The sequence below is a fragment of the Hylobates moloch genome, unplaced genomic scaffold (genome assembly GCF_009828535.3).
Source record: "Hylobates moloch isolate HMO894 unplaced genomic scaffold, HMol_V3 SCAFFOLD_12, whole genome shotgun sequence".
Classification (NCBI taxonomy): domain Eukaryota; kingdom Metazoa; phylum Chordata; class Mammalia; order Primates; family Hylobatidae; genus Hylobates; species Hylobates moloch.
In genome coordinates, this window is record NW_026652287.1 from 43,298,739 (window position 1) to 43,421,523 (window position 122,785).

The 122,785-nt window shown below is 53.6% G+C and overlaps 3 protein-coding genes across 17 annotated transcripts in view; 1 reads left to right on the plus strand and 2 right to left on the minus strand.

Moving 5' to 3' along the window:
- Nucleotides 1-23,224, minus strand: part of TYK2 (tyrosine kinase 2) — a 33,112-nt gene extending 9,888 nt beyond the window's left edge. For 3 of the 10 annotated variants that reach the window (XM_032169637.2, XM_032169636.2, XM_058424930.1), the window contains exons 1-17: nucleotides 23,080-23,224; nucleotides 20,829-21,041; nucleotides 12,295-12,418; nucleotides 12,053-12,200; nucleotides 10,723-10,886; nucleotides 9,815-10,205; nucleotides 9,158-9,355; nucleotides 8,921-9,078; nucleotides 6,862-6,970; nucleotides 6,577-6,769; nucleotides 6,391-6,494; nucleotides 6,083-6,268; nucleotides 5,855-5,942; nucleotides 3,429-3,556; nucleotides 2,264-2,399; nucleotides 2,025-2,179; nucleotides 830-980 (exon numbers count right to left, since the gene is read on the minus strand). In XM_032169637.2, the coding sequence (XP_032025528.1) occupies nucleotides 830-980; nucleotides 2,025-2,179; nucleotides 2,264-2,399; nucleotides 3,429-3,556; nucleotides 5,855-5,942; nucleotides 6,083-6,268; nucleotides 6,391-6,494; nucleotides 6,577-6,769; nucleotides 6,862-6,970; nucleotides 8,921-9,078; nucleotides 9,158-9,355; nucleotides 9,815-10,205; nucleotides 10,723-10,886; nucleotides 12,053-12,200; nucleotides 12,295-12,418; nucleotides 20,829-21,041; nucleotides 23,080-23,086 (2,653 nt within the window). In that variant the 5' untranslated portion in view covers nucleotides 23,087-23,224. Of the gene's footprint in view, nucleotides 1-829; nucleotides 981-2,024; nucleotides 2,180-2,263; nucleotides 2,400-3,428; nucleotides 3,557-5,854; nucleotides 5,943-6,082; nucleotides 6,269-6,390; nucleotides 6,495-6,576; nucleotides 6,770-6,861; nucleotides 6,971-8,920; nucleotides 9,079-9,157; nucleotides 9,356-9,814; nucleotides 10,206-10,722; nucleotides 10,887-12,052; nucleotides 12,201-12,294; nucleotides 12,419-12,522; nucleotides 12,669-20,828; nucleotides 21,042-22,317; nucleotides 22,483-22,869; nucleotides 22,887-23,079 lie in introns of those variants that run through there. The other 7 variants (XM_032169639.2, XM_032169638.2, XM_058424927.1 and 4 more) reach the window with 6 other exon arrangements.
- An 11,472-nt stretch (nucleotides 23,225-34,696) lies between these two features.
- Nucleotides 34,697-47,165, minus strand: CDC37 (cell division cycle 37, HSP90 cochaperone). The gene is made up of 8 exons (XM_032169650.2): nucleotides 46,960-47,165; nucleotides 39,504-39,779; nucleotides 39,009-39,117; nucleotides 38,802-38,917; nucleotides 38,595-38,717; nucleotides 36,821-37,003; nucleotides 36,648-36,719; nucleotides 34,697-35,270 (listed from the first exon to the last, which is right to left on the minus strand). Exons 1-8 carry the CDS (start codon nucleotides 47,059-47,061, stop codon nucleotides 35,115-35,117), a joined length of 1,137 nt encoding a protein of 378 aa, XP_032025541.1. The 5' UTR covers nucleotides 47,062-47,165; the 3' UTR covers nucleotides 34,697-35,114.
- A 1,326-nt stretch (nucleotides 47,166-48,491) lies between these two features.
- On the plus strand, nucleotides 48,492-114,634 carry PDE4A (phosphodiesterase 4A). Of its 6 annotated transcripts, none has more exons than XM_058425169.1 (17): nucleotides 48,492-48,604; nucleotides 60,508-60,614; nucleotides 61,285-61,490; nucleotides 90,915-91,106; nucleotides 93,297-93,333; nucleotides 93,638-93,708; nucleotides 95,143-95,192; nucleotides 95,369-95,481; nucleotides 99,330-99,423; nucleotides 102,392-102,615; nucleotides 103,914-104,012; nucleotides 104,108-104,272; nucleotides 105,515-105,614; nucleotides 105,943-106,097; nucleotides 106,294-106,416; nucleotides 108,190-108,372; nucleotides 111,905-114,634. In XM_058425169.1, exons 2-17 carry the CDS (start codon nucleotides 60,567-60,569, stop codon nucleotides 112,637-112,639), a joined length of 2,595 nt encoding a protein of 864 aa, XP_058281152.1. In that variant the 5' UTR covers nucleotides 48,492-48,604; nucleotides 60,508-60,566; the 3' UTR covers nucleotides 112,640-114,634. The 6 variants fall into 6 exon arrangements, with proteins under 6 accessions (XP_058281152.1, XP_032025538.1, XP_032025537.1 ...); XM_032169647.2 differs by lacking the exon at nucleotides 48,492-48,604 and adding an exon at nucleotides 59,718-59,881; XM_032169646.2 differs by lacking the exons at nucleotides 48,492-48,604; nucleotides 60,508-60,614; nucleotides 61,285-61,490 and adding an exon at nucleotides 64,124-64,716.
- Nucleotides 114,635-122,785: the final 8,151 nt, after the last annotated feature.

A 122,785-nucleotide genomic window follows, 5' to 3' on the forward strand; every position in this document is an offset into this window, starting at 1 on the left:
GAGTCTCGCTCTGTCGCCCAGGCTGGAGTGCAGTGGCGCAATCTCGGCTCACTGCAAGCTCCGCCTCCCGGGTTCACGCCATTCTCCTGCCTCAGCCTCTCCGAGTAGCTGGGACTACAGGCGCCCGCCACCACGCCCGGCTAATTTTTTGTATTTTTAGTAGAGACGGGGTTTCACCATGGTCTCGATCTCCTGACCTCGTGATCCGCCCGCCTCGGCCTCCCAAAGTGCTGGGATTACAAGCGTGAGCCACCGCGCCCGGCCTACAAAAATTTTTTAAAAAGAAAAAAAAAAACTGCAATGGTCTAATTCTCCAATCCAAAGAAGTTGTGTCTCTCCCCAGACAAAACATTAAGGAGGCCAGGTGCAGTGGCTCACGCCTGTAATCCCAGCAATTTGGGAGGCTGAAGCAGATAGATCATTTGAGGTCTAGAGTTTGAGACCAGCCTGGCCAACATGGCAAAACCCCACCTCTACTAAAAATACAAAAATTAGCCGGGCATGGTGGCACATGCTTGTAATCCCAGCTACTTGGGAGGCTGAGGTAGGAGGATTGCTTGAACCTGGGAGGTGGAGGTTGCAGTGAGCCAAGATCATGTCACTGCACTCCAGGCTGGGCGACAGAGCAAGATTCCATCGCAAATAAATAAATAAATACATTAATGAGAGCTCAGGGCAGCCAGGCAGGGCATGCTTATGAACGCCGCTGCAAGTAATTGGCACACACCACAAACCACTGTGCAGAGACCTCTCGTGCGCTGTAGGCATACAGCAGGGATCCCAGCCCCCTCCCACTTCCCCAGGGTCCCAGCACTGGGACGGAGCTCACTGTGGGGCTGCAGCCGGGTGAGATCACGCAGGATGGTGCGGAATGATGGCCTCTGGGTTGGCTCATAGGTCAGACACTGGCTGGTGAGTGTGGCCAGCTCTGGGCAGGAGGGCTCAGGCAGCCGGTGCTGCCTCTGGTAGAAATGCTCCTTCTGTTGGGAAAGGGACCCAGAGAAGTCAACATCCTCCCTTCACCCCCACCCCTTCCCCAAGAGGCAGAGTCAAGTCCTCAGAGTGGACTGCCAGGTGCCCGCTCTTATCAGTCCCATTATACAGATGAGGCAACTGAGGCTCCACAAAGTTGGAGGATGTGCTCACAGCTGCAGAGCCAGGACTGGGACCCAGGTCCAGTGATTATGCAGAGCTGGAGTGTCACAGTCAGCCTCCTGCCCCAAGGTCCCCTCCCGCCCCTCCTGTAGACCACAGCTCCTCAATACACTGAAGCCTCAGCCTTTGCACGGGCCATGCACTCTGCCTAGGCTGCCCTTCCTAGCCAGGCTCATTGGCATAATTCTACACTTAGATAAAACCTCTTCTGGGGCTGGGCACTGTGGCTCATGCCTGTAATCCCAGCACTTTGGGAGGCCGAGGTGGGCAGATCACCTGAGGTCAGGAGTTTGAGACCAGCCTGACCAATATTATGAAACCCCGTCTCTACAAAAAATACAAAAATTAGCCGGGTGTGGTGGCATGCACCTGTAATCCCCCCTACTTGGGAGGCTGAGGCAGGAGAATCGCTTGAACCCAGGAGGCGGAGGTTGCAGTGAGCTGAGATCACGCCATTGCATTCCAGCCTGGGCAACAAGAGTGGAACTTCGTCTCCAGATAAAAACACCACACTCACGAACCTCCTCTGGGAAGCCTTGTCTGACCCCACTGCTGGGTGAGGCGCATCCTCAGCCCCTCTTCCCGACTCTGCAGCCTGGGCGTCTCCCATCACTGCCCTGGTCACTCTGCCTAAAACTGAAATCAAGTCTCTTACTTGCCTTCTGTGTGCCAGGCACAAGTGACTTCCACAAAGACCTAAAAAGGCTGGGACTACATTGAGCCCTGGCGAGTGGCCCACCTGCTGGTAGCCCAGAGAGACTTGAAGTCACGAGGCCAGAGGGGAGGCAGCTTTGAGCTCTGATTCTGTCCTCTGGATTTCTTGGAGGGGCCTCCACTGTGGGGAGGGCCCAAGGGTCTCCTAGACATACCTCGGAGGGGTTGCGGCTCTGCAGAGGGGCCTCTCCGTCAAAGCAGATCTCCAGGAGGGTGGCGCCAAACCCCCACTTGTCCATGGCGGTGCTTAGGCTGTTGGGCCCACCTGGTAGGCATTCGGGGGCCATCCAGGGGATCCTCTCCACCCGCTCTGGGAGGCCAAGGTCAGAGGTCACCAAGTGTGAAAGGAGCAGGGGAAACTCCCCCACTGTGCCACGGTCCCTTGGGTACTCACCCTCCCTGGAGAGGGCGCCCAGGCCCACGCCGGGATCACTCAGCTTGATGAAGGGGCTGGTGCCCTCTGCCAGCCCCAGCCGGGCCAGCAGGATGTTCCGGCCACACACATTACCATGAACAAGGTTCTTGTTCTCCTGAGGTGGGCAGGAGAGGGGGTGTGGCCACTCAGGAGGGGCACAGATGCCAACCCCAAACCTGGTCCCCATAGGGACAGCCAATGTGAAAAGGACAACTGTGACCATCACTGGGTTTCTTTCTGTTTTGTTTTTTGGGGGGTTATTTTTTTCTTTTTCTTTTTTTTTTTTTTTTTTGAGACAGGGTCTCACTCTGTCTCTCAGGTTGGAGTATAGTGGCACAAACATGGCTCACTGCATCTTCAAACTCCTAGGCTCAAGCCTTCCAAGTAGCTAGAATTACAGGTGCACATCACCACGGCCTGGCTAATTCTTAAATTTTTGGTAGAGATGGGGTCTAGCTATGCTGCTGCCCAGGCTGGGGTGCAGTGGTGTGATCATAGCTTACTACGGCCTCAAATTCCTGGGCTCAGGTGATCCTCCCACCTCAGCTTCCTGAATACCTGGGCCTACAGGTGCAAGTTACCACATTGGCTAATTTTTTTTGTATTTTTCATAGAGGCAAGGTTTCGCCATATTGGCCAGGCTGGTCTCAAACTCCTGACCTCAGGTGATCCATCTGCCTTGGCCTCCCAAACTGCTGAGATTACAGGTGTGAGCCACCACGACTGGCTATTTGTTTATTTTTTAAAGAAGGGGCCAGCTGGGCATGGTGGCTCACGCCTGGAATCCCAGCACTTTGGGAGGCTGAGGCAGGTGGATCACGAGGTCAGAAGTTCCAGACCAGCCTGACCAACATGGTGAAACCCCATCTCTACTAAAAATACAAAAATTAGCTGGGCGTGATGGCAGGAGCCTATAATACCAGCTACTCGGGAGGCTGAGGCGGGAGAATCATTTGAACCTGGGAAGCGAAGGTTGCAGTGAGCTGAGATCATGCCATTGCACTCGAGCCTGGGTGACAGGGCGAAACTCCATCTTAAAAAAAAAAAAAAAGATGGGGTCTCGCCCTGTCGCCCAGGCTGGTCTCGAACTCCAGGGCTCCTGGCCCTCCCTGACAGACCCAGGCTCCACACACAGGCCACACACCAGGTAGCTGAGGGCACTGGCCAGCTGCTGGGCCACCATCATCTTCCAAGCCATGGGCACATGGCCGCGCTCCCTCCGCAACCACACATCCAGGGGTCCGTGCTCCACGTACTCTGTCACCATGATATCTGTAAAGACACAGCTGCTCTGGGGCGACCTGCCTGCTCTGCCCTCTGGATGGCGGGGAATGGGGGGAGACGCCAGGGAGGGCCTTGGCACGTGGCTGGGGAGGTGTCAGGGCAGAGGTGTGGATGGAGTTTGGTCTGGGTTGAAAGTGAGTTTGGGGAGAGAAGAAATGCGGAATGCAGCAGAGGCAGCAGTGGATGAGGGCATTGGGGTCCAGGTGGGGTGGGGCATGGAAGAAGTTGAAGTTCAAGAGAGAAAGGTGGGCTGGGCGTAGTGGTTCACGCCTGTAATCCCAGCACTTTGGGAGGCTGAGGCGGGCGGATCACAACTTCAGGAGTTCGAGACCAGCCTGGTCAATATGGTGAAACCCCAACTCTACTAAAAATACAAAAAAATTAGCCAGGCTTGGTAGTGGGCGCCTATAGTCCCAGCTACTTGGGAGGCTGAGGCAGAATGGCGGGAGATGGAGCTTGCAGTGAGCCGAGATCACGTCACCGCACTCCAGCCTGGGCGATAGAGCAAAATTCCGTCTCAAAAAAAAAAAAAAAGCCGGGCGCGGTGGCTCACGCTTGTAATCCCAGCACTTTGGGAGGCCGAGGCAGGCGGATCACGAGGTCAGGAGATCGAGACCACGGTGAAACCCCGTCTCTACTAAAAATATAAAAAAATTAGCCGGGCGTGGTGGCGGGCGCCTGTAGTCCCAGCTACTCGGAGAGGCTGAGGCAGGAGAATGGCGTGAACCCGGGAGGCGGAGCTTGCAGTGAGCCGAGATTGCGCCACCGCACTCCAACCTGGGCGACAGAGCGAGACTCCGTCTCAAAAAAAAAAATTAGCTGGGCGTGGTGGCACATGCCTGTAATCCCAGCTATTCAGGAGGCTGAGGCAGGAGAATTGCTTGAACCCGGGAGGCAGAGGTTGCAGTGAGCCGAGATCACGCCACTGTACTCCAGCCTAGATGACAGAGTGATACTCTGTCTCAAAAAAGTTAAAAAAAAAAAAAAAAGAGATAAAGGTGGCAGGGTACAGTGGCTCATGCCTGTATCCCGTCACTTTGGGAGGCTGAGGCGGGAAGATCCCTTGAGCCCAGGAGTTTGAGACCAGCCTAGGCAACATAGTGAGACCCTATCTCTACAAAAAATTTTTAAAAATCAGCCGCGTGTGATAGCACACGCCTGTCATCCCAGGTGCACAAGAGGCTGAGGCGAAAGGATCGCTTGAGCCCGGGAGGTCAAGGCTTCAGTGAGCCATGATGGCACCACTGCATTGCAGCCGGGGCAACAGAGGGAGACCCTAGTCTCACAAAAAGAGAGATAAAGGTGAGCCTACAAAGTAAGCAACTAGGGATGGGGGGGATGGGCATGGATAAGCAGAGGCTAGGGGCTTGAGGTTGGGGTATAAGTGATGTTTGGGTACCAGAGTAGTCAGAGGGATGTGGGTCAGGGTGTTGGCCAGGGTCCAGGGGAAAGTGGGGGAGATGCACACACACACGGGGGGGTTGAGGGATGGGTGGGTCTAGGGTTGTTCCATACAAGGGCTTTATTTTTTATTTATTTTTTATTTTTTTTGAGACAGAGTCTCGCCCTGTCGCCCAGGCTGGAGTGCAGTGGTACAATGCTCACTGCAGCCTTGAACTCCTGGGCTCAAGTGATCCTCCCATTTCAGCCTCCCAAGTAGCTAGGACTACAGGCACAGGTCACCATGCCTGGCCCTGATTTTTAAATTTTTTGTAAAGATAAGGTCTGGCCATGTTACCCAGGCTGGTCTTGAACTCCTGGGTTTAAGCAATCCTCCCACCTCTGCCTCCCAAAGTGCTGGGATAGGTGTGAGCCACCACACCTAGCCTATACAAGGCGTTTTGAGCTACCTGCAGAGGAGAGGAAGAGGTGGGGTTAGGCAGGGTTGGATGTGCAGGGGCTGAGGTCTAGGAGGATCAGCACACATCAGCGCTGGAGTCTGCCTGAGGCCATAGTGCTGATGGGGCCAGGGGCAGATGGGGGCTGGACTGTACAGGTTGTTTGGGAGGTTGATGGAAATGGGGATGTAGTTGGGAATCAGGGTGGGGGTTGAGACTGAGGGCAGGTGAGGGTCGAGGTGTTGGGATGTAAGTTATGGGCTGGAATATTGTTAGGGGTTGGGGTCTAGGTTGAAGGTCAAGGTGTAGCCCGGGATCAGAGTACAGGTGAGAGTCGAGAAATAGGCATAGGTTGGGGTGCAGGTCGAGGGTTGGGGTACAGATCAGGGAGTAGGTATAAGTTGGGGTGGCCTGCCAAAGGGGGATGGGTATGGCGGGACCCACTCACTTTCAGGACCGCGCACACAGACGCCATGCACGAAGGCCAGGTGCGCATGGGAGACCTGGCTCATGAGGCTGGCTGTCTCGTAGAAGGCCTGTGGGGACCGGGCAGGTCAGGTGGCTGCAAAGCCGACCCCTCCCATCCCACCTCCTCCACAGACACACCCCTCCCATCCCACCTCCTCCGGCCACCTCCTCCACAGACACACCCCCAGGCCTGGCCCTGCCCACTCACCAGGGCAATGTCATGGTGACTAGGGTCCAGCACTTTGAGCACCACTCGTAGCTCCTGCCCACGGTCCCTGCCAGGCACGAGGGGGTCCTCGTCATCCATCTTGCCCTCCTCAGGGTCCCCGCTGCCCTCCACTCGCAGGCGGCCCTCATACACATTGGTCCTTGTGCCCTGGCCCAAGTGGGACAGCTGCGGGATCATGTGGCACAGAATACCGCCATGGTGAAAGTTAGCAGCTGATCTCCCAAGGCCCCCAGCACCCACATCCCCAGGGGCCCTGCCCTTGCCCCGGGCCCCTTCCCTGCACCCACCTGGGTGATCTCCTTCTGGTCAACCCGGTGGAAGCTGAGCTGGCTGAGGTTGAATGTCCTGGTGCTGGTCCGAGCCCCCCGCATGATGATGAGATTGGAGGTTTCTGGGGGCAGGCGTCAAGTCATGGAGGGCGGGCCTTGGGGAGAGATGCCACATCCCACCCAGAGGTCCCCCTGTCGTCGAACCTCCTGGTTGGGGCAGGCAACAGCGACGCAGAGAGAAGCAGTCATCCCCGGCCCTCAGCAAGCAGCCCTGCAAGGCAGCCCCAAGTTCCCGAACGCTGGGGAAGGACCGGCCCCAGCCCTCCAGCACGAAGGCCCCGTTCTGCTGCTCAATGGGGAACTTCCGGAGCCGCAAGCTCTGCATGCCGTCTGGTGCCTGGCAGGAGGTGGCAGAGGTGGGAGCAGTGAGCAGGGGACCAGGCAGGGAACGTATCCAGCCCTAGCCCCAGCCCCCAGCCCTGGGCTCACCTGGCTACGCTGGGCCACTGTGAGGATCAGGCGGTAGGGGTGGCTGGTGCTCCAGTGAATGAGGTACAGGCCGTCCTCAGGCCGCAGCTTGGCCTGCACAAATGGCTCCCTGGAAGGGGGTCCAGGGGGACTGACTATCAGGCCACCTGGGGCCACTGCTGGACCCATACCCGGGAACAATGACACTCATTACCTGCTTAGAGGGCACACACACAGCTAGGACAAGTGTCAGACACAGCCACTCTTGTGGGGACACTAATTCTGGACACACAGCCACTTACATGGAGACACAATGCAGCAGCAGGCACACACCTGCTTTTTTGTTTATTTGTTTGTTTTTTTGAGACGGAGTTTCCCTCGTCACCCAGGCTGGAATGCAGTGGCGCTATCTCAGCTTATTGCAACCTCCGCCCACCCGGGTTCAAGCAATTCTCTTGCCTCAACCTCCCGAGTAGCTGCGATTACAGGTCCCTGCCACCATGCCCAGCTAATTTTTATATTTTTAGTAGAAAGGAGGTTTCACCATGTTAGCCAGCCTGGTCTCAAACTCCTGACCTCAGCTGATCTGCCAGCCTCAGCCTCCCAAAGTGCTGGGATTACAGGCATGAGCCACTGTGCCCGGCTACCTGCTCTCTCTCTTTTTTTTTTTTTTTTTGAGACAGGGTCTTGCTCTGTTGCCCAGGCTGGAGTGCAGCAGTGCAATCTTGGCTCACTTCGGCTTGGACCTCCCAGGCTCAAGAGATTCTCCCACCTCAGCCTCCTGAGGAGCCAGGATTACAGGTGTGTCCAGCTAATTTTTGTGTTTTCAGTAGTTAAGAGACCTTGCTACATTGCCCAGGCTGCTCTTGAACTCCTGGGCTCAAGTGATTTTCCCACCTCGGCCTCCTAAAGCGCTGGGATTACAGGCGTGAGCCACCACACCCAGCCTACTCCTGCTCTTGTACTTGATGCCAGACAGGACCTGACAAGGTGACACACACTCCAAGATAGGAAACAGCCATCAGGAGCCGGATGGGCGCACACCCAGCCACGGCCACGGCCATTCACAAGGGTGACACACGGTGGATGGCCAATCACACAAGCAAAGGACAACGATCCCAGACACAACTAATCACCCAGTGTGACAGGGTAACATAGGGGCCGGGGCATCCCAGACACAGAGGTGACACAAACATGCACTATAAGGTGTCATGGCCACATAGGTCCAGACACCTACATGTGCAGTGGCTGACACACATGGTCCCCAAACACCTGTCTGTATGGGGGCAGCACACATATAGCCTTGACAGCAGGCACGGCCACAGGCCTCACAAGGTGAAATGGCCACTTCCCCCTCCCCTGGCATCACAAGTAGGACAAGGGACAGAGAGTCACAGGGGCAGTGACCAGACAAGGAGACAGTCACGAATCATGACTTGGCAGCACACAGGACAGCCACACACACCCCTGCACCTGATGATGACATAAGTACCGACAACTTCACGCCCTCAGGCCCACAAGTCACACACAGGACCGCTGAGACGGTGACCCACAAGTTACCAGCACAGGCAGCCGCCTGCAGAGGTGGAAGCATCCAACATACCCCTGAATGGTCACCAGCGTCAGGGTAACACACAGTCCCATGAAAATCACCAGTTCTGTGCAGTGACAACCTCAACACACAATGACAGTCATGGCCGGGCATGGTGGCTCATGCCTGTAATACTAGCACTTTGGGAGGCGGAGGCAGGTGGATCACCTGAGGTCAGGAGTTCGAGACTAGCCTGGCCAATCTGATGAAACCCCATCTCTACAAAAATACAAAAATTAGCCTGGCGTGGTGGCGAGCACCTGTAGTCCCAGGTAGTCAGTCGGGAGGCTGAGGCAGGAGAATCGCTTGAACCCGGGAGGCGGAGTCTGCAGTGAGCTGAGATCACGCCACTGCACTCCAGTTTGGGCGACAAAAAATAAAAAAAAAATAAGACGTGCACCTACACACACACCCTGCACAGCCCCTAGGGCTCACAGTCTAGTTGGCACCCTTGGCGGTAGCCCCCAGAGCCCCCCACCCAGCACTCACAGCAGAGGTCCATGGATCCCATCCCGGATGCTCATCACCAGCCGTGGGGGAGCCACCTCATGGCACAGGTAGTGGCTGGAGTCAGCCGTCAGGCGGAAATAGCCGTCCACCAGCGACACGAAGGACAGCGCCGCAGCCCGGGAAGGCAGACTCAGCTCCTGCCAGCCAGGAGCACATCAGGTGGGTGTCCTCCCAGCCCACGACGGCCCCTAGCCCAGTCCCCACCCTGGGCCTCACCAGGCACTTGTTGTCCTGCCGGTGGATGCTGACACTGCGCTCTTTCAGCACCACGTGGGTGATGTCCCGGAAGTCGCAGAAGTAGGCCCACAGTGGCTCCCGCGGCCTGTCCGCCGGCTGGCCAACTGCCTTGTGAGCCTTGGCCTTCTTCCCAGACAGGCTGGCTTGGAGGTTCCTGCCACTGCTACCACTAGAAGCCTGAACACCCAGCAAGTGGGGCAGAGGATGGAGAGGGCAATGCCCGTTTATACCTCCTGCACTTTCCCCTGGGGAGAGACTGGAGCCAGAAGGGCCAGGCACCAACCTGGGTTGACCTCCCAAGTCCCAGTGTCACAGGTGGGATGGAGACCCGCCCCAAAAACATACACATGCTGGAAGCCGTACCCTTAGGGAGGGCAGAGAACAGAATCCTGACCCCCTCACACCCAGGTGCCAGTCCCCAGATGAAGGGGTTCCTTGGAGGTGCAGACCCCAGAAATAAGGTCCCCAGGGGGTAAGCAGATGGAGGACCTTCTCCAAGAAACTGGCCCTAGTGGACAGGTGCCCCAGAGCCATGTGGGGAGAGGGCTCAGGTCAGCCACCCTCAGAGGCTAGGGCCAAGGATGAACAGAGACCCCCACCCCAGCCCAACCTGAACCCCCGGGGTGGAAGAGGTACCTTGCTCACCTCCTCCTTGTTCACCTCCTCCTGTACTGGCCACCACTGGATGCCACCAGTGCCTGTCACCAGCACCTCGTGGGTTGGGGGCCCAGCAGCAGACTCAGGGCCAGGGTCTGTAGGGGCCTCCCCACTGTCCCTGATGTAGCAGGGCTCCCCCTCGGCCTGGGCCAGCAGCCTCAGGTGGCACACGGGCACACGCTCTGTGCCGAAGCGGGGTGCCAGCCGCTCGAGTGTGGCTAGGTATTTGACCATGACCATCTGCTGGGAGAGTCGGCCCGGCTGGAAGTCCCGCAGGAACCTGCGGAAGACGTTCCGAAGGCGCAGCCGGGTCAGGGCGCTGTGCTGCCGGATATGCCGACGGAAGGAGCGCGGGATGCAGTCCTTGAAGCTGGGGGGAACACAGGGAGGGGCTGGTCAGGGACCTGGGTTGTAGGCCCAACTGGGTGACACAGGGCAAGTGGCTTAACCTCTTTGAGCCTCAGCTGCTTCATCTGGAATATAGGCACACTAGCCAGGTGTGGTGACTTGAGCCTGTAGTCTCAGCTACTTGGGAGGCCAAGGCGGAAGGATCGCTTGAGGTCAGGAGTTCGAAACCAGCCTGGCCAACATGATGAAACTTAGTCCGTCTCTACTAAAAATACAAAAATTAGCTGGGCGTGATGGCGGGCACCTGTAATCCCAGCTATTCGGGAGGCTGAGGAAGAAGAACTCTTGAACCTGGGACGCAGAGGTTGCAGTGAGCCGAGATTGCGCCACTGTACTCCAGCCTAGGTGACAGAGAGAGACTCCGGCTCAGAAAAAAAAAAAAAGTAGAGGCACGGCAATATGCGAAGTCTACCCTGGCTCCCAGATGCTCAGGACACTTCCCCCTGCCTACACAGCATCCCCACCCCATTCCCAGACACCTGGTCTTCTTGGCCACCTCCTCCAGGGGGATGCCATGGCGGAGAGCGAGGTGACAGAGGTGCAGAAAGGCCATGCCCAGGCTCTCATTCTTAAAGTGGTGGATCTCCTCCTCGCTCGACAGCTCCCACAGTGATGCCACGTCATTCACAAACTCATGCTTGCCCTGGGAACAGGAAATTGAGCAGCAAGGGAGGTGTGAGAATGCGTTCCTCTCTAGCCCAGAGGTATCCAATCTTCTGGCTACCCTGGACCACAATGGAAGAAGTGTCTTGGGCCCTACATAAAATACACTAACACTAATGATAGCTGATGAGCTAAAAAAAAAAATATCGCAGGCCGGGCATGGTAGCTCACGCCTATAATCCCAGCACTTTGGGAGGCCAAGGCGGGCGGGTCACCTGAGGTCAGGAGTTTGAGACCAGCCTGACCAACATAGAGAAAACTCGCCTATACTAAAAATACAAAATTAGCCGGTGTGGTGGCGCATGCCTGTAATCCCAGCTACTCAGGAGGCTGAGGCAGGAGAATCACTTGAACCCGGGAGGCAGAGGTTGCAGTGAGCCGAGATCGTGACATTGCACTCCAGCCTGAGCAACAAGAATGAAACTCCATCTCAAAAAAAAAAAAAAAAAATCGCAGCAAAATCTCAGAATATTTTAAGACAGTTTAGGAATTTGTGTTGGGCTTCATTCAAAGCTGTCCTGGGCAGCATGCAGTCTGCAGGCCAGGGGTTGGACAAGCTTGCTCTAGCCAGAGAACTCTAATTTCCTGCATCTCACCACCTTGAGGAGGGGAGAGACCACCATTTACTGGAAAGGCCAAATACACAGCATACACCCCTCCTCTTGTCAATCTTGTGCCTGTGGCAGATATTACTAATCAATCACAGCACTCTTTCCCCTTCAACCTGAACTCTTGGCTGGGCATGGTGGCCCACACGTGTAATCCCACACTTTGGGAGGCTGAGGCAGGTGAATCACTTGAGGTCAGGAGTTTGAGACCAGCGTGGCCAACATGGTAAAACCCTGTCTTTAGTAAAAATAGAAAAATTAGCCAGGGGTGGTGGTGGGCTTCTGTAATCTCAGCTACTTGGGAGGCTGAGGTGGGAGAATTGCCTCAACCTGGGAGGTGGAGGTTGCAGTGAGCTGAGATCACGCCACTGCACTCCAGCCTGGGCCACAGAGCAAGACTCCATTTCAAAAAAAAAAGATCCCCAGATGGCATGAGTTGAAACCTATTAGCTATATTGAATCAGGGAGGGAAATGGGGGCTCCTCAACTGCCCATAAGTCTCCCACAAATAGTCTTGCCCCCCGAGCCCTGCTCATACCTGCTCAAAGAGGTACTCAAATGAGGCTGGGTCCAGGAGTTGCATCCCCTGTGCTGTGTGATCTGAGGATGCCTCGGTTCCTGGGGGCCCACAACGGTACACAGCCGGTTCCTGAGGATTCATGCCATGCCAGTTCCGGAAATAAAACCTGCAGGAAGGAGGGACGCAGCTGGGGCTTAGCACAGAGTCAGACCAGCTTCAGCACAGGAGGGGACGAGCTTTGCAAAGGGGTCTCCACCCACCTTATGCGGAAATATAGCATCAGACTTGAGTCTCTGGGGATCTCCAGGATGTGGTTTGGGGGCAACCAGACTTGGGCTTGAGCATCGAAGAGGGCGAAGAGATTGAAACAAGGAGGAGTGATACCTGGACCAGGGGAGAAACGAGGTCAGGGGTCACATCATGTGCTACCGTCAGCCCCAAAGACCCCATGTCTGCCTTCACACTCCCTCTGAGGCCCCCTCCCTGACCTGTAGCTTCAGTCTCACGTTGCCCCTGGGCAGAGGACAGTGCGTATGTTGCCCATGCTGTGGCCTCACAGGACTACATTTCCCAGCCTCCCTTGCAGCTAGGATGGGGTCAATTGCACTGGTTTCTGGCCAAAGGGCTGGGCACATTTCCAAGACTGGAAATAAATCCTCTTGCCACCTTCACCATCCGAGGTATGTTGAAGGCTTCTTGTGCCAGATGGTGAAGCTATAAGACAGAGGTGAACCATCCAATCTGTACTTGATTTTAGGTAAACCTTTTTTTTTGTTTTTTGAGATGGAGTCTTGCTGTTGCCCAGGCTGGAGAGCAGTGACGCGATCTCGGCTCGCTGCAACCTCCGCCTCCTGGGTTCAAGTGATTCTCCCGTCTCAGCCTCCTGAGTTGCTGGGATTATAGCTGTGTGCCATCACCCCGGCTAGTTTTTGTATTTTTAGAAAAGACGAGATTTTGCCATGTTGGCCAGGCTGGTCTCAAACTCCTGACCGCAGGTGATCCGCCCACCTTGGCCTCCCAAAGTGCTAGGATTACAGGCATGAGCCACTGTGCTCAGCCGATTTTAGGTAAACCTTGATTGTCTTAAGATTTGGGGGGATTGCTTATTCCTGCAGCAAAACTAATCCTAGCCTGACCCACATAACTCTACAAACTGCTGCAATTGTCCGGCATCTCCCTGAATTCCAGCCCCAAAGAAACATCCAGTCACCTCCTGGCTGTCTCCCCCTGGACATCACAGCCCCCTCCTTAGATATGCCTTGTTCCACACAACACATCTTATCTGTGGTCGGCAAACTCCAACCTTCCCTTCCTCTGCCCATTTTTTTTTTAAGGGTCAGGGTCTTTCTTTGCCACCCAGGTTGCAGTGCAGTGCTGCAATCCTAGCTCACTGCAGCCTCAACCTCCAGGGCTCAAGCGATCCTCCCACCTCAGTCTCTGGAGTTGATGGGATTATGGGTATGAGCCAGGGTGTGTGGCTTCTGCCCAGTTCTTCAAACCAGGAACTTGGTCCTTATCTTCAACCTCTCCCACCCGCTCCAAAACAGATCGGTCACCAAGACCTGCTCTTCCTGCACACTCCATGTCCTGGGGATCCATCCACCACTGTCAAATGCAAACCTCAACCCCAATCCAGTCTCCAGACTTGCTGTAATTTCCCACACCAGCTACCCAGGGCATCTTTCTTTCTATTGATGTCATTTAAAAATTGTATCTGTCGGCCGGGCGCAGTGTCTCACGCCTATAATCCCAGCACTTTGGGAAGCTGAGGTGGGTGGACCACGAGGTCAGGAGATAGAGACCATCTTGGCTAACACGGTGAAACCCCATCTCTACTAAGAAATACAAAAAACTGGCCGGGCGCGGTGGCTCACGCTTGTAATCCCAGCACTTTGGGAGGCCGAGGCAGGCGGATCACGAGGTCAGGAGATCGAGACCACGGTGAAACCCCGTCTCTACTAAAAATACAAAAAAATTAGCCGGGCGTGGTGGCGGGCGCCTGTAGTCCCAGCTACTCGGAGAGGCTGAGGCAGGAGAATGGCGTGAACCCGGGAGGCGGAGCTTGCAGTGAGCCGAGATTGCGCCACTGCACTCCAGCCTGGGCGACAGAGCGAGACTCCGTCTCAAAAAAAAAAAAAAAAAGAAATACAAAAAATTAGCCAGGCGTGGTGGCGGATGCCTGTAGTCCCAGCTACTCGGGAGGCTGAGGCAACAGAATGGTGTGAATCCAGGAGGTGGAGCTTGCAGTGAGTGGAGACTGCGCCACTGCACTCCAGCCTGGGCGACAGAGCGAGACTCTGTTTCAAAAAAAAAAAAAATTGTATCTGTCAGCTGGGTGCAGTGGCTCACGCCTGTAATCCCAGTACTTTGGGAAGCTGAGGCAGGCGGATCATGAGATCAGGACTTCAAGACCAGCCTGGCCAATATGGTGAAACCACATCTCTACTAAAAAATACAAAAATTAGCCAAGTGTGGTGGCATGCACCTGTAGTCCCAGCTACTCAGGAGGCTGAGGCAGGAGAATCGCTTGAATGCAGGAGGCAGAGGTTGCAGTGAGCTGAGATCATGCCACTGCATTCCAGCCTGGGCAACAGAGTAAGACTCTATCTCAAAAAAAAAAAAAAAAGGAAAGAAAAAAAAATTGTATCTGTAGGGCAGGCATGGTGGCTCATGCCTGTAATCCCAGCACTTTGGGAGGCTGAGGTGGACAGATCACCTGAGGTCAGGAGTTCAAGACCAGCCTGGCCAATATGGTGAAACCCCCGTCTCTACTAAAAATACAAAAATTAGGCCAAGTGCAGTGGCTCATGCCTGTAATTCCAGCACTTTGGGAGGCTGAGGTGGACAGATCATCTGAGGTCAGGAGTTCTAGACCAGTTTGGCCAGCATGGTGAAATCCCGTCTCTATTAAAAAAAAAAAAAATAGCTGGACCTGGTGGCATGCGCCTATAATCCTAGCTACTGGGGAGGCTGAGGCAGGAGAATTGCTTGAACCCAGGAGGCGGAGGTTGCAGTGAGCCAAGATCGTGCCACTGAGCTCCAGCCTGGGCGGCAGAGCGAGATCTAAAAAAAAAAAATTGGCTGGCCATGGTGGGGTGCGCCTTTAGTCCCAGCTACTCCGGAGGTTGACGTAGGATAATCGCTTGAACCCAGGAGGCGGAGGGTGCAGTGAGCCAAGATTGTGCCACTGCACTCCAGCCTGGCGACACAGCAAGACTGTCTCAAAAAAAAAAAAAAAAAACAAATTATATCTGGCTGGGTGCAGTGGCCCACACCTATAATCCCAGCGCTTTCGGAAGCTGAGGCAGGTGAAGCACTTGAGGTCAGGAGTTTGAGACCAGCCTGGCCACCATGGCAAAACCGCGTCTCTACTAAAAATACAAAAATTAGCTGGGTGTGCGGGTGCGCACCTGTAATCGCAGCTACTCAGGAGGCTGAGGCAAGAGAATTGCTTGAACCCGGAGGCAGAAGTTGCAGTGAGCCAAGATCACGCCACTGCGCTCCAGCCCGGGTGAAAGAGTGAGGCTCTGTCTAAAAAAATAATAATAAAATAAAATAAAATAATATAAATAATTTTATCTAACGCTGGGTATGGTGGCTCACATCTGTAATCCCAGCACTTTGGGAGGCTAAGGCAGGAGAATCACTTGAACCTAGGAGTTCAAGACCAGCCTAGGCAACATAGTGAGACCCCTCATCTCTAAAAAAACTAAAAATAAAATAAATTAGCCCGGTGTGGCTGGAGTGCAGTGGTGCGATCATGGCTCACTGCACCCTCAACTTACTGGGCTAAAGCAATCCTCCTGCCTCAGCCTCCCAAGGAGCTGGGACTACAGGCGCACGCCACCATGCCCAGCTGATTTTTGTAGTTTTTGTAGAGAAGGGGTCTCTCACCATTGTTGTCCAGGCTGGTCTCAAACTCCTGGGCTCAAGCGATCCTCCCACCTCAGCCTCCTGAGTAGCTGGGAGGCTGAGTAGCTCAGCCTCCAAAGTGCTGAGATTACAGACATAAGCCACTGTGCCCTGCCCTGAAGTAGTGTTTATAATTTTCATATCCTCTACAATCTAGTCTTAAATGTTATGAAATGTGGCTGGGCGTGGTGGCTCACGCCTGTAATCCCAGCACTTTGGGAGGCCAAGGGAGGTGGATCACCTGAGGTCGGGAGTTCGAGACCAGCCTGACCAACATGGAGAAACCCCGTCTCTACTAAAAATACAAAATTAGCCGGGCGTGGTGGCGCATGCCTGTAATCCCAGCTACTCGGAAGGCTGAGGCAGGAGAATTGAACCTGGGAGGTGGAGGTTGCAGTGAGCCGAGATCGTGCTATTGCACTCCAGCCCGGGCAACAGGAGCGAAACTCTGTCTCAAAAAAAAAAAATGTTATGTAATGTGTGGTATTATACTGCAGATGTCCCTCTGCAATGTGCTTTTCAGGCTACAAGAGGTTATAAAGCTTCATACAGAATGATATGAGTAATTGTGGTTAAATTCCTTTTCCTGGCTGCACAGTAGTCCAGTATTCAACCAGAGTGCAGTTTACTTTAGGCAGTTGCAAGGATTACAGGTGTGAGCTACGACACCTGGCCAATGTATCGTATTTTTGTTTTTTGAGACTGAGTCTCACTCTGTCGCCCAGGCTGGAGTGCAGTGGTGCGATCTCGGCTCACTGCAACCTCCGTCTCCCAGGTTCAAGCGATTCTCCTGCCTCAGCCTCCTGAGTAGCTGGGATTACAGATGTGTGTCACCATGCCCAGCTAATTTTTGTATTTTTAGTAGAGACAGGGTTTCACCACGTTGGCCAGGCTGGTTTCAAACTCCTAACCTCAAGTGATCTGCCCGCCTCAGCCTCCCAAAGTGCTGGGATTACAGGCGTGACCCACTGTGCCTGGCCTGAGACAACTTCTTAAAGAACGAATCAAAAATAAAAGATAAAAATAAAATAAAAAATAAAATAACTAGTTAGACTGCTTCACTCTCTGGCTTAAACCTTTCATGGCTCCCCATGCTCCCAGAGAATGCCCAACCCCTTGACCCTTGATTCTGAGTACCCCCACCCTGGCTTTTGCCTGCTATGCCCCAATTTCAATTGTTACTTCCCCTTCCAAACTCTCAAAATTGATACCCCAGTCACCCTGAAGGTCTTTCGCTTCCTCAAACAGATCAAGCTCTCCAGGCCTCCATGCATGCTGTTCCCTCTGCTGAGCGTGTTTCACATCACCCCGCACACCTGTCTGAGTCCTTTAAGAACAGTCATGGGGGCAGGCACAGTGGCTCACACCTGTAATCCCAGCACTTTGGGAGGCTGAGGCGGGTGGATCACGAGGTCAGGAGATCGAGACCATCCTGGCTAGCACAGTGAAACCCTGTCTCTACTAAAAATACAAAAAAGTAGCCAGGCATGGTGGCAGGCGCCTATAGTCCCAGCTGCTTGGGAGGCTGAGGCAGGAGAATGGCGTGAACCCGGGAGGCGGAGCTTGCAGTGAGCTGAGATCACACCACTGCACCCCTGCCTGGGCAACAGAGCGAGACTCTGTCTCAAACAAAACAAAACAAAGAATCAGCCACGGCCAGGCTCAAGGGCGCACACCTGTAATCCCAACACTTTGGGAGTCCGAGGCAGGCGCATCACTTGAGGTCAGGAGTTCAAGACCAGCCTGGCCAACATGGTGAAACCCCCGTCTCTACTGAAAATACAAAAATTAGCCAGGTGTGGTGGTAGGCACCTGTAATCCCAGCTACTCAGGAGGCTGAGGCAGGAGAATTGCTTGAACCTGGGAGGCGGAGGTTGCAGTGAGCCGAGATCGCACCACTGCACTTCAGCCTGGGTGACACAGCGAGAATCCATCTCAAAAAAAAAAAAAGAGCCGGGCACTGTGGCTCACACCTGTAATGCCAGCACTTTGAGAGGCTGAGGCAGGGGAACAGCATGCATGTTCAAGACCAGCCTGACCAACATGGTGAAACCCCGTCTCTACTAAAAATACAAAAATGAGCCAGGCGTGGTGGCGGGTGCCTGTAATCCCAGCTACTCAGGAGGCTGAGGCAGGAGGATCGCTAGAACCCGGGAGGTGGAGGTTGCAGTGAGCCGAGTTTGCGCCATTGCGCTCCAGCTTGGGGGACAGAGCGAGACTTTGTCTCAAAAAAAGAAAAAATCGGTCATGGCCAGGGGCGATGGCTTGTGCCTCCCAACACTTTGGGAAGCCAAGGCGGGCAGATGGCTTGAGCCCAGGAGTTTGAGACCAGCATGGGGCAACATGGTGAGGCCCCATCTCTACAAAAAATACAAAAACGATCTGGGTGTGGTGACGTGTGCCTGTAGCCCCAGCTATTCGGGAGACTGAGGCAGGAGAATCACTTGAGCCTGGCAGGTAGAGGCTGCAATGCATCATGAATGCACCACTGCATTTCAGCCTGGGCAACAGAGAGAGACTTTGTCTCCACAAAAGGAAAAAAAAAGACTCAGCCATCAATGGGGAAGTAGGAAGTGTTATAAAAATTGTTTACAATGCCCCCATCCAGTCACGGAAAGCTGGGAATGCGGGAGGTAAGAGGAGTTTCTGGAGGAAGGTATATGTAACCAAAGCCGCCTTAGAAAGGCCTTCCCTTGGCTGGGCATGGTGGCTCACGCCTGTAATCCAACTACTTAGGAGGCTGAGGCAGGTGGATCACTTGAGGTCAGAAGTTCGAGACCAGCCTGGCCAACATGGCAAAATTCCAGCTCTATTAAAAATACAAAAACTAGCCGGGAGTGGTGGTGCATGCCTGTAATCCCAGCTACTTAGGCGGCTGAGGCAGGAGAATGGCTTGAACCTGGGACGTGGAGGTTGCAGTGAGCCAAGATCACACCCTGCACTCCAGGCTGGGTGACAGAGCGATACTCTGTTTCAAAAATTAAAAAAGGCCAGGTGCAGTGGCTAATGCCTGTAATCCCAACACTTTCAGAGGCTGAGGCGGGCAGATCACCTGAGGTCAGGAGTTCAAGACCAGCCTGGCCAACATAGTGAAACCCCGTCTCTACTAAAAATACAAAATGTAGCCAGGCATGGTGGCAGGTGCCTGCAATCCCAGCTACTCAGGAGGCTGAGGCAGGAGAATTGCTTGAACCTGGGAGGTGGAGGCTGCAGTGAGTTGAGATCGCGCCATTGTACTCCAGCCTGGGCAACAAGAGTGAAACTCCATCTCAAAGAAAAAAAAAAAAAAAAGAAAGGCTTTCCCTCCTCCAGCAGAGGAAATTGCACTTCCAGATATATCTACTACAAACTTTCTTTTTTTCTTTTTTTTGAGATGGAGTCTCGCTCTGTCCCAGGCTGAAGTGCAGTGGCGCAATCTCAGCTCACTGCAACCTCCGCCTCCCAGGTTCAAGTGATTCTCCGGTCTCAGCCTCCCGAGTAGCTGGGACTACAGGCATGTGCCACCATGCCTGGCTAGTTTTTTTTTGGTTTTTTTTGTTTTTTTTATTTTTAGTAGAGGCGGGGTTTCACCGTGTTAGCCAGGATGGTCTCGATCTCCTGACCTCGTGATCTGCCCGCCCTGGCCTTCCAAACTGCTGGGATTACAGGTGTGAGCCACCGTGCCCGGCCCAATTTTCTTTTTTTAATGACACAGGGTCTCACTCTGTCACCCAGGCTGGAGTGCAGTGGTGTGATCTCAGCTCACTGCAACCTCCATGTCCCAGGTTCAAGCCATTCTCCTGCCTCAGCTGCCTGAGTAGCTGGGATTACAGGTGCGTACCACCACGCCCGGCTAGTTTTTGTATTTTTAGTAGAGCTGGAGTTTTGCCATGTTGGCCAGGCTGGTCTCAAACTTCTGACCTCAAGTGATCCACCAGCCTCAGCCTCCCAAAGTGCTGGGATTACAGGCATGAGCCACCGTGCCCAGGCCTGACTCCTTTTTTAATGACACTGGGTCTCACTCTGTCACCCAGGCTGGAGTGCAGTGATGCAACCATACCTCATTGCAGGCTTGAACTCCTGGGCTCAAGCGATCCTCTTGCCCCAGGCTCTCAAGTTGCTGGGACTACAGGCATGCACCACCATGCCTGGCTAATTTCTAAAAATTATTTTGTTGAGACAAGGTCTCCCTATGTTGCCCAGGCTGGTCTCCAGCTACTGGCCTCAAGCAATCCTCCTGCCTGGGCCTCCTCAAATACTGGGATTACATGTGTCAGCTACTGCACCTGGCCAAGTTTTCTGATTTATTATATTTCTTGCTGTCTTCCCTACTAAAATTTCAGCTCTACAAAGGCAGTGATTTGCAGCTGCCACTCAGTAGATGCTTATAAAATGTTCGCCGAATGAACGGGTGGATGGACGGATTGATGGATGGATGGATGGATGGATGGATGGATAGATGGATCAATGGGTGGGTGGATGGATGGGTGGGTGTGTGGATGGGTGGGTGGATGGATGGATGGGTGGGTGGGTGGATGGATGGGTGGATGGATGGGTGGGTGGGTGGATGGATGGGTGGGTGGGTGGATGGGTGGATGGATGGATGGATGGATGGGTGGGTGGGTGGATGGATGGATGGATGGATGGATGGATGGATGGATGGATGGATGGATGAATGGATCAATGGGTGGATGGGTGGATGAGTGGATGGATGAATGGGTGGGTGGATGAATGGGTGGGTGGTTGAATGGGTGGGTGGGTGGATGGATGGGTGGGTGATTAGGAGGGTGGATGGGTGGGTGGATGGATGCATGGGTGGATGGGTGGGTGGATACACGGATGGGGCCCAGCTGCTGCTTGCACACCCACCCCAGTCCCCATGGTGCCAATGCCCCAGACTCACCAACTTTATGTGCAATGTGGATGCAGACTTCCTCAGCTGTCAGCGATGGCTCACTGAAAGTGACCCAGGGCTCCCCACCGCCTGGACCAGCCCAGTGCAGAAGCACCTTCAGGCCCCCCATGGCAGCCATGGGCTGGGCTCCATCCCCAACAGGCTTGCTGCCCCTGGCCGTCCCCCAGTGGCGCAGAGGCATGCTCCTGGCAGGTGGCTCAGCTGGAAAGGGGACAATCTGTCAGCTCCCAAGTCTCAGCCCAGAGACCCCTGTTAGCTCCTCAACCTTCCACCCACCCCAGCTGAGGTCCGAGGGGAAGATTCTAGGCTCCCATCTTGGCGTGAGGGGAAGATCCTAGGCTCCCATCTTGACATGACATTAGAGACCCGATTCCCCCTCTGAGTCTCGTTTTCCACATTTGTTGGACAGGGTTGGGGTATGCATCCCCACCTAGATCTCTCATCAACGATACCACTGAACCCTCCTCTCTTTCCACAAATTGACACAGACATAAAAATCTGCTCTGGCCAGGTACAGTGGCTCATGCCTCTAATCCCAAAACTTTGGGATGTTGAGGCAAGAGGATCTCTTGAGCCCAGGAGCTCGAGACCAGCCTAGGCCATAGAACAAGACCCTGTTTCTACAAGATGTTTTATTTTATTTTATTTTATATTTTTTTGTATCTTATCTTATCTTATCTTATTGACGGAGTTTGACTCTTGCTGCCCAGGCTGGAGTGCAATGGTGCGATCTCGGCTCACCACAACCTCCGCCTCCTGGGTTTAAGTGATTCTCCTGCCTCAGCCTCCTGAGTAGCTGGCGCTTGCCACCACACCGAGCTAATTTTTGTATTTTTAGTAGAGACGGGGTTTTGCCATGTTGGCCAGGCTGGTCTTGAACCTCTGACCTCAGGTGATCCACCCGCCTTGGCCTCCCAAAGTGCTGGGATTACACAGGCGTGAGCCACTGTGCCCGGCCTCTACAAGAAATTTTTAAAATTTAGCCAGGCGTGGGGGCGCACAACTGTAGTCCAAGCTACTCAGGAGGCCGAAGTAGGAGGATCTCCTGAGCCCAGGAGTTGGAGGCTGCAGTGAGCAGTGATCACACCACTGCATTCCAGCCTGGGTGACAGAGTGAGACCCTGACTCTAAAAATATAAATAGGGCCGGGCGCGGTGGCTCACGCTTGTAATCCCAGCACTTTGGGAGGCCGAGGCAGGCGGATCACGAGGTCAGGAGATCGAGACCACAGTGAAACCCCGTCTCTACTAAAAATACAAAAAAATTAGCCGGGCGTGGTGGTGGGCGCCTGTAGTCCCAGCTACTCGGAGAGGCTGAGGCAGGAGAATGGCGTGAACCCGGGAGGCGGAGCTTGCAGTGAGCAGAGATCGCGCCACTGCACTCCAGCCTGGGCGACAGAGCGAGACTCCGTCTCAAAAAAAAAAAAAAAAACCCACCTCCCCAAAATAACCAGACAGGCCGGTGTGGTCAAACAGACCTGAGGGCGAGTCCTGGAGCTCCCTGTGTCAACTCAAGCAAGCCACTTAGCAGTTCTGGGCCTCAGTTTCCCCATCTGGAAAAGGGAGGTCCTCAGAGTGTTGCCATCAAAAGATGGTTGTTATGTTTCAATATAGTTCCGCATATTACACATTCAGCACAGACCCTGATTCAGACACACACAAAAAGAACAAATATGACTAAAACAAGAATAACATAATTGTTATTAGTTTCATCGTGGTGATGGCCTCTTTCAGGCCACAATTCTCCTCTCCCACATGTACCCCCATGAGTGACCTCAGTCCCTGTTGACTCTCCAAAGCCTAGGAGAGTTTATGTCCAGCTCCATCCCCCCAATCCAGGGCCTGAGCCTCCTGAGGGCGCCAGTATGGAAGTGGAGGGGCTGTAAGTTCCACCCATGTTGCTGGTTTCCTCATCTGGAAAATGGGCATGTAACAGTGTCTACCTCAAAGGGCTGCTGGGAGGATTCGACGCGAGGCAGAGAAAGTGCCTGGTATACGGTAAGCGCTTAATTAGCGTTTGCCATTAATACCTATTCATGTTATAGATGAGATCCTGGGGATGAGGCTTTCGCGGAGCCTACTTCCTCCTTCCTCCTTTCTCGTCCCCACTGGACCTGGACCCAGCTTTGAAGACGGGGTCGGAGTGAGGTTTGCAACTGGGAAGGCTGCATGTCCCCATGTCCTCCCCCCAAAACCTCTAAACCCGGCCGGCAAGGGCGGGAACTGGGATGAGCACCCACCAGGCATCGGAGCAGTCCCGAGGCACCAGGTGCTCCCATCCAAGTGCAGCCTGTCAAGCGCAGCCAGTCCCCGGGCCTCCTTCCTGAGGACCTCCGGCCGCGCCCCTTCCGCGCCCGCATCCAGACTCACCCTTCCGGGGGAACACAAGCTCGAACCCGGACCCCGCCCCCCGCCCCGCGGGCAGCTGCTACTTGTCCCCCGCCGAGACGCCTCCTCCCATTGGCCGCCTGAAACGCGCACGCCCATTGGCAGCTGCTCTGTTCTCCTCGCACGTCACCATTGGAAGTTTTTTTGTTTTCTTTTCTGCCATGGTGGCGGCACCCTGATTGGTCCTGGGGCTCACTCGTCGCTCAGCCGCAATTGGCTGAGTCGGCACCCAGATGCGCTGTCGCTTCTGCTATTGGCTAGCAGACGGTAGACGGAGACGTGGGAGGGGCTTGCGAGAGGCGGGCTGGAGAGCGAAGTATGTGGGCAACGCGGCCGGATCCTGGAGTTCCCCTGTGTGCTGTGGAATTGGGTCAGGCCTGTACGGTCCTGACCCTAGGACACAGCTGCATGTCCTCACCTCGGTGTTCAAAGTTGCACCGGCCACCATTCAACCCTCCGACGCTCTGCCCTGTGGCTTCCCCGTTCCATCTGGTCCTGTCTCCTTTGCCTCGTTTCTACCTGGCCGACTCCACCCTGCTGACTGAAATTCCCCCTCCTTCACTCCTGGGAGGCATTCCTCGCCCACCTACTCCTGTCCTCTTCCTCATCACCTGCAGCCCTGTCCTCTGAAGCTCCCTAGCGGTCAGAGTAGCAGCTTGGACAACCCACCAGACGTGAATTCAAATCTCCACTCCGCAAGTCGTGCCCATTTGCTGAGAAGCCTACAGCCAGAGCGTTTCACATACATTATCTCATTTGATCCTAGCAGCAACTCCCTGTATGGCGGCTCTTATTATCACAGAGGAAGAAACTCAGGCATGAAGAGGTAACAAAGACCGTCCTCTGACCCTTCTTCTGTGACATACCATAACCACTCCTTGACTTTGTCTTTCACCTGCCCAGCCAAGTCTTAGTAAAGAAGCCTATTAAATCATCCGCTCATCCTTGATATCTGATCAAGTTCCTCATCTTCCACTTTTTTTTTTTTTTTTTTGAGACGGAGTCTCGCTCTGTCACCCAGGCTGGAGTGCAGTGGCGCAATCTCGGCTCACTGCAAGCTCCGCCTCTCGGGTCCACGCCATTCTCCTGCCTCAGCCTCTCCGAGTAGCTGGGACTACAGGCGCCCGCCACCACGCCCGGCTAATTTTTTGTATTTTTAGTAGAGACTGGGTTTCACCATGGTCTCGATCTCCTGACCTCGTGATCCGCCCGCCTCGGCCTCCCAAAGTGCTGGGATTACAAGCGTGAGCCACCGCGCCCGGCTTTTTTTTTTTTTTTTTTAAGATGGAGTTTCGCTCTTATCGCCCAGGCTGGAGTGCAATGGTGCGATCTCGGCTCACCGCAACCTCAGACTCCCGGGTTCAAGCAATTCTCCTGCCTCAGCCTCCCGGGTAGCTGGGACTACAGGCGCCCGCCACCACGCCCAGCTAATTTTTTGTATTTTTAGTAGAGACGGGGTTTCACCATCTTGGCCAGGCTGGTCTCGAACTCCTGACCTCGTGATCCACCCTCCCAAAGCGCTGGGATTACAGGCGTGAGCCACCGCGCCCGGCCCTTTTGTTGTTAAATTTTGTGGCTAATTTTTAAATTTTTGTAGAGATGGGGTCTGGCTATGTTGCCCAGGCTGGTCTTGAACTTCTGGCCTCAAGCGATTGTCCTGCCTTGGCCTTCCAAAGTGCTGGGATTACAGATGTGAGCCAAGACACCCAGCTCCATGGAGTCGGTCTTAACTGCCATGGCCAAGGGACATGTGGCTGCTTCTCTCTCAGTCAGAAAATATGGGTAAAAAGCCTCCTCACAGGGCAGCTGTGGACATTCAGTATGAAAATGCTGAAAGAGGCCGGGCGCGGTGGCTCACGCCTGTAATCCCAGCACTTTGGGAGGCCGAGGCGGGCAGATCACGAGGTCAGGAGACCGAGACCATCCTGGCTAACACAGTGAAACCCCATCTCTACTAAAAATACAAAAAATCAGCCGGGCGAGATGGTGGGCGCCTGTAGTCCCAGCTACTCGGGAGGCTGAGGCAGGAGAATGGCGTGAACCCCGGGGGGCGGAGCCTGCAGGGAGCCCAGATCGCGCCACTGCACTCCAGCCTGGGCGACAGAGAGACTCTGTCTCAAAAAAAGAAAAAAAAGAAAAAGAAAATGCTGAAAGAGATCGGGCATGGTCTCTTTCACACCTGTAATCCCAGCACTTTGGGAGGCCGAGGCAGGCGGATCACCTGAGGTCAGGAGTTCGAGACCAGCCTGGCCAACATGGTGAAACCCTGTCTCTACTAAAAATACAAAAATTAGCTGGGCGTGGTGGTGGGCACCTGTAATCCCAGCTACTCAGGAGGCTGAGGCAGGAGAATCCCTTGAACCTGGGAGGCGGAAGTTGCAGTGAGCCGAGATCGCACCATTGCCCTTCAGCCTGGGCAACAAGAGCTAAACTCTGTCTCAAAAAAAAAAAAGAAAAAGGAAAAGAAAATGCTGGTAGAGGCCGGGCGCAGTGGCTCACGCCTGTAATCCCAGCACTTTGGGAGGCCGAGGCGGGCGGATCATGAGGTCAGGAAATCGAGACCATCCTGGCTAACGCCGTGAAACCCTGTCTCTACTAAAAATACAAAAAATTAGCCGGGCGTAGTGGCGGGCGCCTGTAGTCCCAGCTACTCCGGAGCCTGAGGAAGGAGAATGGCGTGAACCTGGGCGGCGGAGCTTGCAGTGAGCTGAGATTGCACCAGCGCACTCCAGCCTGGGCGATAGAGCGAGACTCTGTCTCAAAAAAAATAAAATAAAATAAAATAAAATGCTGATAGAGACTTGGCCTGGCTGGGTGCAGTAGCGCATCCCTATAAACCTAGCACTTTGGGGAGCTAAGGCAGGCGTACTGTCTGAGCCCAGTTCAAGACCAACCTGGGCAATATAGCAAGACTCCCTCTCTACCCAAAATAAAAAAAATTAGTCTAAAGTATGAGAAGTATGAGAATCACTCGAGTCCAGGAGGTGGAGTTGCAGTGAGCCGAGATCGCGCCACTGCACTCCGGCTTGGGCTACAGAGTGAGACTCCATCTCGTGGGGAGAAAAAAATTAGTTAGTCCCAACTACTCTGGAGGCCAAGGTGGGAGGATTGCTTGAGCCCAGGAGGTTGAGGCTACAGTGAGCCGTGATCACACCACTGCACTCCAGCCTGGGCAACTTGACCTCCTGGGCTCTGCTTTATTTTCTTCAGAGTCCTTATTGCAACCTGACATTTCATGGGAAGTTTTTTTGTTTTTTTTTTTTAATGAGACGGAGTCTTGCTCTGTTGCCCAGGCTGGAGTGCAGTGGCACGATCTTGGCTCATTGCAACTTCTGCCTCTCAGGTTCAAGCAATTCTCCTGCCTCAGCACCCCTAGTAGCTGGGATTACAGGCATGCACCACCACGCCTGGCTAATTTTTGTATTTTTAATAGAGATGGGGTTTCGCCAGGCTGGTCTCGAACTCCTGACCTCAAGTGATCCACCCGCCTTGGCCTCCCAATGTGCTGGGATTACAGATGTGAGCCACCGTGCCCAGCTGGGTTTCTGTTCTTTCTTTCTTTTTTTTTTTTTTGAGACAGAGTCTCACTCTGTTGCCCAGGCTGGAGTGCAGTGCTGTGATCTCAATTCACTGCAGTCTCAACTTCTCAGATTCACCATTTGCAATCTTCCACCTCAGCCTCCTGAGTAGCTGGGACTACAGATGTGCATCATCACGCCTGGGTAACTTTTTTTTTTTTTTTTTGAGACAGAGTCTCGCTCTGTCACCAGGCTAAAGTGCAGTGGCACGATCTTGGCTCACTATAATCCCTGCCTCCCAGGTTCTAGCGATTCTCCTGCCTCAGCCTCCAGAGTAGCTGGGATTACAGGCACGTGCCACCACACCCAGCTAACTTTTTTGTATTTTTTACTAGAGATGGGGTTTCACCATGTTGGCCAGGATGGCCTCAATCTCCTGACCTCATGATCCTCTTGCCTCGGCCTCCCAAAGTGCTGGGATTACAGGCATGAGCCACCGCGCCCGGCCGTCTGGCTAACTTGTGTGTGTGTGTATTTTTTATAGAAATGGGCTTCCACCAACCCCGTCTCTACTAAAAATACAAAAATTAGCCGGGCGTGTCGGCGGGTGCCTATAAACCCAGCTACTTGGGAGGCTGAGGCAGGTGAATCACTTGAACCCGGGAGGCGGAGTTTGCAGTGAGCCGAGATTGCGCCACTGCAGTCAAGCCTGGGTGACAGAGTGAGACTCTAGCTCAAAAAAAACAAGAAAAGAAAAGAAAAAAATGGGTTTTCACCATGTTGCCCAGGCTGGTCTCAAACTGCTGGACTCAAATGTCCTCCCGCCTTGACCTCCCAAACTGTTGGGATTACAGGCGCGTGCCACCACACCCGGCTAATTTTTTAGTATTTTTTAGTAGGGACAAGGTTTCACCATGTGGACCAGGAAGGCCTTGATCTCCTGACCTCGTGATCCTCCCGCCTTGGCCTCCCAAAGTGCTGGGATTACAGGTGTGAGCCACCTCGCCTGGCCGGCTGGCTAACTTTTGTATGTGTGTATTTTTTTAGAAATGGGTTTTCACCATGTTGCCCAGGCTGGTCTCAAACTGCTGGGCTCAAGTGGTCCTCCCGCCTTGACCTCCCAAACTGCTGGGATTACAGGCATGAGCCACCGCGCCCAGCCCCCGGGAAGTTTCTTTGAGTACAAGTTCTATTGCCTGTCTGCGGTTCTAGGACCGCACCAGAAAGAGGTCTGTCTGGTTGTCTGCTGTGCCCTCAGCGCCTGAGATTGTGCATCGAGCCCAGTAGGTGGCTTAAGAAGCCAGCGCTGAGGGGAATGAATGGCCTGGGAGCCAGGAATCCCTGGCTGTTGTCCTGCCTGCTGCGGGAGAGCTGGTCGTGAACTTCCTCTCTGTCGCCGCCTGGAGTACAATACCTGGAAGCCAAGAGTGCCACATTTTTCTTTTTTCTTTTTTCTTTTTTTGAGAGAGGGGGTTTCGCTCTTGTTGCCCAGGCTGGAGTGCAGTGGCGCAATCTCGGCTCACCACAACCTCTGCCTCCCGGGTTAAAGCGATTCTCCTGCCTCAGCCTCCCGAGTAGCTGGGATTACAGGCATGTGCCACCATGCCCGGCTACTTTTTTGTATTTTTAGTAGAGATGGGGTTTCTCCATGTTGGTCAGGCTGGTCTTGAACTCCCGACCTCAGGTGATCCACCCACCTCAGCCTCCCAAAGTGCTGGGTAATACAGGTGTGAGACACCGTGCCTGGCCTAGAGAGTGCCAGATTTTTCAACAGCCATCAGGGCGATGCTCCATGATTAGACGATAGAACACAGTGGGCCGAGTGGGCCTGGGACCCGGTATTCCCCACTCCCAAAGGAACTAGCAGGAAATGCCACATGAGGCGATTAATAATAACAATGCTAGTCATACTCCCAGTAAGAATAATCAATTCTAACAATGAGCTGGTGCAGTGGCTGGCACCTGTAATCCCAGCACTTTGAGAGACACAGGCAGGAGGATCGCTTGAACCCAGGAGTCCCAGACCAGCCTGGGCAACATAGTGAAACCTCGTGTCTACAAAAAAATTTAAAAATTAGCTGGGCATGGTGATACATGCCTGTAGTCCCAGCTACTAGGGAGGCTGGGGTGGGAGGATCGCTTGAGTCCACAGGTTGAGGTTGCAATGAGCTGTGATTGCACCACTGCACTCCAGCCTGGGCAACCGAGCAAGATCCTGTCAAATAAATAAATAAATAAATAAATAAATAAATAAATAAATAAATAAAAAATAAATAAATAAATAAATAAATAAATAAATAAATAAATAAATAAAGCTGACATTTTCCCAGCCTGGACACTGGGCCGAGGGTGGGTATTTAGCCATCTCTGAGTCTTCCCAGCTTCTTTTCTTTTTTGAGATGGAGTCTCACTCTGTTGCCCAGGCTGGAGTGCAGCGGCGTGATCTCGCCTCACTGCAATCTCCGCCTCCCAGGTTCATGCCGTTCTCCTGCCTCAGCCTCCCCAGTAGCTGGGACTACAGGCGCCCGCCACCATACCCGGCTAATTTTTGTATTTTTATTTTTTTATTTTTTATTTAATTATTTATTTATTTTTTGGGACGGAGTCTCGCTCTGTTGCCCAGGCTGGAGTGCAGTGGCGCAATCTCGGCTCACTGCAAGCTCCGCCTCCCCGGTTCGCGCCATTCTCCTGCCTCAGCCTCCCCAGTAGCTGGGACTACAGGCGCCCACCATCACACCCAGCTAATTTTTTGTATTTTTAGTAGAGACGGGGTTTCACCGTGGTCTCGATCTCCTGACCTCATGATCCGCCCGCCTCGGCCTCCCAAAGTGCTGGGATTACAAGCGTGAGCCACCGCGCCCGGCCATTTTTTGTATTTTTAGTAGAGACGGGGTTTCACCGTGTTAGCCAGGATGGTCTCGATCTCCTGACCTTGTGATCCACCCGCCTCGGCCTCCCAAAGTGCTGGGATTACAGGCGTGAGCCACTGCGCCCAGCCTCTTCTCAGTTTCTTTGCAAGTGGTATCAGTACCCCCACTTGACAATTGAAGAAAAGAGGCTAAGGAGGCTGTTTTGCCAAGGCCTGGGGCCTCCTGCCCAAACTCAGACCTGGTCCATAAGGGAGGCCCCAGACCCCACACGTGACTAACAGGAGGGGGTTTCCCAGGACTGAGGGGGTTCCCCAATGGGGGGCTTTCCATGCTAAAATTGGGACAGTCCTGGGCAAGCCAGGACAGTTGGCCACGCCGCTACAGTGGGTTTCTCGGAAGGAACAAAAGCTGGGGGCTTCCCCTGGCTCTGCAAGGGCTGCAGGGAGGGGCCTCCTCAGAGCCCCTGGGACCTGGGAAAAGCCAAGAGTTGATGGATTAAAAGTAAAATACCTTTGTGTTTTCATGAGTGAGAGAGTTCAAGGAACAGCCAGTCTCCTCCTCAAAACAACCATGAGATGGCTTTCCTGGGAAATCTTTTTTTTTGAGACGGAGTTTTTCACTCTTGTCGCCCAGGCTGGAGTACAATGGCACGATCTCAGCTCACTGCAACCTCTGCCTCCTGGGTTCAAGGGATTCTCCTGCCTCAGCCTCCTGAGTAGCTGGGATTACAGGCGCCTGCCACCACACCCAGCTAATTTTTGTATATTTTGTAGACACGGGGTTTCACCATCTTGGCGAGGCTATCTCGAACTCCTGACCTCAGGTGATCCACCTGCCTTGTTCTCCCAAAGTGCTGGGATTACAGGCATGAGGCTACCATGCCCAGCCTCCTGGGAATCTTTCCACAAAAATTCTATGCTCCTTTGGGCACTTGTGTGAACCTGTGTTCTCTAGAAAATTCTCAGGAGCAGCCCCAAATGGGACACTTGGTGCTGGCCTGAGAGGATACAGAGGAGTAACTTACATACATGAAGGCTGGCACCAGACGGGCTGAGTTCAAGTCCCAGCTCCATCACTGTGATCCTGGGCGGTCCCTTAACCTCACTGTGCCTCAGTTTCCTCCTTTGCAAGATGTGACTATTTAGGCCCAAACCCAGAGGCATGTCAGGGGCATCAAATGAGTTAATACACTTCATTAGCCAGGTGTGGTGGCACACACCTTTACAGGAGGCTGAGGCAGAAGAATCGCTTGAACCTGGGAGGTGGAGGTTGCAGTGAGCCGAGACTGCACTTTAGCTTGGGCAACAGAGCAAGACTCGGTCTAAAAAAAAAAAAAAAAAAGGACTGGTGGTGGATAGCCAGATGCAGTGTGTGTCTCTTGGCTGTAATTTGAGCTACTCAGGAGGCTGAGGCAGGAGAATCACTTGAGCCCAGAGGTTAGAGGCTGCAGTGAGCTATGATTGTGCCAATGCACTCCAGCCTGGGTGACAGAGCCAGATCCCATTTCTTAAAAAAAAAAATAAGCCGGGGGGCCAGGCGTGGTGGCTCACGTGTGTAATCCCAGCACTTTGGAAGGCCAAGACGGGCGGTTCACTTGAGGTCAGGAGTTTGAGACCAACCTGGCCAACATAGTGAAACCCTGTGTCTACAAAAAATACAAAAATTAGGCCAGGTGAGGTGGCTCACACCTGTAATCCCAGTACTTTGGGAGGCTGAGGCAGGTGGATCACGAGGTGAGGAGATTGAGACCATCCTGGCTAACACAGTGAAACCCTGTCTCTATTAAAAATACAAAAAAATTAGCCAGAGGTGGTGCCGGACGCCTGTAGTCCCAGCTACTGGGGAGGCTGAGGCAGGAGAATGGCATGAGCTCGGGAGGCGGAGCTTGCAGTGAGCTGAGATCGCGCCACTGCACTCCAGCCTGGGCGACAGAGACGGTGGCTCACACCTGTAATCCCAGCACTTTGGGAGGCCGAGGCGGGCAGATCACGAGGTCAGGAGATCGAGACCACAGTGAAACCCCGTCTCTACTAAAAATACAAAAAATCAGCCAGGTGCGGTGGCAGGCGCCTGTAGTCCCAGCTACTCGGGAGGCTGAGGCAGGAGAATGGCGTGAACCCGGGAGGTGGAGCTTGCAAAGTGAGCTGAGATCGTGCCACTGCACTCCAGCCTGGGCGACAGAGCGAGACTCTGTCTCAAAAAGGAAAAAAAAAAAATTAGCCAGGTGTGGTGGCGTGTGTGCCTGTAATCCCAGCTACTCGGGAGGCTGAGGCAGGAGAATCCCTTGAAACTGGGAGGCAGAGGTTGCAGTGAGCCCGAGATCATGCCACTGCACTCCAGCCTGGGCGACAGAGTGAGACTCAGTCTCACAAAATACAAACAAAACCTTCAATAACAAGGAAGGCAGTATTTTGAAAAACTGAAATTAACACCAAAATGTCTATGATGAACAAAAATTATTATTATTATTATTATTTTTGAGACGGAGTCTCCCTCTGTTGCCCAGGCTGGAGTGCAGTGGCGCGATCTTGGCTCACTGCAACCTCGGCCTCCTGGGTTCAAGCGATTCTCCCGCCTCAGCTTCCGGAGTAGCTGGGATTACAGGCACGTGCCACCACACCCGGCTAATTCTTGTATTTTTAGTAGAGACAGGGTTTCACCACGTTGGTCAGGCTGGTCGCGGACTCCTGACCTTGTGACCCGCTCTCTTCGGCCTCCCAAAGTGCTGGGATTACAGGCGGGAGCCACTGCGCCCGGCTCAAAAATTAAAATTTTTACCCAGCAGGGCACACTGGCCTGTAGTCCCAACACTTTGGGAAGTCGAGGCGGGCAGACTGCTTTAGCTCAGTTCAAATCCAGCCTGAGCAACATGGAGAGAACCCTGTCTCTGAAAAATAAATAAAGAGATCTTGGAAGGTGTGCGAGGCTCATTCAGGGCCCCAGGAATCTCCCTGCAGCTCCTACCTGCCGTTCTCACACATATACAAAACACTAAGGAAAGTTACTAGATTTGCAGCTCACTCCTGCCCCCTGGTGGTGATCGGCTTGGGCACAACAGCATTCCAGGGTTTTTTATCCAGTGCTTTTGCAAATGTTTCCTGAAGGTCCCCTTTCTGGCACTGTGCATGTTGCAAGAAAAAGTCCGTGCTCTGGTGGCACCCACAGTACATGGGAGGTGACAATACACAGGTCTGTGCAAAGAAGGACATGTGAGGCAAGTTTGGTGGCCGAGCATGAGGGCAATTAAAGTAGGTCAAGGAGGGCCTCAGAGAAGTGGCATTGATCTGTGGTCTGAGTGACAAGGAATCCCCTCAGAGGTGATGTCCCCTGGGAGACATCTGTGCATATGTCTCTACTGGATCTAGGCATATGTCTCTACTGGATCGGAGGTATTTCGTGTCTTAAACTGATGTGAACCTGGGTATTTATTGTACTTTGATCTTAGCTCACTGCAGCCTTGACCTCCCGGGCTCAAGCAATCCTCCTTTCTTAGCCTCCCAAGTATCTGTAACTACAGGTGCGCCCCACTGCGCCCAGCACTGCACTTTTTTTTTTTGAGATAAGAGTGTTTGTCACCCAGGCTGGAGTGCAGTGGCGTGACCTTGGCTCACTGCAACCTCCACCTCCCAGGTTCAAGCAATTCTCCTGCCTCAGCTTCCTGAGTAGCTAAGACTACAGGCATGCGCCACCATGCCTGGCTAATTTTTGTGTTTTTAGTGCAGACTGGGTTTCGCCACGTTAGCCAGGCTGGTCTTGAACTCCTGGGCTCAAGTGATCCTCCTGCCTCGGCCTCCCAAAGTGTTGGGATTACAGGTGTGAGCCATGCCTGGCCATGCACTCTTCAAGACTTTTCCTGTGGCAGAAATATTTTGTGACTTTTGCAGAGGGCCAGCAAGTGCCAAGGTCCCCGTTCAGAGAATCTGAGTGCCAGGTGACAGTTGTCTGAACCATCACCTCACTTGTCCCCCTCACTACAGCCTGAGGAGGGCACTAATACGACGTTAACCTTAAGAGCAGGGACACTGAGGCTCAGCGCATCACCCAAGGCCACACGAAGAGAAATTTCAAGTGCTCAAGGGCCAGCATGGAGCTGGGGACAACAGGGCAGGGAGGTAACAGGCAGATGGTGCTGGGGCCTGGTCAGTTGCAGGGAGGACTTCGGCTTCTGCTCCCAGGGAGGGGAGTCCTTCCAGGCTTTTGAGCAGAGGTGGGACATGCCCTGACCCTGGTGTTCACAGGTACCCTCTAGCTGCTGCCTGTTCAGGGGCTGGCTTGTAGTGGGGAATGGGAAGGAGGCTGGGGCAGGAATTAGAGCCAGAGGGGATGGGGACCTGGAGGCCACAGGGACAAAAGGCAGTGGTCAGAATCAAGAAGTGTTTGGGGGGGGGCCAGGTGCGGTGGCTCACACCTGTAATCCCAGCACTTTGGGAGGCCAAAGTGGGAGGATCACCTGAGGTCAGGAGTTCAAGACCAGCGTGGCCAACATGGTGAAACCCCATGTCTATTAAAAATACAGAAAATTAGCCAGGTGTGGTGGCAGGCGCCTATAATACCAGCAGGAGGCTGAGGCAGGAGAATCACTTGAACCTGGGAGGCGGAGGTTGTAGTGATCCGAGATTCCACCACTGCACTCCAGCCTGGGCAATAGCTAGACTCTCAAAAAAAAAAAAAAAAAAAAAATCTGTTTGGGGGCAGCACTGGCCATAGGGTGGGGAGATATAGTCCAGGATGCTGCTCCAAAAGGTGGTAGGAAGCTGGAAAGGCGTGGGGTGCAAGCAGGTGGGCCAGATCCACAAAACCCTAGGGAACATGACTTGGTTTGCAAATCACTACTGCCCTCTGGTGGTGATCAGCTTGGGCCACCCTGCCTTCTGGAGGTCCAAGTAGGGACAAGGGAGTGGGTGGGTGAGACTGAAGGTTGGGGGCTTTCCAAGTTGTGGAACAGCATGTGTGAGGCGAGGACCCACGATGGCTGGTGGGCAAAGGACCAGAGGTGCACAGCTCAGCCCCCAATATCCCACCAGGTTTCCCTCCCACCTACAAGAGATGGGCTGCCTGAACGGCCCTCCCAGCAGCCCAGAGAGCATCTGAAATCTTTTATTGGAACATCATTGCTGTTTGCCAAATAGAAGACACAGACAGCAGACAAACAGTGAAAACAGAGCCCAGTGACGAGAGCCGGCCCCTTGACTGGGGACCCTCCCCTGCTACCTGGTAGACCAGCCTGCTGACCTCTGCCCTTCCCGGACCCCCGGGCCTTTGGCATAATGCTGATGGGGGGGCTGCAGGCAGTGAAGCCCCTTGACTCAAAGCAGAGACTTGAATGGGCGCTGGAGAGTGGGGACAGTGGAGAGGCCAGGGAGGGCTGGGCGGGCCCCCCAGGCTGGGCTGAGCAGCGCAAGTAGAGGAAGTCAGGAGCGGGCAAGATGGCATCTATCTGTTTTCTGAAAAGGGGCACATAGGGGCCTGGAAGCAGGTGGCGGTGGTAGCTGGGTTAGGTCACACACTGACATCCTTCTCATCGCCCGTCTTGGGAACAGCTTCCAGCAGTGGGTCCCCAGGACCTGCCTCCTCTCCCTCCTTGGCCTCGCTGGCCTTAGAGTTGGGGACCCAGAGGCCAGAGTCAATGCAGCGCTGCATGTGGTACTTTGCGTCCTGTGAGGAGAAGGGCAGGCGGATGAGGTGGGGCCACCACCCGGTGGTCCCCGTTGTCCCCTGCACATCCCCAAGCTGGCTTCCTGCCTATTGATATTTTATTGATTTATTTGAGACGGAGTCTCACTCTGTCACCCAGGCTGGAGTGCAGTGGTGCAATCTCGGCTCACTGCAACTTCCACCTCCCAGGTTCAAGTGATTCTCCTGCCTCAGCCTCCCAAGTAGCTGCGGTTACTGATGCCTGTCACCATGCGTGGCTTATTTTTTTACTTTTAGTAGAGATGGGGTTTTGCCATGTTGGCCAGGCTGGTCTCGAACTCCTGACCTTAGGTGATCTGCATGCCTTGGCCTCCCAAAGCACTGAGATTACAGGCGTGAGCCACCGTACCCAGCTGGAACTTTAAATTTTATTTAACTTTAATTTAAATTTAGATAGTGCAATCTAGAACAAAAGCCAGCAAATTTTTTTGGTAAAGGGACAGACTAAATATTTCTGGTTCCGCGAGCCATATGGTCTCCATCACGACTCAACTCTGCTGTGGTAGGGCAAGATCGGTTGTAGAAGACAGGGAAACAATTGAGCGTGGCTTCTTTGTTCCAATAAAACTTTATTATAAAGACAGGCAGTGAGTCCGGGAGCTGCGGTTTGCAGAACCTGGTCTAGATGGCTATGCCCATAGAAGCTTCTAGAAACTCAGGGCCAGTCCTGCAGCTAGACCCATTTTACAGACGAGAAAACCAGTGTGACCAACCAGTGAGCCAAGTGGTAGGAATAGGGTCAAATCGTGTCCTACTTAGATTCAACGTCTATTACTACTTCCAAAAATACAGCCAGTGAGACCCTGTCTTTATAAAAACATAATTAAAAACAAAAATTAGCTAGATGTCATGGTGTCAGCCTGTAACCCCAGCTACTTGGGGAGGCTGAGGTGGGAGGATCACTTGAGCCTGGGAGGTCGAGACTGCAGCCTGGGTGAGAGAGGAAGACCCTGTCTTTCAAAAACAAGCAGACAAAATCCAATTAACAGCCAGCGTTTACCAGCCCCTGCCATGTGCTCAGCTCCCTTCCCCATGCATTTTGTGAGCTGATATTGAGAGAAAATGTGGTTTGGATAAGGAAACTGAGGCTGGACTCAGTCACAGTAACAGTGACAGTCACAAGGGACATGCGCTCAAAGCTCAGCATTTATCTGCTGGATGCTGGGATACAGTAGGTGCTCAATAAATGTGGGTGTGTGCCAAGGTGATACGACTCCCCTTACTCCTTGGAGAAGCCTTGGAGGGGCACTTTCACCAACCGGCTTCAGAGACTTGGGACACAGGGCTGGGGGAGACACACGGCCCGCCGAGAAGGCACGGGATGTGGGGATTACTCACGGTGGGGTCCATCTTGCTGATGGCGTCTTGCAGCATCTGCACGTCCTTCACATCGAAGCACTTCTGGAGTTCCTGGGGGTACAGAGGAGCTGGGGTCAGGGGCTGGGTCCCTGTGGCCCTGGGGGGTCCCGCTCAGGGTCCTCCTGCTGCCCGCCTGGGCCGGGGAGCCGCACCTCGGGGAGGGACTCGTAGACCTCGACAGGGTCCAGGCCGCCGGGGCCGAGCCGCTTCTTGCGCTCCTCCTCCTCGTACTCCTTCATGGCCTTCTCGATGCGCAGCTTGGCACGGCCCCGCACACGCTCCTTGAAGGCTTCCAGCTCGTCATTGAAGCCCTCCATGTACTGGCGATCGGCTGTCTATGGGGGTCGGGCAGTGCTCACTGGACCTGGCCCAACGCTCAGGAGGGACTGGGGGGCCCAGGACCCTCCAGCTGCAGCTCCTCAGAGGTGCCCCAGGGTTCCCCAAGTCTATTACTGACCTACATGAAGGGCTCCCCAAGGCCTGGGCTCCCCCGCCAGGGACCTCATCCGGCATTTGCTAAAGACCACCTGCTTGGGAGCCCTGCTCTACTGCAGATCTGAGACACTCATGTCCTCAGTGTCCCTGCATGGGCACCTCTAACTCAACATGGCTACCTCCCAGCCTGCCTTGTCCTTGGTCTCCCCAATCTCGGTAAAGGTAGCCCTGTTCCTCCAGGTACGCAGGTTAAAAACCCTAGAGGATAGGCCGGGTGCGGTGGCTCACGCCTGTAATCCCAGCACTTTGGGAGGCCGAGGCGTGCGGATCACGAGGTCAGGAGTTCGAAAACATCCTGGCTAACACGGTGAAACCCCGTCTCTACTTAAAAATTAACCGGGCATGGTGGCACATGCCTGTAGTCCCAGCTACTTGGGAGGCTGAGGCTGAAGGACCACTTGAACCCAGGAGGCAGAGGTTGCAGTGAGCCGAGATCGTGCCACTGCACTCCGGCCTGGGCAATAGAGTGAGACTCCGTCTCAAAAAAACAAAACAATAACAACAACAACAAAAAAAACCCTAAGGCTGGTAGGCGCCTGTAATCCCAGCTACTTGGGAGGCTGAGGTACTAGAATTGCTTGAACCCGGGAGGCAGGGGTTGCAGTGAGTTGAGATCATGCCACTGCATTCCAGCCTTGGTGACAGAACAAGACTCTGTCTCAAAAACAAACTAAAACCCAAAACCCTAGAGGCACCCTCACCTTTGTCCTTTACCCACATATTCACCTGGGGACCTTCAGCATATCCTACTGCTCCCACTTTTTTTTGTAATGCAGTTTTGCTCTGTCACCCAGGCTGCAGTGCAGTGGCAAACCACAGCTCACAAACTCCTGAGCTCAATTGATCCTCCTGCCTCAGCCTCCCAAATAGTTGGGACTATAGTACTCAGTCACCAAGCCTGGCCTGACCTCCACTTTTATTTATTTATTTATTTATTTATTTATTTATTTATTTATTTATTTTTGAGATGGAATTTCGCTCTTGTTGCCTAGGCTGAAGTGCAATGGCACGATATCGGCTCACAGCAACCTCTGCCTCCCAGGTTCAAGTGATTCTCCTGCCTCAGCCCCCCAAGTAGCTGAGATTACAGGCACGCACCACCATGCCCGGCTAATTTTGTATTTTCAGTAGAGATGAGGTTTCTCCACGTTAGGCTGGTCTCAAACTCCCAACCTCAGGTGATCCGCCCACCTCAGCCTCCCAAAGTGCTGGGATTACAGGCATGAGCCACCGCGCCCAGCCTCCACTTTTAAAGTCTGGCAGAATCTGCCCACTTCTCTCCCCCTCCCTGGCCCCACCCTCTCCTGATCTAGGATGCGGTGATTGGAGGGGCTTGAGTCCCAGTGGACAGGAGTTGGCCTTACCCAGAGCATCGTGGGCTGGTTCCCTGGGGAGAGGGCCTCCAGCCACCTGGCAGCTCAGGGACCCTACCTTAATCTTAGTGAAGAACTGCCGGAAGCAGGCCCGGGGGTCCACCTTCAGGCTTTTGGCCAGCTCCAGGATAAATTGCATGACGATTGTCTGGTGGGCCACCTGCTCCATGAGTGCACATTTCTGCCAGGAAGAACAGGCACAGCGTCACCAAGTGGCAGCCTCATGGCAGCGCCTTTTCACAGCCCTGGGGAAAGCTCCGCTCACCTCCTCCACCTCTAGGTCGATGCACCAAATGACCAGGTAATTGGCTGTCTCCTCGCACACCAGGTGGACGTTGTCTGACAGGTACTTTTGGCTGTCATCCCAGCGGCGGAGCATGCCTGTGGGAAGATGCTGGCAAGGTGCTGGAGGGCCCTGGAGGCAAAGGGCCTGCCTCGACCTTGCCTCCCATAACCCACACGCCCCACTCACCGAAGTGCTTGATCTGTTTCTCGTATTTTTCCACGAAGGTCTTGTGTTTCTGCTCCCTCACCTCCTCTGAGTCCTCCTCCGTCTTCTCGGGCTTGGTGTTGACCATGCTCTGTGGTAGGGTGAGAGGGGGAGTGGGCTGGGGCAAGGCTGCGGAGCGCCTGGAGCGCGGCCGGGCGGGCCGTGGCCGCAGCGCCCATCCCATCCACGGCGGAGGTGGTGACGAAGCCATGAGCATCAAGGTGGCGGGAGCGTGGGCATGGGCCTTGGGGCAGATCAGAGGAGGGGACCGGTGGGGTGTTTCATCCGCCTGGCCCCCCAAGCCTGTCCCCCCTCCCACGTGGCCCCCGTCCATCCCTCAGCTCCCCGCCCCCCACCACACTCTTCAACTACACCGCCGGGGTCCTCCCCCGACCAGGCATTGGGTGCGCATGCGTCCTGGCTGCACGCTCTCTGGCTGCGCATGCGCACTGCCCGCCCCCCACCCGTCCCGCACACCTTGCTGAAGCCGTCTTTGCTGAGCGTGTCCACGTTCCAGGGCATGCTCTTCTCCTTCTTGCGCATCTCCTCCAGCTTCTGCTCCCAACTCCGCTCCTCCTTGCGCAGCTGCTGTGCCTCGGCCTGCAGCCGCTCCAGCTCTGCCTTGCCACCCTCGGCCACCTCCAGCTCCTTCAGCTTCCTCTGGCACTCGGCCACCTTGCGCTTGCACTCGCGGCAGCCCCTGTCCAGTTCCTCCTTCTCCTTCTGGAACTGCTCCATGCGCTCCACCCGGGCCTGCGGGCAAGGACGACCTATCAACTCTGGGGAGTCGTCTGTCCCTTACCCCCGTCCCATACCCAATCCCTGCATCGGAGATGGCCCCAGGAAAAAGTATGCATCCACCTCCCGTGCCCTGGTCTCCCAGCTTCCGCCCCTGCCCCCACAGGTGCCAGCGCACACCCAAGTGGGGTCAGGTCCCTCCGTCCTCTGCTCAGAACCCTGGCGGCTCTCATCTCACTCAGAGCAGAGCCCAAGTTGTCACCACAGCCTACATGGGCCCTACACAATCTGCCCCTGCACCTCCCCTGGTAACTCTTCCTTCCAGCCACACTGGCCCCTCACTTTTCTCACCTTTTCTTGAGGCCATTTTTTTTTTTTAAGAAAACAAAACAAAACAAAAACAGGGTCTCACTCTGTCGTCCAGGTCAGAGTGCAGTGGCCCAATGACGACATACTGCAGCCTCGACCTCCCTGGGCTCAGGCGATCCTCCCACCTCAGTCTCCCAAGTAGCTGGGACTATAGGTGTGCACTAGCACGCCCAGCTAATTTTTGTATTTTCAGTAAAGATGGGGTTCGCCATGTGCCCAGGCTGGTCTTGAAGTCCTGGGTTCAAGCGATCCTTCCACCTCGGCCTCCCAAAGTGCTGGGACTACAGGCGGGAGCTACTGCGCTCTGCGGAGCCCACTTTTTTCTTGAACCTCAAGGCCTTCGCACTGGCTGTTCCAAGCACTTGGAATGCTTTTCCTTCAGAGCCCCCCACAGCTGACTCCATGGCACCCGCACCATCTGGACTCCATGTTGCCTTAGCGAGGACCCTTTCGCCAGCCACCTTCCTGATGATGGCAACCTCCCGCTACCCCTGTCTGGAATTCCCTGCCTCCTCAACACCAGCAACCACTAACATCGTATGACAATTATTTATCACGTTTTGGGTACTGCCCCCCTCCAACGAATGAAGCCATGCTCTCTAAATATGGGAATGTGTTGGCCATTTTGTTCCCAGAACCAGGAACTTGGCCTGGTGCAAAGCAGGGGCTCAGCAAATGCTTGTTTTTTTTTTTATTTTTTTTATTTTGTTCGGTTTTGTTTGAACAAGGTCTTGTTGTCATACAGACTAGAGTGCAGTGGTGCGATGATGGCTCACCGCAGCCTGGACCTCCCAGCTCAACCTGCCTCCACCTCCCGAGTAGCTGGGACTACAGGTGCACACAAACCACCATGCCTGGCTATTTTTTTTTTTTTTTTGAGACGGAGTCGCCCAGGCTGGAGTGCAGTGGCGCAATCTTGGCTCACTGCAACCTCTGCCTCCCGTGTTCAAGCGATTTTCCTGCCTCAGCCTCCTGAGTAGCTGGGATTACAGGCACGCGCCACCACGCCCGGGTAATTTTGTATTTTTAGTAGAGACGGGGTTTCTCCATCTTGGTCAGGCTGGTCTTGAACTCCTGACCTCAAGTGATCCACCCACCTTGGCCTCCCAAAGTGCTGGGATTACAGGCATGAGCCACTGCACCAGGGCCCCTTCTAGATGTTTCTTTGTTCCACCCATAATCTTGCCCCAGGATCACTGCCAAGGCCCCCTTAGCTCTGTCTCCAGCCCAGCATGCCCTCCTGAGCCCCAGCTTGGTGTCTACCTGCTTCCTGCTCAACTCAGCCCCAGACATCACTCCCCAGGCACTCCTCTTTCTCCTGATAACAGTGCCTCATCTCCTCAGGCTCCTGGTCCCCGCCTCACTCCCTATCTCGCTCAGACCTCCATCTGGGACCCATCGCATCGTACAGGCCTCTCCTGAGACCCCTGCATGGCTCCACCATCACCTCTCCTGAACCTCAGTGGGGGCTGCTCTATCCAGAGCCGCTGATCAAACCCTGAAACATGCCACCACCTTCAACTGCTGTCCCTCTCCAATCCAGGCACAGCTGCTGCCAACACAACACCAGGACAGGCCACACATGACCAGAGTCCTCCCCACCACATCTTGGGGGGTCTGAATTCAGATGGGACTTCTGATCCCGGCATCCTGGTCCTGGGTCCCAGGCAGATACTGGCCCTCATGGTTCCCCAAAAGCACGGGCTCTCTCTTGCCTCTTGGCCTCAGCATGTGCTGTTCCCTTATCTGCTTTTGCACCCAAAACTCAGCTTCAACAGAGCCTTCCCCAAATGCTCCCTGCCAGAGGCACCACTGATCCCCAAAGGACCTCCTGTGACCATCTGACGATGTGGTGAGGGTGCTGGAGGACAGCCTTGGGGCACCAGCCCCTGGGTCCTAGCCCACAGCCACCATGTACTGGCTGGGTAACCCTGGCCATCCCCTAACCTCCTGTAACCTCAGTTTCCTCATCTGTCAAACAGTCAACAATGCTGACTGCACAAGCTCTTATTGGAAGAAACTAAGGAGATGATTAGAGTAAAATGTCCCGAGCCATGTGGGCCCTCAGCACGCACCCTTCCTGTACTGGCCAGGGTCATTACCATCTGTGGAAGAGGACAATCTCTCTCTCTCTCTGGGGACCACTCTGGGGCTTTAAAAAGGAAATGTCCTTCAAATGCTTAGTTTAATTTCTGGCCCAGAGTACACGCTCAATAACTGGGAGTGGTTGTTACTACGTGGTCACAGCACCTGGCTGTGCCACTGATGGGAGATGGAACTTCGGCCATGTCACTGAAACGTTTCCTGGCCTTGGTCTTCCCCTCTGGGAAATGGAGTCTCACAGGATCGCCGTGAGAACTGAATGACTAACTCTATGGAAAATGCTTCCAAAACAGCCCTCAGTAGGTGTGTCCCACTGTTACCATCTCCGTCCTTGTCACTGCCACCTGAATGGTCTGCTGACTCATTTCTGTGCCTTATCTGAGGCTGTGTCCCCAGGTTCTAAGGCAGGGCCAGGCAGACCTGGCCCCTATTCTAATACCCCAGGGGACTGACACAGCCAGCCTGAGCCTCGGATTCCCCCATATGTATAAGGGGTCAAGAAGGCCTACATAGCCGAGCATGGTGGCTCACGCCTGTAATCCCAACACTTTGGGAGGCCGAAGCAGGTGGATCACCTGAGGTCAGGAGTTTGAAACCAGCCTGGCCAACATGGTGAAACCTCATCTCTCCTAAGAATACAAAAATTAGTCAGGCGTGGTGGCGAGCACCTGCAATCCCAGCTACTCCAGAAGCTGAGGCAGAATCACTTGAACCCAAGGCAGAAGTTGCAGTGAGCCGAGATCGTACCACTGCACTCCAGCATGGGCAACAGAGCATGACCCTGTCTCAAAAAAAAAAAAAAAAAAAGCTATACCTCATGAGATAAACAGCAGCTGCAGGCTGGGCACAGTGACACATGCCTATAATCCTAGCACTTCGGGAGGCCAAGGTGGGAGGATCACTTGAGCTCAGGAATTTGAGACCAGCCTAGGCAACATAGTGAGATTCCATCTCTTAAAAAAAAAAAGTTGCTGGGCGTGGTGGCTCATGCCTGTAATCCCAACACTTTGGGAGGCCAGGCGGGCAGATCATGACGTCAGGAGTTCGGGACCAGCCTGGCCAACATGGTGAAACCCCATCTCTACTTAAAAAATACAAAAATTAGCCGGGCATGGTGGCACGCACCTGTAGTCCCAGCTACTTGGGAGGCTGAGGCAGGAGAATTGCTTGAACCTGGGAGGTGGAGGTTGCAGTGAGCCGAGATGGCACCACTGCACTCCAGCCTGGGCAACAGAGCGAGACTCCATCTTAAAAAAAAAAAAAAAAAAAAAAAAAGCTGTGGCCTCTCCAACTCCCTTTCTCCACGATGGGCCTGTGTCACCCTGGAGCCTGCCCGCCACCCTGTAATCCGCTGCTGGGCAGCTACCAGTCTCCCCTGTGTCCTCTGAACAGCCGCCAGGGAGGCTACAGCTAAAAAAGGCCTCTTGGAATTGGTGGGGGCGGCAGCCTGCCCAGCCTGGGCTTTACACCTCCTATCAGGGAGGGGCTGTAGCAGGCTGGGCAGGGGAGAAGCCACCCCAGCAAGCAGGGCCCACAGGTGTCACTACCCTCCTGCCTTACAGTTAGGGAAACTGAGGCTCACAGAATCTCAATGTCATACAACTCTTTAGAAGAAACCACTAACAGCAGCTGTCTCTGGGCAGGAGAGTCAGAGAGCTGGGGCTGAGAAAAGGGACTCATTTGTCCACTTCTGGAACCTTTGGAATTTTTTTTTTTTTTTTTTAAGAGACAAGGTCTTAGGCCAGGCTTGGTGGCTCACACCTACAACACCGGCATTTTGTGAGGCTGAGGTGGGTGGATCGCCTGAGCTCAGCAGTTTGAGACCAGCCTGGGCAACGTGGTGAAACCCTGTCTCTACCAAAAAGTACAAAAATCAACCAGGCATGGTGGTGTGCACCTGTGGTCCCAGCTACTCAGGAGGCAGAAGTAGGAGGATCACTTGAGCCCGGAAGGTGGAAGTTGCGGTGAGCTGAGATGGAGCCACTGCACTCCAGCCTGGGTGACAAAGCAAGGCCCTGTCTCGAAACAAACACAAAAAAACAAACAAAATCAAAAAAAAAAAAAAAGAGAGAGACAAGGTCTTGCTATGTTGCTCGGGCTGGACTTGAACTTCTGGGCTCAAATGATTCTTCTGCCTTAGCCTCCTGAGTAGCTAGGACTATAGGCATGTGCCACCACATGTGGCTACAGAATTTTTTTTTTTTTTTTAACCATGAACAGAAATTATTTAAATGATGATGATGATAATAGCCACTGTCCCAAAAGGATTACAAATATTAAATGAATAAGGTAACCCTTACAACAACCTCATGGGGTGGACATCATTCAGATTCTCACGTAGGGAAACTGAGGCACAGAGCGATCAAACAGTTCCCTGGCAGTCACACAGCACGTGAGTGATACAGACAGAGCTGAGATTTGAACCTAGTCAGGCCTGTGCTCTGAACCACAGCAATCTCTCCTTCCCCTCCACAATGCTTCCTTCCAAACCTGCCCCGAGTTTTCCTGACCCAGTCTTAATTCATTCTTATGAAGGTCTCAGGGACGGGGGGCCATATTATCCCAGGTTTCACATGGGCTCAGGGAGGCTTCTTTTGAGTCTTGCCACATCAAAGAAAGAAAGAAGCAGCAAGAGGTGGGGCTAGGATTGGAACCCAAGCTTGCCTGTCCTTGAACCTGTGCTGGAGACGCTGAAGCCCCCTGCCTCCCTTACGTGCCACTACAACCACCTGGGTTCTCAGGGGTAGGACAGGAAAAGCTCCGTGCCAGAGGGAGGAGGGTGTGGCAGGTACACTACGCTGCAGGAGGGGGCCCCTCCCACCCGGCAGGACCAAACCATTCTCCACAGTAGTAAAGATTAACCTCTTTATGTGACAGAAATAGGTCTTCCCAAGAATAGTCTTTGGAGCTTTGAGGAAGTCTTAAATATTTCATAATAAAATGTTACACACGGCAAGAAATAGAAGCGCTAGAACTTTCTTCCCACACTCCAGTGGCTTGCTTGGCAGGTACACTACCCAGGAGACTCAGGATTTAAGGAACAGGTCTGGAGGTGGGACTGGGAGCTAGATGAAGAGACTAATGCTGTATTCTGGAGTATTCTGGAAGGATGGGAAAGGGACCTTCTAGTTGTTTCTGGACAAATGATGGGGAGTTGCCCCATGGGAGGGTGGGGTAAGAGATCCTCACTAGAAGGTTCTGAGAGGTATATGCCCTTATCTTAAGAGCACAAAATGGCTGGGTGTGGTGGCTCACGCCTGTAATCCCAGCACTTTGGGAGGCCGAGGTGGGTGGATCAACTGAGGTAGGGAGTTCAAGACCAGCCTGACCAACGTGGAGAAACCCCGTCTCTACTAAAAATACAAAATTAGCCAGGCATGGTGGCACATCATGCCTGTAATCCCAGCTACTCAGGAGGCTGAGGCAGGAGAATCGCTTGAACCCGGGAGGCAGAGGTTGCAGTGAGCCAAGATTGTGCCACTGCACTCCAGCCTGGGCGACAAGAAGGAAACTCCGTCTCAAAAAAAAGAAGAGTAAAACAGACACTGATACGTGATGCAGGCACACTCATTTGGGGTAGCAGGAGGTTAAACCTTTAAGTCTTAGTCATCCCATTGGCTTGTGAGCACTGAGGGGGTGGTAGGACATGGATCACCCAGACTTGGGATTCTGGGGTCTGGATTTGGGGCCTCTGTTGTGGTCAGATAGAAGAAGGGGTAGTGAATTTAGAATCAGATCAGGAGAGTCCCTGGATAAGAGCAGGGACAATTTGGGTCACAGAGTAGCTATCAGGCTGGGGACACAAGGTGGGGTGGGTTTGGGGTTCTGGGTTTGAGTTAGGGGAGAGTTTCCAATGCTGGCCGAGGCTCATACAGGAAGCCAATCTGGGAGGTGGGTGGTGACAGGGTCTGCAATACCAAGTAGGGGCAGGGGCTCTGGCTGGGCCGGAAGCCACGTGGGCAGGATTTCCTGGTATAATGGGAAATGGGTCTACCGGAGGCCAAAGGAGAGGCTGGAATGTGAGGCTCTATCGGGGTGGAGCTGGTAGTTAGATCCAGAGGGGAACCAAATTCCAAAACCCAAGTACTCGGTGAGAATAAGGATCCTGAAGGGGGACGGTTCTACACTCTAGGAAGGGGGTCCTGGGTGTGGGCAGGGACAGGAATATCAGAGTAGCAGAGTTCCTTGTTCCGTTTAGAAAAGGAGCGGCGACTCCAGATTTTAATGGGAACCCCAATCAAGATCCCGGAAAGTAGATCCCGGGACAGACCAAAGTATTGGGGGTCCAGACTACGGAGGTGGGGGGGCGATGGGAGATCCCAGATAGGAAGTGAATACCCGAATAGGATGAGGGATCATCTGGAAGAATTTGGGGTCCAAACTTTGAGGCAGAGTTCTGGGTGTAAATGTTAACTGCCCAGCAGAATTAGGGAGACCCCCCCCAAGCTCGTCTGCGGGAGTCCAGACCATGAAGAAGTTCTAGGGGGCGAATAGGGAATCCCACGCAAAAATCGGAGCAGGGAGTGGGGGAGCGGAGATCCAGGGCAGGGACTCAGGGTCCTAGTGGTACTGGGGTCCCGGAGTTGAATCGAGGCTCCTGAAAATCCAGACTGGGGGGGTGAGAATCCTAGGTGTGAACAGCGGGATCCCTGGGCAGTATCAGGGATCACAACTCCGAAGCGGGGTCCGGGAGTGGGGAAAGGGATGGGCGTGCGCGCCTCACCTGATGCCGCCAGCGGAAGAGGCTGGCCGTGTCGATGTTGGGGTGCGTCTCGTCTTCATCATCAGACACCTCAATGTGGTCCCACACGCTGTAGTCCACCATCTTGCCTTGGCGGCCCAGCCCGCTCCAGCTCGGGTGGCAGCGACTGCTGCAGCGGTGGAGACTCCGTGCGCGGAGCCCCGCCCCTTCCGCTTCCGCCGAGCGCGGGAAACCCCGCCCCGTGTGACGTCACATCCCTAGTAACCGCGGCAGCGGCACTGGCTACCCAGCCAGCCTTAAAGGGCCCTGCGCAAGTGTTCCGGCCCCCTGGAGTTCCCGCAGAGGCTCCGCGTCATCCGGCGCTGGGGCTCCGCTAGGTCTCCTGGGGGCATACGAGTTCGTGCTTCAATTCCGAGCCCCCCTCATCTCCCGCCGCTCCACGGTGGGCGTTTGGGGTGGCAGGGAGGGGATGGTTGATGAGACTGAGAGGACTATCCCCTCAGCCACGCCGCAGTGACGTCTGCAAGGGATAGGGACACGGCGGGAAGGCCCTCCCCCTGCCCTTCGTAAACGGGGACCTAAGCCTGCGCTGGAGAGGGGCGCCTAATGACTCCTCGAACTTTCTCAGCCCGAGGAGGACTGGACCTGCCCTGAGGGTGTCTATATCGGGGGTGGTATGGCCCTCCCCTTGCGGGGTTAAACGTGGAGGGGAGATTGTGGCCCTGCCTTGGGAGCTGGGGTTTCCCTGCCTCGGCAACAGCCTTCTCCTCGTCTTCCACCTCCTGCCATTCGCAGCGAGGACTCGCGCGCGCGCGCGCACAAACACACACACACACACACACTTTGGAATCACCCGGACCCCCCAAAACGGGTCTCGGCGCCCCACCCCGCTGGCCGCTGGGTGTCGCTAGAGTCTAGCCCACGGCGCGTATTCCTGGCCCCGCGCTTGGTGGGGGGAATCGTGGAGGGGTGGAAGGGGGCTTTCCTTGTCGTCACAGTCTGGGAACACGCATAGCCCCTCCCCGTTCGTTTGGGGGTACCCTTCCTCCGTCGGGGCTCTAAGGACTCCATTACTCTAAGCATGCAGGGCCTCGACCACCTCACACTTCCATGCATCCCAATCCACGCTTTGATACCAGGATAATAGGCCGTGTTGCAGCCTTGGGCCAGGATTATCTCAGATTAAAGGGTGCTCCCTCGGGGGTCAGGCTGGATAGGAGGAGCTCCAGCCACTCGGGTGAGGGGCGCCTCTTCCTAGTCTCCCCTGGAGCCGACGTTGGAGGCAGTGCCCGGAGAGAGCGAGCGAAGGTCTCCAGAAGGGGGATGATTCCCCGGTGCATGGAGGGGGAGGGGCCATCGGACAAAAACGCCCTCCCGCTGCCGCCCCTCCCCCTCGCGCTTCATTCAAACCCGCGAGTGGGCGGGCGGGGGGGGGAGTCCCCATCTCCTCCCCCTCCCTCTTCCCCTCCACCCTGGCAGTCCAGCACATCAGTGGCCGTCACGGCCCGGGCACGCGCGCGCACGGACCCACACCCCGGCGGCTCTCACAATCGCACACACACATACACACTCACACACCAGCAAACAAAGGGTCTGGACACCCCCGTCCCCTCCCGCCCCCCAGGCCAGAGAGGGCGGGGCATCCCCTCCCCAGCCCCCCCGCAAGGTAAGCTTGGGGCTGCGAGCTGCGGTGGGGAGGGGGACATGGTGCCACAGTGGGAGGGGGCCAGGACGGTAGGGGGTTCCCCGGCTCCCCAGGAAAGCCATACCCGCACCCCCACAGTATGCCCTTTAGGGCTTTGGCCCCGTCATCAGCCTGGGGGTGTTTGGAGAGAATCCCAGATGTCGGGGATTCCCGGATAGGCGCGGGGGTCTCTTCCCGGCTCTGGAGACTGGAGCTGCCCAGCTTCAGCAAAACAGGGTTCCCGGAGCCTCAGCTTCCAGAACTGGGGACAGGGCGCTGGAAGCTTCCCCATCAACGCCAAGCATTTCCTAATCTGCCAGCACAGCACCTCCAGCCCTGGGGACTGAGGAGAGAGACCCCTAAGTTGTTTTGCACTGTCCCTCTGTCCCCGGTCCCCATCCCACCCCCATGGGTGCAAACCCTGCTATGTCTCTCCTGCCTGTGGGGTGGGGGGGGGGTTGCGGGAATTGGGAACGCTTTTTGGGGCTACCCTTGCTTCTTCTGCTACATCCCATAGCCACATACCACTGAGCTGCGGTGGGGCCCGGCAGGCGGCTTTGCCTTCCTGAGTCTCAATTTCCTCCTCTGCAAAGTGGGTAATGACACACACCTAGGATTCCGCGAAATCGTGCTCGCGGAGCCTGCTTTTGCCCCATCATTTTATTTATTAGCTAATTTCACATCTCTTTCCCAAGTGTCTACTTACGATGTGCTGGGCACTGTGACCAGGCTTTGGGGCAGCAGCAACCAACAAACCCAGTAGGGGTCCCTGCTCCTGGCTAGTGAGGGAGCAGGATCCCTGTATAAACATACAAATCCCCGCGGGTGATTTCAGACTGTGAAGACTAAAATTCTGTCCTCGGACAGAGAGAGACTAGGGAAAGGCACTCAAGATTAAAGGAGAAGCTGGGCACAGTGGCTCACGCCTGTAATCCCAGCACTTTGGGAGGCTGAGGCAGGCAGATCACTTGAGGTCAGGAGTTTGAGACCAGCCTGGCCAACATGGTGAAACACCATCTCTACTAAAAATACAAAAATTAGCCGGGCGTGGTGGCAGGCACCTGTAATCCCAGCTACCCGGGAGGCTGAGGCAGGAGAATTGCTTAAACCCGGGAGGCGGTGGTTGCAGTGAGCCAAGATCACACCACTGCACTCCAGCTTGGGTGACAGAGCGAGACTCTGTCAGAAAAAAAAAAAAAAAAAAAAACAGATTAAATAAGACTTCTGGATCCTGCCTGCCTTCCTCCTTGGGTCTGAGCTCCATGAGGGCAGGATCAGGTCTAGAATAGTGCCTGGCCCACAGTAGGTACTCAATAAATGTTGAACGAGCCTGGCACCCTGATGTGAGCCTGTAGTCCCAGCTACTCGGGAGGCTGGCTGGAGGATCCCAGGAACACCCATCTCTAAAAAAAAATAAAAACAAAAAATAAATCCTTAGCTGGGCATGGTGGCACGCGCCTGTAGTTGCAGCTATTCAGGACGCTGAGGCAGGAGAATGGCTTGAACCCAGGAGGTGGAGGTTGCAGTGAGCTGAGATAGTGCCATTGCACTCCAGTCTGGGTGACAAGAGCAAAACTCAAAAAAAAAAAAAAGATCTTAAGTGAATTAAAGAGGGGATTAGATTAAGACCAGATTCTAGAACTGTAGATTAGGAAGAAGGCTTATCATAAACCAATCCACCCCCGCTCCCTTGAATTTGATAAAGGAGACAGTGAATCCCAGAATGTCAACATTTCTACAAAATTGAAGATGGGCCCAGCACGATGGCTCACATCTGTAATCCTGATACTTGGAAGCCTGAGGTGGGAGGATCGCTTGAGCCCAGGAGGTCGAGGCTGTAGTGAGCCATGATCACGTTACCGCACTTCAGCCTGGGAGACAGAGTGAGACTCTGTCTCACCAAAAAAAAAAAAAAAAAAAAAAGATGGTTAAAGCAAGGGTTGTGAACAGCTGGGGACAGAGACCAGCACTGAGCACTGTGCACCCCAGGAACTCATGGTGTCCAGCCAGTGCCCACTCTTCCCCACATAGCATATAGACACAGCACTGCTTTCATCTATTCAATATTTATTCAGCACCTACTATGTACCAGGTGCCAGGGACACAACAATTAATAGAACAAAACTCCCTGCCCCAGTGGAGCTGACATTTAGTGGAGGAAACTGAAATGAAATAACATGATCAAAAGATATAATGACACATCGTTATTAGGATACTGATGGAAATAGAGGGCGTGGCTGGGTATTTAGAAAGACTTCCTGCAGGAGTTGAATTCAGCACACACACACTCAAACCCAAACATAATCCCACTAATACACATCACAGACAAGTGGCCATGGGTACTGAGTGGCTGAGCAGAGATTTAAACCTGGAACCTGCATTTCTTTTTCTTTCTTCCTTTTTTTAACTAATTATTTATTATACTTTAAGTTCTGGGGCCGGGCGCGGTGGCTCACGCTTGTAATCCCAGCACTTTGGGAGGCCAAGGCGGGCGGATCACGAGGTCAGGAGATCGAGACCACGGTGAAACCCCGTCTCTACTAAAAATACAAAAAATTAGCTGGGCGTGGTGGCAGGCGCCTGTAGTCCCAGCTACTGGGAGAGGCTGAGGCAGGAGAATGGCGTGAACGCGGGAGGCGGAGCTTGCAGTGAGCCGAGATCGCGCCACTGCATTCCAGCCTGGGTGACAGAGCGAGACTCCGTCTCAAAAAAAAAAAAAAAAAAGTTCTGGGATACATGTACAGAAGGTGCAGGTTTGTTAAACAGGTATACATGTGCCATGGTGGTTTGCTGCACCCATCAACCTGTCATCTACATTAGGTATTTCTCCTAATGTTATACCTCCCCTAGCCCCCCAACCCCAACAGGCCCCGGTGTGTGATGTTCCCCTCCCCGTGTCCATGTGTTCTCATTGTTCAACTCCCACCTATGAGTGAGAACATGCAGTGTTTGGTTTTCTGTTCTTGTGTTAGTTTGCTGAGAATGATGGTTTCCAGCTTCATCTATGTCCCTGCAAAGGACATGAACTCTTTTTTCTTTCTTCCTTTCTTTCTTTCTCTTTTTTTAATTGAGACAGAGTCTCACTCTGTCACGTCCAGGCTAGAGTGCAGTGGCTCGATCTTGGCTAACTGCAAGCTCTGCCTCCCGGATTCATGTGATTCTCCCGCCTCAGTCTCCCGAGTAGCTGGGATTACAGGCACGCACCACCACACCCAGCAAATTTTTTGTATTCTTAGTAGAGATGGGGTTTCACCATATTGGCCAGGCTGGTCGAAAACTCCCAACCTCAGGTGATCCGACCCCCTTGGCCTCCCAAAGTGCTCCCAATGAGCCACTGCGCCCGGCCCTCCTTTCTTTTTAAAGACAGGATCTTACTCTGTCACCCAGGCTGGAGTGCAGTGGCAATCACAGCTCACTTGCAGCCTCAAACTCTTGGGCTCAAGCAATCCTCCTGCCTCAGCCTCCTGAGTAGCTGGGATTACAGGCACACAGCACCACACACGGCTAATTTTTTTTTCGTTTTATTTTAAATACGGGGTCTCCAAGAGTTGGAGGCTGCAGTGAGCTATGATCGCACCACTGCATGCCAACCTGGGCAACAGCAGGAGACCTACCTCAAAAAAGAAAAGAAAGATGGGGTGTCGCTATGTTGCCCACGCTGGTCTCAAACTGCTGGCCTCAAGCGATTCCCCTGCCTTGGCCTCCCAAAGTACTGGGAATATAGGCGTGAGCCACTGTGCCCAGCCCCCGGAACCTGCATTTCTAGGCACTGTGAAATACTGTTTTCCGCTGCATCTTCACACAGTGACACCCCCACACACCTACACATTCATAGTACAGTCACACAGGCACAGCCAACCTCTTATTCACATAGACTGATGTGGTATTGCCCTGACACATAGATTCCTGCGGGTACAATTTGGTTTCAACTATGCAACACTTAGACCCACAGAAGGTTCCACCAGCCAGTTTACATGCACAGCCAGGTATGAAGTTCATGCACATATATGCATGTATTTGCACACACGTGCACATATGCCTGGAGCCCTTCACAATCCTTCCAAGACCTGCGTCAGCTTTGAGCATGGAGCTTGGGCAGCCGTGAATATTCAGGGCCATGGTGTGGGCAGGGGCTTTTATTCTCACTTCCCTGTTATTTGCTGCACATCGCCACATCCTTCAGTTGAAGGAAGTGGGGAGTGGGCGGGATGTCGGGCTGGGTGACATCAGCTCTCTTCTGCCAGGCCAGACCAGTGGCTCCCAGGCTGGGCTGGTAGCTGCCGGTGCTGACAACATGGGTGGGGGAAAAGGACTCTCGTGGCCTGAGCCTGATGCCAGCTGTCCAGAGCAGCCTGTGCTGCCATCTGGACCCCCCTCCTCAGCGGCCTGCTGTCCAGGGGAGCAGAAGGCAGGCTTAGAGGCATCCCTCCACCCTGAGCACTCCTGGGCCCTGCCTGTCTCACCTGGGCTGCGGCCAGGGCTGATTGCCACAAATGTGCACTTGTGTCCTGACAGCAGTAAGGGGCATGTCTCTGCCTCTCTTGCCTGGCCGGCTGGACTCCTCCAACATCGCCTTCTTCATTGCTTTCTTCATTTCACAAATCCTTGAGACTTTGAGCAACAGAATTTGCAGAGCCTAGGGAAAATGCACAGGCGGGGTTCCTCTTCAAAATTACAAACAATAGGCCGGGCGCAGTGGCTCACGCCTGTAATCCCAACACTTTGAGAAGCTAAGGCAGGGGAATTGCTTGAGGCCAGGAGTTTGAGACCAGCCTGGCCAACATGATGAAACCCTGTCTCTACTGAAAATGCAAAAATTAGCTGCGCATGGTGGCAGGTGCCTGTAATCCCAGCTACTCAGGAGGCTGAGGCAGGAGAATCATTTGAGGTGACAAGAGCTAAACTCTGTCTCAAAAAAAAAAAAAAATATATATATATATATATAAGTCTAAGGCAAATAAAATACAAGCAGGGCTGGGTGCGGTTGCTCGTGCCTGTAATCCCAGCTCTTTGGGAGGCAGAGGCGGATGGATCACGAGGTCAGGAGATCGAGACCATCCTGGCTAACACGGTGAAACCCCGTCTCTACTGAAAAAAAAAAAAACCAAAAAATTAGCTGGGCATGGTGGTAGGTGCCTGTAGTCCCAGCTACTCGGGAGGCTGAGGCAGAAGAATGGCGTGAACCAAGGAGGCAGAGCTTGCAGTGAGCTGAGATCGTGCCACTGCACTCCAGCCTGGGCGACAGAGTGAGACTCCATCTCAAAAAAAAAAAAAAAAAAAAAGAGAGAAAAAGAAAACACAAGCAGAGTCAGGGGCATGGGAAGAGCGTTAGGATATCTGAGATCTGAATATGTTCTAGGTGTTTGAAGAACAGCAGAGGGGCTGGTGGGTTGGCCAGACATGGTGGCTCACACTTGTAATCCCAGCACTTTGGGAGGCTGAGGCAGGAGGATCGCCTGAGCCAAGGAATTCCAGACCTGCCTGGGCAACTTGGCAAGACCCCCTCTCTACAAAAAATTTAAAAATTAGCTGGGCGTTGTGGTGCTCACCTGTATTCCCAGCTACTTGGGAGGCCGAGGCGAGAGGATCACTTGAGCCCCGGCGTTTAAGGCTACAGTGAGGTGTGATAGCGTCACTGCACTCCAGCCTGGGCAACAGAGTAAGACCCTTGTCTCCTAACAAAATGAAAACAGACCGAGCACGGTGGCTCATGCCTGTAATCCCAGCAACTTGGGAGACCGAGGCGGCAGATCACGAGGTCGAGAGATTGAGACTATCCTGGCCAACATGGTGAAACCCCGTCTCTACTAAAAGTACAAAAATTAGCTGGGTGTGGTGGTGCGCGCCGGTAGTCCCAGCTACTTGGGAGGCTGAGGCAGGAGAATCATTTGAAGCCAGGAGGCAGAGGTTGCAGTGAGCAGAGGTTGTGCCACTGCACTCCAGCCTGGCAACAGAGCAAGACTGTCTCAATTAAAAAAAAAAAAAAAAAAAAAAAAAAAAAGGAACAGAAATAAATTCACATGCATGACTTCACTTCATCCTCACAACAACCCCATCAGATGGATGTGAATATTATTCCTATTTTACAGATGACAAAACTGAGGGCCAGAGAGGCTGAGTAATTTGCTCAAAAGTATACAGGATACAGGCAGAGGTGAGAGATACTGTGAGTTCAGTTCTAGACTGCCACAATAAAGCAAGTGTCACAATAAAGTGATACACAAAATTTTTGGTTTCCTAGTGCATATAAAAGTTATGTTGACACTATACCATATGTATATTAAGTATGCAATAGCATTTTGTCTAAAACAACAATGCATATACCTTAATTTTAAGATACTTTATTAGCTTGGGCAACATAGTGAGACCTCATTTCTACAAAAAAAAAACTTAAAAATTAGCTGGGCATATTGGTGCTTGCCTGTGGTCCCAGCTACTTGGAAGGCTGAGGTGAGAGGATAGCTTGGGCCCAGGAGGACAAAGCTGCAGTGTGCTATGATCACAGCACTGCACTCCAGCCTGTGCAACAGAGTGAGACCCTGTCTCAAAAACAAAACAAAAAAACCTTAAAAACTTTATTGCTGCCCGGGTGTGGTGGCTCAAGCTTATAATCCCAGCACTTTGGCTGAGGCAGGCAGATCACTTGAGCCCAAGGGTTTGAGACCAGCCTGGCCAACATGGTGAAACCCCATCTCTACCAAAAAATACAAAAATTAGCTAGGCCTGGTGGCGCACGCCTGTAGTTCCAGCTACTCCAGAGGCTGAGGAAGGAGAATCGCTTCAACCTGGGAGGCGGAGGTTGCAGTGAGCCGAGATGGCGCCACTGTACTCCAGCCTGGGCGATAAAGTGAGATCCTGTTTCAAAAAAGACAAAAACCAAAAACAAAAAAACCTTTATTGCTAAGAAAAGCTAACCATCATCTGAGCCTTCGGCAAGTCATAATCTTTTTCCTGGTGGAGGGTCCTGACTCAATGTCGATGGCTTCTGACTGATGAGGGTGGTGGTTGCTGAAGGTTGGGGTGGTTGTGGCAATTTTTAAAAATAGGAGAACAGGTCGGGTGCGGTGGCTCACGCCTGTAATCCCAACACTTTGGGAGGCCAAGGCAGGTGGATCGCTTGAGGTCAGGAGTTCGAGACCAGCCTGGCCAACATGATACAACCCCCGTCTCTACTAAAAATACAAAAATTAGCCTAGTGTGGTGGTGGGCACCTGTAATCCCAGCTACTTGAGAGGCTGAGGCAGGAGAATCTCTTGAACCCGTGAAGCAGAGGTTGCAGTGAGCTGAGATGGCACCATTGCACTCTAGCCTGAGTGACAGAGTGAGACTCAGTCTCAAAATAAATAAATAAATAAATAAATAAGATACTAATAATAATACTTGAAAGTCAAATGTGCTCCTTGATCAGTGGGCTGCAGAATGGATGTCGTGTTAGCAGGCATGAAAACATCTCCTTGTACATCTCCATCAGAGCTCTTGGGTGACCAGTTGCATTGACAATGAGCAGTCATATTTTGAAATGAACCTTTTTTCTGCACAGGAAGTCTCAACTGTCGGCTTAAAATATTCAGTAAACAGATGTGCTGTCACCCAGGCTTTGTTGTTCTATTTATAGCGCAGAGGCCAAGTACACTTAATATCATTTTTAAAGTCCCCAGGATTTTCAGAATAGTAAATGAGAATTGGTTTCAGCTGAAAGCCACCAGCTGCATTAGCCCTTAACAAGAGTCAGCCTGTCCTTTGAAGCCAGTCATTGACTTCACTTCTCTCTAGGGTGAAAGTCCTAGCTGGCATCTACTTCCAATAGAAGACTATTTTGTTGGGCGGGCGCCGTGGTTCACGCCTATAATCCTAGGAATTAGAAGCCAGGCTGGGCAACATGGTGAAACACCCTCTCTATAAAAATACAAAAAATTAGGTGGACATGGTGGCACGCACCTGTAATCCCAGCTACTCCGGAGGCTGAGGTATGAGAATCGCTTGACCTGGGAGGCGGAGGTTGCAGTGAGCCGCAATCTCGCCATGGCACTCCAGTCTGAGCAACAGGCTCTTCCCATCCCCCTGACTCTGTCTCAGAAAAAAAAAAAAAAAAAGACCGGGAGCTGTGGCTCACGCTTGTAATCCCAGCACTTTGGGGGGCTGAGGCAGGTGGATCATGAGGTCAGGAGATCGAGACCATCCTGGCTAACACAGTGAAACCCTGTCTCTACTAAAAATACAAAAAAAAAAAACCCAAAAATTAGCCGGGCATGGTGGCAGGTGCCTGTAGTCCCAGCTACTTGGGAAGCTGAGGCAGGAGAATGGCGTGAACCCGGGAGGTGGAGCTTGCAGTGAGCCAAGATCGTGCCACTGCACTCCAGCCTGGGTGACAGAGCAAGACTCCGTCTCAAAAAAAAAAAAAAAAAAAATGTTTACTTTTTAGGCCACGCATGGTGGCCCATGCTTGTAATCCCAGCACTTTGGGAGGTTGAGGTGGGAGGTTTGCTTGAGCCCAGGAGTTCCAGACCAGCCTAGGCAACATGGTGAAACTCCATTGCTACAAAAAATATAAAAATTAAGGCCAGGCGTGGTGGCTCACGCCTGTAATTCTAGCACTTTGGGAGGCCAAGGCAGGCAGATCATGAGGTCAGGAATTTGAGATCAGCCTGACCAGCATAGTGAAACCCCGTCTCTACTAAAAATACAAAAAATTAGCCGGGCGTGGTGGTGGGTGCCTGTAATCCCAGCTACTCAGGAGGCTGAGGCAGGAGAATCACTTGAACCTGGGAGGTAGAGGTTGCAGTGAGCCGAGATTGCGCCATTGCACTTCAGCTTGGGCGACAGTGCAAGACTCTGTCTCAAAACAAACAAACAAACAAACAAACACCCAAAAAACACAAATTAGCTGGGCACGGTGATGTGTGCCTGTAATCCCAGCTACTCAGGAGGCTGAGGTGAGAGGATTGCTTTAGCCCAGGAGGTCGAGGCTGGGGGCCACAATGAATGGGTACCATTTCTTGCTCTGTTTGCTGGAGAATACAGGTTACAATCAGAGTGGTAAGTGCTTTAATGGGGGTAGAAAAACCTGCAATGGGGGCCCAGAACATGGTCTGGGGCAGTCTGGCTGAAAAATGGAGGTGACCTTTAAGCTATCTTTTTTTTTTTTTCTTTTTTTCCTGAGACAGAGCCTCGCTCTGTCACCCAGGTCACCCGAGCTGCAGTGCAGTGGTGTGATCTCAGCTCACTGCAAGCTCCGCCTCCCAGGTTCACCTCATTCTCCTGCCTCAGCCTCCCGAGCAGCTGGGACTACAAGCACCCGCCCCTGCACCGGGCTAGTTTTTTGTATTTTTAGTAGAGACAGGGTTTCACCATGGTCTCGATCTCCTGACCTCGTGTTCTGCCCGTCTCGGCCTCCCAAAGTGCTGGGATTACAGGCGTGAGCCACCGCGCCGGGCCTAAGCTATCTTTATACATTCATCCATTTGTTCAACAGATGTCTGTTGAGGGCCCACCAGGTGCTAAAGGCTAGGTTGAATGATGTTTACATTCATTTCCATTAATTTACATTGAACTGAAGTGCTAGCTAAGGCAATAAGGCAAGAAAAAGAAATAAGAACCAGACTGGGTGTAGTGGTTCATGCCCAGCATGAACATGGGTTCATGTAATCCCAGCACTTTGGGAGGCTGAGGTGTGAGGAGCGCTTCAGCCCAGGAGTTTGAGACCAGCCTGGGCAACATGGCAAGACCCCATCTCTACAAAACAACAAAAACAAAAATTAGTCAGGCATGATGGTGCATGCCTGTAGTACCAGCTGCTACTCTGGAGGCTGAGGTGGGAGGATAGCCTGAGCCTGGGAGGTCGAGGCTGCAGTGAGCTGTGCAATGGTGCCACTGCACTCCAGCCTGGGCAACAGAGTGAGACCCTGTCTCAAATAAATAAATAAATAAATATTAAAAAAATAAAGAAATAAGAACTAGGCTGGGTGTGGTGGCTCACACCTGTAATTCCAGCACTTTGAGTTTGAGCTTTAGTTTGAGCTCAGGAGTTTGAGACCAGCCTGGGTAACATAGTGAGATCCCAGTCTGTATTTAAAAAATAAAAACAAGAGAACCAAAGTAGGGTATAAACCAGCTAGTACACAGTAGAACTGTTAGGAACATTACACTATCAGGTTCTCAATAATAACCTGATATTGAACAGGTTATTAAAAGCCGATTATGTTCTGGATTCTGTTCAGGATACTCAGGAGATAGTAATGAATACTACATTATTGTTAACATAATAATTTAAGTTTTCGTGCCCTCCTGCAGGTCATATTCCAGTGTGAGGAGACACAGACAATAAATGTAATAAATAAATTACATAGTGTGGTATGAGGGGGGAAGAGTGGGAAAAGGTGGACCAGAAGTCCTAGGAGGTTGTATTATAATTTTAAGTGGGGTGGAGTAAGAAAGAAAGAAATGCCTGAAAGGATGAGATATAGTAAAGACCTAAAAGATGTAAGGGACCTGCGGATTTTTTTTTTTTTTTTTTTTTTTGAGATGGAGTCTCAATCTGTTGCCCAGGCTGGAGTGCAGTGGCCTGATCTCGGCTTGCTGCAACCTCAGCCTCCCGGGCTCAAGCGAGTCTCCTGCCTCACCCTCCCAAGTAGGTGGAACTACAGGCACCCGCCACCACACCTAGCTGATTTTTGTATTTTTAGTAGAGATGGGGTTTCACCATGTTGGCCAGGCTGGTCTCGAACTCCTGACCTCAAGTGATCCACCTGCCTTGGCCTTCCATAGTGCTGGGATTACAGGCCTGAGCCACTGCACCTGGCCAACCTGTGGATATTTGGGGGAAGAGTTCCAGGTGGAGAGAATTGGAAGTGCAAAGGGCCTGAGGCACCAGCATGCTTGCTGTGTCCAGAAACAGCTAGACCAGTATGGCTGGAGCTGAGGGCAGGTAGGTGACTGGGCATATCTAGCAGGACTGTGTGGGCCACGAGAGGACTTTGACTTTTCCTCTGAGTGAGGTAAGAGCTATTAGGGCTCTGAGTAGAGGAAGATCATGATCTGAATCGAGTTCTAACAGGCTCCCACAGGGTCAGATGTTACCATTTATTAAACATTTACTGAGTGCCAGACACTATTCTGTTCAATATGGTTTGATCTCATTTCATTCTTACATGGACCCTGTAGGGAATATCATTCCATTTCACAGAAGAGAAACAGGTTCACAGAGTTTAAGACACTGACCCATGGCCGCACAGCAATAATCTTCAGCGCCTGGGTGTCAAGGTAAAGTAAGCCAGCCTCTCCCTCCCCCAAACATTTCAGACAAGGATCGGTGGCTGCAGAGCGCACCCGTCTTCGGGAACGGTGTCTGTGTCCCTGTCTGTCTGTTTCTATTTCCACACGTCCCTGTCTGTCTCCACGCGCCTCTGCCTGTGCGTCCCCCATCTGTGCCCAAGCCGCCGTCTCTCTGCGCCCGGCCCCCGCACATCAGAGCTATTTCGGGTTTAAGGCTTAAAAGCCCAACAGCTCGGAGGAGACGCTTCCTCCGGCCCCCGGCTCGGACCACGCGCCGCACGCGGCCAGCTCTGGGAGCTCCCAGTTTTTTCTGCGGGATCCCCGAGCCGGGGAAGCCCCCGCGGGAGGAAGGGTGGGGGCTGGGGCGACCTGGGCCCGGAGGCTCTCGGCCCCCCAGTGGCCAACCCCGGCATTGACGCCGTCAGGAGCCCAGCCGTACGTCAGCTGTCGCCCTGGCAACGGGCGGGCGACGTCACCACATTGGTGGTGCGTCAGCCCGCTGACGTCACGCCCCAGGAGAGGCAATAGGCAAGGGGCGGGGGCGGGTTCTAGGCCTGGCCGGCAGGGGGAGCCCTGGGGCACTGATGGCAGATGCGTTTGGCTTGGTCTTGCAGGAGGCCCTGGCCCTGCCGACATGGCCACCGCAGCCCCAACGGCGCGCTAGGTTGGCGAGATGAAGAGGAGTCGCAGTGCCCTGTCCGTGGCAGGGACCGGGGACGAGGTGCGAGAGGAGGGGCTTGGGCTAGGGGCGGGGCTTCGCCCCTGGGGAGACTAGCGCCCTCTAGTGACCACGGCTATTTCCTGAACGTGGCTTCACTACCTCCAAGCTGTGAGGAGTTTGGTCCCCTTGTGCCTCAGTTTACCCCCTTGATTCCACTTTTCTCCTGCTGCCCTGATTAAGAGGCTCTCACCCGGCCCAGGGACAGCAGGCAGAGGCTTCTCAAATGAGGAGAGGATTTTGGCGAGGAGGTGGGAGGGGGCACTAGGGGTAGTGAGGTCTTGAGAGTTTCAGACGTGAGGGATGGGAGGGGGGCATTGACATTAAGACCAAGAGGGGCCCTCTTAGACGTGGAGGTTGGGAAGAGACCCTAAAAAGGTGATGTGTTAGAGAGGTCTCACACTTGAGACAGAATGTCTAGATGTTACAGAACCCAAGGCTGGGGCATCGAGAGGGGACCCCACAAAAATTATGGCTGAGAAGAGGCACTCTCAGACCTAAGGGATGGTAGGGCACCCTCTGTGGGAGGGGTCAGCGAGTGGCTCACACGTGAAGGGGAGCCTATACCCCCATTAACTACTCCCTTAGACAGCTAGGTAGGGGTGTTCTTGGGGAGAGGGGCTCAGAGCTTCCCAGCCAGGCCACGCCCCTATTCCACTTTGTCCCTCCCCAGAGGTCGAGGGAGACCCCCGAATCCGGCCGTGCCAACATGCTGGGGGCCGACCTGCGTCGCCCTCGCCGCCGCCTCTCGTCCAGTCCTGGCCTGGGCTGGGCCCAGCCTGAGCCCTCGGACCCTGGGATCCCTCTGCCGCCACGGCCCACCACGCTGCCGCTGCTGATCCCACCGCGGATTTCCATCACCAGGGCCGAGAACGACAGGTAGGTAGGAGAGGGAGCAGAGTGGGAGGTGGGTTGGGGAGGCACAGTGCCAACTGGGCTAGGTCCAGCCACCAGCCCTTCCCGATCTCCATGCTCCATGCCGTTTGCAAAACTAGCTGCAACTTGTCCTGTGGCGGGCTGTGACACCCCTACCCCAAGGCACCCTTCGCGGGCTCTAGGAACCCCTTATTTCATTTTCCAGCTGCCTGAGTCAGCAAGGGGCAGGACTGAGGAAAGGAGTGTCATGTCTCCAACCCCCAAGATGCTCCCATATTCACAGAGCTGGGGCAGGTTGATCAGGCGGCTGTGCACCGGCTTTCATGTCCCCGCCTGAGAGGATCAGGTTTCTTCTCCGCCTTGAAGGGGATGGTGGAGTCTTGGAAGGGGTCTGGACTGGCATTTTTCTTTCTCCTGGGGAGATGTGAGAAATATCTGCGAGCTCTGGGTTCACACAGCACCTCTTGCTGATTCTCATCTGGGGACCTTCCAGGTACCCAACCAGTTTCCCAGAGTACTCAACCCTCCTCTTGGCTCAAGAATAAGCTGGAAAGTCAGACAGCTGAGCTGGTCCTGGCTTCTGGCCGGCCCCTGCTCCCATGCCCTCCTCTGGTCACCGCTCTCGGCAGTTCCAATCCACCCCCACCCCCATCTACTCAATTGGAGGGTTCCAGGGTCTCTGTTTCCATCATGGTCCAATGGTTCATTTCCAGATAGGTAGAGCAAGTGACTGTCTCTCGCCCCTGGAGCTGCTTAATTATACCTCCCCACGCCCATCCCACTAGCCTCAGGTCCAGATCAATTTATCCCCCAGCTCAGGCCACCGCTCCTCGTTTCCTCCTTCTTCTGCAACCCCAGCTGTGGCCTGACACCCCCCGCCCACCTCACATTACGCACTCCCACCCCCTTCCAGATCTCTAACCAACGTTACAGCATCCCCCCGCCAAGAATTTGGCCCAGCCCAGGACTCTCAAATATGATCTGGGGAGAACTCGCAGCCCCTGCAAATTCCCTAGAAGCCGTTTTGAGTGTGTAATGGGGGGGGAGTTCCTGAGAGAAGTGGGGAACACAGTTTTGGCCCTTGGAATACCCGGCGGCTGCTGATGGGGGGGCCGGTTTTTGCTCGGCGTTCGCCCACGCCGGGAGCCCCCTCTGGCGGGGAGAAAAGTGGCTGTGGGGGTTGAAGACCGGCAGTCTTTTTTTTTTTTTTTTTTTTTTTTTTTTCAAATAAGGAGAAGGGCGCGGGGGGAGGGCGGTGGCAGACGGCATCGCCTGCCCTGGGGAGCCCGTGACAGGGGGCGCACGGGGGCAGGGGTCTGGTCCCCGGGTCGCGCAGCAGAGCAGTTTCGCGTTCGAGCTCTTATCGGCGTGGGGGGGGAGGTAGGACACGCGGGCGCGTGCACTCCCCCCGCCCAGCAGCCAGCCTTGGGGGGGGGTTGAGGGGGATGGGGGCGCACTCGGATCCCGCTCGCTCTCTGCTCGCTCGCTCGGCGCGGCGCTGGGGGAGGCGGGAGCGTGAGTCACGGCGACTCCCGATTTAGGTGCCGGAAGGGGGGCTCTGCTGGCGGGGGCCGCAGGGAGGAGGCTCGCCTGTTTACTCGCTTGAAAAGGGCACGGGGGTGAGCTCCGCGGCTACCCGGGACCTTCCTCAGTTTACCTCTCGCAGAAGCGCTTTAGAAGAGGCAGCGATGTATAGAGCGGTGGGCGGGCAGCTGCGGTATCCGCCACAGGGTGTCTTCCTGGAGCCACAAGGGAACCAATGGGACACACCCCAGAAATACCCCAGAGGCCCCAGGCTGACCACACACATACACTCACGCACACGCACACACTAACATACATAGACGCCCTCCGACACTACAGTCAGACGACAGAGGCCGAATCGCGTGCACAACTCCGCAAGCACACACCGACCACAAACGCATCCAAGCGCTTGAGAACACATTCACAGTCCCGAGGCCACCTGAAAAAAGACCACGTAGGGATGCACATCCTCCAAATAGGTAGCACATGTGCGCACACATCCTTCACCCACAGACACACACAGTTATACACACAGCCAAATCCAGAGAAACGGGCAGACAACAGCAGCCAACCACGTGCGCACACACACTTCCAGCAGACACTGAAAACACAGACAACCCTCGGAAGAGGCCACGTGCGCGCACATCCCGCCCCGGGCCCGCACCATCACTATCCTCCGACGCACAGACAGGAGATCCCACACACTCTGCCGTGCCGCCCGCTGCAGGCACCGCGCCGGTGGCACTAGGACCACTCCTCAAAAACTACCCCCGGCCAGGGGTAGCGACGAGGACACGCCAGCACCGGACTCCGCCCTCGCCATGATGGACCGACTGACTGACACTCTGGCAACCAGTCCGGTGTCTTCTTCCAGATCAGATTAACCGTTTAACTCCTTCGTGCCCGTGCGCGCCGCGGCCAAGCAGGGTGCTTTGAAGACAGCCGAGTTCCAGCGCCCCCTCCCAGCCCGGAGCGGGGATCTGCGTAGGCGGGAAGGGCCCCCCCTCCTTAGGTAGCTGCCCCCCGCTGGCCCGGACGGAGGAGGAGGGGGGCGGCGCTGACAGCCGCGGCGGGCGGGGGGCGGGGAGGGGCGGGACGGGGCGGAGGAGCCGGGGCTGGCGCCGAGCTGGGCGCGGAACGCGGAGCGCGGAGCGCGGAGAGCGCCGCCCGGCACTGAGCAGAGCTCCAAGCGCCGAGAGGCAGCCGCAGAGCCCGGCCCGGGGGCGATTGGCCCGCAGCGCCCCCGGGTCTGTCCCCGGGGCGCCATGGCCCTACTGCGGCCGGGCGCACCCGCGGGGCCCTGGGCTCGCTGGCTTGTGCGCAGCTAAGCGGGGTGCAGGTTGGAAGGGCCAGGGCCCCCCGGGGCGCAAGTGGGGGCCGGCGCCATGGAGCCCCCGACCGTCCCCTCGGAAAGGAGCCTGTCTCTGTCACTGCCCGGGCCCCGGGAGGGCCAGGCCACCCTGAAGCCTCCCCCCCAGCACCTGTGGCGGCAGCCTCGGACCCCCATCCGTATCCAGCAGCGCGGCTACTCCGACAGCGCGGAGCGCGCCGAGCCGGAGCGGCAGCCGCACCGGCCCATAGAGCGCGCCGATGCCATGGACACCAGCGACCGGCCCGGCCTGCGCACGACCCGCATGTCCTGGCCCTCGTCCTTCCATGGCACTGGCACCGGCAGCGGCGGCGCGGGCGGAGGCAGCAGCAGGCGGTAAGACTCCCCGCGGCGGATGCGCGCGGAACGGATGGGCGCGCAGGGAGGAGGCAACTCGAGCTGCCGGCCGCAGGGGGCGCTAGGATGCGGGTGGGGTCGGTTTGGCTGGCGGGGGCGGAGGGAATTCGGCTGCGGGGGCGTCTAGGACCTGGCCCCTGGTTTTGCGCGCTACGGGAGGCTTCCTGCTGAAGCCCATCTTGGGGTCCATTTAGGGGGCGCCATGCTGCGCGGTGTTAACGAGGTCTGGGTTGGGGAAGGGGGCTGCACCTTTAGGGGTCTGTATTCTTAGTGACAGTGCAGGACAGCTGCTAAGCTGGGAACCACTTGGAGGGACCTTCCTGGGGGCACTATACTGAGGGCTAGATTCGCAGTGTTTGGGGTACTCTTGGGGCACTCCGTAAGGGGGTGCCTGCTAGGACCAGTATCTTTAGTTCAGGGTGGGATGCTCTCAGGGTCCTTCTAGGGGATAGAGGACTCTATTGCGGGGATGTTAGTGGACTCCTGCAGCAGCTGGGGTCAGAAATCCAGAGGGTGCCTCTTGGGGGAGCACTGTTTTGGGAGCCTTGTGTTAGGCTGGAGTTCCCTTCTCAGGGCAAGAGTGTTAGGGTTAAGTAGCTGTTCAGAGGCAGGAAACAGTGGAGGGGGGGCGCAGTCCCAGCACAGAGGGAAGGAGTCCCTGACTGCAGAGGTGACAGCATAGTGAGGGTGCGTGTGTGTTGAGCTTGGTCTCCTCTGAGGATATCCTCCAACTGACCTCCGTTTGCTCCAGCTGTCCGGGTATGACCAGCTGTGGCTGCCTCAGTTGTGTGCTCTGTGTGAGCTTCTGGGGTCTTGTGATGGTGACACGATGACTATGTGTCCTCCAGGGACAGTGTGACTGTGTATTTCCAGGGTAGTGTGACTGTGTGTTTCTGGGACAGGGTTTGTGACAGTGACTGTGTGTGCTCTAGGAACGCTGTGACTGTCACAGGGTGACTGTGGCCTCATGGGATGCAGTGATTGGGATAGAGTGACTGTTTCTGCTCCTAGGACAGTGATTGTGCAATGGTGTCGGTGGTCTAGGGACAATGTGATTGTGACAGTGTCATTTCTAGCATGCAGTGATTGTGGCACTGGGGTGTTTACACTTGGGGAACAATGTGATTGAGTTCGTGGAACAGTCTGTGCTCCTTGGACACTGTGATTGAAACACCGTGGCTGTGTTAGTCTTCGCCAGGTGCTCACGTCTGAGCATCGGTGCTCCGACATGTGGTCTGTGTTCCCTCTGCCTGGTGTATCCTAAGAACTGGTGTCCCCTAACCACCTGGTGTTCTTAGTTATTGTTCCTGCTCTGATGGTGCTCCAGGGTCTGATTGCTTGTGCTCCAGCGATGTGTGCAACTGACAGCTTTGCCCGTGTGCTCTACCTGGATGCCCCACTGCTGGGAATATCACCAAGATGGTCAGATTGGGACTTCTTATCCCTGGAGCTCCTGAGTGAGGCCCCTCTAAGATGTAGCCCTACTCTTCCTAAGTCTCTTTAGGGGTCTTCAGCAGTCATTGCAGCCCTCCAGGCCACCCCCACCTCTGTTCTGGTCATCCCCCAACCCCAGTCCCCCTGCACCCCTGTACCTATCAGGAAGCAAGTGTCATGGGCCCAGCATACGTGAGCTGACATTTCCCAGAGGGAAGTGGAGAGAGGCTGAAGGAAGAGAAAGCTGGAATCAACAGAAAATGCTAAAACTGGGGCAGGGGGCCAAACTGGCACAGGTCACTGTCCTAAGACACCAAGGGGTGGGTGAAATGAATTAGGATCCGGGCCCCATTTCTTTGCAAGGCTCCAGGGACTCCTCCTAGCCTGGTCTCTGGGACACTGAGTCTTAGGTGACAGTGGCTGAGTGGTAATAATCATCATTATTTTGGTGGGTATCCATCTCGCAATGGCTCACCCTCCGGCTCCATGCCAGGGACTTTTCCATATGCATCCTCATCCCCAGTGCCCTGGGTATTCCAGCAGGGTATTCCTGCTGGCATATGGGGAAACTGGAGCCCAGAGACAAAACCCTTTCTCTTTTTTTTTTTTTTTTTTTTTTTTTTTTGACAGAGTCTCCCCTGTCACCCAGGCTGGAGTGCAGTGGTGTAATCTCGGCTCACTGCAACCTCTGCCTTCCGGATTCCAGTGATTCTCCTGCGTCAGCTTCCGGAGTAGCTGGGATTACAGGCGCCCACCACCACACCTGACTAATTTTTGCATTTTTAGTAGAGATGGGTTTTCACCATGTTGGCCAGGCTGGTCTCGAACTCCTGACCTCAGGTGATCCGCCCTCAGCCTCCTAAAGTGCTGGGATTACAGGCATGAGCCACTGCACCCGGCTAAACCTTTTATCTTTCTCACCCAAGCTCACACAACCAGGAGATGGGGGAGCTGGAATTGCAACACAGGTCCGCCCAATTCCTGTGCATCTTTGTATAAGTGTCTTGCCCTCTCTGAGCCTTAATTTTCCAGTCTGTAAAGTGGGGCTGTTGTTGGCACTGCCATGTGGGGGTCACTTTAAGGGTTCTGTGAGCTTGGGGATATGTGTAAAGGACTTAACATAATCAGTAGATCTCCATTCAGGGACCTAGACTAAGGAGGGGGGACCTGGGTGGATCCCATTTCTCCAGGGTGAGTAGAAAAAACAGGAACCTTAACCACATCCCCACGTAGACTCGGGTTTCTGTTTCACTGTGGGTCTGTGCACCCTTCAGTGTGTGTGCTGAGGTCCAAAGCTGGGACTGATGGGTGGGCTGTAGCTGGCATCGGTGCCAGGGTCCTCCCCCATTCCCAGGGAAAAGGAGGAAGGTCTCTGATGGCAACCTCAATGCTTAGAACAGACATTTCTTCAAAAAGGGGGTTTTACCAGGGCACATACAGGATTCAGTGCTCCCCACATTGGAGTTCATCCAGCTACCGCAAAAGGAGTCCAGCGAGCTCCCCGATTTGGGTCAAAGGAATCCCCAGAGAGAGGGCACTGCCCACCCCCAACCCGAGATGTCATCCAAACCTCCCCTCCAGACCTGAGGATGTATGAGATGGCTGAGTCATGGCACAGCCACGATCTGTCAAGAGGCAGATGGAGATGGAGGAAGAGGAGGACTTTGGTGGTGGGGGCTGTGGAGCTCACTGAACTGGGGACGGGGCCAACCTACAGACCCTGCGTCCCCCCTCCCTAGGCCTTAAAACTTCCCCATCGAGGTGGGGGCAGAGCGTGGCCCCAGGAGCAGGTGGAGACAGCCGAGCTGGGGTCTCCGTCTGGTCGCTGGTCTCTGTCTCCACTTGGGTCCTCGCCTCCCCCTTGTCCCTGGAGCTCCCAAGTCCCTGGATGTGGGTTGGGAGCGGGTCTCCCCGCGCGCCCTCTGCCGGACGACGAGGAAGACACAGCTTGGGTGTGCGCTCCCAGCGCGGACCTGCCACAGGGACGCCGCCAGTCCCGGAGCAAAGCAAAGTCGCCGCCACCGTCGCTGCGCCCAGTATTATTATTTTATGCTTATTGAGCGTCCTGGAGAGCGGGCGCCAGGCCGGCTGACCGCAGGCTGCGTGTGGGGTCCTCGCCCTCCCGAGCTTGGGACCAGGCCGCCTTCCCCATGCGCCAGTCCCTGCCACACGCTGCGGGGACTGCCGTCTGGAGGACAGGGAGGAACCTGGCCGAAAAGTCGCAGCCGTGGAGTTCCCGTCCCGCCTCCGCGCGCTTGCCTGGCAGGCCGGTGAACCCCAGCATCCTTGGCTCTGCGCTTCTGCCCGGGAAACAGAGACCATGGGACTTCCCCAAGGTCACACAGCGAGGAAGGTGAGAATAGGAGTTAAAAACCAGATCTCGGCCGGGCGCGGTGGCTCTGTAATCTGAGCACTTTGGGAGACCGAGGTGGGCGGATCACGAATGAGGTCAGGAGTTCGAGATAATCCTTGCCAACATGGTGAAACCCCGTTTCTACTAAAAATACAAAAATTAGCCGGGTATGGTGGCACACGTCTGTAATCCTAGCTACCCGGGAGGCTGAGGCAGGAGAATCGCGTGAACCCGGGAGGCGGAGGTTGCAGTGAGTCGAGATGGCACCACTGCACTCCAGCCTGGCAGCAGAGCGAGACTCTGTCTCAAAAAAAAACCAAAAACCAAAAAACAAAAAACAGATCTCCTCCACTCCAGACCGCTGGGTAACATTCACATGGCAGCCCTGCCCGCTGACTCGCTGTGTGACTTGGGGCCAGTGCTTGTGCCTCTCTGAGCCTCAGTTTCCTCATCAGTCAAACGGGGCTGAAAAATAAGAACTGTCCACCCCCAGGGCCGTGGTGAAGCTGATATGTTTGACGTAGGCGCTGGGCAGCCAGGAGCTGGTGTTCTGAGAAAGTACTTCCTCAAATGACATCAGCAGAGAGAAAGGGGGCGTCCCCCAAGCCGCAAACCCGGCTGACGGGGAGGGTGCCCCATATTTCATTGGTAACAGATTGACTGCAGGCTCTTATGACTTTAGGAAAACTGGGGCTTTGGACCTGGGAGAGCCACAGTTTGGCAGGGTGAGAACAGAATTGTGAGGGCATCTGAGCCCACTCTTTTCATTGTGGAGTATGAAAGAGTTCAAATCTGGCTGGGCACGGTAGCTCATGCCTGTAATCCCAGCACTTTGGGAGGCTGAGGCGGGTGGATTATTTGAGGTCAGGTGATTGAGACCAGTCTGGCCAACATGGTGAAACCCCGTCTCTACTAAAAATACAAAAATTGGCCAGGTGGTAGTGGCGCATGCCTGTAATCCCAGCTACTGGTGAGGCTGAGGCAGGAGAACTGGTTGAGCCTGGAAGGCGGAGGTTGCGGTGAGCCGAGATTGGGCCACTGCACTCCAGCCTGGGCGAGAGAGTGAGACCCTGTCAAAAAAAAAAAAAAGAAAGGAAGGAAGGAAGGAAGGAAAGAAAAGAGTTAAAATCTGCTTTTGTCCAGGCGAGGTGGCTCACACCCAGCACTTTGGGAGTGACGTGGGAGGATTGCCTGAGGCTAGGAGTTTGAGACCAGCCTGGGCAACATAGTGAGACCCTGTCTCTACAAAAAGAAAAAAATAAAATAAGTAAATCCAGCTTTTGTCCTGTACTCGCTGTGTGACCTTCACCTGTCAGAGCCTCAGTCTCCTCATTTCTAGCAGATTCGTTCATTCCACAAACACTGAGCGCCTTCAGAACTGTGGCTGAGAATGCTGTAGACCAAGTTTGTCCAACTCGTGGCCCAGGATGGCATTGAATTCAGCCCAACACAAATTCGTAAACTTTCTTAAAACAATGAGATTATTTTTTTCTTTTTCTTTTTTTTTCTCATTAGCTATTGTTAGTGTTAGTGTATTTTATGTGTGGCCCAAGACAATTCTTCGTCTTTCAGTGTGGCTCAGGGATGCCAAAAGATTGCACACTCTTGCCATAGACACAATCCCTGCTGCCCTGAAATTGTCAGACTAGAGGGTGAAGCAGAAATAGCAAGTAAAGGGCCGGGTGTGGTGGCTCAGGCCTGTAATCCCAGCACTTTGGGAGGCCGAGGCAGGTGGATCACTTGAGGCCAGGAGTTCAAGACCAGCCTGGCCAAAACATGGCAAAACCCTGTCTCTACTAAAAATACAAAAATTAGCTGGGCGCAAGCCTGCAATCCCAGCTACTTGGGAGGCTGAGGTGGGAGGATTGCATGAACCCAGGAGGCGGGGCTTGTAGTGAGCGAGATTGAGCCACTTCACTCCAGCCTGGGCGACAGAGCCAGACTCCATCTCAAAAAAAAAAAAAAAAGAAATAGCAAGTAAAGCTGTATGATAATTCAAGATGGTCACACATAGGATATGAAAAAAAGAGGGATCCTGGGGTCAGGGAAGGCCTCTCTGAGGAGATGACATTTGAACAAAGACCCAAATAAAATGAGGGAGGTAAGGGCCGGGCGCGGTGGCTCACGCCTGTAATCCCAGCACTTTGGGAGGCCGAGGCAGGTGGATCACAAGGTCACGAGTTCAAGGCCAGTCTGGCCAGGATAGTGAAACTCCATCTCTACTAAAAATACAAAAATTAGCTGGGCGTGGTGGCAAGCGCCTGTAATCCCAGCTACTCAGGAGGCTGAAGCAGAAGAACTGCTTGAACCCAGGAAGTGGAGGTTGCAGTGAGCCAAGACCGTGCCAGTGCACTCCAGCCTGGGTGACAGAGCAAGACTCCGTCTAACAAAAAACAAAAGAGGGAGGTTGCTACATGGGTGTCTGATGGAAGAGGGTGCCAACCAGAGGGAAGAGCCAGTGCAGAGGTCCTGTGGTGGGAGTGTGTCTGACACGTTGGAGGCAAGTGTGTCTGAGGCAGAGTGAGCGTGGAGGCAGTGGAAAAAAAGGAGGGAGCGAGGTGACAGGCAGCTCATGTGAGGGCTCATAGACCATGAGGCCATGATCAAGGTTGGCTTTAGGCCTCAGTTTACATCTGGCTTCCTAGGACGGGACAAGCATCATTGGGCTGGAAGGAAATTCATCCATAAAGGGCTTGTGTAGCCTCATGGCTAAAATTCCTGTCTCTGAAGCCAGACAGCTGGGTCCATAATCCAGCTCTGATCTTTCTAGATTGGGAGACCCTGGCCAAGTCACTCCTCTCTGGGCCTCAGCTTCTCCGTCTCTGAAATGGGCCTAGTAAAAACCATATTCCCAAGGGCTGATCTGACCAACTGGCAAAACAATTCAGAGGAGCTAAGGGCATTGAAACCTTAATGGTCAGTGAACAAAAATGCATTTCTGGGACAGGTATAGTGGCTCATGCCCAACACACTTTGGGAGGCTGAAAGGGAGGTGGATCACTTGAGCCTGGAAGGTGGGGATTGCAGTGAGCCAGTATCATGTCACTTGCACTGCAGTCTGGGTGACAGAGTGAGACTCTGTAAAAAAAAAAAAAAAAAAAAAAAAAAGAGTATCACCTGGTAGGTATCTGGTGGGTATTTTGTGAGGATTAAATGAGATCATAAGACCAGGTGTGGTGGCTCATGTCTGTAATCCCAGCACTTTGGGAGGCCAAGGCAGGCAAATCACTTGAGTCCAGGAGCTCAAGACCAGCCTGGGCAACATAGGAAAACCCCATCTCTAGAAAAAGTACAAAAAATTAGGCCGGGCCCAGTGGCTCACGCTTGTAATCCCAGCACTTTGGGAGGCCGAGGCGGGCGGATCACGAGGTCAGGAGATTGAGACCGCGGTGAAACCCCGTCTCTACTAAAAAATACAAAAAAATTAGCCGGGCGTGGTGGCAGGCGCCTGTAGTCCCAGCTACTCGGAGAGGCTGAGGCAGGAGAATGGCGTGAACCCGGAAGGCGGAGCTTGCAGTGAGCCGAGATTGTGCCACTGCACTCCAGCCTGGGCAACAGAGAGAGACTCCGTCTCAAAAAAAAAAAAAAAAATTAGTCAGGCATGGTGGCGCACATGCTACTCAACTACTCGGGAAGCTGAGGTTGAAGGATCACTTGACCGCAGGAAGTTGAGACTACAGTGAGCTATGATCGTGCCACTGTACTCCAGCCTCGATGACAGAGTGAGATCCTGTCTCAAAAGAGAGAGAGAGAGAGAGAGAGATCATAGCTAGAGGCACTGGATGCACAGGAAGCTTTCTAAAGGGTTAGTTGCTATCATCACCATCATCATCATTATCATCATCATCATCATCATCTATACCCTCTGGTTAGTATAGTGATTTGCATATTATAAGCCTTCAGTAAATATTTGTCAAATAATGATAATAACTGTAGCTCGTATTGAGTGCTTACTAGGTTCAGACACTTTTCTGAGCCTTTTATGTGTCCATTCATGGGGTGAGTGGTAGTATTATACCCATTTTACAATTGGGGAAACTGAGGCTCAATGAAGTGAAGTGACTAGCCCAAGATCAAATGACTAAAAAGTGCCAGAGGCCACACGCAAGCCCAGGCCTCCTCACTCTGGGCCCCATGGCATCAGAGCCAACACTAGAGAAGGAAAGATATTTCACAGAGGTGGACTCAAAAATAGAGATTCGCTGTTGGGCGCGGTGGCTCACATAGGTGGATCACTTGAGGCCAGGAATTCGAGACCAACCTGGCCAACATGGTGAAACCCCATTTCTACTAAAAAAACAAAAAAAATTAGCCAGGTATTGTGGCACATGCCCGTAATCCCAGCTACTTGGGAGGCTGAGGCACGGGAATCCTTTGAACCTAGCAAGCAGAGGTTGCAGTAAGCCAAGATTGTGCCACTGCACTCCCGTCTGGATGACAGTGCGAGACTGTCAAAAGCAAAAGAAAGAAAGAGAGAAAGGGATGAAGGGAGAAAGGGATGAAGGGAGAAAGGAGAAAGGAAAGGAAGGAAGGAAGAAAGGAAGGAAGGAAGGGGAAGGGGAAAAGGAAGAGGAAAAGGAAGAAAAGAAAGGAAGGAAGGAAGGGAAGGAGAAAAGGAAAAGAAAGAAAGAGAGAGAAGGAGGAAGGGGAAAAGAAAGGACAGGAAGGAAGGAAGGAAGAAAAAGAAAGAAAGAAAGAAAGATAAAGGAAGAAAGGAAAGAAAGAAAAGAAAATAGAGATTCACCCTCTTTTCTCTTTTTCTTCTTGAGACAGGGTCTCATTGTCTCAAGATGGTGCAGTGGCACCATCATAACTCACTGCAACCTCAACCTCTTGGCTCAGGTGATCTTCCCACCTCAGCCTCCAAAGTAGCTGGGACCACAGGCTCATCCCACTATGCCTTGCTAATTTTTGTCATCTTTTGTAGAGATGGGATCTCGCCATGTCACCTGGGCTGGTCTCGAACTCCTGGGCTCAAGTGACCCTCCCGCCTTCACCTCCCAAAGTGATGGGATTACAGGCATGAGCCACCACACCCGCCTTCTAGGGGTGTCTTTTTTTCTTTTTTTTTTTTTTTGAGATGGAGTCTCACTCTGTCACCCAGGCTGGAGTGCAGTGGCGCAATCTCGGCTCACTGCAAGCTCCGCCTCCCGGGTTCACGCCATTCTCCTGCCTCAGCCTCTCTGAGTAGCTGGGACTACAGGCGCCCGCCACCACGCCCGGCTAATTTTTTTGTATTTTTTTTTAGTAGAGACGGGGTTTCACCGTGGTCTCGATCTCCTGACCTCGTGATCCGCCCGCCTCGGCCTCCCAAAGTGCTGGGATTACAAGCGTGAGCCACCGCGCCCAGCCCAGGGGTGTCTTAAGAGTTGTAAGACACATCTCAGAAGCTGTGGGTGGCATTCTAGGTTGTCCCCAAGGACTGTGGGGTGCATCTTGGGATTCTGTTCTAGGGTGTGAGACTGTCTTAGGAGCTGGAGAGGAATCTAGTTGTGTCCCTGGGGTCTATTGGGGCACCCCAGATTTTGCTGGCATCTCCATGGTTACTAGGGCATCCCCTGAGTCTGAAGGCATTCCTGAGGTTGTCTTGGGGTCTCAGCACTTGTGGGGGCATCTCAGAGATGCTGTAGAACCATTCAGGGATTAAGGGACATCTGAGGGACTGTGGAAGTGTTCCTGGGGTCTGTGGAGAACTCTAGGATTTGGTGGGAACCTACATTCAGTCTATGAAAATGGCTGTGTGGGTGTGGGGGATTCTGGGGGTACTGGGGGAGGGTCTATGCATGATGGGATGATGAGAGTTGGGGATGATGGGGAGCTCTGGAGGAATTTTGGGACATCTGAGGAACTGTGGTGGGGGTTCTGGGATCTGAAGGGTTTTCCCTGGGCTCTCAGAGCACCACTGGCAGGGAGTTTGTGGGAGCGCCCCCAGAGACTTGGGGGCATCCCTGGCATTTGTGGGTGCACCCTGGGATTCTTGGGGCACTCCTGGGGCTTGTGGCATGTCTCAGAAACAGTGAGGATATTGCTAGGATTATGGGGGCATCTGGGGAGCCATGAGAGTGCCCCAGGGTCTATGAGGGTGTCTCAGAACACCTCTAAGTTGTGCTGAGAAGCCCCGGGATTTGGGAGGGGTACCCCTGGACTTCTTTGTGTGGGGTTGTCTCAGGGACAGTGAGGGTGCTCCTTGGGATTCTGAGAGACTGTGGGGTGGCTCCTGGGGCTTGCGGGGCCTGTCAACACCACGGGGAGTTTGCAGGAGTGTCCCCACAGATTTGGGGGTGTCCCTGGTGTTTGTGGGGACGCGTCCGGCAATTGTGAGGACATCAGAGCCAACGCGGGCAGCTTTGGGGTCTGCGGGGGAGTCCCCGCCAAAGCCGTGCGGGCGCCCCAGACCCGCCCCGCCCCGGGGGCGGCTCCAGCGCGAAGCCGGAAGGGCCGAGGAGACAGGGCGGGGTGGGGCCCGCGGGCCTGGGGCTGGGCAGGCGGCCTGCGTGGGCCTCGCGGGGTGGGCGGCGCAGCTCCCCAGTGCCTGCTGAGGCGGGGCCGCCCCGCGGCCATGGCGCGGCCGCGCGGCCTAGGCCGCATCCCGGAGCTGCAGCTGGTGGCCTTCCCGGTGGCGGTGGCGGCTGAGGACGAGGCATTCCTGCCGGAGCCCCTGGCCCCGCGCGCGCCCCGCCGCCCGCGTTCGCCGCCCTCCTCGCCCGTCTTCTTCGCCAGCCCGTCCCCAACTTTCCGCAGGCGCCTTCGGCTTCTCCGCAGCTTCCAGGATTTGGGCCGCCAGGCGTGGGCTGGGGCTGGGTAAGTGCAGCGCTGGCGGCCATGGGTTCAAGTCGCCCCTGGCCACCTGGCGCACGCCAGGGTCTGGGGTTCATGGCTCACTCTCTCCAGCCTTACTTTCCTCTTCTGTCACATAGCAGCGATCAAAATCATCCCTGCCCGCCAGGGTTGCTGTGGAGACCTCTGATAGGGCATGCAGTAGACGTTTAATAAATGTTGCATCCCTCCCACTTCCTGTGCAAACCTGAAGCGGCGGTCACGCTTTGGAGGAGTGAGGGCGACCTGCCATCCAGGTCATGTGTTCATCCTGGGGATATGTGTTCAGTTCTGTCAGCCTCAGTCTACTGGCCTGTGAAACGGGGCCAGTCATGCCCTCTGGGGGTGGCCTTGCGGTGAGGCTCGGTGTCACTCCTTGTACCGGGCCACGGAGGGCAAATGGAAGTTCCCTTTCTGGCCAGACGGGGTGGGCTGCGGGGGCGGGAAGTCTGGGGGTGACAGGCCCCGAGGCCACATCCGGTCTGGCTTTCTAATGCCCTTATATCCTGGAGGCAGAAGTTGGCAGCCCGGAGTTGGACACTGGCTGGCCCTGGAGGCTTCTCTGGGTCCTCAGCGCCCCCCCTTCCACCTACTTTCCGCGTGCAATTGAGGCACAGACTGAAGGAGAGCACGGCGGGGCAGGACCGGGCCCAGCGACTGGCCTCACGAACGAAATGGGGCGGGGACAGTAGAGGAGGAGGGGCCGGGGCCTTTGGGAGCCCCGCGTGGGGTCCGCAGGGTGTGTGTAGGGAAATCATTGCCTCTCTCCGGGTCTCTCTCTCTGCGTCCTGCGTCTCTGTCTCCACTTCTGTCTCTTCTGTCTCTGTTTTGTCTCTCCTCCCCACCGCTGAGCTGCACCTTCCCTTCCCCTGGGTTTATGTCACCCGGCCCCACACTCGAGTCCCGTTTCCCCGGGGGCGCACAGCGATCGGAGACCTCGAGCGGGCCCAGCTCGACGTCAGGGCGGAGAGGGGGTGAAAGGCGGGGCCGGAGGCGGTGGCAGGAGGGCGGACCCGGAGCCGGGAAACCGGAGCCCCGGGGCACCCCAGAGGCCTAGGAGGGAGGAGACAGGGGCGAAGTGTGCATCCGATTCCGCAGGACCCCTGCAGGGGGAGGCAGACAGAGCGTCCGTGCGCCCCCCTCCCCCGTGCAGACGCGGGAACGCCCGACCGCCTGGGGCTGTCCCTGGGGGGGTCACCAGAGGCGTGGAGGCGGTGCCGGCAGTGGAGGCCGCAGACACCTTGGGCCTGGCCAGCAGCGCGCGCCACACCGCCCTGCCGCCATCCCCATGCGCGCCCCGACGACGGCGCTAGGCTCCCATGCGCCCTGGTGCAGCGCCCCCAGCCCGGCCCCGGCCCCGGCCCCCTGCCCTGGCACTGCCCCCCACGGGCCCCGAGTCCCTGACCCACTTCTCCTTCAGCGATGAGGACACCCGTCGGCACCCTCCGGGCAGATCTGTCAGGTGGGTGGCCCATGGCCAGTCAGTCCTGTCTTTTAATGCTGAAGGGCACTGGCTGTGCTGGGGGGGGGTGGGGGTGCTGAGTCCACTTGGGTGAGTCCCCTAAGTGGCTTCCAGGATCTGGCTGGGGCCCCACCCCCTTTCCTGGCCCTAAAGGCCTGGGGTGCTGCTGAGGGCTTCTTGAAGGTGGCAGCCCTCAAAGTGGGTGCTGGGTCCATTCCTGCCTATCCAAGGTAGGACCTGTCACCCTCTTTGTGCCCCTAAACCTGGGCTTCTGGCATTTACTCTGGCTGCAAATATGGGTGTCCAGCGTCACCTGGGCTCCACTCCCAGGCCACTGGCCTAGAACCAGGTCCCTAAGTCCCTGCCTGGCTCAGTGTCTCCAGCCTTACCTTCCCCACCCCGTCTCATGCTGGAGCTGCCAGGCTGAAAACCAAGCTGGGTTGGGGGTGGGGAGGGGAGATTCTGGGACGCATGGCGGGTGTTTAGAATAGGCTGGACTGAGCTGGGGCTGTGAGTGGCCTTTAAGTTCTCAGAATTCTCAGGGGTTTCTAGCCTTGTTCTTGCTTTCCTGGTCCGTGGTCTCTAACACAGACACGCACACAGGGCCGCACACAGGGCAATCCGGGTCACCTGCTGTTTACCGTACTAGGTGTGGGTCTCCTGGCTGCACCAAGAGGACCCTGCAGTTGACTCATGGCCACACACAGGTGACACACAGACCACAGCAACCCTGGCCCAGCCCTCGCACATCCTCGTCTACACTGTGTTCCTCCACAGTGGGGGACGTTGTATTTTGGTGAGACACACTCTCACCAAAATACACACCAGGGCTCACACATGTTCCTGCAAGCTGGACTCCCACCTGCACCAGATACACACAGGAACGCACCTCGTGCCCACACAGGGGTCAGGGACTGTCACAGTATCAGTGCGACACTGTCTCATAAAGTCACCCAGACTCAGAAATACACAGATAAAGACACAGAGATGCACACAGGCACTCATGAGCACGCAGCCCCTGCTCACACAGGCAGATGTGTGATGCCACAGAGATGTCTATGTGCAATGCCCGGGGGCACACAGACCTCCCTCTCCCCCAGTCTCTTACATACTCAGCCCCCCAAACAGCTGTGTCACCTGGCACCACGCGCCTGCCTGGGAGATATACACCAGCACCCGCCTTCAACCTCCGTGTGACCTTCACAAAGCAAATGCCAGGCCTTTCCGTAAAGGCTGCCTGGCACCAACTACAAGTGAGTCAGGTGGAAAAGCACGGGGAGCCGGGGGAGACACCAGGCCTGCCTGCCCTGTGTGCCCCAGGGGAAGACACTCGACGCAGCTTTGTAGCTCAGCTGCCCGGGTTCAAATCCACGTTCTAGGCCGGGCGTGGTGGCTCATGCCTGTAATCCCAGCACTTTGGGAGGCTGAGGTGGGAGGATGGCTTGAGCCCAGGAGTTTGAGACCAGCCTGGGCAACATAGCAAAACCCTCGTCTCTACAAAATAAATAAATTTTAAAAGAAATCCATGCTTGCTACTAATAACCATGGTAGTTATCCTTTCTGTGCCTCAGTTTGTTTGTTTGTTTCTTTCTTTCTTTCTTTCTTCCTTTCTTTCTTTCTTCCTTTTTTTTTTTCAGGGTCTCACTCTGTCACCCAGGCTGGAGTGCAGTGGAGTGATCTTGGCTCAGTGCGACCTCTGCCTCCCGGGTTCAAGCAATTCTCGTGCCTCAGCCTCCCAAGTAGCTAGCATTACAGGTGTACACCACCATAGCCCAGCTAATTTTTTTGTATTTTTAGTTGAGATGGGGTTTCTCTATGGTGGCCAGGCTGATCTCAAACTCCTGGCCCCAAGTGATCCATCCACCTTGGCCTCCCAAAGTGCTGGGATTACAGATGTGAGCCACCATGCCTGGCCTCAGTTTCTTTGTCTGGAAAATAGAGCATTAATGCATGTTACAGTTTAGCACAATGCCTAGCATGTGGCCTTCACATAAGTTTGGTTTTTTTTTCTTTTTCTTTTTTTGAAACGGAGTCTTGCTCTGTCGCCCAGGCTGGAGTGCAGTGGCACCATCTCGGCTCACTGCAAGCTCCGCCTCCCCGGTTCCCGCCATTCTCCTGCCTCAGCCTCCCGAGTAGCTGGGACTACAGGCGCCCGCCAACATGCCCAGCTAATTTTTTGTATTTTTAGTAGAGACAGGGTTTCACTGTGTTAGCCAGGATGGTCTCGATCTCCTGACCTCATGATCCGCCCACCTCGGCCTCCCAAAGTGCTGGGATTACAGGCTTGAGCCACCGCGCCCGGCCAAGTTTGTTTTTTTTTTCTTTCTTGAGATGGAGTCTCACTCTGTCGCCCAGGCTGGAGTGCAGTGGTGCGATCTTGGCTCACTGCAATCTCTGCCTCCTGGGTTCAAGCAATTCTCCTGCCTCAGACTCCCAAGTAGCTAGGACTACAAGTGCCCTGCCACCACGCCTGGCTAATTTTTATATTTTTAGTAGAGACGGGTTTCCCCATGTTGGCCAGGCTGGTCTCAAACTCCTGACCTTAAGTGATCTGCCCGCCTTGGCCTCCCAAAGTGCTGGGATTACAGGCATGAGCCACTGTGCCCAGCTCTTTTTTTTTTTTTTTTTGAGACAGCATCTCTATCACCCAGGCTGGAGCCACTGCGCCTGGCCATAGTTCTTGTTATTATAATCTTTACCAATGTGTTCCTTTCCCCCGCCCCCGCTCCCTAGCTTGTTTTTGTCCCGTCAGTCCCTGCAGTAGTCATCCCCAAGGCCTAGACTCTCCCTGGCTGCATAGCCCTCAACAAGCCCAATTTCATGTTCCCAAAAGCCCTGGTGGGAAGGCCTAGGGGCCACATGGAGGGGGAAAAAGGTAGCAACTTCATCTGAAAGTGTCACCAAATGCGGTGGTTATGCCCATAATCCCAGCACTTTGAGAGGGCGAGACTTTGGGAAGCAGATTGCTTGAGTCTAGGAGTTCAAGACCAGCCTGGGCAACATGGTGAAACCCCATTTCTGCTTAAAAAAAAAAAAAAAAAAATTAGCTCGGTGTGGTGGTGTGCACCTGTGGTTCCAGCTACTCAGGAGGCTGAGGTGGGAGGATCGCTTGAGCCCAGGAGGCTGAGGCTGCAGTGAGCCATGATCACCCCACTGCACTGCAGTCTGGGTGACAGAGCAAGACCCTGTATCAACACACACACACACACACACAAACAAACAAAAAACAATGATTAGCCTGCCTAAAAGGGAGTCTTGGGCAGGTCATTTCACCTCCAATGGAGTGTCTGGGCATGTGGCTGTGATGTAAGGCTGGCAGCTACCCCTGTGTCTGGGTTGCAGCCTTGGGTCCCATGGGGATGTTGCTGGAGGGGCCTCTGGCCTAATTTTGGGCCACCCTGAGCAGTCAGTGGCAAGCCAGGGAGGGGTGACTCTCCATGGCTCAGGGGTCTGATTCTGGGGCATCGCTGGCCCTGACTCTCCCCTATCCCCACCAGCTCCCAGGCGGCAGTTCTATAGCCCTGTCCCCTCCCCTCTGTCCTCCCTCAGCCCAGGGACATCAGGTCTTGAAACACAAACAGCAGGGCCCCAGGGAGCGTCCTCTTCCCATCCAGGCCTCTGGGCTCCTGCTGACGTGAGCTGAGTCCCTTGGGGCCGGTGGATGTGCCAGGATGTGCTAGCTGGGTACCTGCGTGGGAACAGAGTCTCACCTTCCTAAACTGCAGCTTAAATTCCTAGGCCGGGGAGTTGGAGGTGGGGCGTAGCTATGTTCCTCTCGCCTTCTCTGGAGCTGGAAAAAAATCCACCTTAGGAGACAGGACACAGTTCTCAGACAATGAAGTCACCAACCCCTTGTCTCCTTATGCCATGGGAATGTTAACAGGACTTATATGTTGCCGGGCACAGTGGCTCACACTTGTAATCTCAGCACTTTGGGAGGCCGAGGCAGGTGGATCACCTGAGATTGGGAGTTCGAGTCCAGCCTGACCAACATGGAGAAACCCCGTCTCTACTAAAAATACAAAATTAGCTGGGCATGGTGATATATATGCCTGTAATCCCAGCTACTTGGGAGGCTGAGGCAAGAGAATCTCTTGAACCTGAGAGGCGGAGGTTGCAGTGAGCCGAGATGGCGCCACTGCACTCCAGCCTAGGCAATAAGAGCGAAACTCTGTCTCAAAAAAAAAAAAACGACAAAAAACCAGGACCTATATGTTAATTTATAGAGTGGGTTGAAGCCCTCTATGGGTTAACGTGTATAAAGCACTTTCATAATGCCAGGCACACAGCAAGCATTCAATGTCTTGTTATTATTACTCTATGCCTGAAAGAATCTAGCCCGGCACCCAGGACACAGCAGGTCCTCAAAAAATGGACACTATTGGCTGGGCGCAGTGGCTCACGCTTGTAATCCCAGCACATTGGGAGGCTGAGGCGGGTGGATCACCTGAGGTAAGGAGTTCCAGACCGGCCTGGCCAACATGGCGAAACCTGTCTCTACTAAAAATACAAAAATTAGCCAGGTGTAGTGGCGCGCTCCTATAGTCCCAGCTACTTGAGAGACTGAGTCAGGAGAATCGCTTGAGCCTGGCAGCAGAGGTTGCAGTGAGCTGATATCGCATCACTACACTCCAGCCTGGGTGACAGAGTGAGACTCCATCTCAAAAACAAATAAATAAATAAATGGACATTATCGTCAAAGGTCCAAGCTGATGATCTATGATTATCTCACCTTAAGAGTGGGTTTTTTTTTTGAGACTGTCCCCTAGGCTGGAGTGCAGTGGCTCCATCTTGGCTCACTGCAATCTCCACCTCCCAGGTTCAAGTGATTCTCCTGCCTCAGCCTCCTGAGTAGCTGAGATTACAGGCGCACACCAGCACGCCAAGTTAATTTTTGTATTTTTAGTAGAGATGGGGTTTCACCATGTTGCTCAGGCTGGTCTCGAACTCCTGACCTCATGATCCGCCCGCCTTGGCCTCCCAAAGTGTTGGGATTACAGGCGTGAGCCACCGCGCCTGGCCTTTTTTTTTTTTGAGATAGGGTCTCACTGTATTGCCCAGGCTGGAGTGCAGTGGCATGATCACAGCTCACTGCAGCCTCCAAATCCTGGTCTCAAGCAATCATCTTGCATCAGCCTCTTGAGTAGCTGGGACTATACACATGCACCACCATGCTCAGCTAACTTAAATTTTTTGTAGAGATAGGGTCTTGCTATATTGCCCAGGCTGGTCTCAAACTCCTGGACTTAAGTGATCCTCTTGCCTCAGCTTCTCAAAGTGCTGTGATTATAGGAATGAGCCATTCTGCTTGGCCCATTTTATCCATTTTCGAGTGTATAGTTCAGTGGCATTAAGTACATTCACATTGTTGTGCAACCATCACCACCATCCATCTCCAGGACTGTTTTTTTTTTTTTTTTTTGAGACAGGGTCTCACTCTATCACCCAGGCTGGAGTGCAGTGGCATCATCACTGCTCACTGCAGTCTCAACCTCCAGGGCTCAGGTGATCCTCCCACCTCAGCCTCCTGAGTAGCTGGGACCACAGGCGTACACCATCATGCCTTGCTAATTTTTTTCATTTTTTCTAGGGATGGGGACTTAACCATGTTTCCCAGCCTGGTGTCAAACTCCTGGGCTCAAGCAATCCTCCCGCGTGGGCCTCCCAAAGTGCTGGGATTACAGATGTGAGCCACCTCACCCAGCCTCCAATACTTTTTTGGGACAGAGTCTCGCTCTGTCGCCAGGCTGGAGTGCAGTGGCGCAATCTCGGCTCACTGCAACCTTCGCCTCCCGGGTTCAAGTGATTCTCATGCCTCAGCCTCCCGAGTAGCTGGGATTACAGGCACGCACCACCACACCCAGCTAATTTTTGTATTTTTATTAGAGACGGGGTTTCATCATGTTGGCCGGGATGGTCTCGCTCTCCTGACCTTGCAATCCGCCCACCTCCACCTCCCAAAGTGCTGGGATTACTGGCGTGAGCCACTGCACCTGGCCAGGACTTTTTAATGTTCTCAGATCGAAACTTTAAGCACAAACACACCATTTCCTTATCTCCCCCAGCCCCTGGCACCCACTCTTCTACCTTCTGTCTCCGAGTTTGAGTACTCCAGGGACCTCATATAAGTGGAATTTCCTATGCATTATTTGTCTTTTTCTGACTGGCTTATTTTACTGAGCATAATGTTTTTTTTTGTTTGTTTGTTTTTGAGACAGAGTTTCACTCTTTTGCCCAGGCTGGAGTGCAATGGCCCAATCTCGGCTCACTGCAACCTCCACCTCCTGGGTTCAAGTGATTCTCCTGCCTCAGCCTCCTGAGTAGCTGAGATTACAGGCATGTGCCACCATGCCTGGCTAATTTTGTATTTTTAGTAGAGACAGGGTTTCTCCATGTTGGTCAGGCTGGTCTCGGACTCCCAACCTCAGGTGATCCGCCCGCCTCATCCTACCAAAGTGCTGGGTCACTGAGCATAATGTTTTCCAGGTTCATCCATGTTGTAGCCTGTGTCAGAATTCCTTTCCTTTTTAAGGCTGAATTCTATTCCATTCAATGGATATAACACATTTTGTTGATCCATTCATCTGTTGATGGACACGTCAGTCACTTCTACCTTTTGGCCATCGTGAATTATGCTGCTGTGAACATGGGTGTACATGTATCTGTTTGAGATCCCCGCTTTCAGTTCTTTTGGGGATAGACCTAGGAGTGGGATTGCTGGGTTGTGTGGTGATTCTACGTGTTTGTTTGTTTTGAGGGTTTTTTGTTTGTTTGGTTGGTTAGTTTGTTTCTGACACAGAGTGTCGTTCTGTCAGCCAGGCTGGAGTACATTGGTGTGATCTCGGTTCGCTGCAACCTCCGTCTCCCGGGTTCAAGCGATTATCCTGCTTCAGCCTCCCCAGTAGCTGGGACTACAGGCGCCTGCCACCATGCCCAGCTGATTTTTATATTTTTAGTAGAGATGGGGTTTCACCATGTTGGCCAGGCTGGTCTTGAACTCCGGACCTCAGGTAATCCGCCTGCCTTGGCCTCCCAAAGTGCTGGGATTACAGGCGTGAGCCACCGCACCTGGCCTACAAACATTTTTGATTAGGGTTACGGTGGTTCTCTCAACAGCAGGTAGGAATGGATTGTTTGTGAGTGGGGAGGAATCGGAGCAGCAGAGAGACCTGGTTGGAACAGAGAGTGCAGCAGGTGAGAGAGGAGGTGATGTGACCTCAGGGATGCAAAGAGTCCAGGCCTTCAGCAAGGTCTGTCTCTGGAACTCAAATTTGAGGCCCAGGAGGTAGGTCAGAGGCTGAGAGATGGGGTGGATGGAGGTAGGAGTGCCTCCTGGCTCCACAGTCCCTTCTCTTGGAGTGAAGAGACCAGCTGTCTGGAGGGGAGAGCAATTGGGAAACATGACACGGGTAAAAGTCAGTTACAAGTGGCATCCTGGAGAGAAGGTGGCTCAGGACACAGCTGTCCCCAAAATACCCTCCTTGGCATTGCATGCAGGGGATAGAGGAACCCCAAGATCTTCAAAAGTAAAAGGCCCTTCAGGAACCATCCTAATAGGTGTGACATGGTATCTCCTTTTTTTTTTTTTTTTTTTTTTTGAGACGGAGTCTTGCTCTGTCACCCAGGCTGGAATGCACTGACGTGATCTTGGTTCACTGCAGCCTCCGCCACCCGGGTTCAGGCAATTCTCCTGCCTCAGCCTCCCAAGTACCTGGGATTGCAGGCACCCACCACCACACCCAGCTAATTTTTGTATTTCTAGGAGAGACAGGCTTTCGGCATGTTGGGCAGGCTGGTCTCAAACTCCTGACCTCAAGTGATCCACCCACCTTGCCTCCCAAAGTGCTGGGATTACAGGCATGAGCCACCTCGCCAGGCCTGTATCTCTTTCTTTTGATTTGCATTTCCCTGATGAGTGATGTTAAGGATTTTTTTCTTGTGTTTATTGGCTGTTTGAATATCTTTTCTGCAGATATGCCTATTCAAGTCATTTGTCTACTAAGTCAAATTATTTACAATTTATTATTTATTATTTTGAGACAGGGTCTCACTCTGTTGCCCAGGCTGGTGTGCAGTGGCACGATGTCAGCTCACTGCAATCTCTGCCTCCCGGGTTTAAGTGATTCTCCCACCTCAGCCTCCCTAGTAGCTGAGATTACAGGTGAAAGCCGCCACGCCTGGCTAATTATTTTATTTATTTATTTATTTATTTATTTATTTATTTTTATTTATTTATTTTTTTTTTTTGAGATGGAGTCTCGCTCTTTCACCCAGGCTGGAGTGCAGTGGCGCGATCTCGGCTCACTGCAGGCTCCGCCCCCCGGGGTTCACGCCATTCTCCTGCCTCAGCATCCCGCGTAGCTGGGACTACAGGCGCCCGCCACCTCGCCCAGCTAATTTTTTGTATTTTTTAGTAGAGACGGGGTTTCACCGTGTTAGCCAGGATGGTCTCGATCTCCTGACCTCGTGATCCACCCGCCTCGGCCTCCCAAAGTGCTGGGATTACAGGCGTGAGCCACCGCGCCCGGCCTTATTTATTTTTTGAGACAGAGTCTCACTCTGTCATCCAGGCTGAAATGCAATGTTGCGATCTCAGCTCACTGCAACCTCCACCTTCCGGGTTCAAGCAGTTCTCCTGTCTTAGCCTCCCAAGTAGCTGGGATTACAGGCACATGGCACCACGCCCGGCTAATTTTTGTATTTTTAGTAGAGACAGGGTTTCACCGTGTTAGCCAGGATGGTCTCGATCTCTCCTGACCTCGTGATCCACCCACCTTGGCCTCCCAAAGTGCTGGGATTACAGGCGTGAGCCACTACGCCCGGCCAATTGTTTTTTGGGGTTTTTTTTTGTATTTTTTTGGTTGAGACGGGGTTTCACCATGTTGCCCTGGCTGGTTTCAAACTCCTAGACTCAAGTGATCCGCCCACCTCGGCCTCCCAAAGTGCTGGGATTACTGGCATGAGCCACCAGGCCTGGCCTATTTATTTTTGAAACAAAGTCTCCCTCTGTCGTCTAGGCTGGAGTGCAGTGGTGCGATCACAGCTCACTCACTACAGCCTCAAACGTCCTGGGCTCAAGTGATCCTCCAGCCTTAGCCTCCCAGTAGCTGGGACTACAGGCACACACTGCCATGCCTGGATAATTAAACAAGTTTTTTTGTGTGTGTTTTTTGTTTGTTTGTTTTTGAGTAGCTGGGACTATAGGTGCACACCACCATGCCCGGCTAATTTTTGTATTTTTTAGTAGAGACGGTTTCGCCATGTTGTCCAGGCTGGTCTTGAACTCCTGACCTCAAGTGATCTGCCCGCCTCGGCCTCCCAAAGTGCTGGGATTACAGGCGTGAGCCACCGTGCCCGGCCCCTTTTTTTTTTTTAAGAGATGAGGTCTCACTATATTGCCCAGGCTGGCCACAAGCTCCTGGTCTCAAGCCATCCTTCCACCTCAGCCTCTGTTGATACGCAAAAGTCTTTCATTTTGTTGAAGTCCTCTTGTTTGTTTTTGTTGTTGCCTGTGCTTTGGTGTCAAATTCAAGAAATCATTGCCAGATCTAATGTCGTGAAGCTGCTAAGAGTTTTATAGTTTTGGATCTTATGTTTAGGTATTTGATCCATTTTGAGTTAATTTTTTTTTTTTTGAGATGGAGTCTCACTCTGTCATCCAGGCTGGAGTGCAGTAGTGTGATCTTGGCTCACTGCAACCTCCGCCTCCCGGGTTCAAGCGATTTTCCTGCCTCAGCCTCCTGAGTAGCTGGGATTACAGGCACCCACCACTACGCTCGGCTAATTTTTGAATTTTTAGTAGAGATGGGGTTTCACCACGTTGGCCAGCTGGTCTCGAACTCCCGACCTCAGGTGATCTGCCCGCCTCAGGCCTCCCAAAGTGCTGGGATTATAGGGATGAGCCACCACACCCGGCCTTGAGTTAATTTCTGTATGTGGTCCACCTCTTCAGTTTTCCCAGCACCATCGTTTTGAAAAGACAGTTCTTTCCCCATTGCGTAGTCTCTGGGGTTAGACTGGTAGGTAGATTTCAGGGTATGCTCTGACTGGGTGCAAGTGGAGAGGCAGAGAGGATAGGAACCGCCCGCTTCCCCTTTCTAGGTCAGCCTATAGAGAGTCACCATAAGACTTTACTGGAATGGTCTCTCTACTAAGAAATAAGTTTGAAATCTCCTAGGCCTGCCAGGCACCTATAATCCCATCACTTTGGGAGGCTGAGGTGGGCAGATCACTTGAGGCCAGGTGTTTGAAACCAGCCTGGCCAACACGGTGAAACCCTGACTCTACTAAAAATTCAAAAATTAGCCAGATGTGCTGGTGCATGCCTGTAATCCCAGCTACCCGGGAGGCTGAGGCAGGAGAATCGCTTGAACCTGGGAGGCAGAGGTTGCAGTGAACTGAGATCGCGCCACTGCACTCCAGATTGGGCGACAGAGTGAAATCCTGTCTCAAAAACAAAAAAAAGCAAAACAAAAATGTGTAAGAAGACTCGCTTCAGGTATAGCGTCTCATGTCTGTAATCCCAGTACCGTGGGAGGCCAAAGCGGGAGGATCTCTTGAGCCCAGGAGTTACAGACTATCCTGGGCAACATATTACTATTACTAAATATTACCTTATTACTATAATTATTTATTACATATTACCTTATTACTATTATTACATATTACCATATTACTATTACCTTATTACTATTATTACATATTACCATATTACTAATATCACATATATAATAAGTAATATATAGTAACATTACATATACATGCATGCAATATTACGTATACGTATATGTAATATTAGCAGTGTTGCATATGCATATATGTAATATTAGCAATATTGCATATGTATATATATGTAATATTAGTAACATTACATATTACCTATTAGTACAAAAAATTCAAAAATTATCTGGGTGTGGTGGCACGTGCCTATAGTCCCAGCTACTCGGGAGGCTTAGGTGGGGGTATCGCTAGAGCCCAGGAGGCTGCAGTGAGCTATGATGGTGCCACTGCATCCAGCCTGGGCAACAGAATGAGACCCCATCACTAAATGATAAACTGTAAACTTGGAGAAAAATACATGATAAGGGATTTGTATCCAGAATATATAATGGGCCAGCCACGGTGGCTCATGCCTGTAATCCCAGTGTTTTGGGAGCCCGAGGCAGGTGGATCACTTGAGACCAAGGTGAGTACATTGCTTGAGCCCAGGTGTTCCAGACCAACCTGGACAACATGGTGAGACCCCATCTCTACAAAAAATACAAAATTTATCTGGGGGTGGTGGCATGTGCCTGTAGACCCAGCTGATTGGGAGGCTGAGGTGGGAGGATCTCTTAAGCCAGGGAGGTGGAGGTTGCATTGAGCTGAGGATGTGCCATTGCACTCCAGCCTGGGCAACAGAGTGAGACCCTGTCTCAAAAAAAAAAAAAAATTAGCTGAGCTTGCTGGCGTACACCTGTAGTCCCACCTACTTGGGAGGTGGAGGTGGAGGATAGCTTGAGCCCAGGAAGTTGAGGCTGCAGTGAGCTGTGATTGCCCTACAGGACTCCAGCCTGGGCAATAGAGTGAGATTTCATCTCAAAAAAACACCAGGCTAGGTGCGGTGGCTCATGCCTGTAATCCCAGCACTTTGGGAGGCCGAGGTGGGTGGATTACTTGAGGTCTGGAGTTCGAGACCAGCCTGGCCAACATGGTAAAATCCTATCTCTACTAAAAATACAAAAATTAGCCAGGTGTGGTGGCAGATGCCTGTAATCCCAGCTACTCGGGAGGCTGAGGCAGGAGAATTGATTGAGCCCAGGAGGCGGAGGTTGCAATGAGCCAAGATCGCACCACTGGACTCCAGTCTGGGTGACAGAGCAAGACTGTCTCAAAAAAAAAAAAAAAAAAAAAGATAAATATAGATTATGTCAAGTAAGTAGTGGGATTTTAGTTTTTGTGTGTGTGTTTTAAGGAAGAGAAATAGTATTGGGCTGGGCACGGTGGCTCACGCCTGTAATCACAGCACTTTGGGAGGTAGAGGCGGGGAGATCACCTGAGGCTGGGAGTTCGAGACCAGCCTGACCAACATGGAGAAACCCCATCTCTACTAAAAATACAAAATGGGCTGGGCATGGTGGCTCACGCCTGTAATCCCAGCACTTTGGAAGGCCAAGGCGGGTGGATCACCTGAGGTCGGGAGTTCCAGACCAGCCTGACCAACATGGTGAAACCCCATGTCTACTAAAAATACAAAATTTGCCAGGCGTGGTGGTGCATGCCTGTAATCCCAGCTACTCGGGAGACTAAGGCAGGAAAATCGCTTGAACCCAGGAGGCGGAGGTTGCGGTGAGCCGAGATCGTGCCATTGCATTCCAACCTGGGCAACAAGAGTGAAACCCCATCTCAAAAAAAAAAAAAAAAATTATTATGGTTGAAATTTTAGCTGGGTTGGTCAGGGGAGGCTTCTTTGTGGCAGTGACATTTGAGCAGAGGCCTGAAGGAGGGAAGGCCGCTGCAAATCTGGACTGGAGAAACAGCCTGTGCAAAGGCCCTGAGGCAGGACTGTGTCTGAGATTTTTTTTTTTTTTTTTTTTTTTGATATGGAGTCTTGCTCTGTTGCCCAGGCTGGAGTGCAGTGGCAAGATCTTGGCCCTCACTGCAACCTCTGCCTCCTGGACTCAAGTGATTCTCCTGCCTCAGCCTCCCAAGTAGCTGGGATTATAGGCACCCACCACCACGCCTGGCCAATTTTTGTATTTTTATTAGAGACGGGGTTTCGCCATGTTGGCCAGGCTGGTCGAGAACTCCTGACCTCCAGTGATCCACCCACCTTGGCCTCCCAAAGTGCTGGGATTACAGGCATGAGCCACCTCACCCTGGCCTGTGTCTGAGATTTTTAGGGAACAATGAGGAGGCCATTGTGGCTGGAGCAGAATGAGTGAGGGGGGAAGGGGAAGTCATGGGACAGGACCTGTGAGCTGCAGTGAGGACTTTGGATTTTGCCCAGATGAGGGTGGGAGCCATTGAAGGTTCTGAGCAGAGGGAGGAATTGATCTCATTCAGGTGTTTCCAAGCTCCCCCTGGTGGCCATTGAAGAAAGACTGGGGGTTGAAAACAGGAGGGGGGTACTAGGGCAGAGGTGAATGCAACCAGTCCTGGCTAGGGATGAGGGGAGCTGGCCAAGGAGTGGGTGAGAAGTAGACAGATTCTGGATAGATTCTGACAGCAAGGCTGATTTGAGGTACAAAGGAAAGAGTGAATGATCCCATAAATTTTGGCCTTGGGGTGTCCCCAGCACAGCAGTGGGGATGGGTGCACACTGGTGCTCAACAAGTTCCATCTTTGCAATTCTGTGTCTCCCGTCTCTTTTAGGGTGTCTGTCTTTCTTTAACATCCTCCACTTGGTTGGGCGCAGTGGCTCAGGCCTGTAATCCCAGCACTTTGGGAGGCCAAGGAGGGAGGATCAAGTGAGGCCAGGACCAGCCTGGCCAACATGGTGGAACCCCGTCTCTACTAAAAATACAAAAATTAGCCAGGTGTGGTGGTGCATGTCTGTGATCCCAGCTACTCAGGAGGCTGAGGCAGAAAAATCACTTGAATCCAGGAGGTGGAGGTTGCAGTGAGCCAAGATCATGCCACTGCACTACTCCAGCCTGGGCCACAGAGAGAGACCATATCTCAAAAAAAAAAAAAAAAAATTCTCTACCTGAATGTCTGCCAGGAATTCCCTTAGGCTCCTCATCCCACCCCCCCACCTTTTTTTTTTTTTTGAGATGTTGTCTTGCTCTGTCACCCAGGCTGGAGTGCAGTAGCGCGATCTTGGCTCACTGCAACCTCCGCTTCCTGGGTTCAAGCGATTCTCATGCCTCAGCCTCCTGAATAGCTGGGACTACAGACACCTGCCACCATGCCTGGCTAATTTTTGTATTTTTAGTGGAGACAGGGTTTCATCATGTTGGCCAGGCTGGTCTCGAACTCCTGACCTCAAGTGATCCGCCCCACTTGGCCTCCCAAAGTGCTAGGATTACAGGCGTTACAGGCGTGAGCCACTGCGCCCGGCCTCCTCATTCCTCTTGACCTCCCTAACAGCGTTTCAGCCTCCTGACCCCTCTTCTCGCCCATCCCCTGCAGCTTCGAAGCAGAGAATGGGCCGACACCATCTCCTGGCCGCAGCCCCCTGGACTCGCAGGCGAGCCCAGGACTCGTGCTGCACGCCGGGGTGGCCACCAGCCAGCGCCGGGAGTCCTTCTTGTACCGCTCAGACAGCGACTATGACATGTCACCCAAGACCATGTCCCGGAACTCATCAGTCACCAGCGAGGCGTGAGCATCCCTCTCCCCACATGCCAGTTCCCCCAGGCCTGGTCCTGCTGGAAGCTGCCCTTCCCAGCAAGGAGTGGGGGGCACCCACCCCTATCTTCCTCAGCACCCCCAACCTGTCCTCCCCAGTGAAGGGTAAGCAGCACCCTGCCCCTCCTATAAAGGGCTCAGTTCCTTTTTTTTTTTTTTTTTTCCTTTTCCTTTTTTGAGACGGAGTCTCGCTCTGTCGTCCAGGCTGGAGTGCAGAGGTGCGATCTCAGCTCATTGCAACCTCCGCCTCGTGGGTTCAAGTGATTCTCCTGCCTCAGCCTCCCGAGTAGCTGGGACTACAGGCATCCGCCATCATGCCTGGCTAATTTTGTATTTCTAGTAGAGACAAGGTTTCACCATGTTGGCCAGGCTGGTCTCAAACTCCTGACTTCAGGTGATCCGCCTGCCTTGGCCTCCCAGAGTGCTGGGATTACAGGCGTGAGCCACCGTGCCTGGTCTCAGTTCCTTTTTTTTTGAGACGGAGTGTCGCTCTGTTGTGTTGCCCAGGCTGGAGTGCAGTGGCGCAATCTCGGCTCACTGCAAGCTCTGCCTCCCAGGTTCACACCATTCTCCTGCCTCAACCTCCCTAGTAGTTGGGACTACAGGCACCTGCCACCATGCCAGGCTAATTTTTTTTTGTATTTTTTAGTGGAGACGGGGTTTCACTGTGTTAGCCAGGATGGTCTCGATCTCCTGACCTCGTGATCCGCCCGCCTCAGCCTCCCAAAATGCTGGGATTACAGGCGTGAGCCACTGCACCCAGCCCTCAGTTTCTTTTTTAAAAAATATATTAAAATAGTGATCAGGTCTCACTATGTTGCCTAGACTGGTCTCAAACTCCTGGGCTCAAGTGATCCTCCCACCTCAGCCTCCCAAAGTGCTGGGATTGCAGGCATGAGCCACCTCGCCTGCCCTCAGTTACTTTATAGCGTGTCCAGCCAGAAAGGTGTGAGTGCCCACCCACTGCGTCCTCCCACAGTGTGTGCATGTCACCTGACCCACCCCCCACCCCTCCCCCAGGTTTTCCTGAGCTAACCTCCCTTATTGTGACACTTGTTGAGGTATGAGTTCCCCCTGAACCTGCTCAGCCTCTTCCTCTCTCACTGGGTTCCTCCAGGCCTTGCCCCCAGCCATTGCTGTGCACACCTCAACCCCCTTGGTCCCGTTCCTGTTCACTGCTCCCCTCATCAAGCCCCGCCCTTGCAATGTATTCACCTCGGGTCAGGCTTGGAAGCTCATACTCATAATCCTACCTAGCACATTTGGAGGCTGAGGCGGAAGGATTGCTTGAGCTCAGGAGTCTGAGACCAGCCTGGCCAACATAGCAAGACTTCATCTCTTTTTTTTTTTTTTTGAGATGGAATCTCACTCTGTCACCAGGCTGGAGTGCAGTGGCGTGATCTTGGCTAACTGCAACCTCTGCCTCCCGGGTTCAAGCGATTCTTCTGCCTCAGCCTCCCAAGTAGCTGAGACTGCAGGCGTGCGTCACCACGCCCAGCTAATTTTTGTATTTTTAGTAGAGACAAGGTTTCACCATGCTGGCCAGGATAAGATGTCATCTCTTTAAAAGAAAAAATAAATAAATAAAAAGGTCAGGCACGGTGGCTCACGCCTGTAATCCCAGCACTTTGAGAGGCCAAAGTGGGCAGATTGTTCCAGGCCAGGAGTTTGAGACCATCCTGGCCAACATGATGAAACCCCGTCTCTACTAAAAATACAAAAATTAGTGGGGCAAGATGGCACATGCCTGTGATCCCAGCTTCTTGGGAGGCTGAGACAGGAGAATCGCTTGAACCTGGGAGGCAGAGGTTGCAGTGAGCTGAGATCATGCCACCACGCTCCAGCCTGGGTGACAGAGTGAGACTCTGTCTAAAAAAAAAAAGACAAAAAAAAAACACCCAACCATATTTACCTCTCCCCTCTCCCCTTTTCCACTTTGTCTCTTCTCCCCGGACCTACCTGAGCCACACTCCTTGACTGCCATTTCTTCCACGATCAGCCCTGGACATATGTCCACCCTTACGCAGTACAAGTGTTCTTTCCCTAGGTCCCACAGAATCCCCTCCCTCCCTCTCAGCCTCCCTGGGTTCAGCCTCACAGGGCATCTACCCCAGAGAGTTGCTTCTCTGCGGACCCCTGACCTGCCTCTGTCCTCAATCACAGGCACGCTGAAGACCTCATCGTAACACCGTTTGCTCAGGTGAGACCTCTTCCCAAATGGTTAAGGAGAGAAGGGGCTCCAGTGCTCCGCTACACTTGGGGACAGGGCCCAGCCCCGCCGTCCCTCTGGGGAGACCCCCTCCCAAATGGTTAAGGAGAGAAGGGGCTCTAACACTCCGCCACACTTGGGGACAGGGCCCAGCCCCAACGTCCCTCTGGTGAGACCCCCTCCCAAATGGTTAAGGAGAGAAGGGGCTCCAATGCTCCGCCACACTTGGGGACAGGGCCCAGCCCTGCTGCCCCTCTGGGGGGACCCCACTCCTCACTGCCACTCCCCATCCCAGGTGCTGGCCAGCCTCCGGAGCGTCCGTAGCAACTTCTCACTCCTGACCAATGTGCCGGTTCCCAGTAACAAGTAAGTGAAGGCTGGGCTGCAACAGCTGTGATCATAAGGTGAAATATATGCGGGTTCTGCTCTCAGCCCTGCTGTGTGACCTCGGGCAGGCAGGTGACCTCTCTGAACCTCTGTTCAGACAACAGCTCCCAGAGAGCCAGAGAGCCATTGCAGGTCAAGCGCCTAAGACACAGAGGTGTTTTTGTTGTTGTTGTTGTTGTTTGTTTGTTTTGAGATCACGTCTCACTCTGTCACACAGGCTGGAGTGCAGTAGTGTGATCTTGGCTCACTGCAACCTCTGCCTCCCGGGTTCAAGTGATTCTTCTGCCTCAGCCTCCCGGGTAGCTGGGATTACAGGCATGCACCACCACACCGGGCTAATTTTTGTATTTTTTGTAGAGATGGAGTTTCACCATGTTGGCCAGGCTGGTCTCAAACTCCTGATCTCAGGTGATCCACCCATCTCAGCCTCCCAAAGTGCTAGGATTACAGGTGTGAGCCTCTGCACCAGGCCCAGAGGTTTTTATAAATAAAGATTTAGGGGTCTGGATGCATGGTGGTGAGGCCACAGCCACAGTCCCCAGGCCCACTCTGGACCTTGACACCAAGTTGCTGGGCAAATGGCGTTCCATGGTGCTTCTATTGCCCCTCTGTAAAGTGATGATCACAGCCAAGCATGCTGGCTTATGCCTGTAATCCAGCACTTTGGGAGGCCAAGGCAAGAGGATCACTTGAATTCAGGAGTTCAAGACCAGCCTGGGGGAAACAAAATGAGACCCTGTCTCTACAAAAAAAAAAAAAAATTAGCCCAGCATGGTGGCATGTGCCTGTGGTTCCCACCTACACAGGAGGCTAAGGCAGGAGGATAGTTTTGAGCCCAGGAGGTTGAGGCTGCAGTGAGCTGTGTTCCCACCACTGCACTCCAGCCTGGGTGACAGAGCAAGACCCTGGCTCAAAAAATAAATAGATAAATAAAGTGGGGATTACAATAATGCCTCCCTTAGATAACTGCTGTGAGGAAAGGAGATGATGTCTAGAAAGTGCTAGAATATTGCCCTGCACGTAGTAAGTGCAGAGTAGTAAGTGCAACGGATGTGGCTGAGAGCTGCCAGTCCTTCTGGGGGTGGGGGATAGAGACATCCTTAGGGGCTTGGAGGATTTGTGGAGAGTTAGTCAAGGGAGCAGAGATCTTGGAAACCCAGGACCTGACCTTAAGGCAGATGAGCCACGTGGTCTTGAAGAAGCTGTTTCACCTCCTTGAGCCTCAGTTTCCACATCTATAAAATGGATTTTTCTGGGGCTCATTGAGGCTGCAGGCAGAGTACATGGCAGCGTCCTTAGGACACGGTGAGCTTTCAGACAAATGAAAATTGGCACTGTTCATGGAAAGCGGGAGGCAGGGAGCTGGTGGGGGGACCCAGGCTGACGTTGCAGCCCCATTTTTTATTTTTGCAGGTGGTCCCCGCTGGGCGGCCCCACCCCTGTCTGCAAGGCCACGCTGTCAGGTAGCTAAGCCCAGAGGGGTGGGAAGGGGTCCCTCTTGCTGCCCCAGTGAGGGTCCCTCAGCCCCTTCCCCACCCAGCAGTCCACTCACCTGGCGAACCCCGTCACCGCGGGCTGGGGCCTCTGGGCTTCTGCCTACAGACCTTCTCAGTCACTACTCTGGCTGCCCCTTCCTTAGAAGAAACGTGTCAGCAGTTGGCCCGGGAGACTCTGGAGGAGCTGGACTGGTGTCTGGAGCAGCTGGAGACCATGCAGACCTATCGCTCTGTCAGCGAGATGGCCTCGCACAAGGTGTGCAGGTGGTGGGCAGAACCCCTGGGCGGGGCCGGCGGGGGCGGGGCCAGTGGGTAGAGCCAACCACTGGATGGGACCAGTGGGCGCGGCCTGCGGATGGAGCCAGCCACGAGGTTGTTCCTGTGGGCGGAGATAGCTACTGGGTGTGGCTGATTAGGGCAGGGCCAATCCCTGGGCGGGGGCTGGTGGAGATGGGCCCTATGGGTGGAGCCAACCACTAGGTTAGGCCCGTAGCCGAGACCAACTATTGGGCGTGGCTCATGAGGGTGGGGCCCAACTCTGGGTAGGGTCTATGGTATGGGGTCAGTCCCTGGGTGGGGCCAACCCCTGGACGGCAGCTTCAAGGCTTGAAGCTCCTGTAGATTATGACTTTCCCCAGGGCTGGAGGAGCCTGGTGTGTGTTGTGGAGTGGGGTGTGTCTGTCTGGTTGTACATATGTCAATAGGTGACCCTTTCCGTTGGGGGGTTTTATGCTTTTATGGTCTGCAGGGGTGTATCTGTGGCTGTAGGTCTGTGTAGCTGCTGGTTTATTGGCTACGCATTTGCAGCGCTGGGGTGTTGGGAACAGATTCTGAAGAGTGGCACGCCAGTGTGTACTTGTGGAAGTGTATAGGTTTGCACGGGTGATTATGTGGGGTTATAGGTGTGTGGGGCCGTGCCAGAGGGGTGCGCATGTCTGCAGGGGAGAGTTGGACCAGATGGGAAACTGAATGTGTAGCTCTATGTGTTTGTGAATGTGTGTGTGTTTGCAGGGCCGCAGGGGTGACTGCAATGCTCCCATGTACAGTTGTGCAGACCATGCACTGCACGACTCCAGGGGACACCATTCAGGAAGCAGGCAGTATGTGTGAATGATGCTTCCTGGAGTTGGAGAAAGTGGTAACAGCCCTTGTGGGCGGGTGCCTATCAAGAAATGATCTGTAGGTGGGAGTGTCTTTGTTGGGGGGTGCTTACAGCAGTGGGTGGAGGCTTGTATGGGAACATAGCAATCCGAGGGCGATTGTGTCCCTGAGGGTGGATCAAACATCTGAAATGTAGCTATGTCTCTGGATATGGGTCTGAGGATGTTTCTGCAATGGTGTGTGTGTGTGTGTGTGTATTTTTGCATCTGTGAGTGTATTTCCTTATGGATTTGTCGGGACATGTTTGTGTCCAAGGGCAATGGATATTTGCAATGGTTGGAAAGTGTGTCTGTGGGTGTGTTTAGTGTGTGTCTGTAAGTGTGGCTGGCTGGGGAGGCCAAGGCGGGCGGATCACCTGAGGTCGGGAGTTCGAGCAGCCTGACCAACATGGAGAAACCCCGTCTCTACTAAAGATACAAAATTAGCCGGGTGTGCTGGAGGGCGCCTGTAATCCCAACTACTCGGGATGCTGAGGCAGGAGAATCGCTTGAACCCGGAAGGCAGAGGTTGTGGTGAGCCGGGATCGTGCCATTGCACTCCAGCCTGGGCGACAAGAGTGAAAACTCCGTCTCAAAAAAAAAATAAAAAAATTGTGGCTGGTATCTCGGCGTCTGTCCATAGGTGTGGGTCTGGATGTGGGTCTGTGCCCTTGGATGGGGCGTGTCTGAAGGCGTTTGCTATATGCTCAGCTGTGGACCTATAAATGTGTTGGACATCAGAGTTATGACTGTCTCTGGGTGTGTGTGTTTGCTGTAAGTGTACAACAGAAAGCATTTGGGTATCTGTGTATATTCAAGTGTCAAGTGCCTGGATGTGTGTGGGTGTCCCTGGAAGGTGTGTCTCAGGGTGTTTGTACATCTGTGAGTGTAAAGTGGGTGTGTGTTTCTGTCTCTGGGTGTGTCCATGGAGGGGACGGGTCCTGATGGGGACAGCCCACCTAGGTTCTGGCTGAGGCCCATGGGCTCTGATGCCCCTTTAATGCCCCCCCACCCCCAGCACCACCTGACATCCCATGCAGCCTGCCAGTGCTGCAGTGAGCACACACGCACACACACACGGGTGCACACACAGAGCTCCGCAGCCGCCTCCTGGGACCCTTGCCCTGTCCCCCTCCCATGGGCACGGACCCCCCACCGCCTCCACCCACTGCCGCAGGGGGGCCCATTGGGGCCCAGGGCTGGCGGACCATGTAACCAGGGCTGCTGCCGGGAGCGCGGAGGGGAAGGGAGCCCCCAGCCCTGCTGGGCCGGCCCAGGCCCCTCCGCGGCTCCCCCTTCCACTACCCACCTGCCCGGCACCCCCTCCCCAGTGGTTGTTAACCCCGGGACTCCCCAAGCCCAGCCTCTGTGTGCAGCAGCCCCAGGCGGGCTAAGTCTCCAAGATGCCCTTGGTGGATTTCTTCTGCGAGACCTGCTCCAAGCCGTGGCTGGTGGGCTGGTGGGACCAGGTAGGAGAGTGCAGGGTAGTGGGTGGGCAGGCATCCTGGCAAGCTGGGCCCCCAGTGTGGGCTTGTGTGTGCAGCTGTGCACGTGTATGGCCTGGAGATGAAGCCTTGTGACTGTCTCTGTGTGTGGCCCAGGGCTGGGCGTGGATGGCGGGCAGCTGGGGGTGTGTGACTCTCCCTGGGGGTGGACTGCGGGTCCCTCACTGGGTGTGACTGTGTCAGTGCCTGGATGTGTGTGTGTGTCTGCGATGGTGTGTGTCTGCCTGAGTATAGGCTTGTTTGCCTGGGTCACTGTGTGGCCCGTCTGAGATCATCTGGCTCTGACCGTGGTGTTGTGTGTTGGGCTGTGTGTCTGAGCCCAGAGCTGCCTGATATTTTGGGGACATGTGACCCCAAATGTCAGTGACCACCTTATTTTGCATGCCCTTTGATCTGTGTGTCTGGGCTGTGTGACGCTGTGTAGGACTGGGAGCCTGTGATTGTGTGTGTGGTTGTGTGAGATTTTGTGGGTCCATCTTGTGTGGATGTGTGTGTCTCTGTACCCAGGGTCTCTGGGTGGCACTGGGAGGAGGGAGCGCCCTGTCCAAGCGTGGGCCATGCAGGCTCACCCCTCCTGCCAAGTGTCCCTCCTGCTTCCCTGGACAGAGTCTGCTCCTGCTTTTGGGGTGCTGTGGCAGAGCTTGGGGGTGGGGAGCCAATGCCCTTTCTCCTCTGTGTACAATGTCACAGCAGAGGCCTGTGCAGAGTGGTATGGGGGGACCAGGAGGAGCTTCCAAGCCCAGTTTTGGGTATACTCTGTTCATCCGTGCATCTGTCCACCTCTCTGGGGTTGGGGGAGAGGGGGCTATGATGGGAACCCCCCTCCCCCTCCCCTGGGTGATCAAACTGGGATTTCCTCAGCTCACCATTCTCCCCTACCCCGGCCAAACCTTTTTGTCCCCCTGAGCTTGGCTACCACGTTCCCTTTTTCCAAACTGAGCTGGAGGCCAGGAGCCAGGACCCCCAGGATTGGGGTCCATGTCTGGGAAGACTTGGGTCAGGGGCAGCTCTAGGAAGGCAAGGGTTAAGGGGCCTCTGGCTTGCCCCCCTTTTCCCTAGCTCAGCAGCTGGTTGGAGGGGGAGTTGCTAAGGAGACTCCCATCGCCATGGCGACGGGATTCTCCTGCTTCCCCATTGGCTCCCTGTTAGGCAGGAACCCCTCCCTTCCACAGGTGCCCCTCTAGCTCCTCCTTGGGGGAAATGAGGAGGGAAGCCCCTCTTTCCTCAGGCAGGGAGGGTTATGCTGATCATGACTCCCCAAACCTGGGGACCTCCATCCAGAGCTGGGAGGAGAGGAAAGGCTGACCCCACCCCCCCAGCAGTCTTATAGGGGCTCTGTTGGCTGAGCAGAAAAATAGGAGGGACTCATGGGGTCTTCAGGCGTTCTTGGGAAGGACTGACACCCTCCCCACCACTGTGCTTCCCCCATCATTTCTTCCTTGTTGACTCCTTTACCTTAGTTCAAGAGGATGTTGAACCGTGAGCTCACACACCTGTCAGAAATGAGCAGGTCGGGAAACCAGGTCTCAGAGTACATTTCCACAACATTCCTGGGTGAGTGAGGGGAAACACGTGGGATTGGAGGGGGGACACCTGGGCTAGAGTGGGGGCTGCCCCTGACCCTGGGTCCTGTTGCTCACATTTTCCCAGGGACTCTGACTCTCAACTCCCCAAAGGTCACAGTCACTCTATCCAAGAACCCTCACATTCCTGATGCCTCCAAACTCTGTGGGACCCCCAGCTTCTATAGAACCCAACATTTGAAATCATCTGTGAGCTTAAAACCCTTTTAAACTTTAAAAAGCCTCCAAGCGCCGGGCGCGGTGGCTCACACCTGTATTCCCAGCACTTTAGGAGGCCGAGGTGGGTGGATCACCTGAGGACTGGAGTTCTCGACCAGCCTGGCCAACATGGTGAAACCCCATCTCTACTAAAAATACAAATAATTAGCCAGGCATGGTGGTGGGTGCCTGTAATCCCAGCAACTCAGGAGGCTCAGGCAGAAGAATCGCTTGAACCCAGGGGGTGGAGGTTGCAGTGAGCCAAGATGGCTCCATTGCACTCCAGCCTAAGCAACAATAGTGAAACTCTGTCTCAAAAAAAAAAAAAAAATTAGCCGGGCATGGTGGTGTGTGCTTGTAATCTCAGCTACTTGGGAGGCTGAGGCAAGATAATCTCTTGAACTCAGGAGGCAGAGGTTGCAGTGAGCCAAGATCATGCCACTGCATTCCAGCCTGGGCAATAGAGTGAGACTCCGTCTCAAAACAAACAAACAAACAAACACCTCTTTGTTTTAGGCACTCACTTGAACCCGGGAGGCAGAGGTTGCAGTGAGCCGAGATCATGCCACTGCTGCACTCCAGCCTGGGCAACAGAGTGAGACTCTGTCTCAAAAAATCAACAAAAAAAAGCCTCCAAGCTGAAAAACCTCCTGAACTGAGTATAACCCCAAATTCAATAGAATTTCCAAACTTGGATTGACTCCCTTCCAAACTCAGTAGACACGTCCAAACTCAAGAGAGATGCCCAAACTCAGTACAGTTCTCAAACTGAAGGGAAGTTCTGTGCTTCCGAGTCCACAAAAGGCCCCCAAACTTTAGCAAACCTCCAAACTGAAAAACCCCCCAAATTCAATAGGGTCTCCAAATTTGGTATGACCCCCCCAATTCAGTAGACTCCCAAAATGTTAGAACCCTAATCTCTAGAAGATTATCAAGCTTAAGAACCTGTAAGAGGCAGGAAGAGGCAGCTCATGCCTATAATCCCAGGACTTTGGGAGGCTGAGGCAAGAGGATCGCTTGAGCCCAGGAGTTCAAGACCAGCCTGGACAACATAGTGAGAACCTGTCTCTACAAAAAAATTAAAAACTAGGCCGGGTGCAGTGGCTCACACCTGTAATCCTAGCACTTTGGAAGGCCGAGGTGGGCAGATCATGAGATCAGGAGTTCAAGACCAGCCTGACCAACATGGTGAAACGCCGTCTCTACTAAAAATACAAAAATTAGTCGGGCATGTTGGCGCACGCCTGTAATCTCAGCTACTCAGGAGGCTGAGACAGGAGAATTGCTTCAGCCTGGGAGATGGAGGTTGCAGTGAGCTGAGATCGCGTCACTACACTCCAGCCTGGGTGACAGAGTGAGACTCCATCTCAAAAAAATAAAAATAATAAAAATAAACAAAATAAAAAGCTAGTCGGGCATGGTGGCATGTGCCTGTGGTCCCAGCTACTTGGGAGGCTGAGGCAGGAGGATCACTTGAGCCCAGGAGTTCGAGGCTGCAGTGAGACATGATTGCACCACTGCACTCCAGCCTGAGCAACAGAGCTGAGATCCTGTCTCAAAAAAACAAACACCTGTAAGATTCCTAATTCAATGGAACCCCAAATGCACCAGAATACCCCAGATTCACTAGAACCCTTAAGTTCATGGGTACCTCAAAACCCTCAAGCTAAAGATGTCCCCCCAAACTCAGGATAATTTAATCCTCGCAGTTTATCACCACACCCCAAAGGCCCCCAAATTCAGGAACCGCCCAGACAAGCTCAAGAAAAGTGTTGGGGCTGGGCACGGTGGCTTATGCCTGTTGTAATTCCAGCACTTTGGGAGGCCGAGGCAGGTGGATCACTTGAGGTCAGGAGTTCAAGACCAGTCTGGCCAACATGATGAAACCCCATCTCTACTAAAAATATAAAAATTAGCCGGGCATGGTGGCGGGTGCCTGTAATCCCAGCTACTCGGGAGGCTGAGGTAGGAAAATCACTTGAACCCGGGAGGTGGAGGCTGCAGTGAGCCAGAGATCATGCCACTGCACTCCAGCCTGGGCGACAGAGCGAGACTCTGTCTGAAGAGAAAAAGTGTTCGGAGTTTCCTGTGCTCCCACCAGTGAGGGTGTGTCTCTGAGTTCTGAGGATCCACCCAATGGGAGCATAACATGCAAATGACCCGTGTTAGGCCTTTTCATTGACTAGCTAGCTCCAGGTCACAATGGATGACCTTGGCTGAGCTCTGGAAGCCGCTGAAAGCTCAGGAAAAGGCTCCTGGGGCTGTTCCCCAGGCAGGCTGGTGCCAAGGTGGGTGGGGGGGGGGGGGGCAGGGACATGGAGCCAGAGACCACCCTTCCCTCTTTCTTCCCAGTGATGCCACCCCCCCACACCAGCATTCTTGGCCCCCATGCCAGGGTCTTCCCCACCCAAAAAGGTTCCCTGGGTGTTTGGGGTAGGCAGCGGCTCTCCCTGGCATCCCCACCTCCCTTCCTGACTTCCCACACCACTCTCCATCCAAATCTGATGATCAGACTGGGCCCATCCCAGAGCCCTGGGCCCCCACTCCAGCCCACCACCTCCCGGAAGATTTCCCACATCCCCTCTGGTTTCCTGACTCTGAGTAGCCAGCAGCATCACAGCTGGAAGGGTTCTGCCCTTTCAGGTGAGCCTTCCCCGTACGTGGTAGAGGGCTGAAGGATATGGGAGCCTCCAGGGGTGGAGGGGGTGTTCACATTTGTTCCCACTCCCCATCTTCTGCAGACAAACAGAATGAAGTGGAGATCCCATCACCCACGATGAAGGAACGAGAAAAACAGCAAGCGCCGCGACCAAGACCCTCCCAGCCGCCCCCGCCCCCTGTACCACACTTACAGCCCATGTCCCAAATCACAGGGGTGAAAAAGTTGATGCATAGTAACAGCCTGAACAACTCTAACATTCCCCGATTTGGGGTGAAGACCGATCAAGAAGAGCTCCTGGCCCAAGTGGGTGGGGGCTCAGTAGGGGCAGGGCTGGAGGGGGTGGTCTCCTGGGACCCTGAGAAGGACTGGGCATTGGGTTATGTCTTAGGCCAGGTTTCCTAGAAGCAGAGCCTGAGATGAGGGTTTGAGCCCATCTTGAGGCAAGCATGCTGGCTCGTTGTACCTCTGTATCATTCATTGCTTGGAGGCCATCCCCAGGGGTGGACGTGTCACCTCTTCCCTGTAGCTCCTGTTGGGACTAATCTTCTGGAAAAGCGGGCAGCTCTGAGCCTTAGCAGGCAACACTCCCAGCTGCAGGGGGATTGGTGTACACACCAGTGACGCTGATCCAGACTGTGCCCCCATAGTGTCCCCAACAGTCCAGACGGGGGTTTCACTCCTAGCTCTTCCAAGGGACAGCGGCAGTGGAAGTGATCCATCTTTGGTGACTCACTCAGCTGAGGCTTATTGTAACCCTCTTTGAGCCACCTCCTCCAGTGAATCTTCCATTCAGTCACCTGGCATTCAGTTATTTATTTTTAGTTATTTATTTATTTTGAGATGGAGACTCGCTCTGTCGCCCAGGCTGGAGTGCAGTAGTGTGATCTCGGCTCACAGCAACCTCCACCTCCTGGGTTCAAGCGATTCTCCTGCCTCACCCTCCTGAGTAGCTGGGACTAAAGGCGTGTGCCACCACACCTGGCTAATTTTTGTATTTTTAGTAGAAATGGGGTTTCACCATGTTGACCAGGCTGGTCTCGAACTCCTGGCCTCAAGTAATCCACCCGCCTTAGCCTCACAAAGTGCTGGGATTGCAGGCGTGAGCCACTGCAGCCAGCCAACTGGTGTTTATTAAGCAGCTACTACGTGCTGGCCCTTTTCTGGATTCTGGAGAGACATGGAAAATAAGCCCTTCTTCCTTTCTCCCCTGGGGCTCGTAAACAGCTTAGCTAAGAGGCTGAGATGTGCTGGGGGCCAGTTGTGCTGGGTTCCCATCCTAGCTTTGCCACTTATGAGCTGCATGATCTTGGAGAAGTCACATCGCTTCTCTGAGCCTTGGTGCCTTCACCTGCCAAATGAGATCAAGTGCTTAGAGCAATACTTGGCAGATCATAAGTGCTCAAAAGACAGTGGCTGTGATTGCTTTCGTTATTTTGCAGCCCAGTAGGACCAGGGCAGTACATTCTGTGCTGTTGAACCTGTCACCCACTGGGTGAGCAATAATGGTGCTTCCTTCAGACCAAGGCTTCAAACTCCTAGGATATATTCTCCAGAGCCCTGAGTCTTACAGGCTACTGACCTCTGGCCTCCATCTCCACCAGGAACTGGAGAACCTGAATAAGTGGGGCCTGAACATCTTTTGCGTGTCGGATTACGCCGGAGGCCGCTCGCTCACCTGCATCATGTACATGATATTCCAGGTGATGGGGACAGCCGGGAGTGGGCCCGGGTGAGGGGCTCAGAGCGGGGCGCTGGGGGCCGGCGGAGGTCACCACCCTGCCCTGCCTGCTCTCAGGAGCGGGACCTGCTGAAGAAATTCCGCATCCCTGTGGACACGATGGTGACATACATGCTGACGTTGGAGGATCACTACCACGCTGACGTGGCCTACCATAACAGCCTGCACGCAGCCGACGTGCTGCAGTCCACCCACGTACTGCTGGCCACGCCTGCGCTAGATGTGAGTGACTGCCCTGTCTCCCCGTCCCCGTCTCTCTTTGTGACTGCCTCTTCAGCCTCTTGTGTGTCTCTCTGACCCTGTGTCTCTGACCTCCATCTCTCTTTGACCCCACTTCTCTCTTTTTTTTTTTTTTTTTTTGAGATGGAGTCTTGCTCTGCCGCCCAGGCTAGTGTGCAGTGGCACGATCTCGGCTCACTGAACCTCCGCCTCCTGGGTTCAAGCGATTCTCCTGCCTCAGCCTCCTGAGTAGCCGGGACTACAGGCGCCCACCACCACACCTGGCTAAGTTTTTATAATATTTTTAGTAGAGATGGGGTTTCGCCAAGTTGGACAGGCTGGTCTCAAACTCCCGACCTCGTGATCCACCCACCTTGGCCTCCCAAAGTGCTGGGAGTAGAGGCATGAGCCACTGTGCCCAGCCAAAACTCTTATTTATTTAAAAAAAAAAAAAAGTTTTAGGCCAGGTGCGGTGGCTCATGCCTGTAATCCCAGCACTTTGGGAGGCCAAGATGGGTGGATCATCTGAGGTCGGGAGTTCAAGACCAGCCTGACCAACATGGTGAAACCCTGTCTCTACTAAAAATATAAAAATTAGCCAGGCGTGGTGGGGCATGCCTGTAATCCCAGCTACTCCAGAGGCTGAGGCAGGAGAATCGCTGGAACCCAGTAGGTGGAGGTTGCAGTGAGCCAAGATTGCGCCACTGCACTCCAGCCTGGGCAACAAAGTGAGACTCCATCTCAAAAAAAAATAAAACAAAATAAAAATTGGGGAGGGCCAGGCATGGTGCCTTACACCTGTAATCCCAGTACTTTGGGAGGCCGAGGCAGGTGAATCACCTGAGGTCAGAAATGGCCAACATGGCGAAACCCTTGTCTCTACAAAAAATATTTAAAAAATCAGCCAGGCGTGGTGGTGGGAGCCTGTAATCCCAGCTACTCGGGAGGTTGAACCAGGAGAGTTGCTCGAACCCGGGATGGGGAAGTTGCAGTGAGCCAAGATCGTGCCACTGCATTCCAACCTGGGCAACAAGAGCAGAACTCTGTCTCAAAAAAAAAAAAAAAAAATTAAATTTGAGACAGGGCCTTGCTATGTTGCCCAGGATGGCCTTAAACTCCTGGCCTTGAAGTCCTAGGCTCAAGTGATCCTCCTATCTCAGCCTCCTAAGTAGCTGAGACAACAGGCACTCACCACCATGCATAGCTTCAACTCTGTTATTCTAACGTCCGTCTCTGTGCTCCCAGGCAGTGTTCACGGACCTGGAGATTCTTGCCGCCCTCTTTGCGGCTGCCATCCACGATGTGGATCACCCTGGGGTCTCCAACCAGTTCCTCATCAATACCAGTGAGTGGCCCTCGCCAGGGGCGGGGTTTGCTGAGTTGGAGGCCGTGTTGGCCAGGCTGGGGGCGGAACTGACTAGGCTGAAGGCGGGGCTGGCTGGCCTGGGGGCGGGGCTGGCTGGGCTGTAAAGGGGATGGCCGGGCAGGAGGCGGGGCTGGGGGCGGGGCTTGCTGGGCTGGAAAGGGGATGGCCGGGCTAGGGTAGAGCTGACTGGGCTGGAGGCGAGGCTGGCCGGGCTGGGGAGGGGTTAGCTAGTTGGGGGCGGAGCTGGCCCTCCTGCGGTTGGGGCTGCACACGTGGGCCCTCCCCTGACCTCCGGGTTGGGCTGCAGATTCGGAGCTGGCGCTCATGTACAACGATGAGTCGGTGCTCGAGAATCACCACCTGGCCGTGGGCTTCAAGCTGCTGCAGGAGGACAACTGCGACATCTTCCAGAACCTCAGCAAGCGCCAGCGGCAGAGCCTACGCAAGATGGTCATCGACATGGTGGGCGGGGCTGGGGCGGGACGGAGCGGGAAAGGAAGCCTAGGAGTCGAGGGCTTTGGGGAGGAGTGGGTCTGAGTCCCAGAGGAACCCTCAACCTGGACAGAGCGGGCGGCTTCTACCTGGTGAAAACTTCAGAGGCTCGGGTCAGTCTGGGGGGCGGGTGTCAGCGGCCCCAGTGACCCCCGCTTGCCCGCAGGTGCTGGCCACGGACATGTCCAAGCACATGACCCTCCTGGCTGACCTGAAGACCATGGTGGAGACCAAGAAAGTGACCAGCTCAGGGGTCCTCCTGCTGGATAACTACTCCGACCGCATCCAGGTGCCCCCAGGCCCCATCATTTAAGGAGGGGGGACACTCCCCCAGCCACACCTTTAGGTCTGGGTAGCTAACTGCACCTTCCTCAGCCTCTTTCTCCCAAGTGGCCCATCTTCCTGTGTCTTTCTGTTTTTTTGTTTGTTTGTTTTTGAGACGGAGTCTTGCTCTTGTTGCCCAGGCTGGAATGCAATGGCGCCATCTTGGCTCACTGCAACCTCCGCCTCCCGCCTCCCGGGTTCAAGCGATTCTTCTGTCTCAGCCTCCCGAGTAGCTGGGATCACAGGCATGCGCCACCATGCCCAGCTAATTTTGTACTTTTAGTAGAGACAGGGTTTCTCCATGTCTGTCAGGCTGGTCTCGAACTCCCGACCTCAGGTGATCCCCCCCCTGCCTTGGCCTCCCAAAGTGCTGGGATTACAGGCATGAGCCACCGCACCCACCCCTCTTTTTTAAAATTTATTTTTATTTACTTCGTATGTTTAAAGGAGAGTTGGGGTCTCACTGTGTCACCCAGTCTGGTCTCAAACTCCTGAGCTGAAGTTATCCTCCTGTCTTGGCCTGCCAAAGTGCTGGAATAGCTGGCGTGAGCCACCACACCTGACCTCTTTCTTTCTGTCTGTCCCCTTCTCCATCTTCACTTTCCAATCCCATCTCTCCCACCATTTCCTCCCATTTCCCCCAATTCCTCCTTTCTTCTCATTAACCCCTTCCAGGTCCCCTGTCCCTCTCCCTAACCATCTTCTCTTCCCTCACACCCCTTCTGACTCTTCCCATATTTTCTGCATCTCCCACATACCTCTCCCTGTTACCTCCTCTGTTCTCTCTTCTCCCCGCCTCCTCTCCCTACTCCCTACTCCCTCCCTCCCCAGGTGGGAGATAAGAAAGCCTGAAAGCTGGGTGTGGTGGCTCACGCCTATAATCTCAACTACTCCAGAGGCTGAGGCAGGAGGACTGTTTGAGACCAGCCAGAGCAACATTGCAAGATCCTCTTTTCCTTTCCTTTCCTTTACTGTCCTGTCCTGTCCTTTCCTTCTTCTTTCTCTTTCTTCTTTTCTGTTTTTGTTTTTTTTTGTTTTGTTTTGTTTTTTTTTTTGAGATCGGGTCTCTCTGTCACCCAGGCTAGAGGGCATGGATCTTGGTTCCCTGCAAACTCCGCCTCCTGGGCGCAAGCAATTCTCCTGCCTCAGCCTCTAGAGTAGCTGGAATTACAGATGCCTACCACCAGACCTGGCTAATTTTTGTATTTTTAGTAGACATGGGGTTTCGCCATCTTGGCCAGGCTGATCTCAAACTCCTGACCTCAAGTGATCTGCCCACCTTGGCCTCCCAAAGTGCTGTGATTACAGACGTGAGCCACTGCGCCCAGTCCCATTCTTTTTCTTTTCTTTTTTTTTTTTTTTCTGAGATGGAGTCTCACTCTGTTGCCTAGGCTGGAGGGCAGTGGCTTGATCTCGGCTCACTGCAACCTCCGCCTCCTGGGTTCAAGCAATTTTCCTGCCTCAGCCCTACTATAGCTGGGATTACAGGCATGCGCCACCATGCCTGGCTAATTTTTTTGTATTTTTAGTAGAGAAAGTTTCACCATGTTGGCCAGGCTGGTCTTGAACTCCTGACCTCATCATGATCCACCCACCTCGGCATCCCAAAGTGCTGGGATTACAGGCGTGAGCCACTGCGCCCAGCCCCCATTTCTTAAAAAAGAAAGAAAGCCTGAGGTCTCAGACTGGGACAGAGGCATAGCCTCTGAAGTCTCCCCTGTGCCCCGACCCCATGCAGGTCCTCCGGAACATGGTGCACTGTGCAGACCTCAGCAACCCCACCAAGCCACTGGAGCTGTACCGCCAGTGGACAGACCGCATCATGGCTGAGTTCTTCCAGCAGGGTGACCGTGAGCGCGAGCGTGGCATGGAAATCAGCCCCATGTGTGACAAGCACACTGCCTCCGTGGAGAAGTCTCAGGTACAGGCCCAGGGCACTGATGGACGGGGACAGGGTGGGTCTCCCCAGCCCATCTTGGCCTGAAGTTCTGAGGCCCAGGAGCTCCTCCTCTGCCTTTCCACAATGCCAAGTTGTCCTGTTTTTTGTTTTGTTTTGTTTTTGAGACGGAGTCTCATTCTATTGCCCAGGCTGGAGTAAATGGCACGATCTCAGCTCACTGCAACCTCCGCCTCTCGGGTTCAGGTGATTCTCCTGCCTCAGCCTCCCGAGTAGCTGGGATTACAGGCATGCACCACTATGCCTGGCTAATTTTTGTATTTTTAGTAGAGATGGGGTTTCACCATGTTGGCCAGGCTGGTCTCGAACTCTTGACCTCGTGATCCACCCACCTCGGCCTCCTAAAATGCCAGGATTACAAGCGTGAGCCGCCGCGCCCAGCCTCCTGTTTTTCTTCTATTTATGTTTTATTTATTTATTTTGAGACCAGGTCTTGCACTGTTGCCCAGGGTGGCATGCAGTAGTGTGATCATAGCTCACTGCAGCCTTAAATTCCTGGGCTCAAGCGATCCTCCTGCCTCAGCCTCCAGAGTAGCTGGGAATACAGGCGCACACCGCCACACCTGGCTAATTTTTAAAAATTTTTTGTTGAGATAGGGGTTTGCTGTGTTGCCAGTCTTGTCTTGAACTCCTGGGCTCAAACCTTGGCCTCCCTAAGTGCTGGGATATAGGGTGAGTCATCATACCCGGCCTTGTTTTCATTTTTCTTTTTCTTTTTTTTCTGAGACAGGGTCTCATTGTGCCACCCAGGCTGGAGTGCAGGGGCGTGATCTTGGCTCACTGCAACCTCCACCTCCTGGGCTAAAATGATCCTCCACCCCCGCCTCCAGAGTAACTGGGACTACAGGCATGCACCACCACACTCAGCTAATTTTGTATTTTTCATGGAGACGGGGTTTTGTCATGTTGCCCAGGTTGTTCTCGAACTCCTGGGCTCACTCAATCTGCCTCCCTCAGCCTCCCAAAGTGCTGGAATTACAGGGGTGAGCCACCCTGCCTGGCCCCTCCCCACTTTATATCCTCCCTGGTGAAACCCAACCATCTGAGTTTGATGTCTCTGCCCGTCCAGACCTGGGTTTCTAGGCCTCAGCACTGTTGACATTTGGGTGGTCATTTTTTGTGCTAGGAGCTACCCTGGGTATTACAGGATTCTTAGCAGAATCCCTGGTCTCTACCCACTAGATGCCAGAAGCATCCCCCTGCTCATTTTTTTTTTTTTTGAGACAGAGTTTCGCTCTTGTTGCCCAGGTTGGAGTATAGTGGCGCAATCTCAGCTCACTGCAACCTCCACCTCCCGGGTTCAAGCAATTCTCCTGCCTCAGCCTCCCGAGAAGCTGGAATTACAGGCATGCACCACCACGCCTGGCTGATTTTGTATTTTTAATAGAGACAGGGTATCTCCATGTTGGTCAGGCTAGTCTCGAACTCCCGACCTCAGGTGATCCGCCCACCTCGGCCTCCCAAAGTGCTGGGATTACAGGCATAAGCCACCATGCCTGGCCTCCCCCTGCTCATTTGTAAAGACCAAAAATGTCTCCAGACATTGCCAAATGTCCCCTAGGAGTACAAAATCACTCACACACACACACCCCATGGAAAACTAATGTTATACACTTTATAATGTAGTTATTATGTTCATAGGCAACTTCATAGCAATAGTTTGTGGATTTAGCTTTTTTTTTTTTTTGAGATGAAGTCTCGCTCTTGTCCCCCAGGCTAGAGTGCAATGGCGCGATCTTGGCTCACTGCAACCTCTGCCTCCCGGGTTGGAGTGATTCTCCTGCCTCAGCCTCCTGAGTATCTGGGATTACATGTGCCCGCCACCATGCCCCGCTAATTTTTGTATTTTTAGTAAAGACAGGGTTTCACCATGTTGGCCAGGCTGGTCTTGAACTCCAGACATCAGGTGATCCACCCACCTCGGCCTCCCAAAGTGCTGGGATTACAGGCGTGAGCCACCGCGTCCAGCCTTTTTTGTTTTTTTCCGAGACGGAGTCTCGCTCTGATGCCTAGGCTGGAGTGCAGTGGCACAATCTTGGCTCACTGCAGCTTCCGCCTCCCGGGTTCAAGCAGTTCTCCCTGCCTCAGCCTCCCGAGTAGCTGGAATTGCATTTAGCTTTTTAAAAAATAGGCCAGGTGCAGTGGCTCACGCCTGTAATCCCAGCACTTTGGGAGGCTGAGGTGGGTGGATCACCTGAGGTCAAGAGCTCGAGACCAACCTTGTCAACATGGTGAAACCCCATCTCTACAAAAACAAGCCAGGCATGGTGACATATGTTTGTAGTCCCAGCTACTTTGGAGGCTGAGGCAGGAGAATCGCTTGAACCCAGGAGGCAGAGGTTGCAGTGAGCCGAGATCGCACCCTTGCACTGCAGCCTGGGTGACAGAGTGAGACTGTGTCTTCAAAAAAAAGAAAAAGAAAGAAAAGAAAAACAGAGAAATACATACGGGGTTGGGTACAGTGGCTGTCACCTCTAATCCCAACACTTTAGGAGGCCAAAATATGCAGATCGCTTGAGCTCAGGAGTTTGAGACCAGCCAAGGCAATGTGACAAGAACCGGTTTCTACAAAAAATACAGTAATTAACTGAGTGTGGTAACGTGCGCCTTTAGTCCCAGCTACTGGGGAGACTGAGGTGGGAGGATCGCTTGAGCCGGGGAGTTCAAGACTGCAGTGAGCTATGATCACACCACTGCACTCCAGCCTGGGTGACAGAGTGAGACACTGTGTCAAAAAAAAAAAAAAATGCTGGGTGCAGTGGCTCATGCCTGTAATCCCAGGACTTTGGGAGGCCAAGGTGGGCTGATCACAAGGTCAGGAGATCTAGACCATCCTGGCTAACACGGTGAAACCCCATCTCTACTAAAAATAGAAAAATTAGCCGGGCACGATGGCGGGCGCCTATAGTCCCAGCTAATTGGGAGGCTGAGGCAGGAGAATGGCCTGAGCCTGGGAGGCAGAGCTTGCAGTGAGCCGAGATCGAGCCACTGCACTCCAGCCTGGGCGACAGAGCCAGACTCCGTCTCAAAAAAAAAAAAAAAAATTGTGTGTGTGCGTGTGTGTGTGTGTGTGTGTGTGTATAAACTGCATCAATGTATACATTGTTTTGTTTTTGTTTTTGAGATGGAGTCTTGCTCTGTCACCCAGGCTGGAGTGCAGTGGCGCGATCTCAGCTCACTGCAACCTCCGCCTCCCAGGTTCAAGCGATTCTCCTATCTCAGCCTCCCAAGTAGCTGGAACTACAGGCACGCACCACCAGGCCCAGCTAATTTTTGTATTTTTGGTAGAGTTGTGGTTTCACCATGCTGGCCGGCCTGGTCTCGAACTCCTGACCTCAAATGATCCGACTGCCTCAGCCTCCCAAAGTGCTGGGATTATAGACATGAGCCACCATGCCCGGCCCATAAGCATGTTTTTCATTTCATTAGCTCCTATAATGTGGTGGTATCATCCACCCCACAGGCCGCCCGTTTATACTTTCTTCCCCTCCACCAGGTGGGTTTTATTGACTACATTGTGCACCCATTGTGGGAGACCTGGGCGGACCTTGTCCACCCAGATGCCCAGGAGATCTTGGACACTTTGGAGGACAACCGGGACTGGTACTACAGCGCCATCCGGCAGAGCCCGTCTCCGCCACCCGAGGAGGAGTCAAGGGGGCCAGGCCACCCACCCCCGCCTGACAAGTTCCAGTTTGAGCTGACGCTGGAGGAGGAAGAAGAGGAAGAAATATCAATGGCCCAGATACCGTGCACAGCCCAAGAGGCATTGACAGCGCAGGGATTGTCAGGAGCCAAGGAAGCTCTGGATGCAACCATGGCCCGGGAGGCATCCCCGGCCCAGGAGTCATTGGAAGTTATGGCACAGGAAGCATCCCTGGAGGCCGAGCTGGAGGAAGTGTATTTGACACAGCAGGCACAGTCCACGGGCAGTGCACCTGTGGCTCAGGATGAGTTCTCGTCCCGGGAGGAGTCCGTGGCTGCTGTAAGCCACAGCAGCCCCTCTGCCCTGGCTCTTCAAAGCCCCCTTCTCCCTCCCTGGAGGACCCTGTCTGTTTCAGAGCATGCCCCGGGCCTCCCGGGCCTCCCCTCCACGGCGGCCGAGGTGGAGGCCCAACGAGAGCACCAGGCTGCCAAGAGGGCTTGCAGTGCCTGCGCAGGGACATTTGGGGAGGACACATCCACACTCACAGCTCCTGCTGGGGGGGGGTCAGGTGGAGACCCTACCTGATCCCCAGACCTCTGTCCCTGTTCCCCTCCACTCCTCCCCTCACTCCCCTTCTCCCCCAACCACCTCCTCCGCTGCCTCAAAGACTCTTGGCCCTCCTGAGAAAAAAGAAAACGAAAAGTGGTTTTTTTTTTTTCTCTTTTCTTTTTTTCCCCTTTCCCCCTGCCCCCACCCACGGGGCCTTTTTTTGGAGGTGGGGGCTGGGGAATGAGGGGCTGAGGTCCCGGAAGGGATTTTATTTTTTTGAATTTTAATTGTAACATTTTTAGAAAAAGAAAAAAAAAAGAAAAAAAAAAGAAAGAAACACAGCAACTGTAGATGCTCCTGTTCCTGGTTCCCCCTTTCCACCTCCAAACCCCTCCCCTCACCTTACCCCACCGCCCCCCAAGTTCCAGGCTCAGTCTTCCAGCCGCCTGGGAGTCTCTACCTGGGCCCAAGCAGGTGTGGGGCCTCCTTCTGGGCTTCTGAATTTTGGAGGATTTCTAGAACGTGGTCAGGAATAGCCATTCTAGGCAGGGCTGGGGCCAGGGTGGGGAGCAGTCACTGTGGGAGGTCCCAGCTCCAGCGCCTGTCTGGTTTGCTGCCTCCTCTCCCCCCTAAAAAAGTCTTCCGCTTGATTTTGCACAATCCCAGTGATACTCCTGGCCATACTGACTAGAAAGGCAGGGAGCTGGGGGAGTTGTTCACTTTAGGATACGGGGGTGGTGTGGAAGGGGGCGTTCACACCGCTAGCCTCAGGCCTGGGATTTGAGGAGGGCCCTAGACCTCCTCCACTCTCCATCCCCTTTCTCTTCCATTTTGGGTTCACTTTGAATTTTCTCTGTTTTGGGAGGTGGTGGCTCTGATCCACTCACACCTCCCCCCCACCACCCCACTTCTAGCTGCTTCTCCTCTTGTTTCTGCCTTAATAATTCCCACGGCCACAGGCAAGGGGGTTGCAGCGGCCGCCTGCACCTTGGGTGAGGCAGGGCCAGGCGCCCAGAACCCCCATCCTGGCCTCACCCCCCTTTCCAGGGTTCCCCGGACCCCACCTTCCACTCTCTGATCACAGCCCCCCGACCTTTTGCCCTAGAAGGAAGCAATAATGGTGTATACCTTCATTCTCATTCCTGGGCAACCCTTCCTTCCACCCTGGCACCAAAATAATTTCTCCTCCATCCGTACCTTGCCAAGCCTCTCCCTCTCCCCCAGCTAGTCCCTGAGCAATACGGCAGACAGATGCAAGGCCATTTTTCTCCAAGCCATGGGGGACTGTTTGGAAGGAAAGACCCCCTCTCTCCCTCCTCCCCTCGCCCCTCGGCCTGGTTCTGCAGCTGGACCAACCTCATCACCTGCCCCCTACCCAATTCTGAGCACACGGTACTGTAGCCCCCAGTTCCTCCCTAGCCTTCCATCCCTCTGTCCACCCCAGGGGGAAGTAACCCCCGACTCGCACTCCCTTGATGCTGTCTGTATAGGGTTCATATTTTGTAGCGAAAGTCGTTTTTGTCCCAGCCGGCGATCGGAGTGGGCCTTTTCTTTCTTTTTGTTCATTCTTTATCTTTTTTTCTTTTCTTTCTTTTTTGTACATACTGTAAGGTTGGTTTGTAAATTATTCTACGGAGGCAAAAAGGGAAAATAAAAACTTGCCCTTCCCTGGCTGACCCAGTCGGGAAGGTAGGGAAGGGGGTCTCCCGTTGGGAGAGTCTCTGTTCCTGCTGTATTATACAAACTGTACCATAGTCCTGGGAAAAGGGTGGACTCACCGCTGTTGTTTTATGGGAAGTCGTGTCATCCTAGGGGTTGGGGCTGGGCAGAGCCTGTCCCCTCCCCTTTCTCCAGGAGCCAGGGGGTTACTGGAGAGACAGACCCCACCCCCAAGCAGGGCTCCTCTCCCCAGGGTGGGCACAGGACCTCTGTAAGCTGCTTGTGTATTGTCCACTTTGACGATCAGTCATTTGGTCTGTTGATCAATAATCCTTTGATCTTGTCTCCAATTAAACCGAGGCTTTCACCGATTTTCCTGGCTGATGTGGCTTCATTCCCCACGTTGTTTGTTGAGGTGTCTCCCCGCTGCACTGTCTGCTTGGGTTGGGGAGGGAGTTTCTGTCCCTACTTGTTCCCCAGCAGACGGAATTGTGAAGTAGAGCTTGGACAGAGACATTCCCCAGCCTGAATCGGGTTATAAAATGGAAATTCAAGCCATGCAGGGTTTGTTTTGTTTTGTTTTGTTTTGTTTTTGAGATGGAGCTTCCCTCTTGTTGCCCAGGATGGAGTGCAATGGCGCCATCTCGGCTCACTGCAACCTCTGCCTCCCGGGTTCAAGCGATTCTCCTGCCTCAGCCTCCCAAGTAGCTAGGATTACAGGCGCCCGCCACCACGTCTGGCTAATTCTTCGTATTTTTTGTAGAGATGGAGTTTCACCATGTTGGTCAGGCTGGTCTGAAACTCCTGACCTCAGGTGATCCACCCGTCTCAACCTCCCAAAGTGCTGGGATTACAGGTGTGAGCCATTGCACCCAGCCCCGTGCAGTATTTAAAAGGGAAAAGATGTGGCTGGGCGCGGTGGCTCATGCCTGTAATCCCAGCATGTTGGGAGGCCGAGGCGGGCAGATCATGAGGTCAGGAGTTTGAGACCAACCTGGCCAATATAGTGAAACCCCGTCTCTACTAAAAAATACAAAAATTAGCCGGGCGTGGTGGCACGCGCCTGTAGTCCCAGCTACTTGGGAGGCTGAGGCAGGAGAATAGCTTGAACCCAGGAGGTGGAGGTTGCAGTGAGCTGAGATCACGCCACTGCACTCCAGCCTGGGTGACAGAACGAGACTTTGTCTCAAAAAAAAAAAAAAAAAGGCAAAAGACTACCCAGCGCAAAGGCTCATGCCTGTAATCCCAGTGTTTGGGAGGCCGAGATGAGCCCAGGAGTTCAGGAGAAGCCTGGGCAACATAGTGAGACCCTGTCTCTATTAAAAATTTTAAAAATTGGCCAGGCACGGTGGCTCATGCCTGTAATCCCGGCACTTTGGGAGGCTGAGGCGGCTGGATCACCTGAGGTCAGGGGTTCGAGACCAGCCTGAGCAACATGGTGAAACCCCGTCTCTACTAAAAATACAAAAATTAGCCGGGCATGATGGCGCATTCCTGTAATCCCAGCTACTCAGGAGGCTGATACAGGAGAATTGCTTGAACCTGGGAGGCAGAGGTTGCAGTGAGCCGAGATTGTGCCACTGTACTCCAGCCTGGGTGACAGAGCAAGACTCTGTCTCAAAAAAAAAAAATTTAAAAGTTGGGCCAGGCGTGGTGGTTCACGCCTGTAATCCCAGCACTTTGGGAGGCCGAGACGGGCAGATCACGAGGTCAGGAGATCAAGACCATCCTGGCCAACACGGTGAAACCCCGTCTCTACTAAAAATACAAAAAAATTAGCCGGGCGTGGTGGCGGGCGCCTGTAGTCCCAGCTACTCGGGAGGCTGAGGCAGGAGAATGGCGTGAACCCGGGAGGCGGAGTTTGTGGTGAGCCGAGATCGCGCCACTGCACTCCAGCCTGGGTGAGAGAGCGAGACTCCATCTCATTAAAAAAAAAAAAAATTTAAAAGTTAGCCAGTGGTGGTGGACCATCCCTGTGGTCCCAGGTACTTGGAAGGCTGAGGCAGGAGGATTGCTTGAGCCTGGGAGGTAGAGGTTGCAGTGAGCCATGCCCATGCCACTGCACTCCAACCTGGACAACAAGAGCAAAACTCCATACCAAAAAAAAAAGAAAAATTAATGGCATGGTCTCTCTCTGTTTTCCAGGCTGAAGTGCTGTGGCACAATCAGCTCCCTACAGCCTTGAACTTCTGTGTTCTAGAGATCCTCCTGCTTCACCCTACCTAGTAGCTGGGATTACAGGTGGATGCCACCACACCTGGCCTAGCCACATACTTGAATGCTGTTAATTCCACCCACAGAGCCTAATTTTCCCACATTTATTAGGCTTTTTTTTTTTTTTTTTTTGGTGGCAATGAGACTCTATCACCCAGTCTATAGTGCAGTGGTGCGACGTGATCATAGTTCACTGCAGCCTCAACCTCCTAGACTCGAGTGATCTTCCTGCCTCAGCCCCCCATGTAGCCGGGACCACAGGCGGGTGCCACTATGCCCGGCTAATTTATTTTTTATTTTATAGAGACAGGGTCTTGCTTTGTTGCCCAGGCTGGTATCAAACTCCTGGGCTCAAGCAATCCTCCCACCTCAGCCTCCCAGAGTGCTGGGATTACAGGAGTGAGCCACCATACCCAGCCCTGTTAGGCTGATTAACAAGCCCCTGGTTTTACCAATAGAAGATTTCTGACATTCATTATACTAATGAGCAAAACTTCTGAATATAGATAAAGATATGGATAGTGGAAATGTTTGTGATTTGGACCTTGATTAGAATACTGGCTGCCTCGGCTGGGCACGGTGGCTCACTCCTGTAATCCCAGCACTTTGGGAGGCCGAGGCAGGTGGATCACCTGAGGTCAGGAGTTCGAGACCAGCCTGACCAACATGGTGAAACCCCGTCTCTACTAAAAATATAAAAATTAGCTGAGCATGGTGGCACGTGCCTGTAGTCCCAGCTACTTGGGAAGCTGAGACAGGAGAATTGCTTGAACCCGGGAGCTGCAGGTTGCAGTGAGCCCAGATCATACCAGTGCACTTCAGCCTGGGTGACAGATCGAGATTCCATCTCAAAAAAAGAAAAAAAAAAAAAGAATACTGGCTGCCTCTGGGGCTTAATGAACCAGGATGCATATGAATACACACAGTGCTCGAGTAGGTAGACACAACGGGGCACTAGACATATATTTTTATACCATGCATGTTCTGAAACAAATGAGAGCATCTTGCCTGGGTCCAAGGAAAAGTCCACCTGCCTACTCTGCCATTTGTTTCTAGTCCAGGGACTCTGAGATGTTTTTCTATTTTTCTTTTCTTTTTCTTTTTTCTTTTTTTTTTTTTTTAGACACGGATGGGCTCTGTCACCCAGGCTGGAGTGCAGTGGCATGATCAGGGTTCACTGTAGCCTAGACCCTCTGGGCCCAAGTGATACTCTCACCTTAGCCTCCTGAGTAGCTGGATGACAGGTGTGCACCACCAAGCCCAGCTTTTTTTTTTTTTGGTAGAGATGGGGATCTCCCTATGCTGACCAGGCTGGTCTTGAACTCCTGGGCTCGAGAGGGACTCTGATTGGTGATCTTGGTAGTGATCTCTCTGAGCTTCACTTGTTTCTTTTACTAAATGGGGATATATTACCTGGGTGTAGTGGTGCGCACCTGTAGTCCCAGCTACTCCGGAGGCTGAGGCAAGAGGATCACTTGAGCCCAGGAGGTCGAGGCTGCAGTGAACTGTGATTGTGCCACTGCACTCTAGCCTGGGTGACAGAGTGAGAGACTGCCGCAAAAAAAAAAAAAAAAAAGTAAATAAATAAAATGAGGCCAGGTGTGGTGGTTCACACCTGTAATCCCAGCACTTTGGGAGGCTGAGGCAGGCTGATCACCTGAGGTCAGGAGATAAAGACCAGCCTGGCCAACTTGGCGAAACCTTGTCTCTACTAAAAATACAAAAATTAGCCAGGCGTGCTGGCGGGGATCTATAATCCCAGCTATTGGGGAGGCTGAGGCAGGAGAATCACTTGAACCCGGGAGGCAGGGGTTGCAGTGAGCCAAGATCGCAACATTGCACTCCAGCCTGGGCAACAAGAGCGAAACTCCATCTCAAAAAAAAGAATTAATTATTTAAATAAAATGGGATAACGACAGTTACAGAGTTAAAGAGTTGCTCTATAGTACGGTTTAGCTAGTAACACTTGCTTTAAAAAAAAAAAAGGGTGTAGAGATGGGGTCTCACCATGTTACATGTCCAAGCTGATCTCCTCGAAGTCTTGGGCTCAAGCAATCCTCCTGCCCCAGCCTCCCAAAGTGCTAGGATTACTAGCACTTTGACCCTAAAATCAGGTGTGAGCCACTGTTCCCAGCCTCAGTAAAACTTTCTGTGGTAATGGGAATATTCTATATCTGTGCTATCCAACAAGTCAGCAACTAGTCACGTGTGGCTATTGCGACCTTGAAATGTGGCCAGTTTTAATTTCCGGCCACAGTGGCCAGAAGCTACTGTATTGGACTTAAATTCTAAAAATTCAGCCAGAGTTAATGGAAAATATTTAGGCTATACAAAGAGTTGTTTGACAACAGCTGTAAAGATTCACAGTGGATAGAACCTAGAAAAGTGGGAGGAGAGAAGCAGAGCTTGAAAACTAGGTAGAAGTTTTCAGGGAATCTGAACTTTGCAAGAAGCGAAAAGGAGACACAGACATTTTTCCCAGGGACTTTCAAAGGGTGGCAGAGTCAGGGAAAGGGCTTTGGGCTGGGGGTCAGGAGGTGACAGCACCAATTCTAGCCTGCAGTGGACTGTGGGTGACCTTAGATGAGATTTCTCTTTCCAGGCCTCAGTTTCCCCAAGTGTAAAAGGGTGGGCCAGGTGTGGTAGCTTATGCCTGTAATCCCAACACTTTGGGAGGCTGAGGCAGGCAGATCGCTTGAGGTCAGAATTTGGAGACCAGCCCGACCAACATGGTGAAACCCACATCTCAACTAAAAATACAAAAAGATTAGCCAAATGTGGTGGTGCATGCATGTACCAGCTACTCGGGAGGCTGAGGCAGGAGAATTGCTTGAACCTAGGAGGTGGAGGTTGCAGTAACCTGAGATCAAGCCACTGCACTCCAGCCTGGGCAAAAGAGCGAGGCTCCATCTCAAAGACAACAACAACAACAAAAGACCAGGCGTGGTGGCTCACACCTGTAATCCCAGCACTGTGGGAGGCCGAGGCGGGTGGATCACGTGAGGTCAGGAGATCGAGACCAACCTGACCAATATGGTGAAACTCTGTCTCTACTGAAAATACAAAAATTAGCTGGACGTGGCAGCAGGCACCTGTAATCCCAGCTACTCGGGAGGCTGAGGCAGGAGAATCGCTTGAACCCGGGAGGTGGAGGTTGCAATGAGCTGAGATCGTGCCACTGTACTCCAGCCTGGGTGACAGTGTGAGACTTTGTCTCAAGAAAATAAAAAATTTTTTTTTAAAAAAGGGCAGATGTGATATTCAGAACACCTCCTGTATTGGGACAGACTGAAAATATGGGTCAAAAATGGCAGTGATGGCCAGGCGCCGTGGCCCATGCCTGTAATCCCAGCACTTTGGAAGGCTGAGGCAGGTGGATCACCTGAGATCAGGAGTTCGAGACCACCTGGCCAACATGGCGAAACCCCGTCTCTACTAAAACCCCAAAACTTATCCGGGCATGGTGGCGCGCACCTGTAGTCCCAGCTACTCAGGAGGCTGAGGCAGAAGAATCGCTTGAACCCGGGAGACATAGGTTGCAGTGAGTGGAGATTGTGCCATTGCACTCAAGCCTGGGCAACAAGAGTGAAACTCTGTCTCAAAAAAAAAAAAAAATGGCAATGACATGTGACCATCAGCTGGCTCTCCCGGGTGGGGAGTTTGCTGGAAGAAATTCCAGCAAAGGTGAACAAGGGCAGTGGGGCACAGCAGGGAGGCCACGTAATCTGAAGGAGGCCAGGGGAACCTGGGGAAGGGGTGGAGCCGGTTCATTATCTGAAATTGACATCAAGGCTTGCAGGCTTCCCGGTACTGGTCTTGAGCAAATGGCTCCGCCTCTCCCAGCCTTTAGAGGGCTCTGTCCTGTGCTAAACTTTTTAAGAAGATTATCTCATTGACTCTCCAGCTGTTCTTGAAATATGGACTATCATTGGTTCCATCTTGCAGTTGAAGAAACTGAGGGCTGGGACGAGATCACACAATATGAAGAAAATTCGAGGAAATAAGACAAGGACCTCGCTTCACCCAGTGCCTGTTCAACGGTGATAGCTGTCCCCATACTTTTGTGTTATTTCATGGTGCACGAAATCTTGAGATGTAGGTAGTATTTCTCCCTCTTTAACAGCATAAAAACATGTCAGTGCGGGCCAGGTGTGGTGGCTCACGCCTGTAATCCCAGCACTTTGGACGTGGTGGCGGGCACCTGTAATCCCAGCTACTCTGGAGGCTGAGGCAGGAGAGTCCCTTGAACCTGGAAGGTGGAGGTTGCAGTGAGCTGAGATCACACCACTGCACTCCAGCCTGGGCAACAAGAGCGAAACTCCATCTCAAAAAAAACAAAAAAAGAAGTCAATGCAAATCAAAATAAGACATTTATTTTTTATTTTCTTTTGCAAAGCATTTTCACAGCTCATTTCTGTTCGTGCAAGCTAGAACATACAGCTTTCCAGGAATGGTCTGACAATATTTATCAAAAACATAACCAGCTGGGCACAGTGGCGCTTGCCTGGAATCTCAGCACTTTTGGAGGCTGAGGTGGGAGGATCATTTAAGCCTAGGAATTCAAAACCAGCCTGGGTGACATAGTGAGACATGTCTTTTTTCTTTCTTTCTTTTTTTTTCTTTTGAGACAAGATCTCACTCTGTTATCCAGGCTCCAGGCTGTAGTGGCTCACTGCAGACTCAACCTCCTTAGGCTCAGGTGATCCTCCCAACTCAGCCCCTCAAGTAGCTGGTATTAGAAGCATCTGCCACCATGCCGGGCTGAATTTTTTTTTTTTTTTTTTCTTTTTTTTTTGTAGAGATGGAGTCTCGCCATGTTGCCCGGGCTGGTCTCAAACTCCTGGACTCAAGCAATCCTCCTGCCTCGCCCCCAAAGTGCTGGGATTACAGGTGTGAACCATGGCACCTAGACCTGAGACATGTTTCTAAAAACCTTTTTTTTTTTCTTTTTTGAGACAATGTTTCACTCTTGTTGCCCAGGCTGGAGTGCAATGGTGTGATCTTGGCTCACTGCAACCTTGGCCTCCCGGGTTCAAGCGATTCTCCTGCCTCAGCCTCCCAAGTAGCTGGGACTATAGGCGCCCACCACCACGCCCGGCTAATTTTTTTATTTTTAGTAGAGATGGGGTTTCACCATGTGGGCCGGGCTGGTCTTGAACTCCTGACCCCAGGTGATCCGCCTGCCTTGGCCTCCCAAAGTGCTGGGATTACAGGCGTGAGCCACAGTGCCCGGCCAAAAATTTTTTTTTTTGTTTAGACGGAGTTTCGCTCTTGTCGCCCAGGCTGGAGTGCAATGGCATGATCTCGGCTCACCACAACCTCTGCCATCCGGGTTCAAGCAATTCTCCTGCCTCAGCCTCCCAAGTAGCTGGGACTACAGGCATGCGCCATGATGCCTGCCTAATTTTTGTATTTTTAGTAGAAACGGGGTTTCACCATCTTGGCCAGGCTGGTCTCGAACTGCTGACCTCATGATCCACCCGCCTCAGCCTCCCAAAGTGCTGGGACTACAGGCATGAGCCACCAAGTCTGGCCAAAAAATTTTTTTTTAAATATGCAACTGCTTGGCCAGGCGTGGTGGCTCACACCTGTAATCCCAGTACTTTGGGAGGCCAAGGTGGGAGGATCATCTGAGGTCAGGAGTTCAAGACCAGCTTGGCCAACATGGTGAAACCACCCTCATCTCCACAAAAATAACAAAATTAGCCAAGCACGATGGTGGGTGCCTGTAATCCCAGCTACTCGGGAGGCTGAGGTGGGAGAATCACTTGAACCCATGAGGTGGAGGGTGCAGTGAGCCAAGATCGTGCCATTGCCCTCCAGCCTGGGTGACAGAGTGAAACTCTGTCTAAAAAAAAAAAAAAAGACGCAAATGCTCAAATATCTAAAGTAAAAAATGTCTCTATTCTCCTTGGTCAGAATAGTGAAGAATTATTAATAATCCAGGTGACCACTATTAAGGAGTTATTAAATTACTCTTCACCTATATGATGGAATAATATGCAACCATTAAAAATGATCAAGTGGGCTGGGCGCAGTGGCTTACGCCTGTAGTCCTAGCACTTTTGGAGGCTGAGGCTGGCGGATTGCCTGAGATCAGGAGTTCCAGACCAGCCTGGGCAACACAGTGAAACCCTGTCTCTACCAAAATACAAAAAATTAGCCGAGCGTGGCAGTATGCGCCTATAGTCCCAGCTACCCAGGAGGCTGAAGCAGGAGAATTGCTTGAACCCGGGAGGCTGAGGTCGCAGTGAGCCGAGATTGTGCCACTGCACTCCAGCCTGGGCAACAGAGCAAGACTCCGTCTCC

Excerpts from the sequence above, each read along its gene's own strand:
- CDC37 (XM_032169650.2), bottom strand. The coding sequence starts at position 47,061 with ATGGTGGACTACAGCGTGTGGGACCACATTGAGGTGTCTGATGATGAA. Across the intron at positions 37,004-38,594 it reads AGTTCTTCACTAAGATTAAG|ACAGCCGATCGCCAGTACAT; the intron begins GTAGGGTCCCTG and ends CGACCCCCATAG. Across the intron at positions 36,720-36,820 it reads TCTACGAGTCCCTCCCCGAG|GAACTCCAGAAGTGCTTCGA; the intron begins GTGCGGCTCCCC and ends CTGTACCCCCAG.
- PDE4A (XM_032169646.2), top strand. The coding sequence starts at position 64,397 with ATGGAGCCCCCGACCGTCCCCTCGGAAAGGAGCCTGTCTCTGTCACTG. Across the intron at positions 64,717-90,914 it reads GGCGGAGGCAGCAGCAGGCG|CTTCGAAGCAGAGAATGGGC; the intron begins GTAAGACTCCCC and ends CATCCCCTGCAG. Across the intron at positions 93,334-93,637 it reads TCGTAACACCGTTTGCTCAG|GTGCTGGCCAGCCTCCGGAG; the intron begins GTGAGACCTCTT and ends TCCCCATCCCAG.